Source organism: Salvelinus fontinalis, chromosome 16 (assembly GCF_029448725.1).
Source record: "Salvelinus fontinalis isolate EN_2023a chromosome 16, ASM2944872v1, whole genome shotgun sequence".
NCBI classification, from domain to species: domain Eukaryota; kingdom Metazoa; phylum Chordata; class Actinopteri; order Salmoniformes; family Salmonidae; genus Salvelinus; species Salvelinus fontinalis.
The window spans coordinates 32,006,776-32,150,161 of record NC_074680.1 but is presented as its reverse complement, the minus strand read 5'-3'; the positions used below and the strand labels follow the sequence as shown (position 1 = coordinate 32,150,161).

Here is a 143,386-nt window from a genome sequence, read left to right as displayed (position 1 = left end):
TGCTCTCTGTGTGGGTGGACCAATTCAGTTTGTCCGTGATGTGTACGCCGAGGAACTTAAAACTTACTACCCTCCACTACTGTCCCGTCGATGTGGATACGGGGGTGCTCCCTCTGCTGTTTCCTGAAGTCCACAATCATCTCCTTTGTTTTGTTGACGTTGAGTGTGAGGTTGTTTACTTCCGGGTTGGAGGGAGTAGTCGCATTCCGCTTCGCTCCACAGGTAGTATTACCATTTAATTTTCATTTTCATTTTCATTACAGTACAACGGTTTGATTTGTTTGATCTTAGCTAGCTACATAGCCGTCTTTGTATCAAACATAATTGTGTAGTTATTGAGGTTCGCCAGCCAGCTATTTTCGTCCTAACGTAACGTAACGTAGCCAACACTGCTAGCTAGCTAGCCAGCTAGCCACCGAATAGCAGCATTGTAGAAACGAGTGCATTACAACGGAACGACTTGATTAGTGTAGTGTTAGCTGGCTACACAGTTGTCTTTGCTATCTTTGATTTGTTTGATCTTAGCTAGCTACTTAGCTAGCTACATAGCCGTCTTTGTATCAAAGATAATTGTGTAGTTATTGAGGTTCGCTGAGGTTCGCTAGCCAGGTATTCTCGTCCTAACGTAACGTAACGTAACGTAGTCAACCCTGCTAGCTAGCCAGCTAGCCACCGAATAGCAGCACTGTAGAAACGATTACATTACAACGGAACGACTTGATTAGTGTAGTGTTAGCTAGCTACATAGTTGTCTTTGCTATCTTTGTATCTAAGATAATTGTGTAGTTTTGAGTAATTATCGGTTAGCTAGCCAGCTATTTTCGCCTGCCGCGCTGCCGTCCTCCTACCTAGCCAACACTGCTAGCTAACACTGCTAGCTAGCCAACTTCTACCGAATAGCAGCACTGTAGAAACTTACATTACAACGGAACGACTTGATTAGCGTAGTGTTAGCTAGCTACATAGTTGTCTTTGCTGTCCTTGTATCCAAGATAATTGTGTAGTTTAGAGAAATTTAGAGAAATTGTCGAGGTTACCTAGCCAGCTTCACTTTCAACAACGCAGCCACTGCTAGCCAGCCTACTTCACCAGCCAGCAGTACTATATCATTTTAGTCAATAAGATCTTTTATTTTATTTTTTTGCAACGTAAGCTTAACTTTCTGAACATTCGAGACGTGTAGTCCACTTGTCATTCTAATCTCCTTTGCATTAGCGTAGCCTCTTCTGTAGCCTGTCAACTATGTGTCTGTCTATCCCTGTTCTCTCCTCTCTGCACAGACCATACAAACGCTTCACACCGCGTGGCCGCGGCCACCCTAACCTGGTGGTCCCAGCCCGCACGACCCACGTGGAGTTCCAGGTCTCCGGTAGCCTCTGGAACTGCCGATCTGCAGCCAACAAGGCAGAGCTCATCTCAGCCTATGCTTCCCTCCAGTCCCTCGACTTCTTGGCACTGACGGAAACATGGCTCACCACGGATAACACTGCTACTCCTACTGCTCTCTCTTCGTCTGCCCACGTGTTCTCGCACACCCCGAGAGTTTCTGGTCAGCGGGGTGGTGGCACCGGGATCCTCATCTCTCCCAAGTGGTCATTCTCTCTTTCTCCCCTTACCCATCTGTCTATCGCCTCCTTTGAATTCCATGCTGTCACAGTTACCAGCCCTTTCAAGCTTAACATCCTTATCATTTATCGCCCTCCAGGTTCCCTCGGAGAGTTCATCAATGAGCTTGATGCCTTGATAAGCTCCTTTCCTGAGGACGGCTCACCTCTCACAGTTCTGGGTGACTTTAACCTCCCCACGTCTACCTTTGACTCATTCCTCTCTGCCTCCTTCTTTCCACTCCTCTCCTCTTTTGACCTCACCCTCTCACCTTCCCCCCCTACTCACAAGGCAGGCAATACGCTTGACCTCATCTTTACTAGATGCTGTTCTTCCACTAACCTCATTGCAACTCCCCTCCAAGTCTCCGACCACTACCTTGTATCCTTTTCCCTCTCGCTCTCATCCAACACTTCCCACACTGCCCCTACTCGGATGGTATCGCGCCGTCCCAACCTTCGCTCTCTCTCCCCCGCTACTCTCTCCTCTTCCATCCTATCATCTCTTCCCTCTGCTCAAACCTTCTCCAACCTATCTCCTGATTCTGCCTCCTCAACCCTCCTCTCCTCCCTTTCTGCATCCTTTGACTCTCTATGTCCCCTATCCTCCAGGCCGGCTCGGTCCTCCCCTCCCGCTCCGTGGCTCGACGACTCATTGCGAGCTCACAGAACAGGGCTCCGGGCAGCCGAGCGGAAATGGAGGAAAACTCGCCTCCCTGCGGACCTGGCATCCTTTCACTCCCTCCTCTCTACATTTTCCTCTTCTGTCTCTGCTGCTAAAGCCACTTTCTACCACTCTAAATTCCAAGCATCTGCCTCTAACCCTAGGAAGCTCTTTGCCACCTTCTCCTCCCTCCTGAATCCTCCTCTCCCCCCCTCCTCCCTCTCTGCAGACGACTTCGTCAACCATTTCGAAAAGAAGGTCGACGACATCCGATCCTCGTTTGCTAAGTCAAACGACACCGCTGGCTCTGCTCACACTGCCCTACCCTGTGCTCTGACCTCTTTCTCCCCTCTCTCTCCAGATGAAATCTCGCGTCTTGTGACGGCCGGCCGCCCAACAACCTGCCCGCTTGACCCTATCCCCTCCTCTCTTCTCCAGACCATTTCCGGAGACCTCTCCCTTACCTCACCTCGCTCATCAACTCATCCTTGACCGCTGGCTACGTCCCTTCCGTCTTCAAGAGAGCGAGAGTTGCACCCCTTCTGAAAAAACCTACACTCGATCCCTCCGATGTCAACAACTACAGACCAGTATCCCTTCTTTCTTTTCTCTCCAAAACTCTTGAACGTGCCGTCCTTGGCCAGCTCTCCTGCTATCTCTCTCAGAATGACCTTCTTGATCCAAATCAGTCAGGTTTCAAGACTAGTCACTCAACTGAGACTGCTCTTCTCTGTATCACGGAGGCGCTCCGCACTGCTAAAGCTAACTCTCTCTCCTCTGCTCTCATCCTTCTAGACCTATCGGCTGCCTTCGATACTGTGAACCATCAGATCCTCCTCTCCACCCTCTCCGAGTTGGGCATCTCCGGCGCGGCCCACGCTTGGATTGCGTCCTACCTGACAGGTCGCTCCTACCAGGTGGCGTGGCGAGAATCTGTCTCCTCACCACGCGCTCTCACCACTGGTGTCCCCCAGGGCTCTGTTCTAGGCCCTCTCCTATTCTCGCTATACACCAAGTCACTTGGCTCTGTCATAACCTCACATGGTCTCTCCTATCATTGCTATGCAGACGACACACAATTAATCTTCTCCTTTCCCCCTTCTGATGACCAGGTGGCGAATCGCATCTCTGCATGTCTGGCAGACATATCAGTGTGGATGACGGATCACCACCTCAAGCTGAACCTCGGCAAGACGGAGCTGCTCTTCCTCCCGGGGAAGGACTGCCCGTTCCATGATCTCGCCATCACGGTTGACAACTCCATTGTGTCCTCCTCCCAGAGCGCTAAGAACCTTGGCGTGATCCTGGACAACACCCTGTCGTTCTCAACTAACATCAAGGCGGTGGCCCGTTCCTGTAGGTTCATGCTCTACAACATCCGCAGAGTACGACCCTGCCTCACACAGGAAGCGGCGCAGGTCCCAATCCAGGCACTTGTCATCTCCCGTCTGGATTACTGCAACTCGCTGTTGGCTGGGCTCCCTGCCTGTGCCATTAAACCCCTACAACTCATCCAGAACGCCGCAGCCCGTCTGGTGTTCAACCTTCCCAAGTTCTCTCACGTCACCCCGCTCCTCCGCTCTCTCCACTGGCTTCCAGTTGAAGCTCGCATCCGCTACAAGACCATGGTGCTTGCCTACGGAGCTGTGAGGGGAACGGCACCTCAGTACCTTCAGGCTCTGATCAGGCCCTACACCCAAACAAGGGCACTGCGTTCATCCACCTCTGGCCTGCTCGCCTCCCTACCACTGAGGAAGTACAGTTCCCGCTCAGCCCAGTCAAAACTGTTCGCTGCTCTGGCACCCCAATGGTGGAACAAACTCCCTCACGACGCCAGGACAGCGGAGTCAATCACCACCTTCCGGAGACACCTGAAACCCCACCTCTTCAAGGAATACCTAGGATAGGATAAAGCAATCCTTCTGACCCCCCCCCCCCCCTCTTAAAAGATTTAGATGCACTATTGTAAAGTGGCTGTTCCACTGGATGTCATAAGGTGAATGCACCAATTTGTAAGTCGCTCTGGATAAGAGCGTCTGCTAAATGACTTAAATGTAAAATGTAAATGTTATTTTCCTGACACCACACTCCGAGGGCCCTCACCTCCTCCCTGTAGGCCGTCTCGTTGTTGTTGGTAATCCAGCCTACCACTGTAGTGTCGTCCGCAAACTTGATGATTGAGTTGGAGGCGTGCATGGCCACGCAGTTGTGGGTGAACAGGGAGTACAGGGGAGGGCTCAGAACGCACCCTTGTGGGGCCCCAGTGTTGAGGATCAGCGGGGTGGAGATGTTGTTACCTACCCTCACCACCTGGGGGTGGCCCGTCAGGAAGTCCAGTACCCAGTTGCACAGAGCGGGATCGAGACCCAGGGTCTTGAGCTTGATGACGAGTTTGGAGGGTACTATGGTGTTAAATGCTGAGCTGTAGTCGATGAACAGCATTCTTACATAGGTATTCCTCTTGTCCAGATGGGTTAGGGCAGTGTGCAGTGTGATTGCGATTGCATCGTCTGTGGACCAATTGGGGCGGTAAGCAAATTGGAGTGGGTCTAGGGTGTCAGGTAGGGTGGAGGTGATATTGTCCTTGACTAGTCTCTCAAAGCACTTCATGATGGCGGTAGTCGGTAGTCATTTAGCTCAGTTACCTTAGCTTTCTTGGGAACAGGAACAATGGTGGCCCTCTTGAAGCATGTGGGAACAGCAGACTGAGATAAGGATTGATTGAATATGTCCATAAACACACCAGCCAGCTGGTCTGCGCATGCTCTGAGGACGCGGCTGGGGATGCCGTCTGGGCCTGCAGCCTTGCGAGGGTTTACACGTTTAAATGTTTGCTCCCAATCTGCTCCCTACATCACGCCCAACCTGCATCCCGATCTGCTCTGGAATACCTGCTCTTCTAGGTGCCCCAATTGTTTCTGCGTGAACTGCCTTCACTGCTTCTGCATACTACTGCACTGTTGGAGCTAGGAACACAAGTATTTCGCTACACCCGCAATAACATCTTCTAAATATGTGTATGTGACCAATACAATTTGATTTGATTTGACACAAGATTTTACACTCACTCCACACCTGCTGCACTTCCACCTGTCTTTTCATCACTGCACTATCCCCATATTCCATACTTTGGGCACCCCCACAATTAAAGCACTTTACTTGGACTCATCTTCACATTCCCCTTATGCATGTTCTGCCCCAAACTTCGCACATACAGTTGAAGTCGGAAGTTTAAAACAAATGTGGAACTGATTCTAGTGGGGGACAGTACATTGAAAGATCATTTTTGTTGAGTGTAGGGGTAGATTTAGCCTGTGCCATCTTGTGCTCAGAAGATTTTATTATCAGTTTAATTCATCTGGTCTTTCACAATAGCTGATGTAAGCCATTAGAACAATTCCCATCCCCTACATTGGGCTAAAATTACGCAGTAAGGCCCTAGGGGATGTGGTATATGGTCAATATACCACGGCTAAGGGCTGTTCTTAGGCAAGAGTCAAAGCGGAGTACCTGGACACAGCCCTTAGCCGTGGTATATTGGCCATATATCACAAACTCCCGATGTGCCTTATTTCTATTATAAACTGGTTCCCAATGTAATTAGAGCAGTAAAAATACATGTTTTGTCATACCCGTGGTATACAGTCTGATATACCACGCCTGTCAACCAATCAGCATTCAGGGCTCGAATCACCTGGTTTATAATATAGAATAATTACTTAGTGTGCTTATTGCAGCAAGAACACTACTGTTATTCCCAATATTTTATTATTTCACTTCTTACCAATTAAGTGATAAAATGAGGACAGGCTATATTGAAATGCCACTTGCTTCAAATATCCTGTTTTGTAATTTTAGTATTGTGCACAAGCTGCTAGGCAGAAACGCTAGGCGTAATTGCAAAAGATCTTGCCTTTGTAGAGTAAGATGATGGCAATGTTTTGATAATCAGCCTCAACCACCTGGAGATAGATTTTTCTTGAATGTCGGATAATTTGTATAATGTCAAATGTCACAAGAACATATTCAAATCCCTAGTATTTGGGAAACATAGATCAGGGATGGGCAGCCAACCCTTTTGGAGAGTTACCTCTAGGCAGGATTTTTAATGGTCCTATTTTAGAGGGATCGTTCACCCAAATGTATTAATTATTTACCTGTTGGTTTCTTATGGACAAGGAGAAACAGCAATCTGTCCTATGGTTAGCCACTGCAACCTAATATTAATATTAGCCTATTCTAACCAAAAACAAATAGAATTAAATGTCCCCCAATTAGCATTCTCTAAATTCCATGCCCAAATAATCTTCAAACCAAGTCATCGAGTTTTGAGCGTGAATTCAGCTTCAAAAATCCTGAATACACCTGACATGTGATTTCTTTTTTATTCCACACTGGTCATGGGCCTAAGCCATGTGACAATATGTAAAATTTCTGGAAATTAGCTTTAAAATAGATTTGTTTTAATTGGGGGAGAGATACGCACATACGGGCATAACAAGAGAAGAAACAGAAGAGATAATGATGGGAATGGGTAGAGACATAAAGGAGGGGTAGATGAGATCAGAGTAGGGCTGGGCCAAGAGAGAGTATAGCGAGAGGTACGTTGGCCAAAGGGAGCGAGCATAGCAATGAAGTACTTTGGGCCAAGGGGTTCATCAACAGTCACGTGAATGATTTGGTGACTTACAAAGTAGGCCAACAAGATTACATAAAGTCAAGATAGGATAAGATAAGGAAGGTGAAGATTTGAAAAGATTACAGCACAGCAAAGGAGCTTTGTCACTGATTGTATTATGTTAATTCAATCACTCTATGTTTGCACATTGTGACACATGATGGTGTGATTTCCCCCCAAAAAACATAATTCTTATTGACTGGAGCCCAGAGTAGAAAAAACAGCCTCACCTCACCATTCAGAGAGAGAGAGGGAGAAAGAGAGAGGGAGAAAGAGTAAAAGAGAGAGAGAGAGAGAGAGATGTAATGTTTAATGTTCATTTCTCATTGTGTATTTCACTTTAGTTTATTATCTATTTCACTTGCTTTAGCAATGTAAACATATGTTTCCCATGCCAATAAAGCCCTTTGAATTGAATTGACATGTGGTAGAGAGAGAGAGAGAGAGATGAGGTAGAGAGAAGGTGAGCGAGAGAGATTAGATATAGAGAGGAAGGTAGAGAGAGAGATAAGGTAGAGAGAGAGAAAGATGGGGGGGAGAGAGAGATGGAGAGAGAGTTAGAGAGAGATGAGGTAGAGAGAGAGAGATGTGGTAGAGAGAGAGTAACAAGAGAAAGACAGGAGATAATGAAATTAGACAATTATGCAAGACCCAATAAGAGGGGTGGGGTGAATGGGAAGAAGACTTGAGTTAAATCATCCCTGTCTCTTTTCTGAACACCATGCACCCCTTTCTCCTCCCATCTCTTTTCTCCTGTGAAGCTGTCAGGGGCCAACCCTCCTAACACGACCAGCACAATACGCCAGGTGGTCAGCCTGGAATTCAGCTATCAGCTTGAATCCTTGGGATGGGTCATCGTTGGTCCCCTGACGGCTTCCCTCATGAGAAGAAAGGAGTATGGCACCATGAGGGTCATCCACCTAATGTCCATGTCGTCACCAGCACCACAAGCCAATCAGTCAGTCGGGAATGTGCACACTGGCTTGAAGATGAACAGGCACGGCTGACTTCAATAAACTCGTTAAGGGTGTGGCTGGCTACTCAATCAGAAACCACACTTATCAGCTGCTGGTTTCCCTTCACGGGGGAAGAGGACTTAGAGAGCAGGTTGCTCTAGTTGCAAGTTTTATTTGCTGAAAATTTCTTGATTCTTGAAGAGATCGTTTAGGTTGGAACCTTATAGGCAATAAAATCAATTTTGTTTTGAATTTACCCTGCCTCATGAGTCTCTGTACTAGAAACCTAGCCTAGCTCTGGTCAGTGACATCACACCTCCCCACTGGCTGCCACATCTCCCGAAAAGTACAAGGGGTCAGATGGGACAAGAATGTTTAAAAACAACAAACCAGAAGAAATGTTTTCTCTCCAATAAAGTCTTGTTAAAGCGCTATCTATAGACTCCTTTGAAAATAAACCCAAGACACAATGTCCAATGCCCGAAAAAGACATCCTCTGTCTCTCACAAAGTGAAACGACAATGTTCTTACACTGTTATGTGTTGAATGTTTTCACCCTATTTTTTTCACCCAGGTTCTTTCATTAATAATCTCTTCTGAGAAATGGAAGCATACCGCTGAGTGTCGCATTGACATGTTTAATTAAAAGCCAAGTAGGCTATTTCAAGAGGGACGTGTAGTGTCGCCTCTTCACGTGGTCCATTAACTTAAATACTCTTGTCAAAAATTCTGTGGTACTGATGATGGATAAGGTCATCACGTGTTTTCTTCTTCAGTTTGAGCTTGCAGGCACCATTCAACAGGAAGGTTGTGTGTGCTCATCTCATCTGTGTCTTTCTCTGTTGTCAAATGTGAACTAGCATTGAAACAGAACTCAGTGAGGTTGTTTCACAGCATAGCTTTCAGTATCCCTCTGAAGTGATGCGCTGACCCTGGAGATGTTAACTGATAAACCCCTACAGCCCACTCAGACACTCAGATAATGTGCATGACACAGGGAGCAGGCCATGGAATGTCTTGAGAGATAGAGAAATTAACACTTCACTGACTGCTGTGGTAATTTAGTAACAGAGGAACTGGTCACAACTTTGGGTAAAATAACAAAATGACACCAGCTTGATCTTTGTCATTCCTTTAAAAGGCTTGGAGCAGAGATTCCAGATCACAATCATTATGACATACAGTTGATTGCTAATTATTTGCATCACAAATACATATAATCACCAACACTATCTTCTTCTCTCGTATGCACTTTGATTAGAGGAGGGAGTCTGATAAAGCTGTTCGAGTCCCCTTCGACCCTTCAACACAGCAAGCCTGCTGTCCACTTTTCCTCACCCAGCCCACATAAACAGGGTCCCCTGATGGCATGTGCTTGGGTGAGAGTAAGGAGTTGAGAGGTCATTCGAGTTAAAAGGTTAGCTAGCTAGCTATGGCGGCTGCAAAGCATGCATCCATCTCACATTTAACTTTCATAATAATGCAATGTTAATATACAAAAATAATATTTGTGCATCTACCAAGCATGCGTTCACAACAACCAGCGTGTCCGCAAAAGAGGTTTCGCTTCAGCAACTGGTTTTATGCTAGCTTGCTAATGCTAGCTGGCTAGTAGCTATGTTGCAACCAAGTTGTTTACATTTCGTCTTGCCCCACCCAACAGGTGCTCTTTTGTAGTGAATTTGAAGCGAAGAACATTCAGGTGGGTAACACTTTTTGCCAAATGTTTACATTTCTCATGATCCTCTGATACTGAGTGAAACTTTCTTTTGGCGAACCAGTTTATAAGCCTGTGTTAGCAAGCTAGCATTTGCCAGCAGCTGTTATTTAGGCTAGCTTGCTAACGTTAGGCTAACTGTCTACAAGGACTGGCAAAGCTGAGGTAGCTAGCGAATTTAGCATGCTAACTAAGCAGCTAAAATAAAAGCATATACTAGTTAGTAAAGAGTATATTACATTTCAGTTAAAGCATTGCTTTTGTTTTTGGGGGGGAAAACTAGCTAGCTAGCAATTATGTTTACAGGAACACACATTAAGACCTTTTTTTATTTGTTTAGGGGTGCAGAACTAGCCTAGGTATTGCATGTGAAGTTGGAAAAGTTTTATGGTTTAATGTCACGTACACCACCTAATTTAGAGGTCCTGGATGATGTACTGGTTCTGTCCGCACCACCCTATGTAGTGTAAGGTGACCAGATTTCTGAAATTTAAACCGGGGACATTTCCAGTTCGGCGGTCAATATATCATTAAAATATCCAATGTTATTATCTATGAAATAAAAAAGGGGGGACAATTCCGGTTTCATGTATTTAGTCTAACAGGCACACTGTGATAGACAGAGAAAACAACTATATTACAGAAACACTACAGAAAAGACAGAACTGTCCGATCTGAACAGCCATTCAGTGGTCCTGGTAGTCTGGGTAGAATTAGAGCAGAAGAGAACATGAGAAAAGTTGAAAAAACAGACAATAGTCTATGTGAAATACTTAACAACATAATAAAGAAATAAGATGATGATTTTTATTTTTATTTTTTATTTCACCTTTATTTAACCAGGTAGGCTAGTTGAGAACAAGTTCTCATTTGCAACTGCGACCTGGCCAAGATAAAGCATAGCAGTGTGAACAGACAACAACACAGAGTTACACATGGAGTAAACAATAAACAAGTCAATAACATGGTAGAAAAAAAAGAGAATCTATATACAATGTGTGCAAAAGGCATGAGGTAGGCAATAAATCGAGTAATTACAATTTAGCAGATTAACACTGGAGTGATAAATCATCAGATGATCATGTGCAAGAAGAGATACTGGTGTGCAAAAGAGCAGAAAAGTAAATAAATAAAAGCAGTATGGGGGGTGAGGTAGGTAAATTGGGTGGGTAGTTTACAGATGGACTATGTACAGCTGCAGCGATCGGTTAGCTGCTCGGATAGCAGATTTTTAAAGTTGTTGAGGGAGATAAAAGTCTCCAACTTCAGAGATTTTTGCAATTCGTTCCAGTCGCAGGCAGCAGAGAACTGGAAGGAAAGGCGTCCAAATGAGGTTTTGGCTTTAGGGATGATCAGTGAGATACACCTGCTGGAGCGCGTGCTACGGGTGGGTGTAGCCATCGTGACCAGTGAACTGAGATAAGGCGGCACTTTACCTAGCATAGCCTTGTAGATGACCTGGAGCCAGTGGGTCTGACGACGAACATGTAGCGAGGGCCAGCCGACTAGGGCATACAGGTCGCAGTGGTGGGTCGTATAAGGTGCTTTAGTAACAAAACGGATGGCACTGTGATAAACTGCATCCAGTTTGCTGAGTAGAGTATTGGAAGCTATTTTGTAGATGACATCGCCGAAGTCGAGGATCGGTAGGATAGTCAGTTTTACTAGGGTATGTTTGGCGGCGTGAGTGAAGGAGGCTTTGTTGCGGAATAGAAAGCCGACTCTAGATTTGATTTTGGATTGGAGATGTTTGATATGAGTCTGGAAGGAGAGTTTGCAGTCTAGCCAGACACCTAGGTACTTATAGATGTCCACATATTCTAGGTCGGAACCGTCCAGGGTGGTGATGCTAGTCGGGCGTGCGGGTGCAGGCAGCGAACGGTTGAAAAGCATGCATTTGGTTTTACTAGCGTTTAAGAGCAGTTGGAGGCCACGGAAGGAGTGTTGTATGGCATTGAAGCTCGTTTGGAGGTTAGATAGCACAGTGTCCAAGGAAGGGCCGGAAGTGTACAGAATGGTGTCGTCTGCATAGAGGTGGATCAGGGAATCGCCCGCAGCAAGAGCAACATCATTGATGTATACAGAGAAAAGAGTCGGCCCGAGAATTGAACCCTGTGGTACCCCCATAGAGACTGCCAGAGGACCGGACAACATGCCCTCCGATTTGACACACTGAACTCTGTCTGCAAAGTAGTTGGTGAACCAGGCAAGGCAGTCATTAGAAAAACCGAGGCTACTGAGTCTGCCGATAAGAATATGGTGATTGACAGAGTCGAAAGCCTTGGCCAGGTCGATGAAGACGGCTGCACAGTAATGTCTTTTATCGATGGCGGTTATGACATCGTTTAGTACCTTGAGCGTGGCTGAGGTGCACCCGTGACCGGCTCGGAAACCGGATTGCACAGCGGAGAAGGTACGGTGGGATTCGAGATGGTCAGTGATCTGTTTGTTGACTTGGCTTTCGAAGACCTTAGATAGGCAGGGCAGGATGGATATAGGTCTGTAACAGTTTGGGTCCAGGGTGTCTCCCCCTTTGAAGAGGGGGATGACCGCGGCAGCTTTCCAATCCTTGGGGATCTCAGATGATACGAAGGAGAGGTTGAACAGGCTGGTAATAGGGGGTGCGACAATGGCGGCGGACAGTTTCAGAAATAGGGGGTCCAGATTGTCAAGCCCAGCTGATTTGTATGGGTCCAGGTTTTCCAGCTCTTTCAGAACATCTGCTATCTGGATATGGGTAAAGGAGAAGCTGGGGAGGCTTGGGCGAGTAGCAGCGGGGGGGGAGGGGCTGTTGGCCAAGGTTGGAGTCGCCAGGAGGAAGGCATGGCCAGCCATTGAGAAATGTTTGTTGAAGTTTTCGATTATCACGGACTTATCAGTGGTGACCGTGTTACCTAGCCTCAGTGAAGTGGGCAGCTGGGAGGAGGTGCTCTTGTTTTCCATGGACTTTACAGTATCCCAGAACTTTTTGGAGTTAGAGCTACAGGATGCAAATTTCTGCTTGAAAAAGCTGGCCTTTGCTTTCCTGACTGACTGCGTGTATTGGTTCCTGACTTCCCTGAACAGTTGCATATTGCGGGGGCTCTTCGATGCTATTGCAGTTCGCCACAGGATGTTTTTGTGCTGGTCGAGGGCAGTCAGGTCTGGAGTGAACCAAGGGCTATATCTGTTCTTGGTTCTGCATTTTTTGAACGGAGCATGCTTGTCTAATATGGTGAGGAAGTAACTTTTAAAGAATGACCAGGCATCCTCAACTGACGGGATGAGGTCAATATCCTTCCAGGGTACCCGGGCCAGGTCGATTAGAAAGGCCTGCTCGCAGAAGTGTTTTAGGGAGCGTTTGACAGTGATGAGGGGTGGTCGTTTGGCCGCGGACCCGTGGCGGATACAGGCAATGAGGCAGTGATCGCTGAGATCTTGATTGAAGACAGCAGAGGTGTATTTGGAGGGCAAGTTGGTCAGGATAATGTCTATTAGGGTGCCCATGTTTACGGATTTAGGGTTGTACCTGGTGGGTTCCTTGATGATTTGTGTGAGATTGAGGGCATCAAGCTTAGATTGTAGGACTGCCGGGGTGTTAAGCATATCCCAGTTTAGGTCACCTAACAGAACAAACTCTGAAGCTAGATGGAGAGCGATCAATTCACAGATGGTGTCCAGGGCACAGCTGGGAGCTGAGGGGGGTCGGTAGCAGGCGGCAACAGTGAGAGACTTATTTCTGGAGAGATTAATTTTTAAAATTAGAAGTTCGAACTGTTTGGGCATAGACCTGGAAAGTATGACAGAACTTTGCAGGCTATCTCTGCAGTAGATTGCAACTCCTCCCCCTTTGGCAGTTCTATCTTGACGGAAAGTGTTATAGTTGGGTATGGAAATCTCAGAATTTTTGGTGGCCTTCCTAAGCCAGGATTCGGACACGGCAAGGACATCAGGGTTGGCAGAGTGTGCTAAAGCGGTGAGTAAGGCAAAATTAGGGAGGAGGCTTCTGATGTTGACATGCATGAGGCCAAGGCTTTTTCGATCACAGAAGTCAACAAATGAGGGTGACTGGGGACATGCAGGGCCTGGGTTTACCTCCACATCACCCGAGGAACAGAGGAGTAGTAGGATGAGGGTGCGGCTAAAGGCTATCAAAACTGGTCGCCTAGAGCGTTGGGGACAAGGAATAAAAGGAGCAGATTTATGGGCGTGGTAGAAAAGATTCTGGGCATAATGTGCAGACCAGGGTATGGTGGGGCACGGGTACAGCGGAGGCAAGCCCAGGCACTGGGTGATAAGAGAGGTTGTATCTCTGGACATGCTGGTCTCATGGGTGAGGTCACCGCATGTGTGGGGGGTGGGACAAAGGAGGTATCAGAGGTACGGAGAGTGGAACTACGGGGTCCATTGCAAACCAAAACAATGATAACTAATAATAATAATAATAAACTAATAATGATGAGGTTGGTAACTACATAATATACTTATACCAACCTAATCTGTATATTTCTATAGAAGAATGTATCTTATTCAGGATTGCTCTGTCTTTGGCCAGCTTCTCCATGAGCTCCTGGCAGGGGAGGTTGAAGTTTGTCTTCACAATAAGCATGGCCTTGATGGCAGGAACAGTGAACCTATTTCTTGCTGCTGTCCATATATCATTCATTTGGGAGAACACTCTCGACTGGTGTATTACTTCCAGGTAAGCACATGACAACAGACGCTAATCTAGCCAGGTTAGTGTGTGGGATGTCATTCTCTTTGAAGTGGGTAACCACCGTGCTCCATCTCTGACTAAGTGGTGTCTCCGATGTTTTCCATTCTTCAAGCGATCCCCCCTTTAGGAACTCTTGCAGGCCAGTAACCTCGTCAAACAATGCGTCCTCATTGATGGTCACATGGGGGCATTTTTCCTGCAGTGTGGCTGCTACCTTCTGGATCTCTTCACGCTGAGGTTGCCTTTTTAAAAGGAAACAATGTAAATGTTTTAGATTATCTGTGTGCTTTCCCAATGCCTGCAAGTAGTTCACAGCCGTAGTGAAGAATGATTGGGGTGTTTTGAGAAAGCTCTCTTTAGACATTGCACCATTTCCCTCTAGCTTTCTCAGAAGTCATCTGACCAAAACTGGAATGAAGTTGTCATCACGTCTTGCAGTGAATTTTGCCTCAATGTTTCTCAGAATAGCAGCTGACTCCACAGCACAGCGGTCCTGGCCTTCAAGCATCTTGATCGTGTCACTGAATACGGTCAAGTTTCCATGGACAAAGTCCAGCCAAAGTTCAGTCAGTGGATCTTCGAACATTGTTCGCAGGACAACAGGGCATTTGTCTTCAGAAAGAAAAAAGGATTTCAATGGCACATACCTTTTCAGCACTCTTTCTAGAGCAGGGAGCATGGACAGCCAGCAAACATTGCTGTGTCATAAAATGTTATGGTACTCCTGGCCAACAAACTCACAAAAGCTCTTCAGTCTTTCTACTCTGACGGTGAAAACATGAACATATCTTTGTGAGCAGGTACTCAACATCAAGGGGAATCATATCCAAAGCTGTTCTGGCCGTGTTATGAATGATGTGGGCAGGACAACCTAAGCTAATCACCTCCCGCTGCAGAGCATTTTTAACTTTGGTATGGACATTGACCCTCCCCAGCCTATTCAGTCCTCCAAAGTTGGTATTTGTGTTGTCGGCAGAGAATGCCACGACTTTGTTTTGCAGGTTACATTTTTGGATAACCACCAGGACCTCAGCTGCAATCTCCTCTGCTGTTTCTCCTTTCAATTCAACAAAATCAAGCAGTTTTGTTTCCACAGATGTGTTGCCACCATATATCTGACTACTATTGGCAGCTGCTTTACATGTCCATGATTGGACGCATCAATGGCCAGGGACACAAATTCAACCTGGTCTAGGTCCTGTGTTACCAAAGTAGTTGCCCATGGTGCTGACACGTTACTCACTGTGGCGTCACATTTTGTCCTAGCACATGTAAACTTCAGCTCATAAAGCTTTCGTGTCAGTTGTGCTGTGCAGTCCATAGATCTGTAACTATGATTGTGTCGCATAGTGTGGTATGCAAAGACACCCTCCTGCACAGCTAAATCATATTCTTCTTGGGAAGGCTCTACCTTCTTGAAGAATGTGGTGACAGAGGGCATACCAACACGGCCAATCAGAGAGGCCTTATGCTTTTTTTGTCTGTTAATGTTCTACCACTGCCGTTCTTCACCCGCTGCCATTTGAAAAAGAGGAATTACAAAGGGTGCAGTTAACCATTCTATCGTCTTGACCTGAGCGTGTAAATGTAAATTCTCATCGTGTTGGCCATCAAAATGGCCATCAAAATGACATTTCCGTTTCTTGGAAAGAGCCATTGTACCTTCTCTGTCTGCTCTTCTTCACTCTCCCTGTGTCACTTCTTACTCTCAACTTTTTCTTCTCCTCCAATCATCTTCCTGATCTTTCTTCCTTTCCTTCTCTTTACCTTTCCACCTCACTCTTCCACACTCTCCTCGCTTAACTCTTTTTACTCCCTTCATTTTTCTTTCTTCTCCAATCTTTAATAATAAATAGTACACTATAAAATACTTTGGTTAACAGATTCCCATAGCTTGCCTCATTTTGTATTTTATCTCAAAAACATTGTTTGGAATAATAAATTGGCAGGCTCTGTAATCATATCTTTACCTTTCCTCCTCTATCTCACTCTTCTTCCTATCCAGTTTTCCTCCTCTCCACTCTCTAACAGATGGGGGAGAGCAGTAACAAGGGAGGTGTAATTGTGACAATTGTGCTGAGCCAGCGTGTTCCTCACCTCTCCCGTGCTTCATATTTTCCATTACTAAAAAACAACAACCCTTAAACCCCCATCCCGGCTCTGTATGACACACACACCTGAGTTGTTATTCCATCAACCACTTTGAATGCTGCTACCGGGAGACCTGCCGTGTAATGGTACTGCTGTTGCTAAGCGTGGTCGTAATTACGTGAGGGGGATGAAACCGGGAGACTTGTGCGATTACAGCGGTAATGGAGGTGGAGGAGTGTGAACCACAGTTCTAAACACCTGCTTGGTAGAGCAGAACTCCCTGTAGCCGAGCTCAGGTTCACTGCGTCAGCAAGACCAAGCAATAAAGACTAACAGCATGAATAAAGCCATATGTTCTACTGATTTAGTGTTATGATTTTTTCTTTCTTCATAGGCTTATACTTTCATCCAAAGCCACATGCATAGCATACGTAGCCAACATCCCCATTTTTAGGGTAATAGGTGACACTGACAGTAGTTCTGGGAAACTTTGTCCCACCTGCTGGGTTTATACTTTTTGTTAGGATATGCTCATTGGTTCATGCTTGGCAATACTGAGCTGTTAAGGCCCCATAAACCTAAATCCGATACACTCCTCCACTCAGCAACTGATTTCTATGAACACTAGTAGACACAAAGGGGGGCAAGACTAGATATCAAGACTAGATATCATCTGACATGATCATATGGAGATTTGCCATCAGCTGTCAAAGTCTCTGTACTGGGTTTTGAGTTTCAGCATGTTTATGTTGTGTCTGATTTATTTGAAATAACACCCACTGTAATACAGCAGTAGCTTTGAAAAGAAAATGGAATATAGGCCAAGACGTATGACAGTATTGAGTGGGCCCCAGATGGCATCATTCTCGAAAGCATGATCCAACAAAAGACAGCTGTAGGCTGAGTTATATGTAAAAATATTTAGGCTGTTCAGTGGAAATGTGAAATGTTCATGTCTAAAAAAAGGTTGTCGGGCGAGCTGCATAAAATCCAGTCTCCCTGCTCACAGCATTTTAACAGTAAGAAACTCCTGGCTCCAACCCCTATTTACATTCCACAATGGGAATGTCTGCCTTGGTTTTTCCACTGTTTGTGTGGAAGTGTTTAGGAAGATGAACAGAACAGGAGGGTTTACTAGTTATGAGGACATTGATAACTCCATTTGTCTTACATTAGGCAACTGATTCATCAAAACCTTCCTCATTACTCCTAAGCTTGCAATTCCATATCCCCAGAGAATTCTAGAGAATTGATTAGCTTACTTTGGGAGTGTTAATGTCCTATGTACAGTATATCTGCTTCATGATCAGTTTAACTGCTTTTACTGTAGTGAACTATCAAGTTCACTGACGCATTAAGAGAGTCCAAATATAAATTTGAAATCATCTCTCATTCTCTCTCTCTCTTCCAGGTATGGCGGTGTCGGTGCGGGGGCTTTACTTTGTGGTGACCCTGTTTCTGGGTAGTTTCCTTGGCAGCATCTTAATGCTAGTCCCTGTGCTTCCTCTCATGCTGATGTCACCCGCCTGGTACCGCTGGATCACCAACTCTATCGTGGCCACCTGGCTCACCCTGCATGTGGTTCATATATTTACACCAATCTGTTCCTGTCTCTGTCTGTGTTCCTTACCTCTGCATCTTCTTACTTATGTCTGTCTTTTTTATCACCTTTGTTTGACCACTGTGGTTTAACTGTTTTGCCTTTTTGGTTTTGACCTCCTAACCTTCTTTGATGTGTTCCCTAGACCTTTCTTAATCTCTTGCCCTGATGTTTTTTGACCTCTCACTGACCTTGTTTTGTACTATTCTTGGCCTTTTTGTTTTTGTCTAGAGATGATGAGGTTTATACGGGGTGCTCTTGTGAATAAGAATGCAAATACAGGGGAATACAGTAGGACCAAATTAAATGACAGTCTTTCTGTTCCTTCCTTCCTTCCTTCCTTCCGTTCCTTCCTTCCTTCCTTCCGTTCCTTCCTTCCTCCCTCCCTCTGTGCAGGCCTTGCTTGAGCTGGTGTTTGGGGTGATGGTGGTGATCACGGGTGATGGCTTCATCCCAGAGGAGCATAGTGTGATCATCATGAACCACCGGACCCACCTGGAGTGGATGTTCCTGTGGTGCTGCCTGCTGAGGTATAGCTACCTGCGCCTGGAGAAGATCTACCTCAAGGTGGGTATAGGCAAATTACGCACACACACACATAAACATGTGCGCACACACACACCTCAGCATGGGTTACACAGTGCTTCATCTTCATCAAGGACCACAGCCACAGGAGGAGGACCACAGCCACATGGAGAACATGCTGGAATACTTCTGTGACATCAGAGAGCCCCTGCAGCTCCTCCTCTTCCCTGAGGGCACTGACCTGACCGGTAACAGCTTTCAGTGACATCAGCCAACCAGCCAACCAGGGCAATGATTGTTGGATAGGACATGAGCACCCTGCATCAACTGTTTCCAGCTCTCATCCCCAAGCCTGTTAACATCGGTTTTATACTGTAACTCCCTGAGGATGTATGTGTGGTCTATGTGTATCTCTGTGTATGTGCATACAATGTTCTTAAAATCAGTTTGACTGACAGACCCAGGGCCAGATATATGACACATTAGAAGTAATAGTTTTAGTAATACATCCTACATTCCCTCCTACTCTGCCGGATGGCTGGTGGTGGGATTTGGATCAGTGTGCCCCCCTGACTATTTCTGTGACCCTTTCTGGATCAAAAATTTGTAAGTCGCTCTGGATAAGAGCGTCTGCTAAATGACTTAAATGTAAATGTAAATGTAAATGTAAAAATGTCTTAGCATTGTCCCTCAGAGGATAACTAGGGATCCACAGGTGTAGAGCTCCACCTAGGCTAGTGTCATATCTTTTAATTAAATCAACTTGATAAAAAATGATATTTTATTAATATCTAGGAAGAACATGGTATAAAACCAATGTTCTCTCACTCTTACAGTAGTGTGTTAAACCCTATCCAAGAATTGAATGTAAAATTTCATCTTGTGACAGTCAATTATTATAGATGTCGACAATATTATTGAGGCTATTTCACATTCTCTGTTGTCCTCTCTCTCCTGTAGACTACACTAGAGCAAGAAGTGATGACTTTGCAGAAATGAATGACCTGCCTAAGTTTGAGTATGTGCTGCAACACCGCACCACCGGATTCACCTTTATCATGGACTCTCTCCGCAACGGTCAGGTGTTCACTTTTTCGATATATACTGTTATTCTTTACCCATTTTGCACAACATGCACTAAAGTTTAACCAAGGGTGTTTTAGTGACTTTGTATTGTAGTCCTCATTAGTTAGCATTTGTTATGACGAGTGTTAGCCTATGTCATTCAAATGATTCAAGTGTGAAGGGAAAATAGATTTTTATCTCTACGAGATGAACCTGGTTAAATAAAGGTTAAATTAAAAAAATAACAAGCCACATCAAACAGTGTTACCTGTTTTTCTTTAGAAATCTCAGACTAGTGCTTCATCAACACTGTGACACATTACAGCGCTCCCAGGCATCTCATATTGTCTTGTTAGATAATCCTGGCAGCCCTCCAGCAGTCTTAAGTACTGCCGCTTGTGGCGCTTAGCTGGCCGGTGTTCTGAACCGCGGTGATGTCATCGGACTTGTTCCCTCACTTCTTTAGTTACATTGACTCAAGTGTATGGGTCTTCCACATCAGCGTCTGCACAAACCCCACGGTTAAAATAAAGATGCACGACGTTGGTCATACAGGTTGTGTAACCACCCCTCCCTTCCTTTACAGGAAACAACCTAGATGCCATCCATGACATCACCGTGGCCTACCCCAAAAACATCCCCCAGACAGAGCGCCACCTGATCCTGGGGGAGTTCCCCCGGGAGATCCACTTCCATGTGCGTTGCTGCGAGGCCTCCATCCTCCCCTTCCGACCTGCAGGACTGTACCTGTACATTGACGATCTGTAAATAGCATACCCTCACCCCCATATTATTACTTACCCTCTTGCTCTTTTGCACCCTAATATCTCTACTTGCACATCATCATCTGCACATCCATCACTCCAGTGTTAATGCTAAATTGTAATTATTTTGCCTCTATGGCCTATTTATTGCCTACCTCCCTACTCTTCCACATTTGCACACACTGTACATAGATGTTTTTCTATTGTGTTATTGACTGTACGTTTGTTTATGTGTAACTCTGTGTTGTTTGATTTTGTTGCACTGCTTTGCTTTATCTTGGCCAGGTCACAGTTGTAAATGAGAATTTGTTCTCAACTGGCCTACCTGGTTAAATAAAGGTGAAATAAAAATTAAAAAATAAAAGGACCCAGGAGCACTGGGCTTAAAAGGGAGGTCGCCTGAGTGACCTCTACGCCGCTGAGCCCCTGGGCTTTCCACAGGGAGTGTGCCGCGTGCCCCCCTGTAAGACAGAGCTCCACATGGCTCTGATCAAAACCTCTCTGTTCTACTGGAGCTCCTTCATAACCTTACTTCGCAGACCTCTGGCTCTGGGTCTTATATGATTTTATTTCATATCATTCTTGAACCAGAGTGTCATAATAATAGCCAGAATACTATTTCTTAGTTCAGTTATAGCTATGTGTTTTAAATGGATTTTATTATTGTTTTGTATGTTGTCCCTTGGTTATGTATTTATTTATTTTAAATGATGGAACAGAGCCATAGTATACAGCACTCATACATTAGATGTGTGTATACTGTGATCATTTTTGCCATTATTGTTCTGTGTTTAGCCAATGTAGATTATCCATTAGTCAAGCCAAATTAATCACTGGTTCTGCAAGCAATCATTAGCCAACAAAAAGTGATTACCGGTAGAACTGAATGCTTTCAGTCGAAGTGATGAGTCAATCGTGCACTTAAAGTGTTTGGTGGCAGGGAATCTGAACACTGTGTAACACATTAAGGCTACTGTCAATCCATTTACATTGAGCCTTTATAGACGAGCTAAGCTGTTTTCAGTGATTACCTCTCGATAAACCTGTAAACCTGATCATTTTTGTATACATGCTGGAAGTAGCTTTTGCACCAGGAAATTCAAAGGCAAAAATCAGCCATGTAATGTAAAAAGGAATCAAACGGAATGTAGTAGTCTGCCAAAACTGGGCAGGGCAGTTCCACCACGCATCGCTGCTAAGGTACTAGTGAACTGCAGCAACACTTTCATGCACTCTTTTTTGGAATGGGCGACAGTTCAGGAATTGAGATCTGAGACTGAGCAACTGCAAAGCAGCTTAGAAAGAGAGGGTGGAGGGTGGAAGAACGTAATTTAGACAACACCCACAACGTCCAAGGGGGACACAGAGGACCAGACTTGGAGTGGAAAACTGGCCTTGAAGTCGCCCTAATCCAAAAAAGCCTCATGCCCACCTCTTTCTCTCCCCAGCAAACTTGCATCGATGCTCTCAGCGCGCTAAACTCAATTAGCGAACAACAGCTGAGAAAGCTCAACCGATTATGAAAATAAAACAAAGAAATGAAAATGATAGCATGGTCAGTTGTCACGCCCTGACCGTAGAGAGCTTTTTATGTCTCTATTTTGGTTTGGTCAGGGTGTGATTTGGGTGGGCATTCTATGTTCCTTTTTCTATGATTTGTATTTCTTTGTGTTTGGCCGGGTGTGGTTCTCAATCAGAGGCAGCTGTCTATCGTTTTCTCTGATTGAGAACCATACTTAGGTAGCCATACTTAGGTAGTTGTTCATGTATAGTTGCCTGTGAGCACTACGTTGGCTGCACGTTTTCGGTTTGATGTTTATTGTTTTGTTGGCGACATCATATAATAAAGAAGTATGTACGCTCACCACGCTGCACCTTGGTCTACTGTTTCCACCTTAGACGATCGTGACAGCAGTGCTATGTCCACGAGTAACCTAGCCACGCTCTCAATGCCACATCCAACCTTGCCATAGTGTTCTGCCAATCCAGAACCATTTTTATGAAGGACACTGTTTGATCTACCGACCACCTCAATGCTGCAGGTCAAATTATAATTTTTGTAAGAAAAAAAATGTGTCCTATGTACAAAGTCATAGATGGTTATCGATGTGTTTTTGTTTCTTGAAATACGAGGCCCTGTTGTTCAGGTGTATGGGCTGGTTCCAGTCACAGTGATTAGACTGCGTTAACAATTCTCTCATCAGGATGTCAATGGCTTACCAAATTACTACTCATCTCTCTATTACTAGAATTTCTGAAACAACAGGATGTCACCCATCTCTCTCCGTCTCTCTCATCTGTTCTCTTTGTTTTCCTTTCTCTATATTTCTTGGTTTCTCAAAATTCTCTATTTCTCTGTTGGGTTTTCTCTGTGTTTTGTTATTGTCCATAATATAATCAACTGCTGATGTTGGACTCCTTTCCAATCACTGTCCTCAGATAAATCTTTACTGGCCAATGTTGTCAGTTATCACGCTGTTCAATAAATGTAACATTTCATCCCATGCAGATGCCCTGCTCTGTGTGTCTTGTTTGAAAATGTGCAATGTAAAATTCATTCTTCACTGATTGGCGTTCAGGAAGCTGACCCAACATTATATCAGCTCACTACCATTAGAATATTGTAGTTGTGGTCTCTTGGAGCAGTCCTAGTAAACATTGTAGTGAATGAATCAATAAGACCGTGCACACTCATGTTACAGCCATAGTGAGCTCACACCATAGACCATATATATAAACCCACTCACCACACCAGTCTGCTGCGGCACTGACAGACAGAGAGCAAGAGATTTGAAGGTGAAGCAGTGTTGCCGTGACAACAGATGTTGACTCATCCGTTCCCTAGCAACGTGATGCAGAATGATGTCAATGGAAGCATGCTTTTTTTTCCTCTACTGCTAACGGTATGATGCCAGTTGTGTATGTGTCAGTGTGTGTGCAGTGTGTGGGTGTTGGGTCTATGAGCTGTGTCTGCAAGCATGAGTCTCTGCTCTGATTTTAAATCCCAGTAATGCTGGAGGTAGAGAGGGAGGGAGTGATGCTGACATCCTTGGGAATAAATGAGGGCGAATGCAGGCCAGGTTGATACAGGACTTTTAGAAATAGCCACTCCAGGGACTATGAATCACAGGGCATTTATGCATATGGCTCTAATTATTACCGTAACTGTTTCTTTCATCATCCTTGTGCTGTGGCCGAAATGAAGTCCACACCCACTATGATAGATATTACAGTGGGTGGAAGGATGATGATACAGATTCCATCATTCTGTTGGCTGGTTGCAATGACACATCACGAGATATGTTCCTATTCCTTCTCATCCCTGGAGGAACATGAAACCAGGAGCTCTTTTTAGCATTTCTTTCTTAATCCACAGATTCAAGGGGAAACCTAGTTTGTTTCTAGTAATCTCTCTTCCTTCAGTCTCCTTCTACTTCTTTTGTGGACTTAATATGGCGGATGGCAACCAACTTTAAGGTGCATTACCGCTACCAACTGGACTGGAGTGTGGACCTCAGTTCATCTTTCAATCACCCACGTATATGCTGGTATATGCTTCTAAAAACCAATGAGGAGATGGGAGAGGTGGGACTTGCTGCACTTCATGCGTCAAAAATTTACCCAAGTTCTATTTTAGCCCCTGGCTACACAGACGTGCACAAGTGATTTGGATGAAATTATTGAATAACATGTATGTGTAAATGTATTTTGCAACGCTTGCACACACAACTCGGGCAATGTTGTCAGCATGTCAGAGGGGAAAAGGATAACCAATACAATACATACAGTATTGGGGACTAGAAACTTGTTTGTTCATCTGATTGTTTCGTCTACCTTGAGTATTGGTGGAGCTGGTTATGTCTGGCACTCAACATGTTGCTATTTTAATCCACCCTCCTTTAACACCCTGACCCTCATCCTCTTTAGTTCAATCACCTGAGATGCCTCACAAGTACACTACTGTGCACAAACCAAGCTAGTTCTAACAAAATGGATCACACAGGGTAACCCATTCTGTTCCGCCAAACCTGTGCAGTTAATCAGGATTTGTTAGAGCTTGCCTGGTAAGTGATTGGTAGCACTCTTGCTTGAGTGATTGCAGACCCCTGCTGATTCTACCATCCATAACACATAAACACACTCAGACTAACACCCACAAACAAAGATGGCTTCCAACAGGATCAACTCTAAAAAATAACCCCCGTGTTCAGCTCTGTAATATGTATGGGTGGATTAGGAATGCTTTGTCACTGCCTGTAATAAGCCAATTTCACACACCACCAAACCCCTTTATAGTGGTGATATTTGTGGCCTGTGTTGAGTCACAGAACAAATGATTGTGGTTGCTTGGTCTGTGTTCAGACAGCTGTACCTGTTTGACTCCTTATCTGGGTTGACTTGGTTCCCATTCTCACTTATTCCACTACTCTTTGTACCCACCTTGACGTTCTCCACTATCAGTTTGATGCGAGTTAGTAGTTTTATATTCATTTTTTATGTGTGTTAATTCTCCACTTTCCCCTAATGGAGAGCATCTTCCTTGTATTTTCAATTGTGTTGTATGTGTAAAAATTATTCAAATTGTATGATTCCCTTTTGAATCTTTCCATTCTTTAGCAGTGATGTAACAAAGTTTGAGACAGGTGAAAGTGGTGAGGTGGTTCCTGTGTAGACTATGCACTAACGCAGTGTGATTAACCCTCCAACTTTGCTGTTATTCTTGGGCTTAGATTCAATCAGATCAAGTGTTAACCAATGATACCTGACACCTGCTTAGCTGGTGTACCTGTGTTAGAGCTGTCAAATAAGAGCAGCTACTCGTGTGGTCATTGTCACGAAGCCACACCCATCCCACTAGCATTACAGATTCAGAACGTGAAATGTAGGCTATATAGAAGTAATGACATTCAAATTGAAAATCATTCTACGAAATAAAAGGATCTAATAGATTACAACACATTCCAGTGTTCGAACCTGTAACAAGGCTGCATGGGATTATTACTAATGGGACTGAGCATATCCAATGACAATGTCTGCAATACGCAGTTACACCTCCAAACATCACTTTAATAAAAACAATCAAACTGCTATGCAGTTGTTGGTTATTGCAGGTTAAGGCAGAACTGTTTGAATCTATCCCTCAGTCTATAAAAAAACGATTAAAAAGACATTGGCCGTGTTAGAGCATCAAAACACTGATGTATCTTGGGTAGATTGTGACTGACTCACTGATCTCCAAATACTATTGAGGTTATTTATGATGCAAGGCGATTTGTAGATCACTCAGTCTCGACCCAGCTGCAATGTCAAACGCTTCCACTGTCTAAAGCAGGGGTTCACAAACTTTTTCACTTGGGGCCCCCCTTCCAGCATTGGGGAACCTCCTGCGCGCCCCCTGCGCCACATCTATTTCTATGGGCACAAGCACTGTTCATGACACAAAATGTCACCCCTCTTGTTTGCAGAGAGAATTGTGCAGGTTTAAAGCTTATTTACCTGCAATTCTACACATATTGTCATGGGGTGCAAAGAACATTTTGCAGTTTAACTAAAGCAAATTTTCTTGAAATTCTATACATTTTGCCATGTCTAATGTGTATTCATGTGATATTTGAGTGACAAAAAAATTACAACAATATCTCTGGGTTAAAAAACCTAAATTAAAAAACCTTGACATGAGCTGACATGAGCTAGTGTAACGGATGTGAAATGGCTAGCTAGTTAGCGGGTACGCGCTAGTAGCATTTCAATCAGTTACGTCACTTGCTCTGAGACTTAAGTAGTGTTGCCCCTTGCTTTGCAAGGGCCGTGGCTTTTGTGGAGCGATGGGTAACGCTGCTTCGTGGGTGACTGTTGTCGATGTGTGCAGAGGGTCCCTGGTTCGCGCCCGGGTCGGGGCGAGGGGACGGTTTAAAGTTATACTGTTACACTAGTTGATCTAAACATTTCTGACAGGTTATAAATAGCTCTCTAAGGTATGCAATGACTAGAGGAACTGATGATGCACTACCCAATTTCGAAATTGCACGTTGTGCATTCTACTATTAGTTTGGAAACCACTTGTCTATAGGATAACCATAGTTACATCACAGCACCATTGTATTTTTAGTATGTAATCAGTATTCTGGTGCCATCTAGTGATCTAAAGCTCAAACTGTACCAAACAACATTTGGAAACATTACTTTTAGCAAGAATACACACTTTATTCAGAAATCATCACTACAGAGAAAAAATTGCCCAATCAGGCTAACTGGAAAAAGAGACAATCTTACTCTTTTTTATACCTCATATCAAGAAAAACATCGGACCTTGTTTTTAAAAATACATAAAGAAAAACAATAATAATCATAATAAAAGCAATATTTTTTTATACTGTAATTTCTTGGTAATTAAAAAAAAAATATTTGTATTGTATTCATATGACATTCTACTGTACTGTTGGAGCTAGTAACATAAGAATTTTGCTGCACCTGCTATAACACCTGCCAATCTTTGTTCGCGACTAATAAACTTTGATTTGAAAAGCAAACCAATTAAAACAATGACTCCACTGACAATAAAAATACAATAATGATACTAACCATTAATACAATTATAATAATTTCTGATGATCATGTGTTATTTCTATCTATTGTACATTAACCTGGGCAGGGATTGGAAACAAAGAACAGCATGACAGAGAACACAGATCCCTTCATTTCAACTGGCTGGGAATTGTCAGAGATTGGGAGGAACAGCAACAGTTCATATGAAGGCCAGCCCAGCAGGCTAACAGTCTTTGGGCATGATACTACCCTGCTCAGCTCCTCACTTACTAAGAGGCAATAGGCTGCTCGCACTCCTCACACACAGGAGGGACTTGTGGGCATGTGCATGACAAGCAGGTCCTCACAATGCATGCACAGGCACAGCAGCCAGATATAGGATAAGGATACACAGTACACACAGCACTGGGAGGGAGTTATTGTGACTGCAGCTGTAACGTTGACAAAATATCCAGAGTCAGTGAATATATGTACTAATCATGCATGTGAGCATGTCAAGTGTGTAAATATGAGTCTGTGTGCCTTGCAGTGTGTGTAGTTGCCTTCAAAATCCTGTGTGTGCACGTGTGCATGGAGTCCATAGCTATGTGAAAGCAGGCCCGTTGATGTCTCTAGGTGACAGAAGGTGGTCTTTGAAAGAGATCCAGCCAATCAGGAGAGGTCAAAAAGTCCTAGCTAGGTCAAAGCTGTGGGTGGAGCCAAGACTATTGACCAGTGTCTGGAATAATGAGCTTGGGGCTATGGAGGGTTAGGGCAGGGGCGTGGGGATGAGCGAGTATTTTGAGCATCAGCTCAGGAATTGTCAGAGGGAACATGTTCTTCGAAGCCCTCGCTCTCCCTGACGAGTGCTCTCTCCAGGATGACACGGCCCTCCTTGTAACGCTGGCTGTCCTCGGTGGCAAACTCATAGATCCAGCCCAGCTTGCTGTTACAGTTCTTACAGCTGACATCTCGCACCATGTGTCTGCCCGTCAGCATCACGCGGTCCTGCACCTCGCTGTACTGCAGGTTCACCACCTTACCGATAATGAATAATAATGCAGAGGTTATTACACAATCATAACATGGCAATAAACATGTACGTGTTTGCTAGGTGTTACTTCTGTCTTTTGTGGAAGTGGGTTTTCTAGGTGTCAAGTGTAGTGTAACTTGCTGTGTAAATAATGTGAGTACACTTGTGTGTTATACATATCTAAGTATAGTGATAGTGAGCCTGGAATAAAATATATTAGTTTGAGTGTTTATGCATAAAATTAGTTTTCACATTTGACTATTTCACTCAAGGGATAAAAGTACTCATGTGAAAACATGTCTTTGGCAGTGCAGGCTGGTGTCATGGTGTTACAGTGGATGTGTCGCTTGCCTTATTGAAGAGGAAGGCTCGGCCGGTTGCTCCGGTGAAGCGGGTGGAGATGAGTTCTGAGCGGTTGGTCAAGATAGTGTCACAGTTGGCGCAGGAGAAGAGGCGTGTGCCCCCGATGTGGTCCAGGAAGATCCGCCCCATGGTTCAGTACACACTCACCTGCAGGACCAAACGGAAGGTTAAACGAAAGATAAGACAGAGATATCATTTAAATTACATCTCTATACTCTGTTCAAAAAACGGTTCAATGAAGAACACAAATCCCTGACAACTGTCATAATAAAGTCCCTAACGATAAGAGTCCCTAACGATAATATATTCCCCAACGACGCTGTGTCTCTCTTTCATGGCCGTTTTGTCAAACTCAGTAACGCCATATTTAGCAAACGACGTCGATGGCATCAAGAGAAGGTCGGAAAAATATGACGTGTTGTTGCCTAAATACAACCCAGTCTTACCGTTTAAATACTTTTCGACTAGTTGGGCTTTAGCTATTTGTAGCTACGCCGTTCTTTTCCACGTTAATTATTTTATTCCCCAAAGTCTGTTGGGTTCGTTGTCGCTTTGTTGTTCTCTCCCAGCTGTTCCTGCAGATTCTGTATCAACATCCGGTACGTTGACGTGACGTAGAACGTTGCACTGGCACTTAGACCGAACAGCATTCCAGCTATGAACACAGTATTCTGCTCTCTAGTGGGTAGGGTTAGTAAGATTTTTCCTACCAAATCGTTTGAGAAGGAGGTAGCTACAGCTCAATATGGCGACCGGAATATGGGCGAGTGGGTGTGTTGAAAGGAAAGTAGCAAGCGTGTGGAAGGAAGTGGTTGTGTCCAAAGGAAAGTAGTAGGCGTGTGTAAAGGAGGGGGTGTGTCGAAGCGCTCTCCTATAGGTTAGAACAGTTCTCAACTGGTTCAGAGAGGGAAAGGAAGAGGCCCAACTCGCTAAAAATACAAATACAAATAAATTAATAATAATACGGCCCAACTCCGTGGAAAATATGTCTCCCTCCAGTGGGTGGCATTTTTGCGTTGTTTCACCAAGGAATACGTTTTAGTATTGAGGTCAATGAGAGAGTGTCGAATTTGGGCAACCGAAATGGCTATTTTGCTACATGAGGTTTATATGATGGAATATACGTTTCGTAATGCTTACATTATTTCGAGTGTACTGATATAGGACACGTGACATCCCAGCAGCTTTGATTAAAAAAAACACTTTATATCGGAGTTGTCTCGAGATGGCTATGCATATTCATGTCATGAGGCTAGTAGCATAGCATCTATCTCCATTGAATACAGGTGGTTGACATCAACAACTCTCATAGAATATTCAAAAATGAATTACAATAATGATCTGTATCCACCAATCCAAAGAAAGGATAGGCGGGAGCTAGCCTCTACAGCACATATGTCAGAGTCAAGGCCCGCGGGCCACATCCGGCCCGCGAGAAGGTTTTTTACGGCCCCTGGGATGATCTTGATTTATTATTAGAACCGGCCCGCAGACCGCAGCAAGCCGGCAGCCCGCAGATCTTTTACACGCACCAATACTACATTTCCCACAATGCAACGGCGACGCACCGAGCAGTAGGCTGCTTCATTTCAATATTTATTGGCACAGCAGTCGTCAGCATCACAGTAAAATTAACTTTCAGATACCCATCAAAAATGGCAAAACGGAAGGTGGACACTGAGAACCGGGGGTTTCAAACAAGGTGGGAGTCGGTGTTACGCACGCCTCTGAGAAGAGGGAACGCAACTCCCTGCTACAACTCAACTCCCTGAAGTGCAAGAGGTATGGACTGTAGGTGCGAGTAAGGATGACACAAAAGCAGAATTTACCATTATTAGAATTTATTTTCTTACACGGTAATATGGGGAAAAGGGGCTGGACGGAACCAAAGCAAAGAAAGTAAATATCAAAGTTCCCCCTCTCCTATCTAACCTGCCTACCCACTTAACTTACCTAACTTAGCACCGTCTGGTGCCCTAACCAAAATACAGGGGGTGGTCCGCCCAGGTCTTACCTAGTGTGCCTAGACAGTAAATATACTACGGGTATATGTATGCCCGCGGGCCTCTTGCCTAAGCACTCCCAAAGTGCCTTCTCCTTCCCCCCTGGGAACAAATGAAACAGAGTAATTATTAATGATTTCACAAACACTCACAAACACAGGACATAGAAAAACTGCTACCAACAACAACATTACATACCACACTTTCTGATACACAACCCACACTATATCACAATCTAATTTTTCTCTCTCAATCTCCAAATCTCTACTCCAAATCTCATCTCCTCTCTCTCCAAAACTCCTGGGGCAGAACACTGGCTTTTATCTTCAGGTGGCAATGGTGATTAGTGTCAGCTGCTTCTTGACGAGGGGGCGGGGTCAGCTCCAATCACCAATTAGCCTGGGGTTGACCAATCAGCTGGTTGGGGAGTACTTCAGGAAGCCATCTCCTGAAACACACACTCAAATACAAAACAGAACACAGAAACTGGGGAACGTAACAGTCGGAGTATATGTTCACGGAGGTAGCTGGAAAACCTGTGTGTCTTCTGTGTGGAGAAAGTGTGGCGGTACTGAAAGAGTATAATCTGAGACGACATTATGAAACGAAACACGCGGACAAAAACAAGAATATGGACATGGAACAAAGGCTACAAAAGGCAGAGGAATTAAAACGAGGCCAGGCTGCTGTCAAGGCCAGTTTTATTTTGGCAGAAGAGATCGCTAAATCAGCCCGGCCATTTACGGAGGGGGATTTCATCAAAAACTGCATGATTAAAGTTTGTGACGAAGTTTGCCCAGAAAAAAGGCAACTCTTTTTAAATGTGAGTCTGAGCAGAAACACCATTGCCGAGAGAGTAGACCAGTTGTCCATCAATCTAAAAGAGCAGCTTGTGAAAAAGGGAAAAGATTTCATTGCATATTCCTTGGCTGTGGATGAGAGCACCGACATTTCTGACATTGCCCAGTTGTCAATTTTCATCCGCGGAGTGGACTCCAGCCTAAGCGTGACAGAGGAGTTTTTGGCTTTACGTCCTATGCATGGCACAACTACGGGGCATGATTTGTATGAAGAGGTGTCAAGATGTGTAAATGAGATGGAGCTGCCTTGGGAAAAACTCGTGGGTTTGACAACCGACGGAGCACCTGCGATGTGTGGACACAGGAGCGGACTGGTGGCGAAGATACGGGAAAAGATGCAAGAGGAAAACGCGACAGGTGAGCTGACAGCTTATCATTGTATCATACACCAGGAAGCGTTGTGCGGTAAAGCCTTGAAAATGGAGCATGTAATGAGCATCATCACGCGCACAGTTAACTTTATCAGAGCCAAAGGTTTGAATCACCGCCAGTTCAAGGCATTTCTGACGGAGTTAGAAACGGAGCATGGTGATTTGCCTTATCACACAGAGGTGCGATGGCTAAGCCAGGGAAAGGTGCTTCAAAGATGTTTCGAGCTTCGTGAGGAGATTTGTCTGTTCTTGGACAGCAAAGGGAAAGACACAACACAACTCCGAGACGAAATGTTTCTGTGTGAAATGGCTTTTCTGTGTGACATTACGAGTCATCTGAATGCAATGAACTTGCAGCTGCAGGGTCGGGATCATGTCATCTCTGATATGTACAGTACAGTGAAGGCATTTAAAACCAAACTGACTCTGTGGGAGACGCAGATGCGGAAAGAAAATTTGAGCCACTTTCCCAGCTGCCAGACCATGAAAGAGAAGCTCTCTACCAGTGCGTTCCCGAGCGCACAGTTGGCTGATAAAATAGGTATGCTTGCCGCTGACTTTCGACGCCGATTTGCTGACTTTGAAGCACAAAAAAGCAGGTTGGAACTGCTCGGTAACCCATTTGCTGTTGACGTGGAAAGCTCACCACCAAACCTCCAAATGGAGTTGATTGACCTCCAATGCAATGATGCACTGAGGGCAAAATATGCGGCAGTGGGTGCTGCGGAGTTCGCCCGTTTCCTCCCCGACACAATGCCCCAGCTGCGCATCCAGGCTGCTCAAACGTTGTCTATGTTTGGCAGCACATACCTGTGTGAACAACTGTTTTCTTTGATGAACCTGAACAAAACATCACACAGAAGTCGACTTACTGCTGAACACCTCCACTCAATTCTGAGGATTTCCTCAGCTCAGAGCCTTACCCCGAACATTGATGAACTTGTGGAAAAGATGGGACACCACCAAGTATCACCCTCAACCTCAAACAAGTTGTCACGATCGTGTGGAGGATTTACGGACCAAAATGCAGCAGTTGGAAAATAAGCCATCTTCTTTTATTAAACAACACGAAGATGAACACGACACAAAACACTTTAACAAAACAACAAAAACGACCGTGAAGCTACAAACGTTGTGCACATACATAAAGGCTACAAACGTTCTACATAGACAATTACCCACACCCAATGAGAGCCTATTGCTACCCTAAATAAGGCTCCCAATCAGAGACAACCGAAATCAGCTGTCTAATTGGGAACTCATTCAGGCCACCATAGACTCTCCTAGACAACTAACCAACATAGACAACGCTAGACATATACACTCAACACAAAACCATATACTCCACCCCATAACCCCTTTACCAAATAAACACCCAAAACCAACAAAAACATAAACATAACCCATGTCACACCCTGACCTAACTAAAATAATAAAGAAAACCAATAATACTAAGGCCAGGGCGTGACATAACCCCCCCCTTGAGGCGCGAACTCCGGGCGCACCATACACAGTCTAGGGGAGGGTCTGGGTGGGCTTCCATCCACGGTGGCGGCTCCGGCTCTGGTCGCGGTCCCCACGTCACCACAGTACCTAAACACCTCCTAGGCTTCCTCCAAACGACCCCCCTCCACCTTAACCCCATTGCATTCAGGGGCAGTTCCGGACTAAGGGGCAGTACCAGGGTAAGAGGCAGTACCAGGGTCAGGGGCAGTACTAGGGTCAGGGGCAGTACCAGGGTAAGGGGCAGCACCAGGGTAAGGGGCAGCACCAGGGTAAGGGGCAGCACCAGGGTAAGGGGCAGCTCCGGACTGAGGAATGGCAGCTCCGGACTGAGGGACTGCAGCTCCGGACTGAGGGACTGCAGCTCCGGACTGAGGGATGGCCCATGGCTGGCTGACGGATCTGGCTGCTCATGGCTAGCTGACGGATCTGGCTGCTCATGGCTAGCTGACGGATCTGGCTGCTCATGGCTAGCTGACGGATCTGGCTGCTCATGGCTAGCTGACGGATCTGGCTGCTCATGGCTAGCTGACGGATCTGGCTGCTCATGGCTAGCTGACGGATCTGGCTGCTCATGGCTAGCTGACGGATCTGGCTGCTCATGGCTAGCTGACGGATCTGGCTGCTCATGGCTGGCTGACGGATCTGGCTGCTCATGGCTGGCTGACGGATCTGGCTGCTCATGGCTAGCTGACGGATCTGGCTGCTCATGGCTAGCTGACGGATCTGGCTGCTCATGGCTGGCTGACGGATCTGGCTGCTCCTGTCTGGTTGGCGGCTCTGGCAGATCCTGTCTGGTTGGCGGCTCTGGCAGATCCTGTCTGGTTGGCGGCTCTGGCAGATCCTGTCTGACGGACGGCTCTAGCGGCTCCTGTCTGGCTGGCGGCTCTAGCGGCTCCTGTCTGGCGGACGGCTCAGTGGGCTCATGGCAGACGGGCGGCTTTGCAGGCTCATGGCAGACGGGCGGCTTTGCAGGCTCATTGCAGACGGATGGCTCAGATGGCGCTGGGGAGACGGATGGCTCAGATGGCGCTGAGGAGACGGATGGCTCAGATGGCGCTGGGGAGACGAGCAGTTCAGTCCTCGCTGTGCAGACGGCAGACTCCTGCCGGCTGAGGCGCACTGTAGGCCTGGTGCGTGGTGCCGGGACTGGTGGCACCGGGCTGGGGACACGCATCTCAGGGCTAGTGCGGGGAGCAGGAACAGGGCATACTGGACCCTGGGGACGCACATTAGGCCTAGTGCGTGGGGCCGGAACTGGTGGTACCGGACTGGGGACACGCATCTCAGGGCTAATGCGGGGAGCAGCAACAGGATGCACAGGACTCTGGAGACGCACAAAAGGCTTAGTGCGTGGTGCCGGAATTGGTGATACCGGGCTGGAGACACGCACCATAAGGCTAGTGCGTGGAGGAGGCACTGGTGGTACTGGGTTGGGGCGGGGAGGTGGCGCCGGAAATACCGGACCGTGCAGGCGTACTGGCTCTCTTGAGCATTGAGCCTGCCCAACCTTACCTGGTTGAATGCTCCCGGTCGCCCAACCAGTGCGGGGAGGTGGAATAACCCGCACTGGGCTATGTAGGCGAACCGGGGAAACCATGCGTAAGGCAGGTGCCATGTATGCCGGCCCGAGGAGACGCACTGGAGACCAGACGCGTTGAGCCGGCCTCATGACACCTGGCTCAATGCCCAATCTAGCCCTACCAGTGCGGGGAGGTGGAATAACCCGCACCGGACTATGCACACGTACAGGAGACACCGTGCGCTCTACTGCATAACACGGTGTCTGCCCGTACTCCCGCTCTCCACGGTTAGACTGGGAAGTGGGCGCAGGTCTCCTACCTGCCCTTGGCCCACAACCCCTTAGCCCCCCCCCAAGAAATTTTTGGGAGTTACTCACGGGCTTTTCGGGCTTCCGTGCAAGACGTGTCCCCTCATAATTCCGGTTTCGAGCTTGATTCTCCGGCTTCCATCCACGTCTCCTAGCTGCCTCCTTAAACCACCTCTCCTGGGCTGTGGCTGCCTCACCTTTCACACGAGAGCAGCGATATTCTCCAGTTTGCGCCCAAGGTCCATCTCTTTCCAATTCGTCCTCCCAACTCCAGAGATCCTGTGTAGGTAGGTCCTGTTGCCGCCTTCCATGCCGCTTGGTCCTATGGTGGGTAATTCTGTCACGATCGTGTGGAGGATTTACGGACCAAAATGCAGCAGTTGGAAAATAAGCCATCTTCTTTTATTAAACAACACGAAGATGAACACGACACAAAACACTTTAACAAAACAACAAAAACGACCGTGAAGCTACAAACGTTGTGCACATACATAAAGGCTACAAACGTTCTACATAGACAATTACCCACACCCAATGAGAGCCTATGGCTACCCTAAATAAGGCTCCCAATCAGAGACAACCGAAATCAGCTGTCTCTAATTGGGAACTCATTCAGGCCACCATAGACTCTCCTAGACAACTAACCAACATAGACAACGCTAGACATATACACTCAACACAAAACCATATACTCCACCCCATAACCCCTTTACCAAATAAACACCCAAAACCAACAAAAACATAAACATAACCCATGTCACACCCTGACCTAACTAAAATAATAAAGAAAACCAATAATACTAAGGCCAGGGCGTGACACAAGTGAACATTACTGTGCAATCACATATTTAGAGTTTTTACTCAGTTCAAGTTTAAAAGTTAAAGTTTAATATTTGTTTTCACTGCATGTTACTTCTCCTTAAACAAAGTGTTGTTTTTGATTAATAGATTTTTGCACTTTATTTTATTGTATTTCAATCCAATTATATTTTAAAAATATTTCAGTTGAGTGGATGATAGAAAATTGCTATTATTGTTTTTTTCTTTGAAGTAAATTTAGCCCACTTTTGCTAAAATAGAAAATATAGGCTACTGATGGTGCCTTGAATACCGGTTTCTTTCATTTAATGTTCATGTTATGGGGATTTTTATATAAAGGAAATTTGTCTTTTGTGTCTGTTAAATTAAAGATTACTGACAGAGCCATAAGAAAATATTGCTTTATTTATCTGATCATATTGGAATATATTTGTTAGGTTTTCAGTAGGTTCAATTAGGTTCACTAGACTATATGCGTCATTTAAAATTTTTTCAATGAACATTCGAACAGTCCGGCCCTCGGCTTGTAGCTAAATTTTTTATTTGGCCCTCCGTCCATTTGACTTTGACACCCCTGCTCTACAGGATCGGTCTGCGGGACGGTTGAGCTAACATAGGTTAATGCAATTAGCATGAGGTTCTAAGTAACAAGAACATTTCCCCAGGACATAGACATATCTGATATTGGCAAAAAGCTTAAATTCTTGTTAATCTAACTACACTGTCCAATTTACAGTAGATTTTACAGTGAAAGAATACCAATACCTTTCATTTCAAATTTCTACAAACTTCAAAGTGTTTCCTTTCAAATGGTATCAAGAATATGCATAACCTTGCTTCAGGTCCTGATCTGCAGGCAGTTAGATTTGGGTATGTCATTTTAGGCAAAAATTTAAAAAAAGGGTCGGATCCTTATTAAGAGGCTAGACATCACACTGTGCCACTTTTTGGACTACTCCCATAAGAGTCATGTATCTTGTCAGTATATCCATAATCGTTGACTCGTTTTACCTAAGGACTTTTAAATTGAACCAGGTTGTCTCAGTCGTAACCCAACATTGGCATTGTGAAAAATGAAGGCCAAAATATAATCTGGAAAACTGTTTTAAATGCTATATTGATAGTAAATGTATCAATTATTTGCCAAGGGAACAACATTCCCAACTCTCATTGTCAATAATACAATTTTGCCCATATTCTTGATGAAGAATGTTAGTAACTCAATGGTTTAAGAGCCCAAAAACAACCACAATAGCACTGCTAATAGCTCTATAATGAAAATACTATGATTGAAGAAAATATATACTATCACTTCTATACACTTTCTTCCTGGTTTAAGTCGTTTCAGTTCAGACTGGAGTATATTTTCGTTGTAATAAAATAAAATAAAAATGACAAAAACATTTACGCAGACAATCGCGACCCATTCCAAACCTCCCGTGACCCAAATCTGGTTTGCGACCCACCAATTGAGAATCGCGGGGTTAGACTGTTTTCATTTAACTACCGTACAACAAGAGTTAGGTCTTCTGTTTTGAAGCCAGAGGACGAGTCTATGTCATATTTCACTCTTAGTTTTACACAAATAATTGTACATTTTTAGTTATAAAATTGACAATTGTTTCTTTTTTTAAATAAAAGTACTCATGATGGGTGTACTTTTGCTTCATACGTTGTATGCGTGTGCTTACTGTGAACTGTAAAACCCTATGCTTCATGGAGTCGTGGCTGATCAAGGACATGGTTAACATAAATCTAGCTGCTATTTTTATGCATCGGCAAGATAGAATGGCAGCGTCGCACAAACTCAAGTGCGGGGGTATGTGTCTCTTTGTTAAGAACAGCTGGTGCACGATCTCAAATATCAAGGAAGTCTCCAGGTTCTGCTTGCCTGAGTTAGAATAACACATGAGAAGCTGTAGACCATACTATTTACCAAGAGAGTTTTCATCTATGTTTTTCGTAGGTGTCTATTTACCACCGCAAACCGATGCTGGCACTAAGACCACACTCAACTAGCTTTATAGGGCCATAAGCCAACAAGAAAATGCTCATCCAGAGACAGTGCTCCTAGTGGCCGGTGGTTTTAATGCAGGAAGCTGAAATCTGTTTTGCCTCATTTCTACCAGCATGTCACCTGTGCAACTACATCACCTTGACTCCACACACAGAGACGCATACAAAGCTCTCCCTCGCCCTCCATTTCGCAAGTTTGACCATAACTCTATTGTCCTGATTTCTACTTACAAGCAAAAACTCAAACAGGAAGTACCAGTGACGCTCAATTCAGAAGTGGACCAATGAAACGAATGCTAGGCTACATGAATGTTTTGTTAGCACAGACTGGAATATGTTTCGGGATTCATCCGATGGCATTGAGGAGTTTACCACATCGGTCACCGGCTTCATTAATAAGTGCATCGACAACGTCTTCCCCACAGTGTCCGTAGGTAGATCTCCCAACCAGAGGCCATGGATTACAAGCAACATCCGCACTGAGCTAAAGGCTAAAGCTGCCACTTTCAAGGAACGGAACACTAAACTGGATGCTTATAAGAAATCCCGCTATGCCCTCTGATGTACCAACAAAGAGGCAAAGAGTCAAAACAGGACTTGGATCAAATCCTACTACACTGGTTCTGATGCTCGTCGGATGTGGCAGGGCTTGCAAACTATCACAGATTACAAAGAGAAACCTAGCCACGGGCTACCCAGTGACGCAAGCTTACCAGATGAGCTAAATGCCTTCTATGCTCACTTTGAGGCAAGCAACTCTGAACCATGCATGAGAGCCCCAGCTGTTACGTACGACTGCATGATCACGCTCTCCAGAGCCGATGTGAGTAAGACTTTTAAATAGGTTCAAATTCACAAGGCCACAGGGCCAGATTAATTACCTGGATGCGTACTCAGAGCATGTGCTTTCCAGCTGGCAAGTGTCTTCACTGATATTTTCAACCTCTCCCTGACCCAGTCTGTAATACCTACATGTTGCAAGCAGACCACCATAGTCTCTGTGCCTAAGAACACCAAGTTAACCTGTCTAAATGATTATCGTCCCTTAGCACTCACATTTGAAAGGCTGGTCATGGCTCACATCAGCACCATCATCCCAGACATGCTGGACCCACTCCAATTCGCATACCACCATAGATGACACAATCTCTATTGCACTCCACACTGCCATTTCCCACTTGGACAAAGGGAACACCTACTTGAGAATGCAGTTCATTGACTACATCTCAGCGTTCAACACCATAGTGCCATCCAAGCTCATCACTAAGCTAAGGTCCCTGGGACTGAACACTTCCCTCTGCAACTGGATCCTGGACTTCCTGACAGGCCAACCACAGGTGGTGAAAGTAGGCTACAACACATCCGCCATGCTGACCATCAACACCGGGGCCCCTCAGGAGTGGGTGCTTAATCACCTCCTGTACTCTCTGCGTGGCCGTACACGATTCCAACACCATCATTAAGTTTGATGACAACACGACGGTGGTAGGCCTGATCACAGACAACGATGAGACAGCCTATTTGGATGAGGTCAGAGACCTGGCAGTGTGGTGCCAGGATAACAACCTCTCCCTCAACATCAGTAAGGCAAACGAGCTGATCGTGGGCCGAGCACTCCCCCATTCACGTCGACGGGGCTGTAGTGCAGAGGATTGAGAGCTTCAAGCTCCTTGGTGTCCCCATCATTAAGGATCTATCATGATCCAAACACACAAACACAGTTGTGAAGAGGGCACGACAACTCCACTTCCCCCTCAGGAAGCTGAAAAGATATGGTATGGGCCATCAGATCCGCAAAAAGCATCTTGATTGGCTGCATCACCGCTTATGGTACTGCTTGGCATCCGACCGCAAGGCGCTACAGAGTGTAGTGCATACAGTATGGCCCAGTACAACACAGGCTCCCTGCCATCCAGGACCTCTATACTGGGCGGTGTAAGAGGAAGGCCCAAGAAATTGTCAAAGACTCCATCCACCCAAGCCACAGACTGACTGTTCTCTCGGCTACCGCACAGCAAGTGGTGCCAATGCACCAAGTCTGGAACCAACAGTACCCTGAACAGATTCTACCCCCAAGCCGTAAGACTTCTACAACAAAGACAATACTGCTAAATAGCTAATGAAATGGCTACCCGGACTACCTTTGCATTAACTCTCTTGCAATGACTCTATGCACACACACTGGACTCTACCCACACACCCACACCGACACCCCAACACACACATACTGTACACACAATACATATGCCCACACACACAACATGCACACACATGCATACTGATGCCACGACCTCACACACACACATACTTTCACACTCACCACATAGGCTGCTGCTTGTCACTTTACCCATACCTACAGTGCATTCGGAAAGTATTCAAACCCCCAGACTTTTTGCAAAATTTGTTACGTTACAGCCTTATTCTAAAATTGATAAAATCATTTGTTTTTTTCTCATCATTCTGCACACAATACCTCATAATGACAAAGCAAAAACAGGTTTTTAAAATGTATTGCAATTGTATATAAATGTTTTTAACTGAAATATCACATTTACATAAGTATTCAAACCCTTTACTCAGAACTTTGTTGAAGCACCTTTGGCAGCGATTACAGCCTCAAGTCTTCTTGGGTATGATGCTATAAGCTTGGCCCACCTGTATTTGGAGAGTTTCTCCCATTCTTCTCTGCAGATCCTCTCAAGCTCTGTCAGGTTGAATGTGGAGCGTCACTGCACAGCTATTTTCAGGTCTCTCCAGAGATATTCGATCGGGTTCAAGTCCGGGCTCTGGCTGGGCCACTCAAGGACATTCAGAGATTTGTCCCGAAGCCACTCTTGGGTTTTCTTGACTGTGTGCTTAGGGTCGTTGTCCTGTTGGAAGGTGAACCTCCACCCCAGGTTGAGGCCCTGGGCGCTCTGGAGCAGGTTTTCATCAAAGATCTCTCTTTACTTTGCTCCGTTCATCTTTCCCTTGATCCTGACTAGTCTCCCAGTCCCTGCCGGACTGCTGCTGCCACCACCATGCTTCAATGTAGGGATGGTGCCAGGCATCCTCCAGACGTGACGCTTGGCATTTAGGCCAAAGAGTTCAATCTTGGTTTCCTCAGACCAGAGAATAGTGTTTCTCATCATCTGAGAGACTTTAGGTGCCTTTTGGCAAACTCCAAGCGGGCTGTCATGTGCCTTTTACTGAAGAGTGGCTTTCATCTGGCCACTCTACCATAATTGCATGATTCATGGAGCGCTGCAGAGATGGTTGTCCTTCTGGAAGTTTCTTCCATTTCCACAGAGGAACCCTAGAGCTCTGTCAGAGTGACCATCAGGTTCTTGGTCACCTCCCTGACCAATGCCCTTCTCCCCTGATTGCTTAGTTTGGCCGGGCGGCCAGCTCTAGGAAGAGTCTTGGTGGTTCCAAACTTCTTCCATTTAAGAATGATGGAGGCCACTGTGTTCTTGGAGACCTTTAATGCCGCAGAAATGTTTTCATACCCTTCCTCCAGATCTGTGCCTTGATTACAATCCTGTCTCGGAGCTCTACGGACAATTCCTTTGACCTCATGGCTTGGTTTTTGCTCTGACATGCACTGTCATCTGTGGGATATGCACCGTCATCAAATCATGTCCAATCAATTGAATTTACCACAGATGGACTCCAATCAATTTGTAGAAACATTTCAAGCATGATCAATGGAAACAGGATGCACCTGAGTTCAACTTTTAGTCTCATAGAAAAGAGTCTGAATACTTATGTAAATCAGGTATTTCTGTTTTTCTATTTACTACATTTGCAAAAAAAATTAACAACCTGTTTTCACATTGTCATTATGGGGTATTGTGTGTAGATTGCTGAGGATTTGTATTTATTTAATCAATTTTGGAATAAAGCTATAACGTAACAAATGTGAAAAAGTCAAGGTGTCTGAATACTTTCCGAAAGCACTGTACACACATTCATTTTACAGAAATGCTTCGGGAAAAACTATTCAGACATTGGTGCAAAATAAAGTTATTTATTTTTGACTGTGTACTTATTTACTCCCCCAGTGACCTCACCACCCCCTACCCCCCCTTCAAAAATCTATCTCTATCTAATCTGTAACAATCCCTTGGCACTGAAATGTGGTTGTAAAATAGTCATACTCACTCTTACTTCTGTAATTATTAACCCACTCAATGGTGGTACAAGTGACTTGGACACAGACTTTAAAGCTTTACTTCAGGAAATATCTTGTTGGTCTATGGTAAAACATGACTGGTGAGGACAAATTTCCAGCAGTTGAAGTTCTGGATGGCAAATCACAGAAGCTCAGCCTGAAACGGGAAGTGGGACTGGTTGGCGCTGTGTCACTTGTGGCTGGCACTATGATTGGGTCTGGGATTTTTATGTCCCCTCAATTCGTTCTGGTCAACATAGGAAGCCCAGGAGGAAGCCTGGTGGTCTGGGCTGCTTGTGGCCTGCTGGCTGCGCTTGGCTCTCTCTGCTATGCTGAACTGGGGACAGTCATCCGAGAGTCGGGGGGAGAGTACATCTACATCCTACGGACGTCAGGCCCAGTATTGGCCTTCATTTTAATTTTCAGCTCAGTCATATTTGTGAGACCTGCCAGTGTGGCAGGGATCTCACTGAGCTTTGCTGAATATGCATTGGCACCTTTCTACCAGGACTGTCCATGCCCACAGCTGGTGGTGAAGTGTGTGGCTGCAGCAGGGATTGTGGTGACAGCCATTGTTAACTGTCTGAATGTACGATTCTCCATGTCAATGCAAGTGTTCTTCATGGTGGCCAAGGTGCTGGCTCTTTCAGTAATAATTATTGGAGGAGTGGTGTTGCTCGTCAGAGGGGAAACAGAAAGTTTTGAGGATTCTTTTAATGGGACCAACTTGGGCATCAATCCGATAGGTATTGCTTTCTACCAGGGACTGTGGTCCTACGATGGATGGAATAATTTGAATTATGTGACAGAAGAGCTGAAACGTCCTGAGGTAAAGAGATGCATTCACTTCCATTGTAGAAACTGTACATTGAAGTTATATTAGTACTGATTTTGAGTACATAATACATTATATTTCTTGGTTTAGGTACACAGTTGGTTTAGGTACACAATTTCTAGCGCCAACACTGCCCATCTTTTCAGTCTACTGTATTTTCAATAATGCAGCATGCTTTGCTCCAGGACACAGGGTGGCATAACATGCCCTTAACTCATTCAGTAATGTGGGGTTCATCATTCAGAACATTGACAATCTAGGCTGCTCAAAAAATATGCCATCCACATTCTGAGTGTCACTGACCCTGACAAAAAGTGTTTTTCCTTGGCTCCCATTGACGGTTTAGAAACAACTTAATCGATAACAATGTGCAACATCATAAATGTTTTAGTAGTCACCCCTCCTCAGATTTCTGAGGTATTACTACTATTCCAGAATGTTTGAAATTATGGAAAATGGATATACATTGTTACTGGTACCTTTGCTTTTTGAGGAGATTAAAGTTGACAGCACTCACAATCTTGTAATTATTAACTGATGTAACGGTAGGTGCAACTTGTCCTGTAAGAACAAAACATTTAAACCTGTAACGACTCTCGTCGTTGGTTGATGTAGAGGGGGACCAAATCTCAGCGTGGTATGTATCCATATTTATTTGAATACTTTCTTTAAGACGAACAAAACAATAAACAAAACGAAACCCAATGACGCTACAGTCCTGAACTTGAGAATATAATAAAACACAAATGACGCACGAACAGGAACAATCACCCACAAACAAACAGTGAACACAGCCTACCTAAATGTGGTTCCCAATCAGAGACAACGTAAAACACCTGCCTCTGATTGAGAACCATATCAGGCTAATCAGACACACCTCCCAATGAAACACACAACATATAATATACCCACCCAGCTCACGTCCTGACCAACTAAACACAGACTAAACAAAGGAAATAAGGTCAGGAACGTGATAAAACCTCTCTCCAGCTTAATACAAATAACTGTTGATGATAGATCTCCTACCACATGGCTGAAACACAGAAACTCAACCTCAAGTGGGGCTTATTGGTGTTATCTCATTCTTTGTTGGGACCATGAAGGGATCTGACATTTTTATATCCCCTCAGTCTGTGCTGGTCAACATAGGAAGCCCCAAAGCCAGCTTGGTGATCTGGGCAGCCTGTAGCCTGCAGGCCACATTCCCTCTGCTCAGAGGTGGGTAGTAATGTGCTACAAGTAACAGTTACATGTACTACAGTAACTGGACTATGTACTACATGTACTACATGTACTATGTTACATGTACTACATTTTTGGAGGAACTTGTGCTTTTTCTAGTTACTCTCTGTGGGTTGTACTTGTACCAAAGATTTGTATAACTAACCCAAGATAGACCACAGCCTGTTATTTCCAATGGGAGCAAATTAATTATAGCGGGCAGAACAAGCAATGAGATGGGCAGAGCCAAGCACAAGCTAGCTAAATCCTATTGGCACATTCTGGCATGTATTTGCATATTTCCATTAGGGAATGCCTACTTTGTGAAGCGCGTGTGTGCAATAACTCAATTCACCCTTGCGCTCCTTCTAAACAACAACATTTTTGAAAACTTTTGCAAAGGCTAAAGTATTAAAAACGTAGTCCACTCTGTTCATAGCAGATTCTAGTTTTGGGAACAGAAAACTGTATTGGGATCAAATGTTGCATCAATGACAAAATTTGCAGAACGTTGGCCAAAATCCATCTCGCTTCATCTACCGGCCACTGGGCTGTCTCTCATTACCATATTTTGTGGTGAGTGGAAATGCCAACCGGATGCTTCAGATTTATACATCCGGTGAAACATTTGGCTCATTATCCTATCTGTGCTTTCAGACTTGTTATTAAAATGGCGCCGAAGAGGATGGCTGAAGTTCTACATGCCCGTACCTAATTGTGCTATTTTGTTTTCCGTTTTTTGCATTGTTTGCATTGTTTTTTTTATTATCTTGTACATAATGTTGCTGCTACTGTCTCTTATGACCGAAAATGACTTCTGAACATCAGAACTGGGATTACTCACCACGAAGATTTTTCCTTTAACGAGTCTGACGAGAAAGATATACTGCTCTCCTGGGAACAGGCACAGATCCCTGTCATTTGCGTGAAGAAAAGATGGAGGAAAAGAGGACGCAGATCGGGCTGCCTTCTGAGATTCCGTAGGCGGAGTAAACTCCCACCGCTATCAATTCTACTTGCTAACATGCAATGATTGGAAAAGAAAATTGATGACTTACGATTATCCTACCAACAGGACATTAAGAAATGTAATATCTTTTGTTTCACCGAGTTGTGGCTGAACGACAACATGGATAATATAGAGCTGGAGGATTTGCAATACACCAGCAGAACAGAGAAGTTATGGTATTGCTCGCCTGAGGTAGAGTACCTTATGATAAGTTGTAGACCACACTATCTACCAAGAGAGTTCTCATCTATAGTATTCGTAGGCGTCTATTTACCACCACAGACCGATGATGGCACTAAGACGGCACTCAACCAACTCTATAAGGCCATGACAAACAAGAAAATGCTCACCCAGAAGCGGCGCTCCTAGTGGCCGGGGACTTTAATGCAATCAAACTTAAATCAGTTTTACCACATTTTTACCAGCATATCACATGTGCAACCGTAGGAAAAAAAACCTCTAGACCACCTTTTACTCCACACACAGAAATGCATACAAAGCTCTCCCCCGCCCTACATTTGGCAAATCTGACCATAATTCTATCCTGCTGATTCTTGCTTACAAGCAAAAATGAAAGCAGGAAGTACCAGTGACTCACTAAATACGGAAGTGGTCAGATGACACGGATGCTACGCTACAGAACTGTTTTGCTAGCACAGACTGGAATATGTTCCGGGATTCATCCAATGGCATTGAGGAGTATACCGTCTCAGTCATCGGCTCCATCAATAAGTGCATCGACGGCGTCGTCCCCACAGTGACCGTACGTACATATCCCAACTAGAAGCCGTGGATTACAGGCAACCTCCGCATCGAGCTTAAGGCAAGAGCTGCCGCTTTCAAGGAGCGGGACACTTATCCGGACGCCTATAAGAAATCCTGCTATGCCCTGAGATGAACCATTAAACAAGCAAAGTGTCAATACAGGATTAAGATTGAATCCTACTACACCGGCTCTGACGCTCATCGGATGTGGCAGGGCTTAAACTATTACGGACTACAAAAGGAAACCCAGACGCGAGTTTCCCAGTGACGCGAGCCTACCAGACGAGCTAAATGCCTTTTATGCTCGCTTCGAGGCAAGCAACACTGAAGCATGCACAAGAGCACCAGCTGTTCTGAATGACTGTGTGATAACGCTCTTGGTAGCCAATGTGAGCAAGACCTTTAATAACTTTGGGCTAGACGTGCCGCTAGCGGCACACCTCGACATCATCCAATTGAAATTGCAAAGCGCGAAATTCAAAATACAAAAATTGTAATATTAAACGTTCAGGAAAATACAAGTGTCTTACATTGTATAAAAGCTTAACTTCTTGTTAATCCAGCCGCTTTGTCAGATTTCAAAAAGGCTTTACGGCGAAAGCATACTATGCAATTATCTGAGGACAGCGCCCCGCATACAAAAGCATTACAAACATTTTCCAAACAAGCAGAGGTATCACGAAAGTCAGAAAGAGCGATAAAATAAATAACTTACCTTTGAAGATCTTCCTCTGTTTGCAATCCCAAGGGTCCCAGCTACATAACAAATGGTTGTTTTGTTCGATAAAGTCCTTCTTTATATCCCAAAAAAGTCAGTTTAGTTGGCGCGCTTGATTCAGTAATCCACCTGTTCCCCTCATTCAAAATACATACAAAGGAATCGCAAAAGTTATCACTTAACTTCATCCAAACAAGTCAAACAACGTTTATAATCAATCCTCAGGTACCCTAATATGTAAATAAATGATACAATTTAAGACGGAGAACAGTATGATCATTACCGGAGATAAATAACCAAGTGCGCGCCCTCATCCACGCGCGCCACAAGACTACAGTCAAAATGAGAGCCATCTAGAAAAACTACATTCTAACAAATTTTTCAAAAAACAAGCCTGAAACCCTTTCCAAAGACTGTTGACATCTAGTGGAAGCCATAGGAACTGCAACCTGGGAGGTGTTCCATTGATTTTTCCATAGACAGCCATTTCAATGGGTGGTGACCTCAAATAAAAAATTCTGGATGGATTCTCCTCGGGTTTTTGCCTGCCATATCAGTTCTGTTATACTCACAGATATTAATCTAATAGTCTTAGATACTTCAAAGTGTTTTCTATCCAATACTACCAATTATATGCATATCATAGCTTCTGGGCCTGAGTAACAGGCAGTTTACTTTGGGCACCTCAGTCACCCAAACTTCCGAATACTGCCCCCTATCCCTAAGAAGTTTTTAAGCAGGTCAACATTCACAAAGCCACGGGCCCAGATGGATTGCCAGGACGTGTACGCAAAGCATGCACGGACCAACTGGCAAGTGTCTTCACTGACATTTTCAACCTCTCCCTGACTGAGTCTGTAATATCTACATGTTTCAAGCAGACCACCATGGTCCCTGTGCCCAAGGAAGTGAAGGTAAGCTGCCTAAATGATTACAGCCCCATAGCACTCATATCAGTAGCCATGAAGTGCTTTGAAAGGCTGGTCATGGCTCACGTCAACAGCATCCTCCCAGATACCCTAGACCCACTCCAATTCGGATATCGCCCCAACAGATCCACAGATGACGCGATCTCAATCCACACTGCCCTTTCCCACCTGGACAAAAGGCACACCTATGTGAGAATGTTGTTAATTGACTACAGCTCAGCGTTCAATACCATAGTGCCCACGAAGCTCATCACTAAGCTAAGGACCCTTGGACTAAACACCTCCTTCTGCAACTGGATCCTGGACTTCCTGACAGGCCACCCCCAGGTGGTAAGGGTAGGCAACAACACGTCTGCCACGCTGATCCTCAACACTGGGGCCCCTCAGGGGTGTGTACTTAGTCCTCTCCTGCACTCCCTGTTCACCCATGACTGCGTGGCCAAACACGACTCCAACACCATCATTAAGTTTGCTGACGACACAACAGTGGTCAGCCTGATCACCGAAAACAAGACAGCCTATAGGAGGTCAGAGACCTTGCAGTGTGGTGCCAGGACAACAACATCTCCCTCATTGTGAGCAAGACAAAGGAGATGATTGTGGACGACAGGAAAAGGCGGTCCGAATAGGCCCCCATTAACATCGAGGCTGTAGTGGAGCGGGTCGAGAGTTTCAAGTTCTTTGGTGTCCACATCACCAACAATCTATCATGGTCCAAACACACCAAGACAGTTGTGAAGAGGGCACGACAAAACCTTTTCCCCTTCAGGAGACTGAAAAGATTTGGCATGGGTCCCCAGATCCTCAAAAAGTTTTACAGCTGCACCATCAAGAGTATCCTGACCGGTTCATCACCACCTGGTATGGCAACTGCTCGGCATCTGACCGTAAGGCGCTACAGAGGGTTGTGGGTACGGCCCAGTACATCACTGGGGCCAAGCTTCTTGCAATCCAGGACCTATAATATGCGGTGTCAGAGGAAAGACCTTAAAATTGTCAGAGACTCAAGTCATAGACTTTTCTATCCTACCACACGGCAAGCGGTACCGGAGTGCCATGTCTAGGACCAAAAGGCTCCTTAACAGCTTCTACCCCCAAGCCATAAGACTGCTTAACAATTAAATCAAATTGCCACCGGACTATTACATTGACCCCCCCCCCCCCCCCCCCCCATTTTTTTTTACACTGCTGCTACTCACTGTTTATTATCTATGCATAGTCGCTTCACCCCTACCTACATGTACAAATTAACTCTAACCTGTACCCCCTGTAGCAGGCTCAAGGGTGTGGGGTTTCCACTTGACCAAGTTCAGTAACAAAACAGGCACCAGTAGCACAAATAGAATGCAAAAGGGAAGTTTATTAGGGGTTTTTGTACACGGGAAAAGAAGGCGGAATTGACCAATCACCTCACAGTCCACAAGCCGTTCATGTTGTCCGTTCCGTTTTTCAGGGGTAATCCTCACACTCGAGTTCTCAGCCAATCTGGTCTGGTACACAAGGGAGGTAGTCCGACAGTCCAGGTCAGAACGGGTACTCACACAGATTTCGCTCTCTTTTCTCTCACTCTTCATAACTCTCTTGTATCTCACCTCCTCTACCTGTTTGCGTAGGCATTTTCCTATTTTATCCCCAAGTGTTCCCTGGCTTAACGAAACACAGTCTTGCCTCGTTGGGGCAGGAAGTCCATATAAGGCTTGGGGGTGGAGCCAGCGACCTGCAAGATATCTCTCCTCAATTACCACTCCCCTCACCTCTCCCTGCCCCCTGTATATAGCCTCGTTATTGTTATGTTATTGTGTTACTTTTTATTATTTTTTACTTTAGTTTATTTGGTAAATATTTTCTTAACTCTTCTTGAACTGCACTGTTGGTTAAGGGCTTGTAAGTAAGCATTTCACTGTAAGGTCTACACTTGCTCTATTCGGCGCATTTGACAAATAAAGTTTGATTTGATATCATTCTGCTGTTGACATTGTGTTTTGAGGGCGAGTGCAAATGAAATGGCTAGGTAGCTTCACTTGACTCTGAGGAGATTTTTGTTAGTGGGTTCTTAGCTATGCTGAAATGTGTCTTGATGATTTGCATACTTGTAACATGATTGAGTTGACTATGACAGTTGATATCTGCACTGTTTGATTATTTATTACTTGATGTTTAATTCCATGCTGAAATGTGTCAGATTTGCATACCAGTAACATGATTGACAGTGATATGTCGATATTGATTGTTGTTTTACTGTTGTTGTTTTTTGAAAGTTTATTTTAGCGTGTTTTACTTTCGGTTCTGTACAACAGCTTTAAACATAGAATATATTTCACAGCGGTTTTGATGGTACAAAGATTCTCACCACTTTACATTGCTTGTTTTGTCAAATTAAAGGAAATTAGGCGAACTATTAGAATTTTTGCAACCAGGAAATGGCAGTGCAATTTCTGCATATTGCACCTTTAAGTCAACTTTGAATAAGACTATAATTGAAACTGTACAGCCTATGGACTTTGTTTGATGTCAGTCTTCATTGGAGACTATCTGTGCTGGAAGACATCTGCAAGATAGTGCTGGCAGGCTTAAATAACAAATTCATGAACAGTATGAATGTATGTCATATGTTCATATAGGTATTTTGCATGGTGGTCAAGCTGGAGGTCTTGGCATTGACAATTATTGGAAGTGTGGTGCTGCTTTTCGAGGGGTACACTGAAAACATTGATGATTCCGTTAAAGCGACTATGGTCCAATGATGGTTGGAACACTTTGAATTATGTCACAGAAGAACTAAAACACCCAGAGGTAAAGAAAAATTAAACAGTTTGATATTGAGTGCTTCGATAGTATGTTTTGCCTGGAGTAGGCAAAAATAAACCGTTTTCTTTTTTGTACTACTGAGGTTATAGCCCACAGGAAATAAACCAAAAATACAGAGTATAGGATATACAGGCAAATCAACTGAGACAATACCTGACAAGTATACTCTATCGCATCCTGCTAAATGGTTTTGATCTTTGGACCACCCCACCAAAAGAGATATAGTGTGCTCTTATCTATTTTTTTTTAATTGCATCTGATACACTAATCAGGATGGAAGAGTGGTGTAAAATGTCTGCAGAACTTCGTCATTAGCTAGAGGGCAAGTCTACACTAAAAAGACCTCGGCTGTCATTTCTACATTTACATGGCTTTTGACAGCAATTGTATGTGGCTTTATGACCAACACATATAACAATGGTGAGATACTGTAGGTCAACCTTGGCCTTAACCTTTCCAACCTTCAGGGAAAGGAATTATCCAAGTGTACAATGACATAGCATTCCCTTTTCTCACTCTCCTAGTCAATCAGACCTCCTTTTTTTGTTGCAGTAATAATTTGGTGAATCTTTAACAAACACTTTGGAGGGGTAATCTGTATGGGAACCATTTTACATCTATAAACAAAGAAGACACAACAATATACTTTTTGCAACCTGAGAAGTTAATATTAACTACTAAGTACTTTGCTCCCAGCATCAAAGATTTGCCAGGTCTTTGGATTTATTTGTCTTGCTTAAGAAGAAAGGATTGACCATTGACAACAGTTTCTCCTGTTGCTTGAATCAGTAAGCTGGCCATGGCAAAAACAGAAACAGAAGGGCTTCAACTGAAGTGCAAGTTGGGTTTAGTCGGTGCTGTTTCACTGGTAGCAGGAATCATGATTGGATCGTGTATATTCATGTCCCCTCAGTTTATGCTGTCCTACATTGGAAGTCCAAAGGCAAGCCTGATCATTTGGGCCCTGTTTGGCATAGTAGCTATGCTGGGGGCACTCTCATAAGCTGAGCTAGGAACCATTATTAAAGAATCAGGTGGGGACTTCATCTACATCCTTTCCCTGCCTTCTTTGAGGCCTTTAACTTCCTACTAGTGGTGAAGCCAGCGAGCATCGCACTAATACCCCTCAGCTTTTCAGAATACGCTGTGGCACCTTTCTACCAAGACTGTTCTCCTTTCAGCTAATAGTGAAATGTGCTGCTGTTGCAGCCATCATGGTTGTAGCCATGGCCAGAATCTTGAATGTACATTTATCCATGAGAATTCAGGTGGTCTTCTTGGTGGCAAAGCTACTTATTTGCCCTGATGGTTATAGTAATTGGAGTAGTGAAAATTGCACAGGGGAATGTTACTGTACAAAAAAATGCTTTTGATAGTACGAACTTGGGTGTGAGCTCCATAGGGATGGCTTTTTACTAAGGCCTCTGGTCCGTCACTGGCTTGTACAACTTAAACTATGTGAAAGAAGAATTGAAAAGACCTGAGGTAAGAATGCACTGTAATAAGTAATGTCCTTTGTTCCATGATCTTAAGGACTCTTTATCCATCTTGCACCCTCTCAGGTAAATCTGCCCAGGGCAGTTATGATTGCCATCCCCATGGTAACCATGCTCTATCTACTGGTCAATGTGAGCTACTTGGCTGCCATGACACCCAGAGAACTGATGTTGTCGAGTGCAGTGGCTGTCACCTGGGGGTGAGAGAGCTTAACTCCATCCACACACCTCTCTAAAAAATGTTTTCAATGTGTGATGAGCTGACAAATTACATTGTTGTCTTTAACAGGAATAAGGTGCTCGGGAGATGGGGATGGGTGATGTCCATTGCAGCTGCTTTGTCTGCTTTTGGCTCCCTGAATGGAACATTCTTTAGTGGTGGCCGGGTGTGCTTTGTGGCTGCAAGAGAGGGACACATGGTGAGAAACACATGCAAGAGACAGGCAATTTTAACTGACATTTTTCAAAAGGAAACTTTGGCATAGTCTGATGTAGGTGTTGAGTTAGATAGTTTTGTAGTTTTTATGTCAACATTTGTGTTGTCTTTATCTCCAGCCTGATATTCTTGCCATGGCCCATGTGAATCGACTGACCCCCTCTCCAGCCCTGATCTTCACCACGGCTATCTCACTTCTGGTTCTCATCCCTGGGGACTTCCAGAGCATTGTCAACTTCTTCAGGTAGTTTATGCTTTGACTTCAAAATGTATCAATACATTTATCAAATTGTTGCTTTATTTATCTTCCATCCTTCTCCATTGATATTGCCAGTTTTACAGCCTGGTTCTTCTATACAATCACTCTGTCTGGGCTTCTCTACCTCAAGATCAAGAAACCGGAACTTCCCAGGACATATAGCGTGAGTCTCATAGGATATCTAATTTCTTATTTTACTTATAAAGGTCTGAGTCCTTTTGAACAACACAAGCTTGATTGATTAAAATGCAATTGCCCGAATGGACCCATCTGCTTTCTAAAGTGACAGTACCACTGTTTTTGTTTATTCACCCAGGTTCCCATTGTAATCCCCATCTTGGTCATCATGGCAGCGATTTTCCTTGTGATGGCACCTATCATTGACAACCCCGCAATAGAGTACCTCTACGTCACCATATTCATCTTCAGTGGTGTATTGGTTTATGTGCCATTCATTCACTACAAACTCTGCCCTGGACTGTTGGAGAAAGTCACTGTGTTCCTGCAGCTCTTCCTAGAGGTGGCACCAGCAGACAAAAATGTATGACAATGCTGTCTTCTGAGTAATACCTGGACCAAAATAATTTACATCTGAGATGGGCACCAACATAACCTGATTTTCAATAGTATTTAGGATGGAACTTTTTAAAAACCCTGAAATTGTTATAAAATTCGGTAAATATCAGACTTCATTTGTACTGACTTGTACTGTAATATAGGATGCTTTCAATAGATAACGCAAGTAAACATACGATTTTGTAAAATTGTAGACTTTATTTGGTAAAAAAAAAAAAGAGAATTTGTTGTTAATTTTTGTTTTGTTTTACATTAGTATGTTCCGACAAGACATTTAGTAGGATAAATCCAAAATTACTGTGCAGGTATTACAAAAATTAGTTCGATTTTTTTGTGAAGACACTCAATCATGGTAATGTATGCAGCATTTTCAATATAAAAAGTAGGAAAGCAATATTGGTAAAAATAAATGATACCACACAGGCCCATTTCCAGCACTGATTGTAACAACACATGTTCAGTAGACTTTTTATTAGAATCAGACTTCCAAAAGCCATCCTTGATGGAATAATCTTGGGTAATGTCAAAATATAATCATAGGCATAATTTTAGGCTGTTATTTTCCTGTGTAGGCTGCTAACAACTTCATGAGTCCTAATCAGTTACTATCATTTAGTTGGCAATTAAAATAGATCCAGATCATCAATAGATGTAGACTCATTTTGTTGGATATACTTGAGAATGTCAATTTGATCCTTCACCTCATCTGCAACTGGAAGGACGCCCACAACTGGGCCCCCACCACCTGAGACTAGAGAGGAGGACTTCACAGGCAGTTTTGGCTTTGGGGCCAGTTTGGGTTTGGGGGCAGGAACTGGCCTTGCCTTGATACGTTTCTTCACCTGGAGGAGCTTGTCAAAGTTTTCTTCTATCCTGAAAAGGGAAACAAGGACAATGTTGAATGGCTAATACAATGTTGTAATAACCACTTTGTCTCGCAAATAACTGTGACTGTATACCTGAAAAGTTCATCTGTATCCTCATCCAGTCCTGAATCTGCAGATGCCACATCCTTGTATGCTGTTGGAAGAAGTAAAGGGTCCCCCAACTTCACTTTCCACATCAAGTCTGGCTCCTTAAACAGCTTAGCGTTGCCTGTTAGCACAATGAAGATATGAGTTGAACTTAAATTGGACAAGAGGCAGGCTTCCTTGAGACCAGATCTGATATTTTCATTTACGGGATGTCAGTCTGGAATCTCTGACACTGACACTGTTTGTAGACAGCTTATGACATTGTTATGGCAGTTCCTATGGAAGCAATAAATGGAACACAGAATCTGTATTTAAATATTTATACTAACTGTCTATGGCTGCAGGTTGAAACAAGTCGTCATCTATATCCTCAGCCTCATCAAACAGAGAGAACTTAGGTTGGGTAGCCACTTTAGCCTGTGGAGGCTTTTTCTTCTTCTGCCTCGTGCACCTGGGGGAAAGGGTGACAGAAAGCATTAAATACCATATGTCTTGTTTTGCACACTTTGTACAAAATAATTAAATGCAGTACTACAGGATATTTCTTAACGTAGCTCTTTATTAGCTAGCTATAACTGGCATGTTAACGTATCGCCAACCAGGATCAAACTGACCATGACCTAACCATTTGGGTGGTCTTAACCAATCATAGCACAGTATTATATGGCGGTAAAATGCATCCAATTATAATTCAGTATGTTTACACACATGAATATTACACCATACAGTGCCTGTAGAAAGTATCCCAATTTACAAATGTTGTTGATTTACAGCCTGAAATGATATTTTCTCTTCATCCATTTGATCCAGAATACAGATATTTGAGAAGACACCAAAACCATTGAGAAAAACATCTAAAATGAACACAACCTCAGCAAGGCTCTTACTTTAAATTGCCTAGAGGTCCAAGGTACTCATCATCATCGTCATGTTCCTGCTCCTCTTCCCTAGGTTTCACTGGTGGAACATGTTTGGTTACTTTCGCAGCAGCAGCAGGGGTCTCCTCACTTTCAAAGAAATGAAAGCCTTCTTCTTTATCCTGGTCCTGCCAATCTGCAACGTTCCTGGTTTTCAAATCTGCCATTGTGGACTTCGCTCCTACAGAAATATGAACTGTGAGCCAAATATTCTTTATGATATTATATTCTTGATTAAATAAGGCAACTTCTACACTACAGGGAAGTACTGTTTATTTTTTCTGTTGGTTAATAATTCATACTTTTCTTAAATAACTAGCCAGGCAGATACATGTAAATTTGAACCCCTGGCCGCCTTGATATACAGTAACCTCATTGTTCAAATAATAATTTCACAGTTTGGTGCAGTGCAGTAGTATTAGTACTAATCCCCAAAGTTTAACATTTTCTGACCTATGTAGTTTGCATTAAGATAGAGGGGTGACATTAATGTAGGTGAATGAGTTAGAAAGTGCAAGTTTCAGTCAGAGACAAGCAAATCAAACAAGTTATTTACCAGCCAACAGTGCATGATGCCATATTTAGAAGGAACGAGTAGGAAAGAGCACATTAAAATGTCTAAAAACTCTGTAGAAAAAATACTATTTACTGTAGTGCTTTGTGGTACATTACCTAAGAGCTCCAACACCTCTGGGCAAGTAGCAAGTGTAGAATTCTTGGAGATAAACTTGACCAGTTCGTCAAAGGCCATCCTACGCTCCCGGATGTCTGCCTCGCCTACAAACAGGGCCTTGCGAGGCATGGCTGGTAAGGTGATCTTCGGATACTGACCCATGAGTCTGTGGTAAAACTCATCAATTTCACTGTATTTCTTTGAAACCTGCAAAACACATGTAAAACATGCAGGGTCTAGGTACGCCTGTAGCTTTTATAGCAATGCTTTGGGGTTCAAATCTAACCGTTAGAAATGTATATTTGGTTGTTGTTCAAAATCTTAATGTTATTATGCATTATGTAGCTGTTATAAAGGGTTTAGGAATGCATACTGTACATACTGAATGCTACAGTGAAGTGTTACCACAATTTCAGACCAAGCAGTAGCTGCTACACCATCACTTTCAATATGAGGTGATTAGGGGCACAGGGGCAGGATGCTAATACTTATGCTTCCACCTAACTTACATGGGCCTACGACTACCTGTGACTACCTACCACCAGCTGTACAACGTCTTCAGGTTTGTGCTTGCCGGATTTGAAGGCAGCCAGCCGAGTCACCACAATTATCTGGTACTCCACATGACCTGTCATCATGGTACCACGGATCTCCTGGTAAAGAGGCACCTGCAGATCTATGCCTGTCACCTCATTCTGCAACGGCCTGGGATGAAAAACATTGTGACATTGACCAAAAGTAATTGCACAAAGTGCAAGATTCATACAAGAACAGAACTGTGGAGTGACATGTGCATGAACATCCTTCCACACTGTCCCAACGGTAAACAGCAAGAAAGGAATCCAGCAAACATGTCAATGACAACTTTTATTTCACTACATGCTGGTATTAACTAATATGTGCACAATAGTTTGGTGAATAGTTGCAACTAAGTCAAAGGGACCCCTGGGTTGGTACAGGGAAAAACAAGGACTGGCTTCAACAAGTAAACAACGATGGGGATGTGTTTCACAAGTGTTAATGTTATGAGGCAACCCCGAAACGTCAAAGAAAGATAGCTACGAAATGTTCTTCATTTTACCTGCTTGTAATAAGTCCGTCTGGCATTGTGGTCCTGAGATTGCTGTCCTGTCTAGTCTCTGTGTAGCTGTAATCAAGCTGACCACCCCCATTCCCTACTGTTATGATACAAGTCATGGGATGGGAACTAGATGGGAACTACAGGAACTTCCGGTTTTAGCCTTCAAAATAAAAGCGCGCTGCTGCACTCGTTCTGCACTGCACGAGCGCCGGGCGGTGAGTTGCGAATATTTTACAGTTGCTTGTCGTCTGGGAAGGAGGCACATCGACTGCTTGATAGTAAGTCGAGGCATATGTCAGTAGCAGAACAAGCTCAAATCAAGTAAAAACTAGCATGTTTCGACAGTAAAGCTAGGTAACTAGGTCATCATCTACATTGGCTATGATCAGCTGATAGCCCATCCCTCTTTGCCTTTATGTCTTTTGTTTGCAGCCCTGCTACACTATAGCCATCGGGGACCCGCGTGAGAACTCGTTGGCTAGAATACGGCCATACCAGCTCTTATTTCATAGAACTCGCCAGGGTCCTTTAAACCCTGCCACATTGGGAAGTTCTAGGCATGTTGCACTGGGACACGTTTTAATATGATAAAAAATACATTTACAATAGGTCCGCCGTGGTTCTGTGTAGCCTAGTAATGCTAATATATTTCAGACCAGTGTATTGTAGTTAATTTCGTCTGACTTAAGTTCAATATATTTGAGTAGTAAACAGGGAAACAACAACGAAGTGAAAGGAGATACCAAGTCAGTTTCACAACTGAATGCATTCAACCAAAATGTGTTTGCCGCATTTAACCTTACCCCCCTAGGATCCAGGTAGTTCGCAGAATAATATACCAGAGGGGGGCATCGTTTTACTAGGCTACCTACTAGGCTACATTGGGATCATATGGTTACCACCAGTGTTCGAATACATTGAGTTCGTTGACAAAACAGCAGTGGTGGAAAAAGTACCCAAATGTCATACTTGAGTAAAAATAAAGATACATTTTATAGAAAATGACTCAAGTAAAAGTGAAAGTCACCCAGTATAAAAACAGTACTTGAGTAAAAGTCTAAAGTATTTGGTTTTAAATATAATTATCAAAAGTAAATGTATACATCTTTTAAAATTCCTTATTATGTAAACCAGATTGTCTTTGCCAGGGGCATGCTCCAACACTCAGACATAATTTACAGACACTCAGACATAATTTACAAATTAAGCATGTGTGTTTAGTGAGTCCGCCAGATCAGAGGCAATAGGGAAGACCAGGGATGTTCTCTTGATAAGTGTGGGAATTACACAATTTTTCTGTCCTGCTAATCATTCAAAATGCAACGAGTACTTTTGAGTGTCAGGGAAAATGTATGGAATAAAAAGTACATAATTTTCTTTAGGAATATAGTGAAGTAAAAGTTGTCAAAAATATAAATAATGAAGTACAGATACCCCCAAAAAATACTTAAGTAGTACATTCAAGTAATTTTAATTAAGTACTTTACACCACTGCAAAACAAACTATTCGACGGAGATGTATTTGTCAAAGGTCCACGGTGGGTCTGTGTAAACAATGCAATTATATTGGAGATGGCCTCATAGCAGTGAATGTCATCTATTCATTTACTGTTATACTATTTCTAAGTAGCAGCCATATCAGCCAAGGAAACTAATTGTTCTCACTCTATAATCGAACAATCAGATTTTCCTGCATGACTGTGGCGCTCTTTAGCTGAATTATTAGGATTTTCTTGTATCCACAACAAATCTGCTTATTTACCTGAAATAGATAATTTCATTGTTTTCTTTGAAAAGATGGCCCTGGCTGAGAATAGAACATTCCGTTTTCTGCCTGATTGTGGCGCTGTTTATTGTAATTTTCTGGATTATCTTGTGACCAGAACAAAACTACTTAAATAAATGGTGTTTCTTTAAAAAGATGGGCCTGAGGGCCTTCCAAGTTGCGCAGCAGTCTAAGGCACTGCATCTTATTGCTAGAGGCATCACTACAGACCTGGGTTCAATCCCAGGCTGTATCAAAACCGGTCGTGATCGGTAATCCCATAGGGCAGCACACAATTGTCCCAGTGTCGTCCGGGTTTGGCCGGGGGGGACCTTACTTGGCTCATCGCGCTCTAGCAACTCCTTGTTGCAGGCCGGGTGCCTGCAGGCTGACCTCAGTCGTCAGTTGACTGGAGGAATCCGATGCATTGGTGCAGCTGGCTGCCGGGTTAGGCGGGCGGGTATTTCGGAGGATGTATGACTCTGCCTTTTGCCTCCCAAGCCCGTTTGGGAGTTGAAGCGGTGAGACTAGATCGAAATTGGGGAGAAAAATCAGGATGAGCCTCGCTGACATGGACTGTTTCCTCACCTTGTTCTTCTTGTGGTTATCCATGGTTGTTGCTTATTTTACCAGGTAATAAGAAGTGAAAAAACAAAAGAAGGACTGAAAAAATAGGCTCCTTATTTTACTAAACTAGAGATTTAAATAAATGGTGTTTCTTTGAAAAGATGGGCCTAGCTGACATGAAACATAAATTAAGGGGGAAGGATCCAGAGGCTCATTATCTTTCTGCACGTATTTTTATTTACAATGCTGGCTGCCATTGTTAACAAAAACGCAGGACATTGAGGGCTACCTGAATTGATTCAGAAACTAACATAAGTAGTCTTAAAGTATCACAGCAAGGTCAATTAAGTGTGTGTGTGTTAGTCAGATTATCCAGTATTCCACAGCAACACTATTGATTGTTCTCTACCCCCAGTGCATGTGGTGTACAGTACTATGGTCTTGGCCATGCTCTCACTAACCCTAATATTTTCTCTGTCTCCCCTTCTGGAGGGCCTGAGGCTCTTGGACCACAACTTAGGACACCCTGGCCTGACACCTGGACGTGCCTGGCCATATCCCCCCTCTACCTGCCTGTTACTTTAAAGTCCATATTTAACCTATACAGCTCTGGATCCATTGTCTTACCTATTACTGCAACAAATTGTCAGTTATTTGCCCTTTATAGATGTTTTATTTTTACTAATGACTGAAGGCTGTGTGACCATTAACAATTGCTGCATATACATTGTCATTCTCCCAAAGTATTGACTTGCACATTTCTTCTCATCTCAGGGATTTAACAATGGTGTAAAGTAGCTCAAACCAATGCTTACACCTAGTCAATGCTTGGATATCCATGAGGAGAGAGATGGACAATTGGTATGCAGCCACTGATTTCAGGTGGCTTCATCAACAGATGGAATGTGTTCCAAATGGCACCCTATTCCGTATACATAGTGCACTAATTTTGACCAGGGCCCATAGGGCTTTGGGAGACATTCCACCTGTTGAGCCCCACCCTGCCTATTGTTATCCATCCCATTCCCCCAGTTAAGCAAACAAAGGGGAGAGGCTCTGACTATAATTTATGTAGTAAATTGCTTTTCCTATCTATTACTTTATTTTATAAACTTATTTTGTTGTGTATGTATGTCCCTTTTAATAAAACCTTAATTGGCTCCCGAGTGGCGCAGCGGTCTAAGGCACTGCATCTCAGTGTAAGAGGCATCACTACAGTCCCTGGTTTAAATCCAGGCTGCATCACATCCGGCCGTGATTGGGAGTCCCATAGGGTGACGCACAATTGGCCCGAGTTTGGCCGGGCTAGGCGGTCATTGTAATTTAGAATTTGTTCCTAACTGACTTGCCTAGTTAAATAAAACATTTTGTTTTTTAAATTAATTCAAACAAGAAATCCATATTTTCACTGGTGGATATTCACGATGGACATAATACTGAACAGGCATGTACCAATGAGATTCACAAGTATTGCAGTTGTGTGTGTTGTTGTTGCCATTCAGCTTCATCTAGCCTTGGTATAGAATAACTGATAACTGACAAAATACCTCAGCCATAGGAAATCATTGGGGAAAGAAGTCACACTTCCGGTTGGCACAAATCTTTATTGACTTTCTCTAATAGAGATACAGACCGTATAAAAGCATACATTCAAAACCTTATGGTCAGATGTAATGGAATCCAAGTTTCTGGGTGTGTGGGGGTCAGTGACTTGAGTGGGAGAAAGAACCAGTGGAGGCAGCAATAGGGAGGTAGATGGGGGGCAAGGCACGTCCAGGTGTCAGGCCAGGGTGTACTCAGTCGCGGTCCAAGAGTCTTAGGCCCTCCGGAAGGGGAGACGGAGACAAGATGTGGGTTGCGAGCATGCACTAGGGGAAAAGAATGATCAATCGTGTTGTTGTGGACACTGGGTAATCTGACTAACACGCACACACACACCTGCATGACCTCGCTGTGGTACTGTAGGCCTATTTGTTTTCACTTCTTGTTACCTGGTAAATAACCAAGAAATTATGTGAGGAAACAGTCCATGTTAGCCAAGCCCATCTTTTAAAATAAATAATTTATTTCAATCTCTAGTTGAGTAAAATGTACTGAAAAAAAATATAAAGGCAACATGTAAAGTGTTGGTCCCATGTTTCATGAGCTAAAATAAAAGATCCCAGAAATGTTCCATATGCACAAAAAGCTTATTTCTCTAAAATGTTGTGCACAAATTTGTTTACAGCCATGTTAGTGAGCATTTCTCCTTTGCCAAGATAATCCATCCACCTGACAGGTGTGGCACATCAAGAAGCTGATTAAACAGCATGATCATTACACAGGTGCACCTTGTACTAGGGACAATAAAAGGCCACTACAATGTACAGTTTTGTCAAACAACACAATGACACAGATGTCTCAAGTTTTGAGGGAGCGTGCGAATTGGCATGCTGACTGCAGGGATGTCCACCTGAGCTGTTGCCAGAGAATTGCTAATTTCTCTACCATAAGCCTCCTACAATGTCGTTTTAGAGAATTTAGCAGTACATCCAACCGGCCTCACAACTGGAGACCACGTGTAACCATGCCAGCCCAGGACCTCCACATCCAACTTCTTCACCTGCGGGATAGTCTCAGACCAGCCACCAGGACAGCTGATGAAACTGAGGAGCATTTCTGTCTGTAATAAAGCCCTTTTGTGGGGGAAAACTTATTCTGATTGGCTGGGTCTGGCTCCCTAGTGTGTGGGACTATGCCCAAATATGTGAAATCCATAGATTAGGGTCTTATTAATTAATTTACAAGTAACTGATTTCCTTATTATGAACTGTAATTCAGAAAAATCGTTGAAATTCTTGCATGTTGCATTTATGTTTTTGTTCAATCAATATTGTAGCCTCCAAACTTCCAAACGTATTCCATTTAAGGATGATGGAGGCCACTGTGTTCTTGGGGACCTTCAATGCTGCAGAAATGTTTCTGTACCCTTCCCCAGATCTGTGCCTCGACACAATCCTGTCTCGGAGCTCTATGGCCAATTCCTTCGACCTCATGGCTTGGTTTTCGATCTGACATACAATGTCAACTATAGACAGGTGTGTGCCTTTCCAAATCATTTCCAATCAATTGAATTTACCACAGATGGACTCCAATCAAGTTGTTGAAACATCTCAAGGATGATCAATGGAAACAGGATGCACCTGAGCTCAATTTTACGTCTCAAAGCAAAGGGTCTGAATACTTATAAGGTGTTTCTGTTAGAATTTTTTTTATACATTTCCAAACATTTCTTAAAACCTGTTTTCACCTGTTTTTTAAGTCTGTAACGTAACAAAATGTGGAAAAATAACATTTTCCGAATGCACTGTAAATTTGGTTTCTGCATTTGATTTAAATCTGATTTCCAGGTCTCACTCATCAATTACATCACTCAGTTTAGAATGAACAAGGTTGACTTGACTATAATACCACGGTAACAGGGTGACGCTGAGACTATTTAAAATGTTTTATCAATCAAAAACAATGATTGAAAAATGTAAGAAATCCTACAACTATGCACAAGGACTTCTAACAAAGTCCACTGAACATTTACAGTTGAAGTCGGAAGTTTACATACATTTAGGTTGGAGTCATTAAAACTCGTTTTCCAACCACTCCACAGATTTCTTGTTAATAAACTATAGTTTTGGCAAGTCGGTTAGGACATCTACTTTGTTCATGCCACAAGTAATGTTTCCAACAATTGTTTACAGACAGATTATTTCACTTATAATTCACTGTATCACAATTCCAGTGTGTCAGAAGTTTACATACACTAAGTTGACTGGGCCTTTAGACCTCAGAAAGAAAATTGTAGACCTCCACAAGTCTGGTTCATCTTTGGGAGCAATTTCCAAACGCCTGAAGGTACCACGTTCATCTGTACAAACAATAGTACGCAAGTATATTGTGTTTTTTGGACTTGGCGGTGATCTAACATCATCATATGTTGTGTTTTCGCTGTAAAACATGTTTTAAATCGGACACGATGGGTAGATTAACAAGATGTTTATCTTTAATTTGCTGTATTGGACTTGTTAATGTGTGAAAGTTACATATTTCAAAAAAATATTTTTGAATTACCCACGCTGCCTTTTCAGCGGAATGTTGTCAGGGGTTCCACTAGCGGAATGTGTGTCCTAGAAAGGTTAAAGTAGTCACTGTGCATAGAGTTGTGTGGTTTGTTTAACATAGCAATCATTGGATTTTGTTTGACATACATTTTAAAGGGAAAAATCAGAGTCTCAGCATCTTGTTATCATGGAATTGACCCTATGGCAACAGTTTTGCTTAGGAATTCCTCATCTCAAAGCCTATACCATCTGACTTGATAATGATACTCCAACTACTTGCCTGCTTCCCCTGTGTCATATATTGGATGGCTGTAGTTGGCTATTGCCCAACCAGGTGAACTATACATTCATTATTTACAGTTCATTAGGGGTCACTAAACGTTAGGCTGTTGTGCTCTCACTGTACAATCAGCATTTTAAAGCTACTGTGCATTGCCTTGTGAAAAAGCTTAGAAAGCTTTTTTATTATCTTTAGCGAGTTTAGTGACCCGATTTTTATTTAGCCGTAGTGATTGTTGGGAAACCCATTTGCTACTTGTTTAAGGCAGGCTTACACTGGGGATGTGGGCTAAAAAACAAAGACAGCCTACAGTACATGCCAGAAAAAGTGCAACTTTTGCTTGTTGAAAAAACTGGTACTTTCATACTTACATATTTCCTCACCACCAAGGTTAAGCTAAATTCAAACTATAAAAGGTCTCGCACCTCCAGGAAAAACATCCGACTATGGGGTTAATTGAAAGAAAAACATTTTTAAAAAGTCCTTTGGCAGACCATGTCAGCTACCTCAGAGGTTATATTCAAATAACACGGTTTACTGAAAAACAAACATTACTTTGCATCTCAGTTGTGCATTAACTGGTGTGTTTGCTTTTAAAAATACAATGTTATCCTTATGTTTGATATCAAGTCACATCTTATGCCATTTAATCTATGTTTGGGTAAAAACTATTTTGCCAAGAATAGATTCCTTACATTTTTGTTGACAGGTTGTAGGTTGGCATAAGGTTTTAAACTACGGCAGAAAAGCAGAGAAAATAGGTTGAGTCTGATGGGTCACACGGCTCCCGCCAAAACTACACTTCAAGCGTTGAATGTCTGTTTCTTTAATGTCCACCAGCTGTAGTTGAAACACCCCCACTGTAATCAATGAGGCACACTACATACACCAGCTGCAGAAGCAGCATGTCATGTTCCAGGCCACCTATATAGCAGTAGGGTTGCACAGGTTAGCAGATCGTTAAGTCATACTGATAGGGTTCTTGGAATGTTAAACAGATATTAAACTGAACGTTTATCAGACCTGTATCAGATCTCTGCAAGTTCCAAAATCTTAAAAATATAAATACAGAGTACCAGTCAAAAGTTTGGACACACCTACTCATTTAAGTTTTTTTTTTGTTTTGTTTTTTACTATTTTCTACATTGTAGAATAATAGTGAAGACATCACATTTATGAAATGCAACACAAATGGAATCATGTAGTAACCAAAAAAGTGTTAAACAAATCAAAATATATTTTATATTTGAGATTCTTCAAAGTAGCCACCCTTTGCCTGACTAAGAGCAAACCAGATGGGATGGCGTATTGCTGCAGAATGCTGTGGTAGCCATGCTGGTTAAGTGTGCCTTGAATTCTAAATAAATCACTGACAGTGTCACCAGCAAAGCACTCCCACACCATCACACGTCCTCCTCCATGCTTCACGGTGGGAACCACACATGCAGAGATCATCCGTTCACCTACTCTGCATCTCACAAAGACACGGCGGTTGGAACCAAAAATCTCAAATTTGGACTCATCAGACCAAAGGACAGATTTACACCGGTCTAATGTCCATTCCTCGTGCTTCTTGGCCACAATTTATTTTACAATTTATTTTGATTTGTTTAACACTTCTTTGGTTACTACATGATTCTGTGTGTGTTATTTAAGTTTTGATGTCTTCACTATTATTCTACAATATAGAAAATAGTAAAATAAAGAGAAACCCTTGAATGAGTAAGTGTGTCCAAACTTATAACTGATACTGTATATACCAAATCCTACTGTTAGGCGTGCATCTCTATTATAGACTTTTGTGTAATTTAAATCATGTACGAAAACCTTTTCCAACTTTTCTAAAAACTATACATGGATTAGGGCATAGCTATAATTCCTCATACAGTATACTGACCTACATAATGTGCAACGGGTAGTTGTTGCAAGTTGCTACAGTAGATCCCTGAGAAACAAAACAGGAGACAATGATATTTTGATCCAAAACAATTGCTAAACGGGAGAATCAATACTGACAAATGTGCAATTCACATATTCTAGAATAGTGACAATTGTCTCCTTTGTTCAACTAGTCAAAGTTGATGACCTTTGGATTGGCCACAACATTTGCACCATTGATTTATCTACCATAGCTCTCAGTTGGGCTGTCTTTGGGAGGGACTAGGAGAGATATGGGGAGACATTATAAAAAATCTAGGTCCTGTGGTTAGTGAATCAGTTACGGTTGAGAGAGAGCTCAACCAAACATAAGGGACAGAGCTTTTTTTGTTGTTGAGCGCCCATCATGGGGGACCCCAAGATCTGGCTATTACTTCTTCTGAGCACCCATGTCTTTGCTCGTAAGTTTTATATTTTATTACTCTCTGATTTTCATAAGATAGTGAAAACCATTCATAATTTTAATTTTATTTAGTCAATATAGGAAGATACGTATTTTAGTAATATATTATGAAAATAATTATATTCTATACTACAATCAACTTTAATTAATGACATTCAATTATTTTGGATAGTTTGAAAAATATATGTCTAAAAATGTATGCTCAACTGCATGTCTGACATTTATGCATATTCAATGTAGCAAAGTATACTGAACAAAAATATAAAAACCACATGTCAAGTGTTGGTCCCATGTTTCATGAGCTGAAATAAAAGATCCCAGAAATTGTCCATACGCACAAAACGCTTATTTCTCTAAAATTTTGTGCACAAATTTGTTTACATGCCTGTTAGTGAGCATTTCTCCTTTGCCAAGATAATCCATCCACCTGACAGGTGTGGCACATTAAAAAGCTTATTAAACAGCATGATCATTACGCAGGTGCGCCTTGTGATGGTGACAATAAAAGGCTGCTCTACAATGTGCAGGATTGTCACACAACACAATGACACAGATGTCTCAAGTTTTGAGGGAGCGTGCAATTGACATGCTGACTGCAGGAATGTCCACCAGAGCTGTTGCTAGAGAATTAAATGTTAATGTCTCTACCATAAGCCTCCTCCAATGTCGTTTTAAAGAATTTGGCAGTACGTCCAACCGGCATCACAACCGCATACCACTTGTTTGGCATTGTTCGAGTGAGCGGTTTGCTGATGTCAACGTTGTGAACAGAGTGCCCCATGGTGGTGGTGGGGCTATCGTATGGGCTGGCATAAGCTACGGACAACGAACACAATTGCATTTTATCAATGGCAATTTGAATGTATAGAGATACCGCGATGAGATCCTGAGGCCCATTGTCGTGCCATTCATCCACCACCATTACCTCATGTTTCAGCTTGATAAGGCATGGCCCCGTGTTGCAAGATCTATACACAATTCCTGGAAGCTGAAAATTTTCCAGTTTTTCCATGGCCTGCATAGTCACCAGACATGTCACCCATTGAGCAAGTTGGGGATGCTCTGGATCGACCTGTTCGACATCGTGTTCCAGTATCCGCCAATATCCAGCAACTTCGCATAGCCATCGAAGAGGAGTGGGACAACATTCCACAGGCCACAATCAACAGCCTAATCAACTCTATGCGAAGGAGATGTGTCACACTACATGAGGCAAATGGTTGTCACACAGATGCATATCTGTATTCTCAGTCATGTGAAATCTGTAGATTAGCGCCTAATGGATTTATTTTTAATTGACTGATTTCCTTATATGAACTGTAACTTGTTGCATTTATATTTTGTTCAGTATAAATAAATGCTACACCAATGTAAAATTTTTCACAAAAATTAGGACTCTTTTATTTGCTTTTTAGAGAAAGGCAGTGAGAATGCTGATGAACAGATGTCATCATGCCCATGTAAGTCTCTAAGGATTTACTTGAACTGTTAATCTTACATTCAGTAAATAAATGCTTTTAGATCGATGCCTGTCCTGGGTTTTGAGTTTTAGTGGAACTGGAGATAACAGAGATAACATGGCTGGATCTGAACTCTTGCGCCATGATGTTCATGATTAGTACAATTGATGTTATTCCCTAAGAGAATTTCCATTTACTCAGTAAAGGTCCAGAGTTCAAGTGGTGATGTGGAACTTCGACTGTGAACCCAGGATGTTGTGTAAAAAATATTGACTTAATTAAGGGAAACCCCTTTTTGTTTTTTTTATTCTTCATTTTAAAAAAGTATGTTTTGTTTTGCATTATGTAGAAGTACAGTACCAGTGAAAAGTTTGGACACACCTACTCATTCAAGCTTTAAAAAAAACAAAAAACGATTTTCTACACTGTAGAATACTAGTGAAGACATCACAACTATGAAATAACACATATGGAATCATGTAGTAACCAAAAAAGTGTTAAACAAAACAAAATATATTTTAGATTTGAGATTCTTAAAAGAAGCCACCCTTTGCCTTGATGACAGCTTTGAACAGCCTTGGCATTCTCTCAACCAGCATCACGAGGAATGCTTTTCCAACAGTCTTGAAGGAGTTCCCACATTTGCTGAGCACTTGTTGGCTGTTTTTCGTGGAGGTCAGGTCATCTAATGCAGCACTTCATCACTCTCCTTGGTCAAATAGTCCTTACACAGCCTGGACGTGTGTTTTGGGTCATTGTCCTGTTGAAAAACAAAGGATAGTCCCACTAAGCACAAACCAGATGGGATGGCGTATCACTGCAGAATGCTGTGCTAGCCATGCTGGTTAAGTGTGCCTTTAATGCTAAATAAATCACAGACAGTGTCACCAGCAAGGCACCGCCACATTATCATACCTCCTCCATGCTTCACGGTGGGAACCACACATGCAGAGATCATCCGTTCACCTACTCTACGTCTCACAAAGACACGGCGGTTGGATCCAAAGATCTCAAATTTGGACTCATCTAACCAAAGGACATATTTACACCGGTCTAATGTCCATTGCGCGTGTTTCTTGGTCCAAGCAAGTCTATCTTATTATTGGTGTCCTTTAGTAGTGGTTTCTTTGCAGAAATTCGACCATGAAGGCCTGATTCACGAAGTGTCCTCTGAACAGCTGATGTTGAGAAGTGTCTATTACTTGAACTCTGTGAAGCATTTATTTGGGCTGCAATTTCTGAGGCTGGTAAATCTAATGAACTTGTCCTCTGCAGCAGAGGTAACTCTGCGTCTTCCTTTCCTGTGGCGGTCCTCATGAGAGCCAATGCGCTTGATGGTTTTTGGGACTGCACTTGAATAAACTTTCAAAGTTCTTGAAACTTTCCGCATTGACTGACCTTCATGTCTTGAAGTAATGATGGACTGTCATTTCTCTTTGCTCATTTGAGCTATTCTTTCCATAATATGGACTTGGTCTTTTACCAAATAAGGCTATCTTCTGTATACCACCCCTACCTTATCATAACACAACTGATTGGCTCAAATGGATTAAGAAGGAAAGAAATTCCACAAATTAACTTTTAACAGGGCACACCTGTTAATTGAAATGCATTCCAGGCGACTACCTCATGATGCTGGTTGAGAGAATGCCAGGAGTGTGTGAAGCTGTCATCAAGGCAAAGGGTGGCTACTTTGAAGAATCTCAAACATAAAATATATTTTGATATGTTTAACACTTTCTTGGTTACTACATGATTACATATGTGTCATTTTAGAGTTTTGATGTCTTCACTGTTATTTTATAGTGTACAAAATAGTAAAATAAAGAAAAACCCTGGAATGTGTAGGTGAGTCCAAACTTTTGACTGGTACTGTATATCTAAAACGTAGCCAGTGGCTAGTAGCTAGTATATTAGAAGTATTGATATAAATTATATAATACTTTATATAATACTTGTACATTCAGTGACATTATTAAAATTGATTTGCCCATCATTTGTGATCTCCAGTGTCAGCAAGGTTTAAGACCTTTAAGAAATATGTGTATCAATACACAACAGAGAGCAAAAATGGTGTGACTGGTACATCCAAACTCAGGAATGGCCCCAAAGTCACATGTCAGGTAGGCCTATGTCTGTTTGTTTTTGTGGCTCCACTTTTTCTTGTTTCTCCTGGGAGCTCTTATCTTACTGACCCCCCCTCTCTCTGTTTGCTTGACCTCTCTTGTTATTATCCTCCTCATTTAGGTTGAACTCGAAGTCCCACAAGAATGCAGCTTCGTTCTTCACACAGCGAACTGTGCTCTCAGTGAGGTGTCGGTCATCGACCCTCAGGGAGAGCCTGTGTATAGACAGGCCGCAGGAGCTGATGCCTTCCAGTCTGCTATGGAGAAGTCAGTGGAAACATTTACCATAAAGATAAAACATGTATTGTCAATTTAGATGATTTGAACATAAAATGTTTTCCATCACTTTCCCAATTTTTTTTAACCATTTCAATCATTTTTCACTTGTAAAATGAATAACACTATTTATTAGTCTATTATTATTAGTCCTGTGAAAGAACAGATCAACTATAATGAATTTGACAATGTTGACTTATTGTCTGGTGTACCGTGTGTATTCAGGAACCCTCTGAAAATCACGTGGGAGCCGGTTGTCGGGATACGCCTCTACCCAGAGTCAGATGAGCCTGTCAACATCCTGAACATCAAGAGGGGCATCATCTCCGCACTCAACGTCCCTGTCATGGAGGAGAGCAACAACATTATGGTAGGTCAGGTGTTTCTTAAAAGTGCACTATTGCACTGAGGGAAAGTGAGGGAAATATTGATGTATATTTCTCCCCTTTCCTCATTAGAACACTGTGCATGGCCTGTGCAAGACTGACTACACGGTCAACTCCAGGAAGGACATTGATACAGATGTGACCCTCACCAGAGATCTGTCTCAGTGTGATCAGTTCCGCAGAATGAAGCTCCCCAGCAGCCCGCTGGCCCTCCTCCCAAGCCTGGTGAGACCTGACTTCCAAAACATTAAACCTGTACAATTTCACTGTGTTGGAAATGTTGTGGGTTCGATTCCCTCTGCGTCCACCCATACAGATATAGGATCTTAATTTGACCAGGTTCTCACAGTCTAAAAATAATCATACAGCAACAGGAAATGTGAAATATTGTGTGGATTATAATGAATGGACATTTTTGTAGGGGTTGTACAAAAGTGAAAATTACAAACTTTAGAAGCCTTTTTAACCTTGAATACACTACAAATTTCCTGCAACAACATGGTGATCAAATTAAAATCGTACCCCTGTACAAAAATGTTTGCTCTCAAAGTGACTGCTAAAAGTGACATATAATATGATATTATATGATGTCATGTTATGTTAGAGCAATTATAGTCTATAAAATATCTGACATTTCAAGGAAGTCCTGAACAAACCATACAGACATTTTGATAGATATGTGTGTTTTCTTATAACTTCAAAAGTGAGATTTTCAGGATATTTAAAAAAGGTAATATTGTCATCATATGGCTATCACTCTTTCTTCAGAATGGTCATTTGTCCAAGCTCATCAGTAGTACTCAGGACTGCAACTATCAGTTTGACAACAGGAGAAAGCATATGACCACTGCTGTGTGCACAGAAAAGCACATCTTCCTGCCCTTCTCACATGAGTAAGTCACCGGCAAACATTTATGTGTATGTGCGGTGTGCAAATGTGCGTGTGTGTGCTAGGGACACACTCACTCACTCATGATTTCTCACCCAAACCCATTCTCGTTTCCCGAGATAAATAATGGCATGATCAATCAACACTCAGTGTGTGTGTGTGTGTGTGTGTGTGTGTGTGTGTGTGTGTGTGTGTGTGTGTGTGTGTGTGTGTGTGTGTGTGTGTGCTGTTGTAGCCTACTGTGGGCCTATTACGCAAAGTCGCCATTATTTCAAAGCGCTACGTGTGACGGGTTCTTCTACCATGCCATTGCAAACATCAAGTAGGCCTACATTCTACATCAGATCAGCACTAAAAAAAGATGGCCATAGCCTACCCTCCCCAAGAATCCACCAACATATCACAACTGGTGAGAGAATATGCAGAGAATGAGAAGGGCATATTAGCCTAGATGCAGAAATACAAACTATGCACGTGCAACATATCAACTCTCTGGCTTCATTCATACATTAGTCCAGTCATCATAATGCTAGCAGCTTACCCATATTTACTCAAAATGAAGTCCCCAATAGAAAACATCCCTTACACTCTAAGAAAAGAGTGTTCCTCAAGGGTTCTTTGAAAAGGGTGAGGGTTCTGTGTGGAACTATAATGACTCAAAGAACCCTTTGAGCCCTTCAATGGTTCTTTGCGGTTCACAGTGGTGGTTTGCTCACAGTTCTTTTTGTGCAACAGTGAGTGAGTGTCATTCCAGTTTTTCTAATCTGTTGTGCTATGCCATTACATGTTAAATGTGATTATGTCCAGTGATGGTGTCTTGTGAAAGACTCATATATGGCCTTGCGTCAATTGAGAACTGATGTCTACATCAGTGGTTCTCAAACCTCTCCTCAGGGACCCCCAGCCATTCCAGAGCTAGCACACCTGATTCAACTTGTCAATTAACACAACAATAAAAACTATGGAATTTTAACCATACTTTAACCATGTAATTTGAGGGCTGAGGGAATAGGGTGTATATTTTAAGTGTTTGGACCGCAGCCATAGACTGTTCTCTCTGCTACCGCACTTAACACTTATTTTTCTTAAAACTGCATTGATGGTTAAGGGCCTGTAAGTAAGCATTTCACTGTAAGGTTTACACCTGTTGTATTCGGCGCATGTGACAAATAACATTTGATTTGATAAAGAACAATTGAAAAGGGTTCTGTACAGCAGCAAAAATGGATGTAACGATAGCAGAACTCTTTTTGGTGATATATATAACCTTTTTTTAATAGTTATTTATAGGGAATAGGTTCTCTATAGCACCATCACGGTTACATTTAGAACTGTATGAGCATGGTTCTTTATAGAAGCTTCAAAAAGGGTTCAATATAGCACCAAAAAGGATATGCTATCTTTACAAGCCAAATAACCCTTATTTGGCACTATATAGAAAAATGTATTTTTAGTGTGACAGCTACTTGCATGGTTTCTGTAAATATAATTGCTTACTAAGTGTGCAGGCTACACGCGACCTCTCGTGTCTCGTGTCTCTCGACCGACCTCTCCGGCCGGGATGTCCTTGTCCAATCACGCTCTAGCGACTCCTTTCCTTGTGGCGGGCCGGACACATGCACGCTGACTTCAAATGCTAGTTGTACGGCGTTTCCTCCAACACATTGGTGCGGCTGGCTTCCAGGTTAAGTGAGCAGTATGTCAAGAAGCAGTGCGGCTTGGCAGGGTCATGTTTCATGGACACATGGCTCTCGACCTTCGCCTCTCCCGATTCCATAGGGGAGTTGCAGCAATGGGACTAGACTGTAATTACAAATTGGGGAGTAAAAGGGGTAAAAAGTTTTAAAAAACAAAAAAAACAACTAGGCTACATCAACGAAATAGTGTGGTGACTTTGAGAGAACTTTGAGTTGATTAAATTGCAACAAACAAATTCAACAAGAAAACGTTAAATTCCTGTGTATATTTCTCCATTTACAGTGGTATAATCATGTCAGTATGGCTGATATTATATGTTTTAAATGGCACTTCCGATTTGAACGGGAATACCTGAATCCCGATCATTTCTTGCAATTTTCTCTGGAAAATATTCAACCTTAGATTTTGCGTGTTACAAAAATATTTGAATTGATTTCAGTAAAGCCAATTTTTACCCATCTGCAGGAATAGTGGAATCTCATCTGTGGTGACACAGAGCCTGACCTTGGAAGACTCAGCAAAGATCAACAACAGAGTCTTTGGTAAGGAACATGAAGGCATGTACTTTACTATCAGGAAAAGTGTGAGTGTTGTGTTAGTTGCGATCTATGATGGCTCTTACTAAAAATATCCCCTTGTCATAAGAGCTGCATAGCATTGTGTTACAATTACATACTGATACCATGAAAGCTGATGTCAGTTTATTACATTCAATTCAGCTCATTTGGCTTGGGTCATAACCTTGTCGTTTGGCCATTATATGTCAACTAAAGTGTCAATTATTAAGCAGATAACATGAGTTGAAGGGAACTTCTTGAAGGGTTTTCCATACCTGTTCTTTTCTCCCTGTACGTTGACGTAGAGGTTGAAACCAGCCGCATTCAACCCCTTCGCATGGAGTACCCAGAAGACAAGGCTCCTACTCAGACCAAAGAAGCTGTGCTGAGCACGCTGCGAGACCTCAGCGGTCTGTCGGGCACTGACCAGGGCCAGAGGAGGCCAGGTCTCTTCCAGAAACTGGTCTCCGAGATCCGTGCTCTTAAGAACGAGACACTGAGCCCGGCTGTGGAAGAGATGTTGGTGGAGGGTGGTTTGCTGACCTGGCAGGCCCTGGCCCAGTGTGGAACACCGGAGTGCACCAGTGCCATCCTCCAAGTCATCAGGACGATGGACAGCACCGCTGTGGAGGGGGACGCCTTTGTGTACGCCCTTAGCCTCCAGTCGAGCCCTGATTCCCACCGGGTCAGAGATATGCTCAGTGTGGCCCAACACAGGCAGAGCAAAGCCATTATGTACGCACTGGCAAACACAGTCAGGAAGTAAGTGAAATTACACTCTTTACTATTTTTACTCTACCTCAAAATAACTGAAATCATCGATATCTCATCAATTGCCTTTTTTTGGGAGGGGGAAATATGGTTGAAGTTTATTTGACTGTAACCATAACAGCTTTGTAACTTTTTAGATTTTTTTATTCAATTAATTGTTGAAGTTAACCACCATAGGGCAATAATTACCATCACAACTAGGGTTGCAAAACTTTCAATAAATTCTCTGGTTTTCCCGAAATCCTGGTTGGAGAATTACAGATTTCCTGCATAATGCTTATACTCCTCCAACCGGGATTTCAAGACAACCATGGAATTTATTGAAAGTGCCCTGAATTTTGCAACCCTAATCACAACACAATTCAGCACTAGTGTTAACATATTCCCAACACTCATCTGCAGGTTCCACCCAGGACATCCCACCGCTGAGGTCAAAGATGTGAAAGAGTTCATGTATACCATGTTGGGAGACTGCTCAGGGAATGAGGATATGACTTTCCTGACACTAAGGGTATACAACCGCTTATATGCAATATTAAAAGTATTGTTTTAAGTATTGTGTTGTTGTATACCTAACATACAGATACAGCTAGTCAGTATTGCACCTTGCAACTTAATTTTTTCACAACCATATTCCAGGTTGTAGGTGTTATGGGTAAAGCAATGAAATCTACCGGTGATGTCGGTCTGGGCTTGAAGAAGTCCCTCATGAACTGTGTGCAGAAGGGGGCTTCTCTATCTGTCCAGAAGGCAGCAATTCAGGCCTTCAGACTCATGGACATCGACCAGGAGGTGATTCAATGCCCACCGCCATACCCACCACCATACCCACCACCTAAACCTACTCAATAAATTCTCAACGTTCTTCTTTGAGTTCTCTTCAGTTATATACTTTTATTACTTAGCCCACTGTTCATAATCTAATCAATAACAATCTGTAAGCTAAAAGGTTTGTGCTGTGAATGACAGGTCAGAGAAAGTCTCTTGGGGGTGTACCAGGATGCTGAGAACCCCGTCCAGAAACGTGTGGCAGCTTATCTGATGCTTATGAAGAGTCCTGACGATGCGCTCCTTAGCAAGGTGATCACCACGCTGAATGACGAGCAGGACCCACAGGTCAGGAGCTTTGTGGCCTCCCACCTTGACAACATCCGGCTCTCTGATGATCCCAAAACGCAGCAGTAAGTGACTGTTTTCTGTATGATATGTTCAGTCACTCCCTATTCGTTTATATACGTAGTTTACAAGGTTAACTTAATATGTGTGATCACAGTGGTAGAAGGTGTTGTTGTTTTCTGCATCTCCTACTGTATATGTTTTTGACACCTGTGTAAGAAAATCATCTTCATTTAGTTATATTTTTCATCTGTCTGTCCAGCTACAAAATCCTGGGCATGATTGTGTTCAATAGAATCACAGCAACAAAATAATACCCTTTATTTTCCCAATCCCCATAATCACTTGTGCAACACAAACAAGTTGTGGGTTCTGAAAAGCGCTCTTTCTCTTTTCCTCAAGAATAAGACAGTATATCGAGGAGGCATTGCAAGACCATCAGCATCCTGCTAACCCCTTCACCACAATGTCCCGCAGCTACAAAATGGACACTGCCATGGGCTCCATAAAGGGCAACATGATCTTTGATTCCACTGACTCCCTGCCAAAGGAAGTCCTGCTGGAGACCACCCTCAAAGCCTTTGGGTACAACAGTGACATGTTAGAGGTAATGTTTGAAAATACTTTAGAAACTTATTTGGTAAATATGATACAAAAAGTATATTTATCTAATAAATGAAACATTTTATTTAAATGCATATTATTTCAAAGAATAATTGCATCTCCATTGGTGTGATTACATTGATATCTTGTCTCCCCTTTATGTGTTTTTTAAGTTTTATAACGTATTCTCACTTATTTTTTTAAGGTTGGTATTGAAAGTAATGGATTTGAACCGAGACTTGAGGCCCTTTTTGGAGAGCAGGGTTTCTTCCCTGACTCGGTCTCCAAGGCCATGTACTGGGCGGGTCACAAGATGCCAGACTCGGTCCAGCAGGTGCTGGAGAACTGGATCCCCCCCTTGAGGAGTGAGAGAAGGAAAAGACAGGTAAAAGTGTTTGATTTTATGTATTGAAGTTCCAGGAATACTTTTTGGTTTGGCTTTTTAAGGACATGTTTAATCCTCCATACCTTACAGGCCCCACAGGACCTCATGAAAGACATTGGACAGAACTTCCAAAAGCTTGTCAGGGAACTTCGCTCTCAAGACTCCCCTGAGGCTATGGCATACCTAAGGATTCTTGAAAATGAAGTTGGATACATCAAGTCTAGTGAGATGGAACACATGGCCCAGAGCCTAGCCATGTACTCTGAGGTGTTCTTCAAGATCATGCCTCTTAAGGTAAATTATGGTTGACTGAACAGGTCATTCTGAAGGAAAAAGCACATACAATCCCATTGAAAAATTGTGCTATTGTTTTTGGTATGTGAACTAAGTGCAAACTAGATAACTCAACATAACAGGAAATTACAAACAGACCTAACCCACTGGACCCGTACAGTTGAATCAACATTGTTTCCACATCATTTCAATGAAAGTACACTGAACAAAAATATAAACGCAACATGTAAAGTGTTGATCCAATGATTCATGAGCTAAAATAAAGGATTGCAGAAATTTTCCATAAGCACAGAAAGCTTTTTTCTCTCAAATATTGTGCACACATTTGTTTACATCCCTGTTAGTGAGCATTTCTCCTTTGCCAAGATAATCCATCCACCTGACAGGTGTGGCATATCAAGAAGCTGATTAAACAGCGCAATCATTACACAGATATTGTGCTGTGGACAATAAAAAGCCACTCTAAAATGTTTCATTTAGTCACACAACATAATGCCATAGCTCTCTCAGAGCGTTCAATTGGCATGGTGACTGCAGGAATGTGCACCAGAGCTGTTGCCAGATAATTTAATGTTCATTTCTCTACCATAAGCCGCCTCCAACGTTGTTTTAGAGAATTTGGCAGTACGTCCAACCGGCCTCACAACTGCAGACCACGTGTAACCTCGCCAGCCCAGGACCTCCACATCGGGCTTCTTCACCTGTGGGATCGTTTCATACCAGCCACCAGGACAGCTGATGAAACTGTGGGTTTGCACAACCGAAGAATTTCTGCACAAACTCTCAGAAACCATTTCAGGGAAGCTCATCTGGGTGCTCGTCGTCCTCACGAGGGTGTTGACCTGACTGTAGTTCAGCTTCATAACCGACTTCAGTGCTCACTGAAGCAAATGCTCACCTTCGATGGCCACTGGCATGTTGGAATCCCGGGTTTGAACTGTACCAGGCAGATGGCAGACAGCGTGCATGGCGTCGTGTGGGCAAGCGGTTTGCTGATGTCAAAGTTGTGACCAGAGTGCCTCATGGTGGTGGTGGTGCAGGATTAAGCTACGGACAATGAACACAATTGCATTTTATCAATGGCAATTTGAATGCACAGAGATACCATGACGAGATCCTGAGGCCCATTGTCGTGCCATTCATCCGCCGCCATCACCTAATGTTTCAGCATGATAATGCACAGCCCCATGTCGCAAGGATCTGTACACAATTCCTGGATGCTGAAAACGTCCCAGTTCTTCCATGTACTCACCAGACATGACACCTATTGAGCATGTTTGATGTTTGGGATGCTCTGAATGGACGTGTACGACAACGTGTTCCAGTTCCCACCAATATCCAGCAACTTCGCACAGACATTGAAGAGGAGTGGGACAACATTCCACGGCCACAATCAACAGCCTGATCAACTCAATACAAAGGAGATGTCATGCTGCATGAGGCAAATGGTGGTCACACCAGATACTGACTGGTTTTCTGATCCACGTCCCAACTTTTTTTTTTAAAGGTATCTGTGACCAACAGATGCATATCTGTATTCTCAGTCATGGGAAATCCATAGATTAGGGCCTAATTAATTAATTTAAATTGACTGATTTCCATATATGAACTGTAACTCAGTAAAATCGTAGAAATTGTTGCATGTTGCATTTGTATTTTCATTCAGTGTACATAGAACCATCGTGGAATTGACGTGATTTCAATTATCTCCATACACTGATTGAGTTAAAGTGAATTTACCCACACCAAAAGCAGCGGCGGTCGGTGATGTTTAAGATGAGGGAGGACGATTCTTTTTGTTATGAGCATACCTTATTTCTATTACAGCATATTGGATGACTGTCATTCATATTCCATTCACCCAGCTCAATGTAACGTTGATAGGTTTAGGCTACTACATGATACTCTAATTTTCCCTATACCTATCATGAGGTTACTACGACTTAGCCTATGAATGAAAGTTTACAACTGCGTTCAAAATTAGAGTAATCAAGGTGACAGACTATGACACATTCAATACTGCCTTTCACACTCTTGCCTGCATCTAGATGATCTAGGGTGTAATCATTAGTCCAACAGTTGCAAACGAGAGTTTATATTGGATAAATTCAGGTATGTTTATCCCCGTTTCATTCCTTTGCCTTTTCAACAGAATCAACAGAATGAATATACTCTCGATCACACGCAAACACAACTCACTTTCATAGCAGCCACATAGAAACAGCATGATCATTTTGCTCATTTTACAATTCCTTCTCGCATCTACGCGTTCCCCTCCTCTCACCTTTTCCCTTCGCTTGTGGACTTCAGTGCACAACACATCAGCTGTCTGTGACCAGGCAAAAAACCTTTCCAAGCCAAACCTTCATATCATAACCGCTAACCGCTACACACAGCTTACATCATTGTCACCATATTAGCTAATGTCATAGCTAGTCAACATACCTACTAGAACTAACGCGTTAGTAAACCCTCTACAATCATGCAGTACAGTGTACAGTCAGCAAGCAGTTTAGCACTTACACCAGCAGGCCTCGATGGCAATGAATTAATAAATCCAAAATCTTACCTTGACTTGGAAGAGTTCCAGTGTTGGATAGCCATAGTCAGCTAGCTAACATAGCATCCCTCTCTGTTTGAGCCGGCTGTTTGAGTAGGCTAAACTAGCTAGATGCATTCGCTAGCTAAGTAAAAATGCAAGTGAAAAAAATACAACTAAATATAGATCTCTCTCTCTCTCTCTCTCGCTCGCTTCTCCTTAATTTTTAAAGAAATGAATTTGTTCAAAACTGTTCAACTATTGTCTTTCTTTCTCTTTGAGTCAACTACTCACCACATTGTATGCACTGCAGTGCTAGTTAGCTGTAGCTTATGCTTTCAGTAGTAGATTGAGTCTCTGATCCTTTGATTGGGTGGACAACATGTCAATTCATGCTGCACGAGCCCTGATAGGTTGGAGGACATCCTCGGAAAGTTGTCATAATACTGTGCAAGTCTATGGAAGGGGCTTAGAACCATGAGCCTCCTAGGTTTTGTGTACCCAGAGGAGGACGAAAACTAGCTGTCCTCCGGCTACACCATGGTACTACCCTACAGTAGGCTGTTGAGGCTACTGTAGACCTTCATTGCAAAACAGTGTGTTTTAATAAATTATATGGTGACGTGAATATGTTTAGTATAGTTTCATCTAAAAAGGATAATTTTTTTATGTTTCACTATTTAAATTTTTATGAAATTCACTGAGGAGAATGTTCCTCCCCTTCCTCTTTTGAGGAGCCTCCACTGACCCAAATTCCTTTTGTTTCAATGAACCTTATTCTCTTTATTTTTGCACAGGTCATGCAGTCTCTAATGTCGAGCACTGACAACAAGCTTTATGCCCACTATATCTTCCTGGATGAGAGCTTTTCTCTGCCCTCCGCATCTGGCTTACCCCTGAAATTCTCCTTGTCTGGTGTCTTTGCCTCTGGAGCCAAGGGAGGTCTGAGCTTCTCCCCTGGCATGGTACGCTACCTGCTCTTTTGTTTCTATTCAATTAAATGTATATGCGTTATGGAACACTTTGAATGTATTTCAACCCTATTTGAACAAATGATATGATTCATTTAGGATCCTAGGTTATTTTTAAGTGTGAATTATGCCTTTCTTACCTGTAGCAGCAGCTGTCTTTCATGCCATCTGTCGGTGTGGAGTTTATTACGCAAATGGGCATCCAAATTCCTGAGTTTGTGGTGGCTGGCATTGAGATGCACACCAACATGTACCATGAGAGTTCCCTGAACGCCAAAGTTACCATTAGCAGAAATGAGATCAAACTCTCCATCCCTGCACCCAAGGGAACCACTCAGCTATTCAGTGTCAGGTGGGAATTACTCCAACTTCTACTTAAAATACGTCTACTTAAAATAATTGTTTTTAAATATAAGTGGAACGTTAAGGGTAACTCACATACTGTTGTCAGTGTGAATCGCAGTATAGACTTAAGAATCCAGTTGTATCAAATGCCATCATCTTTTAACATATAAAAACTTTACATAAATCAGCCTCAACTTGAATCAGTTATATTAAGCATTACTATGTAAAAAGTAATATTAAAGATTTTGTCATTATTTTCCTGCATCTCTTCAAAATCCAGCAACAAGGTGATGTCAGTGTCCTCCACCCAGACTAAGATGGTGCCGTCGATAGGGAAGGGTATGACAGACTCCACTGAATGCCAGCCCCTGTTTACTGGTATGAATATCTGCACAACACTGCGTTACACCAATGCAAGCTCAACAGATGATGCTCCGTACTACCCCCTTACAGGGGAGAGCAGGTGAGAGTTGAGTCCATCGCCAGGATTTCCAAACACATTTGATTTCAACTGCATCATTTTATTGATTCAAAGGATAATCTTTAAGAGACACATGTCTATCAATTCATTAGGCTTGCTGTGGAGATCCAACCAACAGAGGAGGTAACAGAATACACTGCTGCCATTACTTCTGAAACTCTCAGAGAGGGTAAGGAGGGACGCCAGAAAGTGGACTCTCTGAAGCTAACCCTGAGGGCGTCAGGTATGTGTGTCCATTTTTTTTTTTTAAATAACAAATTAAGACAAATTATATAGCTACCCCAATAGAATGTACATAAAATGAATTGAGGCACATCTGTCCTCTTCATATTAGGTTCTGAGCCCACAGAGGCGACCGCAACACTGAAGTACAACCGGAACAAGAACACTCTGACCACTGAAGTCCATGTCCCTGATTATGACATTGAGGCAGGGATTAAGCTGGCAGTCACAGACAGCAATGTGAAAGGGAAGAAGATACGTGGCATCACCTTAGATGTGACCAACCACAATATTCCACAGTTGTCTCTAGTTGGTCGTGCCAGGTAAAAGAAAACCCAGAATTATATTTTTACCTTTTTGGCAAGGTTGGTAATACTGTAACTAACATAACTTTCTTTGAATGTTTATTAACTTAGACTTGAGTCTATGGAAAATGGAATGCTGCAAGTCCAGATGACCATCCCGGCCCTGAGTTCAGATGCCTCTGCTACTGCAACCCTGAAGAACACCGATGGTCTAGTCATGCAATTAGAGACAGCAGTCAATATTCCAGAGACTTCCTTTGTGCAAACAGTCATTGTGAGATATGGTAAGTGTCATACAGCTTTTTCTCTGTACTGTGTGACCTGACAAAGGCAATAGCTAAATGTAACTACAAACAGAAATGCTTCAAGTCTTACATGTGGTTTTCCCATACAGATGACAACAAGTTTGAGATGGAGATGAAGTCTGACCTGAACTCTGAGATCCCAAAACTCATCCCAAACACAGAAGATTACCAGAGGGAGCTACAAAAGCTAATTGATGACATGCTAGATCAGAAGGTGGCTAAGACTGATATGAAAGTGCGGCACATTGTTACCAAAGCCATTGAGGTATGAGTTATGTTTTTAAAATACAGTGATCTCCAAAGTAATGGGAATAATCACTTCTATATTAATAAGGATGCTACCATGATTACAGCTAGTCCCGAATGAATTGTGAATAATGATGAGTGAGAAAGTTACAGACACACAAATATCATACCCCAAGACATGCTCACCATTACCCCAAGACATGCTCACCATTACCCCAAGACATGCTCACCATTACCCCAAGGCATGCTCACCATTACCCCAAGGCATGCTCACCATTACCCCAAGACATGCTCACCATTACCCCAAGACATGTTCACCATTACCCCAAGACATGCTCACCATTACCCCAAGACATGCTCACCATTACCCCAAGACATGCTCACCATTACCCCAAGACATGCTAACCATTGCCCCAAGACATGCTAACCATTACTCCAAGACATGCTCACCATTACCTCAAGACATGCTCACCAGTACCCCAAGACATGCTAACCATTACCCCAAGACATGCTAACCATTACCCCAAGACATGCTCACCATTACCCCAAGACATGCTCACCATTACCCCAAGACATGCTAACCATTACCCCAAGACATGCTAACCATTACCCCAAGACATGCTCACCATTAAATTAACTGGGGAGGTTAGCATTTATTTTATTTTTGAGGAGGGGTATGATATTTGTGTGTCTGTAACTTTCTCACTTATTATTATTCATGATTCATTCAGGACTATTCGTAATCATGGTAGCATCAACATTCATGTAGAAGTGTTTAGAAATATATACAATTCTTATTTACAATAAAAGTCACTCCAAAATTACACAATACATTATTTACCCTTAATTTCTATTGGGCACAAAATAATCTGAAACACAACCAAAACAAATAGAAAATGGATCAAACAAGTTTCTAGAGTCTCACGCTTTCTATAATCATTGTGTGCTATGAATATGGGAACAAATATTAAAATGTTCACTACTTTAATACACATATAAGTACATTTGTCCCAATACTTTTGGTCCCCTAAAATGGGGGGACTATGTACAAAAAGTGCTGTAATTTCTAAACAGTTCACCCGATATGATTTCAAATACCCTCAAATTAAAGCTGACAGTCTGCACTTTAACCTCATTGTATCAAATCCAAAGTGCTGGAGTACAGAGCAAAACAACAAAATATTGTCACTGTTCCAATACTTTGAGCTGACTGTATCTTTTGATTAATGGCAACGACTGTCATTTTTTCAAATGTTCTACTCCCAATTGACTTGCCTAGTTAAATGAAGGTTAAATAAATACAAAATGTTAACAAATTGAAACACTTTTGTTTCCATTGATAACATTTCTCTACAACAATTCTCAATCTAAAAAGTACATCTCATTTTAGGCATGCAACATTTGGCTGGACAAAGTTGCTGGAAGAAACAAGAGGAGCCTTGCAGAACTCACTCTGCCCACCGTGCCCGAGAAACTGTTCCTTCAATCGTAAGTATCTGACAATTCACATATTAAGTGGGGTTAGGATTACAGTGCATTCGGAAAAGTATTCAGACCCCTTCCCTTTTTACACATTTTGTTATGTTACAGGCTAAAATGTATTAAATTGTTTTTTTCCCCCCCATCAATCTACACACAATACCACACAATGACAAAGCAAAAAACAGGTTTTAAGTATTCAGACCCTTTTCTCAGTACTTTGCTGAAGCACCTTTGTCAGCGACTACAGAATTGAGTCTTCTTGGGTATGACGCTACAAGCTTGGCACACCTGTATTTTGGGAGTTTCTCCCATTCTCCTATGCAGATTCTCTCAAGATCTGTCAGGTTGGGTGGGTAGCGTTGCTGCATAGATATTTTCAGATCTCTCCAGAGATGTTCGATCGGGTTCAAGTCTGTGCTCTGGCTGGGCCACTCAAGGACATTCAGAGACTTGTCCCGAAGCCACTCCTGTGCTGTCTTGGCTGTGTGCTTAGGGTCGTTGTCCTGTTGGAAGGTGAACCTTCACTTCAGTCTGAGGTCCTGAGCACCCTGGAGCAGGTTTTCATCAAGGATCTCTCTGTACTTTGCTCCATTCATCTTTGCCTCAATCCTGACTAGCCAAATCAAATCAAATGTATTTATAAAGCCCTTCTTACATCAGCTGATGTCACAAAGTGCTGTACAGAAACCCAGCCTAAAACCCCAAACAGCAAGCAATGCAGGTGTAGAAGCACGGTGGCTAGGAAAAGCTCCCTAGAAAGGCCAGAACCTAGGAAGAAACCTAGAGAGGATCCAGGCTATGAGGGGTGGCCAGTCCTCTTCTGGCTGTGCTGGGTGGAGATTATAACTGAACATGGCCAAGATGTTCAAATGTTCATAGATGACCAGCAGGGTCAAATAATAATAATCACAGTGGTTGTCGAGGGTGCAACAGGTCAGCACCTCAGGAGTAAATGTCAGTTGGCTTTTCGTAGCTGATCATTCAGAGTATCTCTACCGCTCCTGCTGTCTCTAGAGAGTTGAAACAGCAGGTCTGGGACAAGGTAGCACATCCGGTGAACAGGTCAGGGTTCCATAGCCGCAGACAGAACAGTTGAAACTGAAGCAGCAGCACGGCCAGGTGGACTGGGGACAGCAAGGAGTCATCAGGCCAGGTAGTCCTGAGGCATGGTCCTAGGACTCAGGTCCTCCGAGAGAAGGAGAGAAAGAAGGAAAGAAAGAAAGAAAGAAAGAAAGAAAGAAAGAAAGAAAGAAAGAAAGAAAGAAAAAGAGAGAAAGAGAGAGAGAATTAGAGAGAGCATACTTAAATTCACACAGGACACCGGATAAGACAGGAGAAATACTCCAGATATAACAGACTGACCCTAGCCCCCCGACACATAAACTACTGCAGCATAAATACTGGAGGCTGAGACAGGAGGGGTCAGGAGACACTGTGGCCCCATCCGACGATACCCCTGGACAGGGTCAAACAGGCACGAAATAACCCCACCCACTTTGCCAAGCACAGCCCCCACACCACTAGAGGGATATCTTCAACAACCAAATTACCATCCTGAGACAAGGCCGAGTATGGCCCACAAAGATCTCCGCCACGACACAACACAAGGGGGGGCGCCAACCCAGACAGGAAGATCACGTCAGTGACTCAACCCACTCAAGTGATGCACCCCTCCTAGGGCCTGATGGAAGAGCACCAGTAAGCCAATGACACAGCCCCTGTAATAGGGTTAGAAGCAGAGAATCCCAGTGGAGAGAGGGGAACTGGCCAGGCAGAGACAGCAAGGGAGTTTCGTTGCTCCAGTGCCTTTCCGTTCACCTTCACACTCCTGGGCCAGACTACACTCAATCATAGGACCTACTGAAGAGATGAGTCTTCAGTAAAGACTTAAAGGTTGAGACCGAGTCTGTGTCTCTCACATGGGTAGGCAGACCATTCCATAAAAATTGAGCTCTATAGGAGAAAGCCCTGCCTCCAGCTGTTTGCTTAGAAATTCTAGGGACAATTAGGAGGCCTGCGTCTTGTGACCGTAGCGTACGTGTAGGTATGTACGGCAGGACCAAATCGGAAAGATAGGTAGGAGCAATCCCATGTAATGCTTTGTAGGTTAGCAGTAAAACCTTGAAATCAGCCCTTACCTTTATTAATAGGAAGCCAGTGTAGAGAGGCTAGCACTGGAGTAATATGATCACATTTTTTGGTTCTAGTCAAGATTCTAATGTTAGGACTAACTGAAGTTTATTTAGTGCTTTACCCGGGTAGCCGGAAAGGAGAGCATTGCAGTAGTCTAACCTAGAAGTGACAAAAGCATGGATACATTTTTCTGCATCATTTTTGGACAGAAAGTTTCAGATTTTTGCAATGTTACGTAGATAGAAAAAAGCTGTCCTTGAAACAGTCTTGATATGTTTGTCAAAAGAGAGATCAGGGTCCAGAGTAAAGCCGAGGTCCTTCACAGTTTTATTTGAGACGACTGTACAACCATCAAGATTAATTGTCAGATTCAACAGAAGATCTCTTTGTTTCTTGGGACCTAGAACAAGCATCTCTGTTTTGTCCGAGTTTAAAAGTAGAACATTTGCAGCCATCCACTTCCTTATGTCTGAAACACAGGCTTCCAGGGAGGGCAATTTTGGGGCTTCGAAATGTACAGCTGTGTGTCATCCATATAGCAGTAAAAGTTATCATTATGTTTCCGAATGACATCACCAAGAGGTAAAATATATAGTGAAAACATTAGTGGTCCTAAAACGGAACCTTGAGGAACACTGAAATTTACAGTTGATTTGTCAGAGGACAAACCATCCACAGAGACAAACTGACATCTTTCCAACAGATAAGATCTAAACCAGGCCAGAACTTGTCCATGTAGACCAATTTGCGTTTCCAATCTCTCCAAAAGAATATGGTGATCGATGGTATCAAAAGCAGCACTAAGGTCTAGGAGCACGAGGACAGATGGAGAGCCTCGGTCTGATGCCATTAAAAGGTAATTTACCACCTTCACAAGTGCAGTCTCAGTGCTATGATGGGGTCTAAAACCAGACTGAAGCTTTTCATATGCATTGTTTGTCTTCAGGAAGGCAGTGAGTTACTGCACAACAGCTTTTCAAACATTTTTGAGAGGAATGGGAGATTCGATATAGGCTGATAGTTTTTTATATTTTCTGGGTCAAGGTTTGACTTTTTCAAGAGAGGCTTTATTACTGCTAGCCTCCCAGTCCCTGCCGCTGAAAAACATCCCCACAGCATGATGCTGCCACCACCATGGTTCACCGTAGGGATGGTGCCAGGTTTCATCAAGACGTGACGCTTGGCATTCAAGAGTTAAATCTTGGTTTCATCATCAGACCAGAGAATCTTGTTTCTCATGGTCTGAGAGTCTTTAGGTGCCTTTTGGCAACCTCCAAGCGGGCTGTTATGGGCCTTTTACTGAGGAGTGGATTCTGTCTGGCCACTCTACCATAAAGACCTGATTGGTGCAGTGTAGCACAGATGGTTGTCTTTCTGGATGGTTCTCCCATCTTCACAGAGGAACTCTAGAGCTCTGTTATAGTCACCATCGGGTTTTTGGTCACCTCCCTGGTGGCCAGCTCTAGGAAGAGTCTTGGTGGTTTCAAACTTCTTCCATTTAAGAATGATGGAGGCCACAGTGTCCTTGGGGACCTTCAATGTTGCAGAAATGTTTTGGTACACACCCCCAGATCTGTGCCTTGACCTCATTGCTTGGTTTTTGCTCTGACATGCACTGTCAACTGTGGGACCTTATATAGACAGGTGTGTGACTTTCCAAATCATGTCCAATCAATTGAATTTACCACAGGTGGACTCCAATCAAGTTGTAGAAACATCTCAAGGATGATCAATGGAAACAGGATGCACCTGAGCTCAACTTTGAGTCTCATAGCAAAGGATCTGAATACTTATGTAAATAAGGTATTTCTGTTTATAATTTTTTATACATTTGGGGTCTGAATACTTTCCGAAGGCACTGTATTTCCATGTCAATCCATTCCATTCACTTTAACCATATCTACATGTACATACTACCTCAATCAGCCTGACTAACCGGCATCTGTATGTAGCCTCGCTACTTTTATAGCCTCGCTACTGTATATAGCCTGTCTTTTTACTGTTGTTTTATTTCTTTACTTACCTATTGTTCACCTAACACCTTTTTTGCACTACTGGTTAGAGCCTGTAAGTAAGCATTTCACTGTAAGGTCCTGTTGTATTCGACTTACGTGACAAATAAACTTTGATTAGATTCAATTCAGGAGATAAAATGAAATGTAATAATGGCAAAGTGTAAGGGGAAATCAGGATAAATTCTTCGCTAATAACAATGAATTAATTTGTCACTTTCTTTTTTGTTTTTACAACAGTGACAGTTTATTCAGATACGAGTTCAACCAGAACAAAATGGCAATCTCCCTTGTTGTGCCTTTGGGAGGAAAATCCTCTGAGGAGTTAAACATTCCCGCTACCTTGTCCATTCCTGCCATTGATGTTCCTGAAATAGGTTGGATGGTTCCTGCCAATGAGATCCAAATCCCAACTTTCACCATACCTCGCTCTTTTGACTTCGTGCTGCCCTTGCTTGGCCTTGCTGAGGTGACCTCCAAAGTAAACAGCAACTTCTACAACTGGGAGGGATCCATCTCCGGGGGAAACAACACTGTTGATGTTCCCAGCTATATTGTTAATTTTAAAGTCACGGCTCAGTCGCCTATCAGCCCACTCGCCTACAGACTTGAAGGTAAACTTTGCTGATCTTTCCACGTTTCATTAGGGGTTCATAGTGAAGCTGTGTAACCTACTGTTATTCTTACATTGTGTTTTTCCTTGACATAGTCAAATAACTCAAGCATAGATTGGTAATTGTTTTTTTTTTGGGGGGGGGGGGGGGGGGGGCACACAGAAACTAGAGGCCATGAGCAACTTTGTTAAAAATTACTGAACTGATTGGCCTATTGAGAGATAAACATGGTAATGCTTTCACTGATTGCACATAAAGGAAGGTACAGTGGGGCAAAAAAGTATTTAGTCAGCCACCAATTGTGCAAGTTCTCCTACTTAAAAAGATGAGAGAGGCCTGTAATTTTTATCATAGGTACACTTCAACTATGACAGACAAAATGAGAAAGAAAAATCCAGAAAATCACATTGTAGGATTTTTAATGAATTTATTTGCAAATTATGGTGGAAAATAAGTATTTGGTCGCCTACAAACAAGCAAGATTTCTGGCTCTCACAGACCTGTAACTTCTTCTTTAAGAGGCTCCTCTGTCCTCCACTCATTACCTGTATTAATGGAACCTGTTTGAACTTGTTATCAGTATAAAAGACACCTGTCCACAACCTCAAACAGTCACACTCCAAACTCCACTATGGCCAAGATCAAAGAGCTGTCAAAGGACACCAGAAACAAAATTGTAGACCTGCACCAGGCTGGGAAGACTGAATCTGCAATAGGTAAGCAGCTTGGTTTGAAGAAATCAACTGTGGGAGCAATTATTAGGAAATGGAAGACATACAAGACCACTGATAATCTCCCTCGATCTGGGGCTCCACGCAAGATTTCACCCCGTGGGGTCAAAATGATCACAAGAACGGTGAGCAAAAATCCCAGAACCACACAAGGGGACCTAGTGAATGACCTGCAGAGAGCTGGGACCAAAGTAACAAAGCCTACCATCAGTAACACACTACGCCGCCAGGGACTCAAATCCTGCAGTGCCAGACGTGTCCCCCTGCTTAAGCCAGTACATGTCCAGGCCCGTCTGAAGTTTGCTAGAGAGCATTTGGATGATCCAGAAGAAGATTGGGAGAATGTCATATGAAACCAGATGAAACCAAAATATAACTTTTTGGTAAAAACTCAACTCGTCGTGTTTGGAGGACAAAGAATGCTGAGTTGCATCCAAAGAACACCATACCTACTGTGAAGCATGGGGGTGGAAACATCATGCTTTGGGGCTGTTATTCTGCAAAGGGACCAGGATGACTGATCCGTGTAAAGGAAAGAATGAATGGGGCCATGTATCGTGAGATTTTGAGTGAAAACCTCCTTCCATCAGCAAGGGCATTGACGATGAAACGTGGCTGGGTCTTTCAGCATGACAATGATCCCAAACACACCGCCCGGGCAACGAAGGAGTGGCTTCGTAAGAAGTATTTCAAGGTCCTGGAGTGGCCTAGCCAATCTCCAGATCTCAACCCCATAGAAAATCTTTGGAGGGAGTTGAAAGTCCGTGTTGCCCAGCAACAGCCTCAAAACATCACTGCTCTAGAGGAGATCTGCATGGAGGAATTGGCCAAAATACCTGCAACAGTGTGTGAAAACCTTGTGAAGACTTACAGAAAACGTTTGACCTCTGTTATTGCCAACAAAGGGTATGTAACAAAGTATTGAGATAAACTTTTGTTATTGACCAAATACTTATTTTCCACCATAATTTGCAAATAAATTCATTAAAAATCCTACAATGTGATTTTCTGGATTTCTTTTTCTCATTTTGTCTGTCATACATGTCTGTCATACAGGCCTCTCTCATCTTTTTAAGTGGGAGAACTTGCACAATTGGTGGCTGACTAAATACTTTTTTGCCCCGCTGTACGTGATAGAGTTTGCAGTTTGCTGTGTTATCCAACTGATCTTGTGTCCTTTCTGTCATCCTGTGAACCCCGTTCATTGCTGGTCGCTGCTATATTTTAATGTACAGTGCATTCGGAAAGGATTCAGACCCCGTGACTTTTCTCATATTTTGTTATGTTACAGCCTTATTCTAAAATGGATTAAATTGTTTATTTTCCCTCATCAATCTACACACAATACCCCATAATGACAAAGTGAAAACAGGTTTTTAGAAATTTTTGCAAATGTATTCAAAATTAAAACAGAAATACCTTATTTATATAAGTATTCAGACCAGTTGCACTCAAGGATATTCAGAGACTTGTCCCGAAGCCACGCCTGCGTTGTCTTGGCTGTGTGCTCTGGGTCGTTGTCCTGTTGGAAGGTGAACCGTCGCCCCAGTCTGTGGTCCTGAGCGCTCTGGAGCAGGTTGTCATCAGGGATCTCTTTGTATATTGCTACGTTCATCTTTCTCTCGATCCTGATTAGTTTCCCAGACCCTGCCGCTGAAAAACATCCCCACAGCATGATGCTGCCACCACCATGCTTCACCGTAGGGATGGTGCCGGGTTTCTTGCAGACGTGATGCTTGGTATTCAAGCCAGAATTAAATCTTGGTTTGATCAGACCAGAGAATCTTGTTTCTCATGATCTGAGAGTCCTTTAGGTGCCTTTTGGCAAACTCCAAGCGGACTGTCATGTGCCTTCACTGAGGAGTGGCTTCTGTCTGGCCACTCTATCATAAAGGCCTGATTGGTGGAGTACTGCAGAGATGGTTGTCTTTCTGGAAAGTTTTCCTATCTCCACAGAGGAACTCTGGAGCTCTGTCAAAGTTACCATTGGGTTTTTGGTCACCTCCCTGACCAAGGCCCTTCTCCCCCTATTGCTCAGTTTGGCTGGGTGGCCAGCTCTAGGAAGAGTCTTGGTGCTTCCAAACTTCTTCCATTTAACAATGATGGAGGCTGCTGTGTTCTTGGGGACCTTGAATGATGCAGAAATGTTTTGGTACCCTTCCCCAGATCTGTGCTTCCATACAATCCTGTCTCGGAGCTCTACGGACAATTTCTTCGACCTCATGGCTTGGTTTTTGCTCTGACATGCACTGTCAACTGTGGGACCTTATGTGGTGTGTGTCTTTCCAAATCATGTCCAATCAATTGTATTTACCACAGAGGAACTCCAATGAAGTTTTAGCATCATCTCAAGTATGATCAATGGAAAATGATGCACCTGAGCTTAATTTTGAGTCTCATAGCAGAGGGTCTAAATACTTATGTAAATAATGTGTTTCTGTTTTTTATTTGTAATACATTTGCAACAATTTAAAAAAAAATGTTTTTGCTTTGTCATTATGGGGTAATGTGTGGGAAGATTGATGAGGAAAATTGTTTATTTAATCCATTTCATAATAAGGCTGTAACTTAACAAAATGTGGAAAAAGGGAAGTGGTCTGAACACTTTTCGAATGCACTGTATATTTTCCACACATACATTTAAGAATATAGAATATCACCATATTTCACTGTTTATATAATGACAATGGTTTCATCTCCTTTTGTCTTCATAAAGGCACAGGCATGATTTCAGGAACAGTGGAAGATAATCTGAAGTACCTAGTCAACGGGTCCCTGAGCCACAGTTTCATCGATGCCAGCTTCAGTTTCTTTGAAACCTTGAGTGTTACAGATAAACTGAATGCTAAGGCCAACTACAAAATTGAAGCCTCAAGTCCTCTGGGCCTGCAGACCTTTCTGTACTACTCAGCAATGTCAGAATCCACTTCTGAAGAGGTCACAGGGGATGGTAGCTTGGATGGAAACATCAGAGTGGGCTCATGGAAAGCCGACTCCACCTACAGACATAACTATGCCATTCGCCCCCTCGATAGAGAAGGAAGAGGAGAGTCCAACCTGCAGGTGAACTCCCCACTTATCCAGGCTCAGAACATGATCAAGGGAGTGTATGCCAATGACGAGTTGTCCATTGTGTCCAGAACCAATGTGCAGGACGATGCTCTCAAGCATGTGGCAGAGCTCAAGTACAAGGATGGCCAACTATCTCTGAAGTGTGATGCTGTTTCCAATGCCCTGGGCAATATACTTAAGAACAAAGTTGAACTTGGAATCTCCAGTGAGGTAATCATTCTGAGAGTTGAGTCCCAGGCTGATGATGCAACAAACCAGGCTTACTCCCTTCTCACAGGTTCCCTGAATATGGACGGTCTTGAAGTCAACTCTGAAGGCTCCCTTACCGTTAAAGGTGGCCGTGGATTGCATAAGGCCACTGTGACAGTGAACAGAAATGGCCTGGTTACCAGTGGCACCAACAGCCTGCAGTGCAGTCCATTGACGTTTGAGAACATCTACAATGGGGGCATAGATAGTAGTGGAGCCTCCCTGACCTCCACGACCAAAGGAATGGCTGAAGACAGTAGAGCCGAGCTAAGCTTCGTGGGCAGAATATCAAGTACTGAGGCTTCTTTAGGCAGTGCCTTCAGAGGCAACGCCTATGATTCAAACGCAAGAAGTACAACAAACCTGGTATTGAACAGGCGGGGTTTAATCTTCTCCAACAACATGAAGGGATCTCTGCAGAACATGAAGACAGAAAACACCCATAGTCTGACTCTCACATTATGGACCCTGGCCTTCCGTTCTAAGACAGACAACTTAATCTGTGAGGACGCCTCCTACAAGCATGATATAAAGGTTGACGTAAAGCCTTTTGTTACCTCCATTGACATGAAAAATTATCTCAAGCTCTTTGACGTCCATATGAACAATGAAGGCCAGGTAAAAATGGAGCCTACCAAGCTGGACCTGAGTGGAAGTTTAAGAGGAGCCTACGGAGACAAACATGAGCTCAGACACACTTATGAAATAAACTATGCTGACCTAGCTGGCACTCTGAAGTGTAGTACAACTGGGAAGATAATGGATGCACAGATGAGCCACAACTGTGAAATTGAGATTGCAGGACTGACCTCCAAGTCTAACTGTGAAGCAAGGATAAACTCAGAATCATTACGTTTTGTCAGCACTATTCGCACCTTGGCACTGCCATTTAGTGTCACTGTCAATGCCATAATCAACAGTGATGGTGAGGTGGACCTGTTTGGGAAGCACACTGGGCAGCTCTACAGCAAATTGCTTGTGAAAGCAGAGCCTCTTGCACTTGCTTACTCACATGACTGCCGGGCCACAACCACACATATGCTGGAGAGTTGGGAATCTTCTGCTCACCTGGATAACAAGTTTGATGGTCTTCTAACACCCAGTGAACAGTCATTAACCTGGAAAACTAAATCCAAGTTTGACAACCACGCTTATAATCAAGACGTCAGCACTTACAACAATGCTCAGATGCTTGGAATTGAGTTTGAGGGAATAGTATCTACAAACCTTTTAAACGAGGCTGGAGAGGGTGGAGACAAAAGGTCAGAGAAGGAAAACCAAGAATTCAGTGTCTCCGGTTTCCTGAAGTATGACAAGAACAGTAACTCACATATCATCAAGCTTCCCTTCATTAAAAGCTTTCCTGCTGCTTTTGATCTTCTCAAGACTACTGTTGTCAGTGCTCTGGAGGCCATGCAACAATATATCATCAGCTTAGACATTAACCAGCTAATTGGTGGGCTAAGAGTCCATTTGGACAATCTGCCGCAGCAAGTCAGTGACTTCATGACAGGGATTGATTTGGAGAACAAAGTGAATGATGTGAAAGAGAAACTGATTATTTTGACACAAGAGTATGCTGTGACACTGGAAGACTTGGAAGCCTCTGTGGAGAATCTTAAGGTGAACATTGAAAAAACACTGATTGATATTGCAACCAAAATCAGTGAACTGATTGCAACAGTCAGGGGCAGCATTGACAGCGGAGACTTGTCAGACGCCATTTCAAATGTCCTCTCACAAATTAGAAATATGCTGAAGGATGTTGATTACCATTTTAATATCAGAGAGACAATTGTCAGAGTCATTGATGCAATTGAGGATGTCATCAGACAGATTGATCTTCAGAAGCTAGGAGACAGCAGTGTTGCCTGGTTGGGGGACATTGATAGTAGATTTAGAATCAAAGAAAAACTTCAAGATAAAATTAGTGAATTGAAACAGGTTATCGAGACCTTTGATGTCACAATGTTTTTCCAGGATCTGAGGGATTACACCCTCTCAATCAACTTTGACTTTGCTAAATATGTGGAGCAGCTAACTGCTAAGATTCCCACTGAGCAGATGGCCAGGGTCCTTGACTCTATAAAGGATGTGATTGTCAACTGGATTGAAGAATATGAAATTGCAGACAAAATCAATGCTATGTATTCTTATATCAGAGATCTGCTTCTCAGGTATGAGTTTGACAAGAGATTTGAAGTATTCATGGATCAGACTGTAGTACTCATCAAGGAATTCCGAATCCAAGAAACTGTGCAATCACTGGTTGATGCTTTGAAATCTATAGATGTTGAAGTCATGTATGACAAAGTTATGCAACTACTGGACGGGTCTGTAAATCAGTTCAAATCAATTGACTTCAAGCAAAGTATTGATGAGCTAAAGGAATACATTTGCTCAGTCATCAAGACTATAAAGGAATTTGATTACAATGTGTTTGTTGATGATGCTAACCAGAAGATCAGTGAACTAACAAGTTATGTTAATAATCAGATTGAAGCCTATGGAATTGCACAAAAAATAGAGGCCTCCAGAGAATTTGTTAGAAAGATCCAGGGTTCTATCTTCAAATACTTGGAACAACTCAAAGAGACAAGAATTGCAGAAGTCGTGAAGATGATGAAAGATGTGATTGACACTACAGCCTTCAACGATATAAAGACAGTTGTACAGCAAGCCCTTCAAGACATGAGAGATAGAGTTGATGGCATGAACATTAGAGAGGAGATACTCATCTATCTGCAAAGAGCAAGTGACTCCTATACCAACATGGTTGCCTACATTTCTGTTCAGTTCAACAAACTGATTGAGGAAATCCGCAGGGTGGTTGAGGACCAAGATATATTAAACCAGATCAGTCAGGCTGTGGATGGTGTTCTGGATGCACTGAAGACAGCAGAGGTTGTGATTCCCTCTTTTGTAGTGCCTCTCACTGACCTCGTCATTCCCGCCATCCAAATCAACCTGAACAGGCTGCAGGACATAAGCATTCCGGCTCAAATCTCAGTCCCTGAGTTCACCATCCTGAGTTTTTACACTGTCCCAGCCATGAACATAGATTTTGAGGAAATCAAAGAAAAAATAATTGCATTCATTGACCAAGTAAGAGAATATGAGGTTCCAATGCCTCCACCCGAGGCCATCTTTGGAGACTTGAGAGCACTTTACTTATCCGACCTCCCAGACTTGACCTTCCCAGAAATAACTATTTTAGAGATCAAGTTTCCAGCCATCAACCTCCCAAAGTTGAATCTGGAGAACTTTGAAATCACAATGCTTCCAATTCCGGAGTTCAAGTTCCCTCAGGTCCACAGTGAAGTTCAAATTCCTGCTTTTGGCAAGCTCTATGGCGAGTTTAGAGTGAACTCCCCCCATTACACTCTTGTGACAGTAGCCTCATTAGAGAACTCAACAACAATTAATTTGAATAGAGATGCACCAGAGACTTCCAAGTTCACAGCCACGCTTACTTCTCAGGCCAAATCAGCCTTTGAATTCCTTGACTACTCCTTGGATGCCACTGCTCGTCTAGAAGCTTCTCAGATGGAAACATTGGTGTTTACTGAGACTGTGAATGTCACCCACATGGTCTTCTCTATAGATCACGAGGGATCACTGACTTTCAGCGCACCCTCTGCAGAAGCAACAGCAAAGACCAATGCTAAGGCCACTACTGAGATGTACACAGCTGATCTGGTGAACAACATTGCACTGTCCCTAAAGAGTGGAATTTCTGCATCAATAGACACTACCTACAGCCACAACTTGAACATCCCAGCTGTTGAAACATCAAGCCAAGCCACCATGACCCAGACTGCAGCAGCCAGTCTTGAATCTGGTATTATTTCTGTGACTGTTGGAAATGAAGGAAGTGGAAAGTGGTCCATTCAAGACTACTCAGATGAAGGCACACACAAAAACAATCTAGAATTCAACATCAATGTTATCACTGCGAAATTAACCTTTGTTGGAGAAACTGAAAGCAAGGTCTTGAAAATGAAACAAACCATGAATGCTGAATCTGTCATTTTCAGCCACTTCACTGTTGATGCCAGGGCTGAGACAGAACTTCCTTTCGTCAAGAGCAGTATTGCGGTTTTAAATGGAGATGCCCATGTGGGAGACCTAAAGATTGCACTCACAGCCTCCCACAATGCAGAGCTTATGGGAAGAATGAGTGGAACCATATCTAACACTTTGGAATTTTTGGTCCATCCTTTTGAGATTGTCCTAGATTGCAAAAACGAAGGAAATTCAAAGGTTATCTTCCCATTGAAACTCACAGGAAAGTTTGATCTCCAAAATGAATTTGGTGTGATACTTAACTCTGAAATGCAGCACGCCTGCTGGGCTGGCTTAGCTCGATTCAATCAGTACAAGTACTATCATAATTTCACCATGGACAACAATCAGAAAGACATTGGAATCTATGCAGCAATGAACGGTGAAGCCAATGTTGACTTTTTGACCGTTCCCCTCACCATCCCTGAGATGACAGTGCCTTATCTTAGATTGAAAACACCTCACATTCAAGAACTTTCTCTTTGGGAGCATGCTGGCCTCAAGGAACTTCTAACCACCCCTAGGCAATCATTTGAAATGAACCTAAAGCTTCAGTATCAGAAGAACCCTGACATGCACACCATTGATTATGACCTACATCCCTTCTACAGTGCAATTAGTAATTTAGACATTTTTAGGGCTCACTTTGAGTTAGGGAGAAACAAACTTGTAAACCTTCTGACGACCTCTTACAATGAAGCCAAGACACATTTTGACAAATATAAGATTGACACATCCAACCAACCTCCCAGGTTCGTCACAGTCCCTGGATACAAAATACCCATCCTGAATATTGAAGTCTCTAGCTTCAGAGCAGAGTTACCTGCATTTGGCTTTTTCATCCCTAAGGAGGTCAGTACACCAGGTTTTAAAGTTCCAACAATGGGTTTTTCTGTGCCATCTTATACCCTGGTGCTGCCATCTCTGGAGCTGCCAGTCTTACGTATTCCTGAGACATTGAGTGAGCTGACCCTTCCTTCATTCACACTACCTGCCATTCAGAACAACATCATGATCCCTGCCATGGGCAACATGACATGCGATTTCTCTTTCAAGTCCACTGTGATTACCCTGACTGCTAATGTAGGCCTCTATAACCAGTCTGACATTGTTGCCCGATTCGGAGCTTCCTCAACTTCTGTGTTTGATATTCTAAAAGGTAAACTTGACGGGTCTACCAGCCTGACAAGGTCAAGGGGTTTAAAACTTGCCACTGCTCTGTCCTGGGAGCACCAGAACATAGAAGGCAGCCACGACTGTACTGTTAGTCTCTCTAAAAGGAACATGGAAGCTTTTCTGGCAACTGTTGCAAGAGTCAACCTTCCCTTTGTGAGTCTGGAATTGAGTCAGGAACTTCTTGGAAATACCAAGACCAAACCAAATGTAGCCTCCAAGATTAAACTAAAATACATGCTTAATATGCCACTGATTGAGGCTGTAGGCAAGGGGAACATTGATCAAAACATGGCATTGGAGGGACTTACATCTTATGTCTCACTGGAGACCTCTACCAAAGGAAAAACTGACATAACAGTAAAAAGGATGGTTTACTATGGCGCTATAGACAACGAGGCTAACATTTACCTAAATGCAAATGGCTTGCGATCCACAGTGAAAACTGACCTAGACTCCAACCTTGTTTACGATAAGGTTACCATATTGAATCTGAACATCAATAACAACCTAGCTCTTGAGGCATCTCTGAGGCGTGTGTATGCAACTTTGAATTGCACCTGCAACAATATGGTTAACATTGTTTGGGCAGGGTTTGATACAAATGGGAAGCACTCTGTTAAAGCAAACTTAGACTTTGTTCCTCTAACAACGCTGACAGCTAAGGTAAACATTGATGCAACCCAGCCATTTGATTACATGGATCTTCCGGGTGATGCAGGAGTGGATCAGAAATATTATCTTTCCATCACTGCAGATAAGCAGACATTCAGCTGGAGTGGCAGAGAGCAACTTGCTTCTGTTATACATTCCTGTGACTTACTTCTGTCAAATGATGAGGCTGAAGTGAAGATAGATATTGCTGAATCTGTGGAAGGATCTCTTGCTTTCCTGAAGTCTGTCCGGCTCCCTGTCTACCAGAAGACTATTTGGGATGTGCTTAAGTTAGAGCAGGTCTCCAGAATGGATGAAATGCAATTCCTCAATCTGTCCACGACTGTAGTTTACACAAAGAACAAAGAGGGAATAATTTTCACTTTACCATCCAAATTATTTGAGAATGGGGTCACCTTCAATATCCCAGAATTGACACTAGCAGTGCCTAGCTGGGTGAAAGAGATCCCAAAGGCTGTAAGGACGATTGACATGCGATTCCAAAATATTGATCTCCCAGATCAGGTCTCAGTGCCACCTGTCATCGATGTTCCAGCTTTCGATGTACCCTTCACCACTCTCCATGTGCCAGCCTTCTCAATTGATTTGAAGAATTTGGAGATCCCTACGATGATAAGCACCACTGGCTTTGACATCTTGCTGCCTGGTCTGCCCAAGGTGGAAATTCCCAGTTTTGATATTGATACAGAGTTTCTACAGAACAGAATGTCCTTCCTGTCAGTGAAGCTGCGACAGTATGAAATCACTATCTCATCATTTACCTTCCCCAAGTCCATTACCATTGGTGAGCACACCATTCATTTGGATGAGATTGCTAGTCAGATTTCCAACTTTGAAATGCCAACCATTACCATCCCAGAACAGAAGATTGAAATCCCTGAAATCTCCCTGAACTTGCCTGTAAGTGTGTTTATCCCAGCCTTCGGTGCCCTCTCCACCACTGTGAAGGTGTTATCCCCAATTTACAATGTGACATCAACTGCAAACCTGGAAAACAAGGAGTCCAACGTTGTCACTTCACTGAAGTCCATCTGTACCTCCACTATGATCTTCCTGGAGTATGACCTCGATGGTAAGATTTGAAAAATTTACTTTAGATTACTTTCTCCAAGTACTTTCAGGTTTACATTTATTTTTGTATATTTGTCCCTGCAGCCACCGCCACTCTTCGTTTTGAAAAAGGAGCAGTCCGCATGAATGGGAAATGCAACTTAGTTCACAGTGACATAAATGTCGACTGGCAGCATGTCTTCTCACAAAATCTCAGGTAAAATATGTTATGAAAGTAAGACTGATGCTTTCGAAAATACAATGCTACCAAATAATAAGATAACAACATATTTTTCTGATTTAAATGTAATCTCTTTTCTTAGGATGAAACGGCAAGCCTCTCCTGATGCTATGTAAGTACCACAAGATAATTAGATGTTTTATTTTACTAGGCAAGTGAGTTAAGAACAAATTCTTATTTACAATGATGGCCTACCGGGGAACAGCCTTGTTCAGGGGCAGAACGGGGAACCTGGGCAACCTTTCGGTTACTGGCCCAACACTCTAACCACTAGGCGACCTGCCGCCCCAGACATCCTGTACATTTCTACCTTTCAGCCCAGATTTTCAGCCCAGATTTTCCCCAACAGACAGATCATAATCGCATAAAAATCTAACCAAGTGTCCTTTATCTTTCAGTGTATCTCGTCATACTTTGAATGTGGATATCACCAGCCCAACCTTTGTTGATGTGAGCTTCCGCTATGCTTCCCGCAAGGATGGCATCACCAATTCCATGGCTTCCCCATCTATTGGTTTCCTCGGATTCCTTTTTACTTGGAGGTCACCTTCACAGGTGTACGGAAAAGTGTTCAGTCGCTACCTGGTAAGACACATCTGAATTCTTTGAACTTTTTTTATATGCATACTACACACCTCTGCCTATGAATTGTCAAACTGAAAGCTTAGAGTATTCAAGATGTTATTTTCTATGGACACAATACATAGCTTTATTTGTTGTTGCCTTAATCAGTGTTTATACTGAAGGAATGAGACAAACAATTCTAATCCCCTCTTACTTGTTCCTTATCCATCCAGTCTACCCCTGATAAGGATACGGACATTGTGAGTGTCAAAGCCACTCTGAAGAGCTCTGAGAAGTTGAGTTTCCAGGTTGCCTGGAACATGGATACCATGCATTACACCATCGAAGGGCTCAAAGAGCGGATGCCTGCCATCACAGATGCGCTGCTCAAATTCATAAACAAGTATCACACAGCTCACTTTGGCTTCAGTGTAAACCGTGCCTCCATTAAGCTGAAGAACTCTGTCTCCAACATCATTGAGAGAGCCTATCATGAGGTCCCATTGGGTTTTGATACACTACAGAATTCTATGAGAGAGATGTTTAGGAATGCAGCTGACAGTATACCGTCTATCGACATCACTGAACTGCTTAACAGTGTTCTTACGTTCTTGCGTGAGACTAATTTTGCTCTGCCCGGAATAGAGGAGAGACTTTCTGGACAGGAGCTCTACGAGAGGGCCAGTCGCTCTGTGTCTGCAACCATTGACCGGGCTGCCCAAAGGTTCTCAAATCTCATGGAGACCATAACTGATATAATTGAAAGTTTCATTAAAGGTGTTCAGTTCACAATCCCTGGTAGCAATGTAGTTGTCAACGGAAACAAGATTGTTGCCAACCTGAGGTCTGCCATGAGTGCCATCCAGGATGAGATGACCAAGGTAGTGAGACACTTGGAGGACGTGAGTCTGGAGGAGCTGATCCAGGAAGTTCATGATCTCCTGCAGCTATGTTTCCAGAGGGCAGCAGAGTTCCTTGCCTCTCTGAAGACACAAGACCTGAAGGAAATTTTGCGTTCTCTTGAGCGTGACATGCACGTGACAAAATCTGAAGCTGGTGAGTACAAAGATACTGCCAAAATAAAGATCCAGGAAATCTATAACGAGGTGACAGTGGATCGTGTGAACAATGACCTCAAGGAGCTTGTCGATTTTTTTCAGTCTCACTTTTATGGGGGACTCAATGAATTTATTGATCTAATGGAGCAGGCATCGCAGAACACAGCTCCATACATAAGAGTAACATTGAAAAAGATGGACATTGATGTTCCCCTTCCCTTCTTTTGGAAGTCTTTCAGTGAGTGGCCAACACAGATCAGGCAGTGAGTGAGCGAGCAATGCTTATTACCACCACTTGAATAAGAACAGCTAACTAAATATACTTTTCTATATGAAAAGAAAACACTATACTAAGCACAGGAGGTTGGTGGCACCTTTATTGAGGGGAACGGGCTTGTGGTAATGGCTGGAGCGGAATCATTGGAATGGTATCAAATACACCAAACACATGGTTTCTGTAATTAATGCTATTCCATATGCTTCATTCCGGCCATTATTATGAGGCATTCTCCCGTCAGCAGCCTCCTGTGATACTAACATATACTTTATGTTTGGGCCGTGACTTTGCTATGTGGAAAACAAAAAAATATTATTCTAATACATATACATTATATTTGAGCTGTTATTATATATCACTGTGTTTCATTTTTAAAAGAGCTCGTTTTAAAAAAAATGCCTGAACAATCATATTTTTGATGACCATGTTAATTGAGACAATAAAGGGAATTTTTACAAGTATGGTCAACAACACATTTAATATGAGTTATTTCAAGTGAGATTCTTACATCCCAACAAATTAAGGAAGATGGTTCACACACATAAAGTAAAGACTCCAGACTCTTCTTTTGTTCGAGCTCAAGTTAAAACCGTGTGGCCTTTAGATGGCAGGGTAGTCCAACTCATTGGAATACTTCTGGTTTTAGAATTCCAACTCTCTACTAAGAAAGCTAAAAACCTTTGTTTGCTACAGATGTTGGATCTTAATTTGATCACTCTTCGGTTGCTGAAAAACTTCCTGCACTGTAGGAAATGCAGATGAGCTTCGTGATTTACATAAATTAACTGAAAACCCGCACTAATACACGGCTATATTAACAGTATTGCACTTTTCATGTAGTCTAATTTTGGCCAGCTTATATCCTAACCACCGATCAAGCAACATTATGGACTAAACGTTCAACTCCTGTTGCTGCGGGATGATTTCACTGAGACAATACAGGTCAAATTAAGATCCTACATCTGTAGGTCCAGTTATTCACCCTTCACCCTGCCTCTTCTCTCCATTTTGCCCTCCCTTCTTTCTCACTCCCAATATCCCATACAGCCTCTTGCTCTCTTTCATAATGTGTGCCACATTCCCCCTGCTTATTTCCCCTGGTTACCTGGTTGGACACTTAATGCTCCCCACTGCTATTTCATATACTCTATCAAAGAGGGGCCCATAACAAATGTTGCTAAGCTTGGTGGCTGTCATCTGTTTGGAATTCAGGGCTGTGATGGTTGCAAGTGAAAACTGTTTTTCCCACAGTAGTCTATCAAAAAGTGTTGTGTTTGAGCTTTGCTCAAAAATATATAAAATATCAAAATGTAGAAATGTATTATATCTCATAAATAACTAACATAAGAATAAAAAAGATTAAAGATCATTGTTGGAACGTGGAGTCAGAAAGGACGTTGGCTTCATGTATTACTTCATTATGAGCAATCTCCTTCAGATTAAAGTGACTAAGTCACATGTCCAGCTTGGACAAGTATCTGTATGAGTTTCATGTTCATTTCAGAAAATGTAAAAAATGAAAAGTTCAGTGTGGCTTTATTTTTAGGAGCAATCATACATCATATTTCTTTAAATATTCATAGCAGTCAACAAATGAGGATGTGTTTTGGTGTTGGACGGTAGTAAATTAGTTTTTTTGTCATTTATTTCTATGAAAACATAGAAGTTGGACAGTCAAATATGGAGTTATACAGTTGTACACACCATTTTTTTTGTCATTTATTTCTATGAAAACATAGAAGTTGGACAGTCAAATATGGAGTTATACAGTTGTACACACCATTTTTTTCCTTTTCAATCCCACCCGCTGCTCTCTCCCCGACCCCAAAAATGAAAGAAAAAAACATTACACCCTCATCCTTACCATCCAATACCTAATTTATTTTTACATTGTCATACAAACACGATCACACACAATTACGTCTCTGGCAAATCAAATCAAATCAAATTGTATTAGTCACATGCGCCAAATACAACAGGTGTAGACCTTACAGTGAAATGCTTACTTACGAGCACCTAACCAACAGTGCAGTTTCAAAAAATACAGATAAGAATAAGAGATTACAAGTAATTAAAGAGCAGCCGTAAAAAATAACAATATATACAGGGGGGTGCCGGTACAGAGTCAATGTGCGGAGGCACCGGTTAGTTGAGGTAGTATGTACAGGTAGGTATCAGACAATCATGGAACTGAATCATACTGTATGTCCGCAGGTTACCTGGGCACCTACTGGCCTGCCAAGATGGTGCCACTGTAGCCTGCAGGTAGCCAAACTTAACTGACAAGGTAGTCTCTATAACACAAGCCATTGCTCAGATGTTAAAGTGACTTCAGAGGTCATTAATAGGATTTCCTATTGTTGAATACCCCTGAATTGGATTACTGCCAGCCATGAGTAATCTCATCTCTGTGAAGGAGTAACAAGGCTGCGAAAGAAAACAAAATGTCTGTGATTTACGAGGTGCGTAAAAGGCAATAAAACATCCACTGTGAAACCCCCACCCCTTTCCCATAATATTCCTCCTGCACATTGCCAGCTGTGTGTTGAACTGGACAGTGATAAAACTCATATGACTTATTGTAAATTCTTGCAATGTTTCATCTCTGACCTTCAAGATCAGATGCAGCCTTGCTCCTGAGAGACTTTGTCATTAGCACCTTGCATCAGGATTGTACTAGTCAAAAGGTCAGTTTTCTTTCCATTAGGGCCTTGATGAAGACACACTGGCTACATAAAAAAGACACCAACGCCAGCCAGTAGCTTTCCTCTCACACCTGTTGACACCCTTCGCTCTTTGAAATTAAAAGGTTTTCCTTAAGTCAATCTGAGTTGACCTAATATAAACTTCACATAAAGGCAAATAAAAACACTATTCTGCCACTCTGAAATATTATGTCACGATACTCATGATAATTGTGTGCAAAAGTAAAGTACCGCCTACCTTACTAAGAAGGATGCCCCCAAGAACAAATCTGCAAATGGAAGAGAGGCCCCACTGGGCACACCACGTCATTTCAACATGGACATTTGGGTATTATTTGGAGACGTTGATCAATGACATTTCAACCTTTATTCACCCACTCAAAAAGACAGCCAGAAGGTTGTTGAATTCCCAATGTGTTACTACTATTCTTTCAACCATCTAATAGCACAAGCAAATTCCAATAAAAAAATGTCGGATTTTGGTTTAGTTGTCATCAACATGTGCTATCACTGCATTTTCAACCATTTAAAAGCACAACAAAGCCCTGGATCAGATCAAGCGTTAACAAGAAATAGCTGCTGCTTTGGCAGTGTCGGAGGTAGAGCTGTCAAATCAAAGTGGTTTCTCGTGTGATCATAGTTACAAAGCCACACCCGTCCCACTCATGTTAGAAGTTCAGAATGAGAAAGTGTAGGCTATATAGAAATAAGGACACTTAAATTTCGAAATCATCAAAATAGAGGAATTCTATCAGCCTAATTGAGGTGTAGATTACATCACATGTGCTAGTGTTCGAACTTGTAAACAAAGCTGATTTCTGTTAATGTCACACTTTATGTATAATGCCGGGAGCCGCTTGTGGATTTGACAGCTCTACGTAGGTCCACCTCAGACACTGCCAAAACAACCACTATTCAGGTGTTGGCTAGTGCAGATCTGATACAATCTAGCCCAAGGTTCAAATGGGAATACAATGTCAGATATTTTGTATTTTACAACAATTTAATGTCACTGTACTTTGTCTAATAGCACAACCAAAATGGCCTGGATTGCAATTGAAATTACATTAAAAGTACATAGTGCAAGGGATTCTGCTCATATTATTAAAGCAGTTGTGAAGATCTCCACAGACCTGTGACCTTTGCATGCTATCTTGAGCATGTATACTTTCTATTATTACATAAGCAGATATTTACAGTTGAAGTCGGAAGTTTACATACACCTTAGCCAAATACATTTAAACTCAGTTTTTCACAATTCCTGACATTTAATCCTTCTAAAAATGCCCTGTCTTAGGTCAGTTAGGATCACCACTTTATTTTAAGAATGTGAAATGTCAGAATAATAAGAGAGAATGATTTAGTTCAGCTTTTATTTATTTCATCGCATTCCCAGTGGGTCAGAAGTTTACATACACTCAATTAGTATTTGGTAGCACTGCCTTTAATTGTTTAACTTAGGTCAAACGTTTCGGTTAGCCTTCCACAAGCTTCCCACAATAAGTTGGGTGAGTTTTGGCCCATTCCTCCTGACAGAGCTGGTGTAACTGAGTCAGGTCTGTAGGCCTCCTTGCTCGCACACGCTTTTTCAGTTCAGCCCAAAACAGTTCTATAGGATTGAGGTCAGGGCTTTGTGATGGCCACTCCAGTACCTTGACTTTGTTGTCCTTAAGCCATTTTGCCACAACTTTGGAAGTATGCTTGGGGTTATTGTCCATTTGGAAGACCCATTTGCGACCAAGCTTTAACTTTATGACTGATGTCTTGAAATGTTGCTTCAATATATCCACATTTTTTCCTTCCTCATGAATGTCATCGATTTTGTGAAGCGCACCAGTCCCTCCTGCAAAAAATCACCCCCACAACATGATGCTGCTACCCCTGTGCTTCACGTTTGGGATGGTGTTCTTCGGCTTGCAAGTCTCCCCCTTTTTCCTCCAAACATAACAATGGTCATTATGGCCAAACAGTTCTATTTTTGTTTCATCAGACCAGAGGACATCCAAAAAGTAGGATCTTTGTCCCCATGCACAGTTGCAAACCGTAGTCTGGCTTTTTTATGGCGGTTTTGGAGCAGTGGCTTCTTCCTTGCTGAGCGGCCTTTCAGGTTATGTCAAAATAGGACTTGTTTTACTGTGGATAAAGATACTTTTGTACCCGTTTCCTCCAGCATCTTCACAAGGTCCTTTGCTGTTGTTCTGGGATTGATTTGCACTTTTGGCACCAAAGTAGGTTCTTCTCTAGGAGACAGAATGCGTCTCCTTCCTGAGCGGTATGACGGCTGCGTGGTCCCATGGTGTTTATACTTGCGTACTATTGTTTGTACAGATGAACATGGTACCTTCAGGCATTTGGAAAATGCTCCCAAGGATGAACCAGACTTGTAGAGGTCTACAATTTTTTTCTGAGGCCTTGGCTGATTTCTTTTGATTTTCCCATGATGTCAAGAAAAGAGGTACTGTGTTTGAAGGTAGGCCTTGAAATACATCCACAGGTACACCTCCAATTGACTGAAATTATGTCAATTAGCCTATCAGAAGCTTCTAAAGCCATGACCTCATTTTCTGGAATTTTCCAAGCTATTTAAAGGCACAGTCAACTTAGTGTATGTAAACTTCTAACCCACTGGAATTGTGATACAGTGAAGTGAAATAATCTGTCTGTAAACAATTGTTGGAAAATGACTTGTGTCATGCACAAAGTAGATGTCCTAACTGACTTGCCAAAACCATAGGTTGTTTACAAGACATTTGTGGAGTGGTTGAAAAATGAGTTTTAATGACTCCAACCTAAGTGTATGTAAACTTCCGACTTCAACTGTATAGTTACAGCAACCTCAAAATGTGGCCATGGATGTGTTACTCATTTTAAGTTTGAGTAAATGACGAGTTTAATTCAAAAACGCTATATATCCATTTTCAGAAGTATTGGTAAATTAGCTTTTATTGTTTAAAGAAATTATGAAAGTGATTGGTGTGTTTTATCATTATCTAATCATGGCATGGGGTTGTTCAATCACAGACATGCATTTGTTTCAAATCTATCACTTGATTGTTTCATTTGAGAGAGATCATGTTTTTTTTGCAAAATGCTATATCCTCCTCAGTCTCAGAGAAGTATAAGTAAGTAGTACTGCTAGGTTTTGCACAGTCAAATATGACAAATAACAACTTTTACATTAATAAAGACCTGTACAAATTATACATTTGTGAGTGACATTGGTATTTTAAAAAAATATGCATTTGACATTTTAGTCATTTAGCACATGCTCTTATCCAGAGCAACTTACAGTAAGTTTATTCAAACCTCTAAAGGATCTGAACCTTTTTTTAAATTTTCACCTAAAATGACATAAATCTAACTCCCTGTAGTTCAGGACCTGAAGCAAAAATATGCATATTCTTGATACCATTTGAAAGGAAACCCTTTGAAGTTTGTGGAAATGTGAAATTAATGTAGGAGAATATAACACATTAGATCTGGTAAAAGATAATACAAAGAAAAAAACATGCATTCTTGTTTTTGTTTTTGTACAATCATCTTTTAAATGCAAGAGAAAGGCCATAAAGTATTATTCCATTATTCCAGGCGCAATTTAGATTTTTGGCCACTAGGTGGCAGCAGTGTTTGTGCAAAGTTTAGACTGATCCAATGTACCATTGCATATCTGTTCAAAATGTTGTATCAAGTTCACAATTGTGGACTCTCCTCAAACAATAGAATGGTATTTGTTCACTGTAATAGCTACTGTAAATTGGACAGTGCAGTTAGATTAACAAGATTGTAAGCTTTCTGCCCATATCAGATATGTCTAAGTCCTGGGAAAAAATGGTGTTACTTACAACCTCATGCTAATCACATTAGCCTATGTTATCTCAACCGTCCTGCGGGTTAATGCTATTCAAATGTGATATTTGGTTGCGTTGACAACATTAATAATTGATATGTTGGATTCACGTCTCCATTTCAACCACAAAAAATCTAAGTTAAAGAATAGGACTAAATCAAATCAAACTTTAAAAGCATTTTGAATAAAGTTTAATTAAATTTTGTGCTATGCTTTATCTTAGATTTTTGGTTGAGTTGGAGTCATGAATCCAGCATATTAATTATTAAATTGAAGATTAGATATGTAATCTACCAATGCTTGAAAACCTATGCCGATATGTAGGATATTGTCAATTTTTTGTTGAACCTTGGGTTGAATTGAAGCAATAGCTGTTAATGACTTCACAAATGCTACATATGCCTAGTATCATTGACGATATATGACGTATTGTCACGTATACTTCCTCCCCTCCTTGATTATCTTCCCTATATCTGTCACTCCCCTTGGTTCTTTCCTCAGGTGTTATTGATTCTGTTTCATGTCGGTGCGTTGTTTGTGTTTCGTGTTTATTATTTTATTTATGAAAACACTCACTCCCTGTACTTGCTTCCCGACTCTCAATGCACTCATTACACGTATAAAGTATGATTACATTTCATTTGCTCTGTTAAGCCTACTCTTTAAATGACTTCAATAAGCAACAGTGAATATATTTAGTTATTAAGAGATCTCTCAATAATAATTCTCACGATAGCACATTGGGTAGTAGTCAGTGACAAATATCAAAGCCAAGCAGGGATGGCCTTAGTTACAACCCTGGATGGGAGACCAAAAAGATAACTGTAGATAGTTCAACTCTCCAGGAGGTTCTGCCCATCATTGATTTTTTTCTGATACTGGATATACCGTTGAAAAATCTGATATTGTTTCAAAGCTACAAATTCAACAACATTTATCTACGTTTAAAATTGGTTACCATGATGACATAATCCTGTGGTTGAAATATTAGCCTCTAAACAACATTTTCCGTTGATTACTTTTTGCATATCCAACATATTTTCCACATAGATTCTACGTCACAAAACGTTGACAAATTACGTTGAAACAACGTTTATTCAACCAGTTTGTGCTCAGTGGGGCACCTCTGGCAGCAGGAGAGGGACATCCACCACCTGGGAGGAGGAGGGATTTTATTGCTACACACAAGTTGCTGATGTCCTCGCTCCTTTAGCCCTGGAGCTTAAACAGCTCCCAGCTTGTGGTTCCTAAATAATGAGGTCAGGTCTGAGAACTTTTCAGCCATCCCATCACATCACAACACACATCATACCACATAAAATCACACCACACCACATCACACCACACCGCATCAGACTACATCGCATCACGTCACATTCCGCTGGAAACAGCAGCAGCAACATCACCACCCCTTTTGCCTCCCACAGGCTGCATGTAGCCCCGCACTCCTCCTCCTCACCCCCTGCACCCTCCCATCCTGCTCTCCCTCCCTCCAGGTTTGGGAGCACATCCAAATCTATTACGCACAGGGCCTAGCTACTCTCTGAATGAACTCTTCACAGCTGGACCCAAAGGACTTGCAGGTGTCTCTGTAGGCTGCACATGACTGGCTCTCTACTCACGGTCAACAGGGGGCATCACCTTTGCTACATTAGGGATCACAGCTGGTGCAGCGTAACACTCGGCAGGAAATGTCTGACAGCAGCCCGCCAGCTTGAATCTGGGAAGTGCCCATAGAGAGAGAGGGGAGAGAGTGCGATAGAGAGAGAGAACAAGGGTTGGAAGTGGGGGGATTGGTGTTGCGTGAATGCGAAGGCCGAACAGGAAATGCTGACCAACTTTTAAATGTGCTGCTGCCCCATCTGACAAGGTGCAGGTGCAACAGCGAGTAACACACTGTGATAGTGAGCAATTTTGCTGGACTATGGATGTGATGCATGGTAGTTGTAAGCATCCTATGGTTCTTATATGTTTCTCAATCATTGCCCAGCTGCTGTTTTATGGACCTGGTCAGGCATATATCAGCCCCTACATAGTTAAAGCTCTGAAATGTGCCTAAGTGATTTAGGTGTAGCGTGTTGGCCAGATCCAACGGGTTGAGGAGAGTTTTATCTCCTCTCCCCAGAGAGAGGCTCTCTCAGTCCTGCGTGTTAACTTGTTTCCTGAAATCAAAGCACACACAGGAGCACTCACTGGAACACACACACAGACACAGACACAAGGCACAGACACACACACAAGGCATACACACACACACAAGGCATGATAATTAACCAGCATAAAATATGCTAGAAGAATGTTTGTTTATACTCCAGCTCAGAAGGTGGCAGTAATGCACCTAAACATTGTTTTGTGCACTGGCATTAATCCTCAATGAGAAAGAAGAAGACAAAGAACGAGGCTGTGTTCCAGACCGCCTACATTGCAGTCATGTTGCTTAGATTATCAAAATTCTAAATCGTACGGATGGGATTCCTGCCATATTAAACACTTCTTACATGTTTACAGAGATCTAAAACAGATGTAAATAGTCTTAGATCCATTCACATGCAATAGTAGTTTTTTAATGATCTGATTATTATGGGTGCCAGGTAGCCTAGCAGGTAAAGCTTTGGGCAAGAAACTGAAAAGGTCGCTAGTTCGAACCCCTGATCAGACAAGATGAGAAATCAGTCGATGTGCCCTTGAGCAAGGCACTTAATCCTAATTGTTCCAAGGGCGCTGGACAATAGAGCTCGACAGCTTGTAGGCTAGTCCTAAAAAACAGAAATGGTTCATTGGCCATTCCTATGGGGGAATGAATGTGGAAAGAAGGGGGTTAGCAGGCTAATGAGATCTTATAAGTTTTGTTCTATGAGATAATACCATTCAGTTAACATGAATTATGAAGCCTGTATGTTGTAATAAATACCATTTAAAATAACACAAGCATATTGCTATTACATTGTTATAACTAACTTCTTTCTAAACAGGGTTTCTCACAAACTTATAAACAGATACAGAGACCCACAGACACACCCAAGGACAGAGGGCTGACGTAAACCTTTCATAAACACTGATAAGAAAAGGGTGCTTGGGCCCGCATTTCACGAGATAATAAGACACACACACACATACCCAAGGACAGAGGGCTGACTACGCACACACAAAATCTCCTGCTTAGCTGAACATTTGGTAACAAAGAACTTTTGCTACAAGACTCAGAAGGATGACGCCCAGCTCATCAGGACCAATCTGAGAAGACAACAACCTGTCCAGAACCAACCAAAGGACCAGAACTTCCAGACTCAACCTACTTTCTGTGTTGTATAAAATGTCTATGCATTCTGTTATCTGGGCTTTTTCTGGAGGTTCTCTATGAGCTAAAGGAACGAGACCGTATACGCCTGTATCAGATATCTTTACTCATAATTAAACTGTCGCTTGTCATACAATTTATCACCTTGTCTGAATCGATCCTTGACCGGCTCACCCTTCTCCATATCCAATTATCAACAATGTGCTTGTTTTGATTAAATAAATACTTCAAAATTCACAAAAGGTTACGTTATCTGGTGAAGATGATCTGGAACGCCACCAAGACTATCAGACTGGACCAGCTGGAAGCCGGGTGAGCACAAACCACTCGTGCCCCTTCAGTGTCCATTGGTACTAGGGCATGACCGTCATCAGCGTAGCAAAACATTTCATTTCGACAAAGCATTTGGTAGGTAATCGTTGCAGTGAAAATCTTAGGAGTAATAGCTAGCTAATTAGGTAGCTAGCTGGCTATCCGATTTCCAACAACATTAGCAATATAATTAGCTAAGCAGCTCACAGTCAGGTATGTTCTATGCAATGATATAGCTAGCTGCCCAGGCTGTGACTAAAAATGTACATGTTGTCAACCAACCCAGAAACGATTCCCTAATCCCTGCTAATCCCGAATGGTCAGCTAATTTATTACACTGACTGGGTCGGTGTCAAAGGGAATGAAACGTTAAACTGATAACCAGTAGGTGAACGGTTCAGTGGCCTGTGTTCCAACATGCAATCACACAGAATTTGAATCTCAGTCAAATTGGACAATTTTCTAAAGGAAAACCTCTAGGTACAACAGATGGATGGCAAATATTAGGCTAGTTCTCTAAATAAATTAATAGGCTATTTCATATGGAGCATGTCTGATTATCTCCATAATAATGGTGGTTATTAATATCTTTGCTACAGCCATGTTCATATCCAAATGAATGAAATAACTAACATTTCATGCCTCACTCTTTTGTTAGCCTTTGACATGGGATCATCAGCAATGGAGGATAGAGATGAGGCCTTCACAGAGCACCTACACAGCTGTGGGGCTGTCACAGAGGTCCTCAAATTCGTCACCTGTAACCTACACTCTGGTAATCCCCCTAAAGTGCTTTTTCTCATCATTTCAGATGAGTCTCTTTAAAGCATTTTCTTAATTCATGGAAAATACATTATGTTATTCCTGGTTAGATTATTGTGAGATGCCTGTAGTTTTCATCCAAAAACTGTATTGGTAAATCGATTACAGCTAAGGTATGTGTATTTTGAGTGGGCTATCCCTTTAGAGTAGAGTCGTTATTATCCCCAGGGGGCATTTAATTTTGCAGCACATAGTAAAAGCACATGACAATAAATACAGTGGGGCAAAAAAGTATTTAGTCAGCCACCAATTGTGCAAGTTCTCCCACTTAAAAAGATGAGAGAGGCCTGTAATTTTCATCACAGGTACACTTCAACTATGACAGACAAAATTAGAAAAAAAATCCAGAAAATCACATTGTAGGATTTTTTATGAATTTATTTGCAAATTATGGTGGAAAATAAGTATTTGGTCACCTACAAACAAGCAAGATTTCTGGCTCTCACAGACCTGTAACTTCTTCTTTAAGAGGCTCCTCTGTCCTCCACTCGTTACGAGTGCGAAGTTGCGAGCTCACAGAACAGGGCTCCGGGCAGCCGAGCGGAAATGGAGGAAAACTCGCCTCCCTGCGGATCTGGCATCCTTTCACTCCCTCCTCTCTAAATTCTCCTCTTCTGTCTCTGCTGCTAAAGCCAATTTCTACCACTCTAAATTCCAAGCATCTGCCTCTAACCCTAGGAAGCTCTTTGCCACCTTCTCCTCCCTCCTGAATCATCCTACCCCTCCTCCCCCCTCCTCCCTCTCTGCTGATGACTTCGTCAACCATTTTGAAAAGAAGGTCGACGACATCCGATCCTCGTTTGCTAAGTCAAACGACACCGCTGGTTCTGCTCACACTGCCCTACCCTGTGCTTTGACCTCTTTCTCCCCTCTCTCTCCAGATGAAATCTCGCGTCTTGTGACGGCCGGCCGCCCAACAACCTGCCCGCTTGACCCTATCCCCTCCTCTCTTCTCCAGACCATTTCCGGAGACCTTCTCCCTTACCTCACCTCGCTCATCAACTCATCCTTGACCGCTGGCTACGTCCCTTCCGTCTTCAAGAGAGCGAGAGTTGCACCCCTTCTGAAAAAACCTACACTCGATCCCTCCGATGTCAACAACTACAGACCAGTATCCCTTCTTTCTTTTCTCTCCAAAACTCTTGAACGTGCCGTCCTTGGCCAGCTCTCCTGCTATCTCTCTTAGAATGACCTTCTTGATCCAAATCAGTCAGGTTTCAAGACTAGTCATTCAACTGAGACTGCTCTTCTCTGTGTCACGGAGGCGCTCCGCACTGCTAAAGCTAACTCTCTCTCCTCTGCTCTCATCCTTCTAGACCTATCGGCTGCCTTTGATACTGTGAACCATCAGATCCTCCTCTCCACCCTCTCCGAGCTGGGCATCTCCGGCGCGGCCCACGCTTGGATTGCGTCCTACCTGACAGGTCGCTCCTACAAGGTGGCGTGGCGAGAATCTGTCTCCGCACCACGTGCTCTCACCACTGGTGTCCCCCAGGGCTCTGTTCTAGGCCCTCTCCTATTCTCGCTATACACCAAGTCACTTGGCTCTGTCATATCCTCACATGGTCTCTCCTATCATTGCTATGCAGACGACACACAATTAATCTTCTCCTTTCCCCCCTCTGATAACCAGGTGGTGAATCGCATCTCTGCATGTCTGGCAGACACATCAGTGTGGACGACGGATCACCACCTCAAGCTGAACCTCGGCAAGACGGAGCTGCTCTTCCTCCCGGGGAAGGACTGCCCGTTCCATGATCTCGCCATCACGGTTGACAACTCCATTGTGTCCTCCTCCCAGAGTGCTAAGAACCTTGGCGTGATCCTGGACAACACCCTGTCGTTCTCAACTAACATCAAGGCGGTGACCCGTTCCTGTAGGTTCATGCTCTACAACATTCGCAGAGTACGACCCTGCCTCACGCAGGAAGCGGCGCAGGTCCTAATCCAGGCACTTGTCATCTCCCGTCTGGATTACTGCAACTCGCTGTTGGCTGGGCTCCCTGCCTGTGCCATTAAACCCCTACAACTCATCCAGAACGCCGCAGCCCGTCTGGTGTTCAACTTTCCCAAGTTCTCTCACGTCACCCCGCTCCTCCGCTCTCTCCACTGGCTTCCAGTTGAAGCTCGCATCCGCTACAAGACCATGGTGCTTGCCTACGGAGCTGTGAGGGGAACGGCACCTCCGTACCTTCAGGCTCTGATCAGGCCCTACACCCAAACAAGGGCACTGCGTTCATCCACCTCTGGCCTGCTCGCCTCCCTACCTCTGAGGAAGTACAGTTCCCGCTCAGCCCAGTCAAAACTGTTCGCTGCTCTGGCACCCCAATGGTGGAACAAACTCCCTCACGACGCCAGGTCAGCGGAGTCAATCACCACCTTCCGGAGACACCTGAAACCCCACCTCTTTAAGGAATACCTAGGATAGGATAAAGTAATTCTTCTAACCCCCCCCCCCCCCCTTAAAAGAGTTAGATGCACTATTGTAAAGTGGTTGTTCCACTGGATATCATAAGGTGAATGCACCAATTTGTAAGTCGCTCTGGATAAGAGCGTCTGTTAAATGACTTAAATGTAAATGTATGTAAATGTTACCTGTATTAATGGCACCTGTTTCAACTTGTTATCAGTATAAAAGACACCTGTCCACAACTTCAAACAGTCACACTCCAAACTCCACTATGGCCAAGACCAAAGAGCTGTCAAAGGACACCAGAAACAAAATTGTAGACCTGCACCAGGCTGGGAAGACTGAATCTGCAATAGGTAAGCAGCTTGGTTTGAAGAAATCAACTGTGGGAGCAATTATTAGGAAATGGAAGACATACAAGACCACTGATAATCTCCCTCAATCTGGGGCTCCACGCAAGATCTCACCCCGTGGGGTCAAAATGATCACAAGAACGGTGAGCAAAAATCCCAGAACCACACGGGGGGACCTAGTGAATGACCTGCAGAGAGCTGGGACCAAAGTAACAAAGCCTACCATCAGTAACACACTACGCCACCAGGGACTCAAATCCTGCAGTGCCAGACGTGTCCTCCTGCTTAAGCCAGTACATGTCCAGGGCCCGTCTGAAGTTTGCTAGAGAGCATTTGGATGATCCAGAAGAAGATTGGGAGAATGTCATATGGTCAGATGAAACCAAAATATAACTTTTTGGTAAAAACTCAACTCGTCGTGTTTGGAGGACAAAGAATGCTGAGTTGCATCCAAAGAACACCATACCTACTGTGAAGCATGGGGGTGGAAACATCATGCTTTGGGGCTGTTTTTCTGCAAAGGGACCAGGACGACTGATCCGTGTAAAGGAAAGAATGAATGGGGCCATGTATCGTGAGATTTTGAGTGAAAACCTCCTTCCATCAGCAAGGGCATTGAAGATGAAACGTGGCTGGGTCTTTCAGCATGACAATGATCCCAAACACACCGCCCGGGCAACGAAGGAGTGGCTTCGTAAGAAGCATTTCAAGGTCCTGGAGTGGCCTAGCCAGTCTCCAGATCTCAACCCCATAGAAAATCTTTGGAGGGAGTTGAAAGTCCGTGTTGCCCAGCAACAGCCCCAAAACATCACTGCTCTAGAGGAGATCTGCATGGAGGAATAGGCCAAAATACCAGCAACAGTGTGTGAAAACCTTGTGAAGACTTACAGAAAACGTTTGACCTCTGTCATTGCCAACAAAGGGTACATAACAAAGTATTGAGATACTCTTTTGTTATTGACCAAATACTTATTTTCCACCATAATTTGCAAATAAATTCATTAAAAATCCTACAATGGGATTTTCTGGATTTCTTTTCCTCATTTTGTCTGTCATAGTTGAAGTGTACCTATGATGAAAATTACAGGCCTCATCTTTTTAAGTGGGAGAACTTGCACAATTGGTGGCTGACTAAATACTTTTTTGTCCCACTGTATACACCAAAACAATATATACTGCAATAAGTTCACAACTACCAGTGCTATTACAGCTTATTAAGAAAGCTGATAGCAACTGGCATGAAGGAGAGTTTAGACCTATTTGTTTTGAGGGAAGCAATATAAAATCATCAAACAAGGGATGCTGGGAGTCCCTCAGAATGGATGGCTCCTTACGTATGACTAGTGTCTGATACAGGTGAGAAAGGTCAGTAAAGCTCATGATCCTGCTACTTTGTTTCACAGTGTTACCCATCCCGTTCTTACTCTTTAAGTTTAATATTTCTAAAACAGCAGATCGTATTGAATGCTAAAACGGATTCAATGAACGGAAAGGTGGTCATCGGCGTCTTATCCACCCTGAAACGGCAGTTTCCTCAGAAAGAACAAATGCTGATCTCTCTAAAAACTCATTTTGCTGTCAAGGGAAGTTACAAGATATTTGTATCGATCAACGGCCCCTCACCATCTATCAGTTTGTATTGGTGCCAGTGAGCTCCTCCGGAAATCAATAGCCATATCCTTGGTTTTCTTGACATTAATTTCTAAGTAGGAGTGGTCACACCATCCAACACTCTCCTCCATCACTGGGCCATGGCTCACCTCAACTTCCTGTCACACTCATGATAACCTTAGTCATCTGCAAACGTAATGGTATGTCTTGTCGTGATTACTCTGACAATCATTAGTGTACAGTACAAACAGAGGGGAAAGGACGCACCCTTGTGGTGAACCAGTGGAGGAGGATAGTGTATCATGTAGGGAACCATTGAATCTCACCCTTTGAGTTATTTTGGTAAAAAAATCTGTCAACCAGCTGACTGTTAAAATCAAGAACAAAATTGGACAATAGGTTCTCTGCTAAGATGTGGTTGTATACAATTAAAAGTGGAAGAGAAGGCAACAAATAGTAGTGGGTTTTACTGTACTTCCCTCAAGATGTTTAAGGACATAGTTAAGAAGAGTGACAGTAGCATCTTACATCCCTCTCCCAATCCCTTAAGCAAACTGCAATGGGTTTAATCAACTCTGAACCTTGGCCATAATCTCACCCTAAACAATATGTTCAAAGGCTTTTTAAACTGCAGGTTTTAAAAGTGGTGTTGTTAATACAACACGTTTCATTGTATTCCTGACAAAGCAGTTTGCTTTAATTGACCCTTAGTGTCTCATCATCATATCATGTGATGTTGATATTAAACGTCCTATCCTGTGACTATGTTCTCACCACGTCTGGACCAAATAGCACACAAACATATTTTGGGTCTCGTGTGCCTCGATACTACTCTGCCTATGTCACCCCACTTCTTTGTGTTTAAATATGGGAACTTTGAGAAAGATGAGCCATAGAGTCAGGGGGAGAATCTCAGTCATGCTAGTGACCTTTGAAAGGTCGCAGTGACTGGAGCTCGTTCATTGCCCTCTAAATATCACTGAGTATATGGCTCAATGGACCCATTATGGCTGACAGAGACACTGTGAAGGCCCAGTTATTGTAGACCAGCTGCCCTTTTCTCCATGATCAGAGCGATCTTTGTGGCCAATCTTATGTACAACCGGTGTTTCATACTATAAAGCACTCACAGGTGCATCTGTATTCTCTGTAGGTGTGTGTTTTGATTGATGAATGGAAACCATGACGACTTGAATAGAGGTTGACCTCCTCCAATTAAACTTATGTGTTTTGACTGTTTTGATAGAGCACAGATGCCACAGCCAATCATTCTAAAATCTCAAAGCATGTAGCCTACTACAATCATAGACATTCACTATTCCTTGGTGGAAAAATGGGTTAGTGAAAAGTTTTATGTTTTAATACCAGCACCTGATATGTTTTGTAATGTATAGGCCTATGCTCTTCTGTCTTCCTTGTGATGGTGTTCTGTGTGATGGTGTTGTGTGTGCGCCTGTGACATCTTAATTTCCTCGTGAGGATCAATAATGTTCAATTCAACGGATGAAAAGTAACCAGGAGCAACTCGCTTTAGCCTAGGGTAAATGGATAGGATAGTCTACATAGGCCACCCTCTATCGATACATCCCTCCACCCTCCCTCCAGGCCACCCTCTATTCTCAACAGATGGAGGAGAGGCAAAAAGGTCAGCAAGACCAAGGGAGGGAATAGCAATCAAATGTTACCTCCAGGTTACATTCCACCAAATATTTCAGCAATGCATGAAAAAATCATAACCAATAACTTGGGCTGACATTCCAGTCTTAGCCCTCAATCCACCAGCCGCAATGCTATTAGCAGTACCAGGCATGTCACTATTAGGTAAACATCTGAATTGAGCCCCTGTAATACCGCTGTGATTAAAGCTGTGATTAAAATACATACTTTAAGGTGTGATGACTGCAGTCTGTAAAATGTACCACTGCTCATTGATAATTTCAATCACTTGATTTTTGCAGAATAGGCCTAAAGGGCAAATGTGTTTTGGGAAGTCTCTGTAACTGGAAGTGCAGTGGAAGCTCAAAGTGCGCTGCAGGTGCGGGACTACGTCAGTGCTGCGGTACTTCAGGCACACAGCCGAGAGGTCAAAGATGCTAGGGAGGGAGGTCTCCACAGTGTTCAGCTCAGCAGACCCACAATCATAGACACTAGAAATACACCCTTTCTAGTGAAGGAAGAAGGGAGGAAAGACAACAAGTAGGGAAGACGGGGAGGGTTGTTTGACTTTCTTGAATGCATCAAGCCTGGAGGGATTCAGGAGATGTCCTCTTCCAAAAATGAGACATTTGGTCATGAGACATCTGTATTTAAATAATTAACAGATATCCAATGTGCTATTGTGCTTATTTTAGCTAAAAGATGAGTCAGTCTCTTATTAAGGCACTTATGTCACTACATTAATAGTGCATCATCATGTGTCACTCTCTTATTGCCAGTGCATGCTCTATGCCTCCAGAAGCAGTTGCGCAACTGCTGTTGCCAATACTAAAGTGATGTATGATCTGAACTGTGGATAAAATGGAATTCCCTTAGTGACAGACACACCAGAACAATAATAATGTATTTTTTATTGAGTTATAATATCTTAGCCATTCTTAAATTAAAATATAATTTGTTGCTATTTCCAACTGTAGCATACACTGAGTATACCAAACATTAGGAACACCTTCCTAATACTGTGGTGGTGAAAGTGTTTCACAGGGCTGCTGGCTCATGTTGACTCCAATGCTTCCCACAGTTGTTTCAAGTTGGCTGGATGTCCTTTGGGTGGTGGACCATTTTTGATACACACGGGAAACTGTTGAGTGTGAAAAACCCAGCAGCATTGCAGTTCTTGACACAAACCTACCATTCCCTGTTCAAAGGCACTTTCATTTTTTGTCATGCCCATTAACCCTCTGAATGGCACACATACACAATCCATGTCACAATTGTCTCAAGGCTTAATCTTCCTTATTTTACCTGTCTCCTCCCCTTCATTTACACTGATTGAAGTGTATTTAATAAGTTACATCATTAAGGGATCATAGCTTGCACCATAGCTTACCAATTCTGGTAATTGTGTGTGTGTGTTTTTTTTTGCATTATTTGTTACTTATTTTGTACATAATGTTTCTGCCACTGTCTCTTATGACAAAGAGTTTCTGGACAGCAGAAGAGCTATTTCTCACCTCATACTGGACAAAGATTTTTTCTTTAACTTTTTATGGCTGCAGGGGCAGTATTGAGTAGCTTGGATGAAAGGTGCCCATTTCAAACGGCCTCGTAGTCAATTCTTGCTCGTACAATATGCATATTATTATTACTATTGGATAGAAAACACTCAAGTTTCTAAAACCGTTTGAATTATATCTGTGAGTAAAACAGAACTCATTTTGCAGCAAACTTCCTGTCAGAAAGTGAAACATCTGAAATCGAGGCTCTGTTCCAGGGCCTCCCTAATCATTTGCTTGAAATCTATTAGTATACATGCACTTCATACGCCTTCCACTAGATGTCAATAGGCTGTGAGAGGTGAAATGGAGTGTATAGCTATTTCTATGGTCAAAAGAGAGAGCTTGGAATGACATGACCCCAAATTCCTTTGTTCAGGAAGGCGCAGGAAGTACATCAGCATTGGCTTCTTAAAAGCTTTTGTTATAGACGGCTAATCTCTCCGGATTTTATTTTATTTGATAAATGTGACAATATCATCGTAAAGTATGTTTTTTCAATATAGTTTTATCAGATTATTGAAACTTTTTCTGGAGTTTTGGCATGTTCCGTTCTCTGCGTTTGTTCACGATGGACAGCTTCGCGCCACTTGGCAAGTTTTGCTTGCTAATTCGAGAGGGAAAAAGGACATTCTCAAACCAAATAACGATTGTTCTGGACGAAGGACCCCTTGTGCAAGATTCTGATGGAAGCTCAACAAAAGTAGGACCCATTTATGATGTTATTTCCTATTTCTGTCGAAAATGTGTTGTGTTTTCCTGCCTTGATTTTTTGGCGCTGTCTCGCTATAACGTAAGCTGCATGTCGTACTAAAGTTATTTTTAGAATTCTAACACGGCGATTGCATTTAGAACTAGTGTATCTATCATTTGCTGTACAACAAGTATTTTTTAGTAACGTTTATGATTAGTTATTTGGTCAGAAATATATCCGGAGATTCTGGAAAATATTTGCTACGTTTTCACAATGTATAACCACGGATTTCAGCTCTAAATATGCACATTTTTGAACAAACCATATATGTATTGTGTAATATGATGTTATAGGACTGTCCGCTGATGAAGTTTATGAAGGTTAGTGAAATCATTTATATATCTTTTGCTGGTTTTGTCGCTATCGCTACTGTTGCCTTGAATCAATGCTGTTGTGTGGTTGGCTATTGTAGTAAGCTAATATAATGCTATATTGTGTTTTCGCTGTAAAATACTTAAAGAATCGGAAATATTGGCTGGATTCACAATATGTTTGTCTTTCATTTGCTGTACACCATGTATTTTTCATAAATGTTTTATGATGAGTATTTAGGTATTTCAATTTGGTCTCTGTAATTGTTCTAGCTGCTTCGGTGCTATTTTCGATTGTAGCTGCAATGTAAAACTATGATTTATACCTCAAATATGCACATTTTTTGAACAAAACATAGATTTATTGTTTAACATGTTATAAGACTGTCATCTGATGAAGTTGTTTCTTGGTTAGTTTGGTTGGTTCTTGGTTAGTTTGGTTGGTTTTGTGCAAGCTACCTGTGTTGTGAAAAATGTCTGTGCTTTTTTGTATTTGGTGGTGAGCTAACATAAATATACGTGGTGTTTTCGCTGTAAAACTTTTAAAAATCGGACATGTTGGATTCGCAAGATGTTTATCTTCCATTTGCTGTATTGGACTTGTTAATGTGTGAAAGTTACATTTTTCTAAAAAATATCTTTTGAATTTCGCGCCCTGCACTTGGACTGGCTGTTGTCATATGTGTACCGACACCGGACTTGCAGCCATAAGAAGTTAACGAGTCGGACACAAAGGATTTACTTCAGACACTGGACAAGGCCTAAATCCCCGTCATTCACATGAAGATGAGACAGAGATATAGGGGACGTAGGTTGGGGTGCCTTGTAAGAATCCGACGGCGAGTGGTTAACCCGCCTCTACCAACGTGCAATCATTGGATAATAAACTGGATGAGCTCCGATCAACGGGACATTAAAATCGAATATCTTATGTTTCCCCGAGTCGTGGCTGAACAACGACAATAACATACAGCTGGCTGGGTTTTCCATGCGTCGGCAAGAGAGAACAGCTGCTCTGGTAAGACTAGGGATGGCAGTCTGTGTCTATTTGACAATAACAGCTGGTGCACGAAATCTAATATTAAGGATGTCTCAGTTTTGCTCGCCTGGGGTAGAGTATCTCATGATAAGCTGAAGACCACACTATTTACCGATAGAGTTATCATCTATATTTTCCATGGCTGTCTATTTACGAACACAAACTGATGCTGGCACTAAGACCTAACTCAACAAGCTGCATTCAACAACCCGGTCGCATTCCGCTTCGCTCCACAGGTAGTATCACATTTCACTTCATTTCATTACAGTACAACGGTTTGATTTGTTTGATCTTAGCTAGCTACATAGCCGTCTTTGTATCAAAGATAATTGTGTAGTTTAGAGCGATTTTCTAGGTTAGCTAGCCAGCTATTTTCGTCCTTTTAACGTAACGTAACGTAATCAACACTGCTAGCTAGCCAGCTAGCCACCGAATAGCAGCACTGTAGAATCTATTACATTCAACGGAACGACTTGATTAGTGTAGTGTTAGCTAGCTACATAGTTGTCTTTGCTGTCCTTGTATCTAAGATAACTGTGGAGTCTAGAGTAATTTTCGGTTAGCTAGCCAGCTATTTTCGTACGCCGCGCTGTCGTTCACCTACCTAGTCAATACTGCTAGTCAACACTGCTAACACTGCTAGCTAGCCAACTTCTACCGAATAGCAGCACTGTAGAAACTATTACATTACAACGGAACGATATGAATAGTGTAGTGTTAGCTAGCTAGTGCTAGCTAGCTACATAGTTGTCTTTGCTGTCCTTGTATCTAAGACAATTGTGTAGTTTTAGACTAATTATCTGGCCAGTTACCGAGGTTACCTAGCCAGCTATCGAGGTTACCTAGCCAGCTACACTTTCAAACAAAGCCAACAACGCAGCCACTGCTAGCCAGCCTACTTCAGCAGTACTGTATCATTTTAATCATTTTAGTCAATAAGATTTTTGCAACGTAAGCTTAACTTTCTGAACATTCGAGACGTGTAGTCCACTTGTCATTCCAATCTCCTTTGCATTAGCGTAGCCTCTTCTGTAGCCTGTCAACTATGTGTCTGTCGCCTCCCGGGTGGCGCAGTGGTCTAGGGCACTGCATCGCAGTGCTAACTGCGCCACCAGAGTCTCTGGGTTCGCGCCCAGGCTCTGTCGCAGCCGGCCGCGACCGGGAGGTCCGTGGGGCGACGCACAATTGGCATAGCGTCGTCCGGGGTAGGGAGGGTTTGGCCGGTAGGGATATCCTTGTCTCATCGCGCTCCAGCGACTCCTGTGGCGGGCCGGGCGCAGTGCGCGCTAACCAAGGGGGCCAGGTACACGGTGTTTCCTCCGACACATTGGTGCGGCTGGCTTCCGGGTTGGAGGCGCGCTGTGTTAAGAAGCAGTACGGCTGGTTGGGTTGTGCTTCGGAGGACGCATGGCTTTCGACCTTCGTCTCTCCCGAGCCCGTACGGGAGTTGTAGCGATGAGACAAGGTAGTAATTACTAGCGATTGGATACCACGAATATTGGGGAGAAAATGGGATAAAAAAAAATAAAAAATAAAAAAAACTATGTGTCTGTCTATCCCTGTTCTCTCCTCTCTGCACAGGCCATACAAACGCTTCACACCGCGTGGCCGCGGCCACCCTAACCTGGTGGTCCCAGCGCGCACGACACACGTGGAGTTCCAGGTCTCCGGTAGCCTCTGGAACTGCCGATCTGCGGCCAACAAGGCAGAGTTCATCTCAGCCTATGCATCCCTCCAGTCCCTCGACTTCTTGGCACTGACGGAAACATGGATCACCACAGATAACACTGCTACTCCTACTGCTCTCTCTTCGTCTGCCCACGTGTTCTCGCACACCCCGAGAGCTTCTGGTCAGCGGGGTGGTGGCACCGGGATCCTCATCTCTCCCAAGTGGTCATTCTCTCTTTCTCCCCTTACCCATCTGTCTATCGCCTCCTTTGAATTCCATGCTGTCACAGTTACCAGCCCTTTCAAGCTTAACATCCTTATCATTTATCGCCCTCCAGGTTCCCTCGGAGAGTTCATCAATGAGCTTGATGCCTTGATAAGCTCCTTTCCTGAGGACGACTCACCTCTCACAGTTCTGGGTGACTTTAACCTCCCCACGTCTACCTTTGACTCATTCCTCTCTGCCTCCTTCTTTCCACTCCTCTCCTCTTTTGACCTCACCCTCACCCTCTCACCTTCCCCCCCTACTCACAAGGCAGGCAATACGCTTGACCTCATCTTTACTAGATGCTGTTCTTCCACTAACCTCATTGCAACTCCCCTCCAAGTCTCCGACCACTACCTTATAGCCAGCAGCATACCACCCTGCATACCACTGCTGGCTTGCTTCTGAAGCTAAGCAGGGTTGGTCCTGGTCAGTCCCTGGATGGGAGACCAGATGCTGATGGAAGTGGTGTTGGAGGGCCAGTAGGAGGCACTCTTTCCTCTGGTCTAAAAAATATCCCAATGCCCCAGGGCAGTGATTGGGGACACTGTCTTGTATAGGGTGCCGTCTTTCGGATGGGACGTTAAACGGGTGTCCTGACTCTCTGAGGTCATTAAAAGATCCCATGGCACTTATCGTAGGGGTGTTAACCCCGGTGTCCTGGCTAAATTCCCAATCTGGCCCTCAAACCATCATGGTCACCTAATAATCCCCAGTTTACAATTGGCTCATTCATCCCCCTCCTCTCCCCTGTAACTATTCCCCAGGTCGTTGCTGCAAATGAGAACGTGTTCTCAGTCAACTTACCTGGTAAAATAACGGTAAATAAAATAAATATCCTTTTCCCTCTCACTCTCATCCAACACTTCCCACACTGCCCCTACTCGGATGGTATCGCGCCGTCCCAACCTTCGCTCTCTCTCCCCCGCTACTCTCTCCTCTTCCATCCTATCATCTCTTCCCTCTGCTCAAACCTTCTCCAACCTATCTCCTGATTCTGCCTCCTCAACCCTCCTCTCCTCTCTTTCTGCATCCTTTGACTCTCTATGTCCCCTATCCTCCAGGCCGGCTCGGTCCTCCCCTCCCGCTCCGTGGCTCGACGACTCATTGCAAGCTCACAGAACAGGGCTCCGGGCAGCCGAGCGGAAATGGAGGAAAACTCGCCTCCCTGCGGACCTGGCATCATTTCACTCCCTCCTCTCTACATTTTCCTCTTCTGTCTCTGCTGCTAAAGCCACTTTCTACCACTCTAAATTCCAAGCATCTGCCTCTAACCCCAGGAAGCTCTTTGCCACCTTCTCCTCCCTCCTGAATCACCTTCTCCCTTACCTCACCTCGCTCATCAACTCATCCTTGACCACTGGCTACGTCACTTCCGTCTTCAAGAGAGCGAGAGTTGCACCCCTTCTGAAAAAACCTACACTCGATCCCTCCGATGTCAACAACTACAGACCAGTATCCCTTCTTTCTTTTCTCTCCAAAACTCTTGAACGTGCCGTCCTTGGCCAGCTCTCCTGCTATCTCTCTTAGAATGACCTTCTTGATCCAAATCAGTCAGGTTTCAAGACTAGTCATTCAACTGAGACTGCTCTTCTCTGTATCACGGAGGCGCTCCGCACTGCTAAAGCTAACTCTCTCTCCTCTGCTCTCATCCTTCTAGACCTATCGGCTGCCTTCGATACTGTGAACCATCAGATCCTCCTCTCCACCCTCTCCGAGTTGGGCATCTCCGGCGCGGCCCACGCTTGGATTGCGTCCTACCTGACAGGTCGCTCCTACCAGGTGGCGTGGCGAGAATCTGTCTCCTCACCACGTGCTCTCACCACTGGTGTCCCCCAGGGCTCTGTTCTAGGCCCTCTCCTATTCTCGCTATACACCAAGTCACTTGGCTCTGTCATAACCTCACATTGTCTCTCCTATCATTGCTATGCAGACGACACACAATTAATCTTCTCCTTTCCCCCTTCTGATGACCAGGTGGCGAATCGCATTTCTGCATGTCTGGCAGACATATCAGTGTGGATGACGGATCACCACCTCAAGCTGAACCTCGGCAAGACGGAGCTGCTCTTCCACCCGGGGAAGGACTGCCCGTTCCATGATCTCGCCATCACGGTTGACAACTCCATTGTGTCCTCCTCCCAGAGCGCTAAGAACCTTGGCGTGATCCTGGACAACACCCTGTCGTTCTCAACTAACATCAAGGCGGTGGCCCGTTCCTGTAGGTTCATGCTCTACAACATCCGCAGAGTACGACCCTGCCTCACACAGGAAGCGGCGCAGGTCCTAATCCAGGCACTTGTCATCTCCCGTCTGGATTACTGCAACTCGCTGTTGGCTGGGCTCCCTGCCTGTGCCATTAAACCCCTACAACTCATCCAGAACGCCGCAGCCCGTCTGGTGTTCAACATTCCCAAGTTCTCTCACATCACCCCGCTCCTCCGCTCTCTCCACTGGCTTCCAATTGAAGCTCGCATCCGCTACAAGACCATGGTGCTTGCCTACGGAGCTGTGAGGGGAACGGCACCTCCGTACCTTCAGGCTCTGATCAGGCCCTACACCCAAACAAGGGCACTGCGTTCATCCACCTCTGGCCTGCTCGCCTCCCTACCTCTGAGGAAGTACAGTTCCCGCTCAGCCCAGTCAAAACTGTTCGCTGCTCTGGCACCCCAATGGTGGAACAAACTCCCTCACAACGCCAGGACAGCGGAGTCAATCACCACCTTCCGGAGACACCTGAAACCCCACCTCTTTAAGGAATACCTAGGATAGGATAAAGCAATCCTTCTGACCCCCCCCTCCCCCCTTAAAAGATTTAGATGCACTATTGTAAAGTGGCTGTTCCACTGGATGTCATATGGTGAATGCACCAATTTGTAAGTCGCTCTGGATAAGAGCGTATGCTAAATGACTTAAATGTAAATGTAAATTTAATAAGGCCATAAGCAAACAAGAAAATGCTCAGAGACGGCGCTACTAGTGGCCGGAGACTTTAATGCAGGGAAACTTAAATCCGTTTTACCTCATTTATACCAACATGTTACATGTGCAACCAGAGGGGAAAAAAACTCGAGACCACCTTTACTCCATACATAGAGACCCGTACAAAGCTCTCCCTCGCCCTCCATTTGGCAAATCTGACCATAACTCTATACACCAGATTCCTGCTTACAAGCAAAAACTAAGGCAGGAAGCACCAGTGACTCGCTCAATATGAAAGAGGTCAGATGACGCAGATGCTAAGCTACATGACTGTTTTGCTAGCACACACTGTATTATGTTCTGGGATTCTTCCGATGGCATTGAGGAGTACACCACATCAGTCACTGGCTTCATCAATAAGTGCATTGATGACGTCATCCCCACAGTACGTACCCAAACCAGAAGCCATGGATTACAGGCAACATCCTCACTTAGCTAAAGGGTAGAGCTGCTGCTTTTAAGGAGTGGGACTCCAGCCCCTTAAAAACCCGGACACTTATAAGAAATCCCGTTATGCCCTCTGACGAACCATCAAACAGGCAAAGCATCAATGCAGGACTAAGATTGAATCCTACTACACCGGCTTCCGATGCTCATCGGATGTGGCGGGGCTTGCAAACTATTACGGACTACAAAGGGAAGCACAGCCGCGAGCTGCCCAATGACATGAGCCTACCACGTGAGCTAAAGGACTTCTATGCGCGCTTAGAGGCAAGCAACACTGAAGCATGCATGAGAGCACCAGCTGTTCCGGACAACTGTGTGATCATGCTCTCCGCAGCCGATGTGAGTAAGACCTTTAAACAGGTCAACATTTACCAGGCCGCAGGGCCAGACGGATTACCAGGACGTGTATTCTGAGCATGCGCTGTCCAACTGGCAAGTGTCTTCACTGACAGTTTCAACCTCTCCCTGACCAAGTCTATAATACCAACAAGTTTCAAGCAGGCCATCATAGTCCCTGTGCCCAAGAACACCAAGGCAACCTGCCTAAATCAATACCGACCCGTAGCAGTCACATCTGTAGCCATGAAGTGCTTTGAAAGGCTGGTCATGGCTCACATCAACACCATATCCCAGAAGTCATAGACCCACTCCAATTTGCATACCGCCCCAACGGATACACATTGCTCTCCACACTGCCCTTTCCCACCTGTACAAAAGCAACACCTACATGAGAATGCTATTCATTGACTACAGCACCTCGCTCAACACCATAGTGCCCTCAAAGCTCATCACTAAGCTAAGGACCCTGGGACTGAACACCTCACTCTGTAACTGGATCTTGGACTTCCTGAAGAGCTGCGTCAGGTGGTAAGGGTAGGTAACAACACATCTGCCACGCTGATCCTCTACACGGGGGCCCCTCAGGGGTGCGTACTCAGTCCCCTCCTGTACTCCCTGTTCACCCATGACTGCATGGCCAAGCACAACTCCACCATTGTTAAGTTTGCCGACTACACAACAGTGGTAGGCCTGATCACCAACAATCACCGATGAGACCGCCTATAGGGAGGAGGTTAGAGACCTGGCTGTATGGTGCCAGGACAACAACCTCTCACGCAACGTAATCGAAAAAGGAGATTATTTTGGACTGCACGAAAAGGAGGACCGAGCACACCCCCATTCTCATCGACGGGGCTGTAGTGGAGCAGGTTGAGAGCTTCAAGTTCCTTGGTGACCACATCAACAACTAACTACCAAGACAGTCGTGAGGAGGGCACGACAAAGCCTATTCCCCTCAGGAGACTGAAAATATTTAGCATGGGTTCTAAGATCCTCAAAGAATTCTACAGCTGCACCATCGAGAGCATCCTGACTGGTTGCATCACTGCCTGGTATGGCAACTGCTCAGCATTCGACCGCAAGGCACTACAGAGGGTAGTGTCAAAGACTCCAGAGACCCTAGTCATAGACTGTTCTCTCTGCTCCTGCACGGCAAGCGGTACCGGAGCGCGAAGTCTAGGTCCAAAAGGCTTGTTAACAGCTTCTACATCCAAGCCATAAGACTCCTGAACAGCTAATCAAATGGCTACCTGGACTATTTGCATTTTTTACACTGCTGCTACTCTCTGTTTATTATCTATGCATAGTCACTTTGCCCCTACCTACATGTACATATTACCTCAATTACCTCAACTAACCTGTACCGCTGCACATTGACTCTGTACCGGTACCCCCTGTATATAGGCTCGTAACTGTTATTTTACTGTTGCTCTTTTTTTTTTTCTTTTTTTTTTTTTACATTTTATCCCCTTTTCTCCCCAATTCTCGTGGTATCCAATCGCTAGTAATTACTATCTTGTCTCATCGCTACAACTCCCGTACGGGCTCGGGAGAGACGAAGGTCGAAAGCCATGTGTCCTCCGAGGCACAACCCAACCAAGCCGCACTGCTTCTTTAACACAGCGCGCTTCCAACCCGGAAGCCAGCCGCACCAATGTGTCGGAGGAAACACCGTGCACCTGGCCCCCTTGGTTAGCACGCACTGCGCCCGGCCCGCCACAGGAGTCGCTGGAGCGCGATGAGACAAGGAAATCCCTACCGGCCAAAACCTCCCTAACCCGGACGACGCTAGCCCAATTGTGCGTCGCCCCACGGACCTCCCGGTCGCGGCCGGCTGCGACAGAGCCTGGGGGCAAACCCAGAGACTCTGGTGGCGCAGTTAGCACTGCGATGCAGTGCCCTAGACCACTGCGCCACCCGGGAGGCCCTATTGTTGCTTTTTAATCATTTTTTCAACTTCAGTTTATTTTTCTTAACTGCATTGTTGGCTTAGGGCTTGTAAGGAAGCATTTCACCTTTTTGTATTCGGCTTATGTGACAAATACAATTTAATTTGATTCTTCCTGCTGAATGAAGAATGAGGCAAAGCTCGGTTTTGGTTTCTTGAAAAGTTTGTTTGAAAGTGTATTGGAAAGTTCTTGGTAGCTTGCTAGCTTCTTAGTTTGGACCCCGCAATGCAGTTGGCATCATTTGCTGGGACTGCTTGTCTCTTTCCAGTGATCCTGCCGACCAAGGACAGGTCTAAGGAGCTAGCCTAGCTGCTAGCTAGATGCATATCAAGCTAGCTGGGTTTTCTTGAACACAGCCTGCAACGCGGTAAGCCATTGTGGCTGGGTACGCGGATTGTCACCGGTTTGTGCCTGTCTAGATCCCTGCTGTTTGTTGTTTTCAATCTTCCCTGTGACTTGCCCTGTCTGGAACTGCAAGGAGTAACATCGTAACCTACGTTGCTAGCTACCGTGACAAAGACCAAAGCCGGCGGAAGTACCATTGAGGACAGTGGTCTCTCTCTATCACACGTGAAGGATCTTTTAAACAAACAAAAGAGACAACAAGAAAATAGCTTCAAGTGTTTTGTACAAATACTTGTGGATTCTACTAATAAAAGAATGGACGACCTGACCAGATAGGTCCAGGATCTGAAGAACAGTTTCCAGTTCTCCCAGGGTCAGCTTGATGAGTTGAAACAGGAGAACGGCAAGATGACAGCAATCTGTAAGTCATTGAGAGAGGTCATCAGTTCTGTGTGTGAATCCATGATAACAATGACAGATAAATCATATGTCTTGGGGGACAATCAAGGAGGAACAACATGGTTGTGGACGGAATTACAGAATCTCCACACGAGACCTCGACAGAGTCTGAGGACAAAGTGAGGGATATGATCTCTGAGAAATTGAAGATGTACCACAGGAAGATTGAGGTGGAGCGCACCCACAGGACTGGAAAACCCACCACTGGCCCAGGTGATAGGCCCAGGCCGATAGTGGTCAAGTTCCTGAAGTTCAAGGACAAGGTAGCTGTTCTGTAAAGAGCCAAGGCCTTGAGAGGAACGTTTATCTTCCTCAACAAGGACTATCCTGAAGCTGTGCGCCAGAAGAGGAAAGAACTGATCTCAGCCATGAAAGCTGCCAGAGCGCGTGGGGACATTGCTTACATCCACTATGACAGGCTCATTGACCACCCTCCCTCCCAGAAGCCTGGAAGGGATGAGAGAGCCAAGCCTATGGGTTCTTAGCTTCAACCCCGCAACACACACACACAACCCATTGGTTAATGGACTGCTGAATGTATATTTTTTTCTCTTGCTTTGTTTGCTCTTTTCAGTATTATGTCTATCCCTGATAAGCTACCCAGGAATTTTTTTTTTTTTTTTTTTTTTTTTACCTTTATTTAACTAGGCAAGTCAGTTAAGAACAAATTCTTATTTTCAATGACGGCCTAGGAACAGTGGGTTAACTGCCTGTTCAGGGGCAGAATGGCTGAAAATAGCCCATATTAATATATGTAGCCTTACACCATACCCAAACTGGCTGCGCTCGTGCACTATTGTGCGCAAATTGATTTTGTCCCCCCACACCAAACGCAATCACGACACGCAGGTTAAAATATCAAAACAAACTCTGAACCAATTATATTAATTTGGGGACAGGTCGAAAAGCAATAAACATGGCCATTTAGCTAGCTAGCTTGCTGCTGCTAGCTAATTTGACCTGGGATATAAACGTTGAGTTGTTATTTTACCTGAAATGCACAAGGTCCTCTACTCCGACAATTAATCCACACATAAAACGGTCAACCGAATCATTTGTAGTCGTCTCTCCTCCTTCCAGGCTTTTTCTTCGTTGGACTTTATATGGCGATTGGCATCTCTGTTACCACAACAACCGACCTAACTCAGTTTATATTTACATTTTTGGTACCAGTTACTGAAATCAAAAATGGTTTTACGTTTCGATACCTTTTGAGGTGCACATGGACACAGTGTCTCTATGAAGTTATCATTCTAGTTAAGATTATTTGTGACTCGTATGAGGACTAGCCTACATCTGGTGTGGCCTTTGTTGTTGCTGTAGACGGTGTAACTTCGTCGGAATTTCCAGTCCCTGTCTCATTGAAAACAATGGCATCTGAATTCGTCGGGCTATTGTGCTTTGCCTAACAGAGTACAACAATAGGAAACCCTCTTTGCTCCCCCTACTCCAATACCTCTGTCATGAATCATTCAGTTCTCATGTGTTTACCACCACCACTCCTGAAGCGTCTTATTGTGGAGTTAAGGCGTTTCCCTCTCTCACTGACTCTTGACTCAGTAAGACCTCAGTCATCTCTCTGCATCAGCTCAGTCATCTCTCTCCATCAGCTCAATCCTAACCCATTGTTAATTCAGGTACCTTCCTACAGTATGTGCTATCACTCTCTTTCAGCCCACAGACTTAACATTGTGGCTTTTCATGTCCTAATGGAATTTTTTCCCTCTTCATTTCGGTTTTTGTCCACTTTATTTACCGGATAAAAGGGGACCTGTGCAGTCACCTTCATGACCTCTCTTGAGTGAGCGGTACACTCCTGAGCGGTACACTCCAAAATAGTACCTGCATAACCCGCCCCTCAATTGGCTGTGAACATCTGATACAGTAGATGTATCCTCCAGCGAATCACATTCCAAACTCCTCTTTGCTGATAGAGACATATGTTGGGGACAACTCATACAAATACTGAAGCTTATCTTCATGAAGGCCAAGTATCACCCACGTGGGTATAACAAATGAGGAGATGGAAGAGGCAGGACTTGCACCGCGATCAGCGTCACAACTAGAACTGACTTCTATTTTAGCCCTTGACAACGCAGACGCTCGTTGGCGCGCGATAGCAGTGTCGGTGCAATAATTGAATACCATATATGTTTAAATTCATTTTGCAACGCTTGCGCACACGAGCGGTGTGGTCAGCATGTTAGAAATAAGGTTCATGAAATGAATACATTGCTAATATCAGAGAACATTCATATATTAGCCATTTCTGAGACTCACTTACATAATTAATTTGATGATACAGCAGTAGCAATACAAGGATATAACATCTATAGAAGAGACAGAAATGCTTATGGGGGAGGTGTTGCTGTATATATTCAGAGCCATATCCCTGTAATGCTTAGAGAATATTTCATGAAGATCTTATGTTAAGTGTTATTGAAGTGTTGTGGTTGCAGGTTCACTTGTTACGTCTAAAGCCTTTTCTTTTGGGGTGTTGCTATATGCCACCAAGTATCTAAATAATATGTGTGAATGCTTGATAGTGTATGTGATGTAAACAGAGAGGTCTACTTTTTGGGGGACCTGAATATTGACTCTTTTTCATCAACTGCTACAGACCTATATCTATCCTACGCTGCCTTTTCTAAGGTCTTCGAAAGTGAAGTTAACAGATTACCGACTATTTCAAATCCCACCGTACCTTCTCCGCAATGCAATCTGGTTTCAGAGCTGGTCATGGGTGCTCCTCAGCCACGCTCAAGGTCCTAAACGATATCATAACCGCCATCGATAAGAGACATTACTGTGCAGCCGTATTCATCGACCTGGCCAAGGCTTTCAACTCTGTCAATCACCACATTCTTATCGGCAGACTGAACAGCCTTGGTTTCTCAAATGATTGCCTCGCCTGGTTCACCAACTAGTTCTCAGACAGAGTTCAGTGTGTCAAATCTGAGGGCCTGTTGTCCGGACCTCTGGCAGTTTCTATGGGGGTGCCACAGGGTTCAATTCTCGGGCCGACTCTCTTCTCTTTATACATCAATGATGTCGCTCTTGCTGCTGGTGATTCTCTGATCCACATCTACGCAGACGACACCATTCTGTATACCTCTGGCCCTTCTTTGGACACTGTGTTAACTTCTTTGGGGTAGGGGGCAGTATTTTCACGTCCGGATGAAAAGCATGCCCAGAGTAAACGGCCCTACAAAGCCATAAAAGCTAGAATATGCATATTATTAGTAGATCTGGATAGAAAACACTCTGAAGTTTCTAAAACTGTTTGAATGATGTCTGTGAGTATAACTCATCAGTGAGTAGAACTCATCAGGCAGGCAAAAACCTGAGAAAAAATCCAACCAGAAAGTGGGAAATCTGAGGTTGGTCGATTTTCAACTCAGCTCCTATTGAAGATACAGTGGGATATTGGTAATGTTGCACTTTCTAAGGCTTCCACTAGATGTCAACAGTCGTTAGAGCCTTGTCTGATGCCTCTACTGTTTAGTGGAGCCGAAGGAGAGAGGAATGAGTCAGGTCTGCCATGAAGTGACCATGCTCTGACCATGCGCGTTCACGTGAGAGCGAGCTCTGTTCCATCGCAATTCTGAAGACACAGGAATACTCCGGTTGGAACATTATTGAAAAATTATGTTAACATCCTAAAGATTGATTCAATACTTCGTTTGTCATGTTTTTACGGACTGTAATATAACTTTTCGTCCGTACTTTCCGCTGGACCTGCCCGCGCGTCGTGAGTTTGGCAAGTGTACTGAATGCTAGAACAACAAGGAGGAATTTGGACATAAATGATGGACATTATCGAACAAAACAAACATTTATTGTGGAACTGGGATTCCTGGGAGTGCATTCTGATGAAGATCATCAAAGGTAAGTGAATGTTTATATTGTTACTTCTGACTTCTGTTGACTGCATAATATGGCGGCTATATTTGTGTCTTGATTGGGCTCTGAGCGCCGACTCAGATTATTGCATGGTTTGCTTTTTTCGTAAAGCTTTTTTGAAATCTGACACAGCGGTTGCATAAAGGAGAAGTGCATCTAAAATTCCATGCATAACAGTTGTATCTTTTAGCAATGTTTATTATGAGTATTCCTGTAAATTGATGTGGCTCTCTGCAAAATCAAAGGATGTTTTGTGACTTCTGAACGTAAGCCGCCAATGTAAACTCAGATTTTTGGATATAAATATGAACTTAACCGAACAAAACATGCATGTATTGTGTAACATGAAGTCCAATGAGTGTCATCTGATGAAGATCATCAAGGGTTAGTGATTAATTTTATCTATACTTTTTGTGAATCCTCTCTTTGGCTGAAAAAATGGCTGTGTTATTCTGTGAATAGGCACTCACCTAACATAATCGTTTGGTTTGCTTTCGTCGTAAAGCTTTTTTGAAATCGGACACTGTGGCTGGATTTAAAACAAGTGTATCTTTAAAATGATGTAAAATACATGTATGTTTGAGGAATTTTAATTATGGGATTTCTGTTGTTTTGAATTTGGCGCCCTGCACTTTCACTGGCTGAAGAGATGGGACGCTAACGTCTCACGTACTCTAGAGAGGTTAGCCTCCAGTCGAGCTTCAATGCCATTCAACTCTCCTTCTGTGGCCTCCAACTGCTCTTAAATGCAAGTAAAACTAAATGCATGCTTTTCAATCCGATCGCTGCCCGCACCTGCCCGTGTAACGGCTTTCCTCTTCCTCTTCATCAGAAGAGGAGGAGCAGGGATTGAACCAAAATGCAGCTGAGTTTGTAGACATGATTTATTAAAGAAAAAACACGAACTCGACTATACACTAACAAAACAAATAAACGGTGTAGACAGACCTAGACGACGAACTTACATAAAACATGAAGAACGCACGAATAGAGAAAATAGGCTACACAAATGAACGAAGAACAAACAAACCGAAAACAGTCCCGTGTGGCGCAACGACATACACAAACACAGGAGACAATCACCCACAACGAACACTGTGAAAACACCTACCTAAATATGACTCTTAATTAGAGGAACGCCAAACACCTGCCTCTAATTAAGAGCCATACCAGGCAACCCATAAACCAACATAGAAACAGAAAACATAGAATGCCCACCCAAACTCACGTCCTGACCAACTAACACATATAACAAACTAACAGAAATAGGTCAGGAACGTGACAGCCCGCCCCTTCAGCATCACTACTCTGGAAGGTTCTGACTTAGAATATGTGGGCAACTACAAATACCTAGGTGTCTGGTTAGACTGAAAACTCTCCTTCCAGATTCACATTAATCATCTCCAATCCAAAATTATATCTAGAATCGGCTTCCTATTCCGCAACAAAGCATCCTTCACTCATGCCGCCAAACATATCCTCGTAAAACTGACCATCCTACCGATCTTCGACTTCAGCGATGTCATTTACAAAATAGTCTCCAACACTCTACTCAAAAAATTGGATGCAGTCTATCACAGTGCCATCTGTTTTGTCACCAAAGCCCCATATACTACCCACCACTGCGACCTGCACACTCTCGTTGGCTGGCCCTCGCTTCATACTCGTCGCCAAACCCACTGGCTCCAGGTCATCTACAAGTCTCTGCCAGGTAAAGCCCCGCCTTATCTCAGCTCACTGGTCACCATAGCAGCACCCACCCGTAGCACGCGCTCCAGCAGGTATATCTCACTGGTCACCCTCAAAGCCAATTCTTCCTTTGGCCGCCTTTCCTTCCAGTTCTCTGCTGCCAATGACTGGAACGAACTCCAAAATCTTATCTTCCTCACTAGCTTTAAGCACCAGCTGTCAGAGCAGCTCACAGATCACTGCACCTGTACATTGCCCATGTGTAAATAGCCCATCCAACTACCTCATCCCCATACTGTATTTATTTATCTTGATCCTTTGCACCCTAGCATCTCTACTTGCACATTCATCTGTTGCACATCTACCATTCCAGTGTTTAATTGCTATATTGTAATTACTTCGCCACCATGGCCTATTTATTGCCTTACCTCCTTTATCCTACCTCATTTGCACATAGTGTATATAGACTTTTTCTACTGTATTATTGAATGTATGTTTGTTTATTCCATGTGGAACTCTTTGTTGTTGTATGTGTTTAACTGCTTTGCTTTATCTTGGCCAGGTCGCAGTTGCAAATGAGAACATGTTCTCAACTAGCCTACCTGGTTAAATAAAAGTCAAATAAAAATAAATAAAAAATGTAATAAATCAAGCTGTCCACTCGAGAAAGATTCTTACTTCAATCACTGCCTAATCTGGTTTAGGTTTTAATCAACCTACGAGGGTGTTTACAAACACTACAGGACAAGATCATCCACATGTATCACTTACAGTTTTACTGATACTGTAGAACTTTGTTCTAAAGCTGTATCCGTAACCATTGGATGCAGAGATCACAATATAGTGGCTATATCCAGGAAAGCCAAAGTTCCAACATATGGGCCTGAAATAGTGTGTAAGAGATCATCCAAAAGATTTTGCTGTGACTCTTATGTGGATGATGTTAAAAATATTTGTTGTTCTGATGTGATTAATGAGAAGCATCCAGATGCTGCACTTGATGAATTAATGAAATTGCTTCTTCCAATTATTGATAAACATGGACCTGAAGCAAAGATATGCATATTTTTGATACCTTTCGAAAGGAAACACTTTGAAATTAATGTAGGAGAATATAACACATTAGATCTGGTAAAAGAAAATACAAAGGAAAAAACAACAATTTTTTTGTGTATTTTTTGTGTGCTATCTCTTTGAAATACAAGAGAAATGCCATCATGTATTATTCTAGCCAAGGCGCAATGTAGATTTTGGCCACTAGTTGGCAGCAGTGTATGTGCAAAGTTTTAGACTAATCCAATGAACCATTGCATTTCTGTTCAAAATTCTGTATCAAGACTGCCCAAATGTGCCTAATTGGTTTATTAATACATTTTCAAGTTCATAACTGTGCATTCTCCTCAAACAATAGCATGGTATTCTTTCACTGTAATAGCTACTGTAAAGTGGACAGTGCGTTAGATTAACAAGAATTGAAGCTTCCTGCCAATATCAGATATGTCTATGTCCTGGGAAATTTTCTTGTTACTTACAACCTTATGCTAAGCGCATTAGACTACGTTAGCTCAACCGTCCCGTGGGGGACCCACCGATCCTGAAGAAGTTTTTAAGAAACGGACTATTAGAACTGTTAAGGCTCAATTGATTGATGAGGAATTGAAAAACTGTATGGTTGAAAGAGATGGAGCTAATAAGTCTGGCTGCACATCTGACTGGTTTAGCTACTACAAATTGAGGAATTATGTGACTAAACTCAACAAAAAGAATAAGAAACTATTATGAAGCCAAGATCAATGATATAAAGAATGATGGGAAAAAACTTGAGTACTTTAAATGAAATTATGGGCAGAAAGACTAAGCGAACACCATCTTTCATCAAATGAGATGACTTATTCATCACAAAACCATTTATTTTAATTATTATTTCATTGGCTAAGTGGGCAAACTTAGGCATGAAATGCCAACAACGAACAGTGAGCAATTGTATTCATGCATGAAAAAACAAATTATGAAAGAAAAGCATTGCAAGTTTGAATTTTGTAAAGTTAGTGTGGGAGAGGTGGAAAAATTGTTGTCGATCAGTAATGACAAAGCTCCTGGCATTGACAACAGACGGAAAGCTACTGAGGATGGTAGCAGACTCTATAGCCACTCCTATCTATCACATTTTCAATCTGAGCCTAGAGGAAAGTCTTTATCCTCAGGCCTGGAGGGGAGCCAAAGTAATTCCGCTACCCAAGAGTAATAAAGCGGCCTTTACTGGTTCTAACAGCAGACCTATAAGCTTGCTGCCAGCTCTTAGCAAACTGTTGGAGAAAATTGTGTTTGACCAAATACAATGCTAATTTCTCTGTAAACAAATTAACTATAGACTTTCAGCATGCTTATAGAGAAGGGCACTCAACATGTTGTGACGGCCCTCAACTTTTTTGAACCGTCTCAGTGCTTCTCCTTCCAATAGGCCGCTTCCCCTTTAATTCCCAATTAAATAGCCAGCATCAGCTGTGCAAAAATGGGGTTGTGATGGAGACGTGAATGAGGATGTGTTCAACCCTCAGTTCCAAAGCTTCTCTATTCTGTTTGTTTTGTTGCCTTTGACTTTTTTGGGATACCCCCCCCCCCTTCTCTCAATTTCCCGCCTGAAGACATACCCAAATCTAACTGTCTGTAGCTCAGGCCCAGAAGTAAGGATACGCATATTCTTAGTATCATTTGAAAGGAAACACTCTGAAATGTGTGGAAATGTGAATTGAATGTAGGAGAATATAACAGCATAGATCTGGTAGGAGAAAATACAAGGAAATAAACATACGTTTTCTGTTTTTATTGTTGTTGCATCTTTCAACTGAACAAGAACAGGCAAACATTCAGATATGATGCTGGGGATAATTTTGATGCAGGACATAAGAAGGCAGCAGTATTTGAAAAAAGTTTCAAAAAGATATCTTCAGGAATGAGTGAGCTACATGACATTGAGCATGTAGTTACCCAGGTGTCCCACACAAGTTGCCCAAATGTACCCAAGTGGCCAAATTGGTACAGTGATACATTTTGAAGTAAATGACTATATACAAAATCCTAAAATGCTATTCTAACACACACCCCAACAACAACAAAATTACGAAAACAATATGAAAATTTGAAAAATATTAAAATAGCAAGGGTAACTATTTACACACATTCAATGTATAATATACAATATTGTGAAGACCCTCAGTCCTCTACATAATATTGTTCTGCTGATGCCATGCCGAATAGCAGTCTCTTTCTGCTGTAAAGCAGAGGGTTACTGAACATGTGGTGCAGGTGATGGGGCATTTCCTGTGACAAAGCACACATCGACGCCTCCCCACTGTGCCCTTTTTGCCCTGAGGCACATTCATGCCTGCAGAGATGAATCTGGGCAGGTGAACAGCACTGGTTGAGGTAGAGGGGGCAGATGTAGAGGGGACAGAAGGTGCTGCAGTAGACTTGCTGTAGCATGCAAGCTCCTGGATGAGCAGCTCTCGGAAGGCTAGCTGTGAGATGTGGGGCTGTCCACAGCTCTTAGCCATTTCCTTCTGGAGGATGAAGGAATTCACCACTGCAATGTCAATGAAATGATAGAAAAATGTCTTGTACCATTTTATTGTCTTGTGGAGCACATTGTAGTAGCCAATCAGTGCATCTGACAGGTCCACACCTCCCATGCTCTTGTTGTAGTCCTTGATAGCTGCAGGAATGGGGACATTTTTGGTGGTCCATGCCCCAGTAGCGCCCTTCACACGCCTGACGACGTGATCCCCACTGAAGGACTTGTGGAGCACATGACCACCTCTCTGGTATCCATCCACTTCACAAACAGCGGGCCATCTTGGCGAATCCATCTCATTCATGGTCCCCCGCTCAGCACGCTTAGGCATGTCGTTCACCTTTGTCTTCAGAAAGCCCACTCTGTTGGTCCGAATGGTGCCACAAGCCCACACCTCCAGCTTCCTCAGGTCTGCATACAGGGTAGGGCTTGTGTAGAAGTTTTCCACAAAAAGTTTGTAGCCCTTCTCTAGCACCTGAAAATCTAACTGCATAACGGAATCATAACTGAGTCCCTTACCGGTCACAAAACTGCTCTTCCCCTCATAGACCAAAAAATTGCACGTGTATGCACACACAGAATCAGCCAAAACAAACAGCCTGTAACCCCACTTAGTTGGTTTGTTACGCATGTATTGTTTTAGGCCAATTCTGGCCTTTGAGGCTACCATCCTCTCATCGATGGACAGGTTCTTGGCAGGCTGAAAATAAGTCTTGCAGGCCTCAACGATGCTGGGGTAGAGAGGTTTTATTTTGCAAAGCTTATCAAACCTTGCTGTGCCTCTCGCCTTCTCGTTGTTCTCATCAACTTCTGGGTCACTGATATGAAGCGCCCGTGTGATTGTCAGAAACCGTTTGCATGACATGACAGTGGAGGGGAAAGGCAGTTGATAGAGGGGAGCAGTTTTCCAGTAGTTTTTCAGGGTTTTCAGCTTCACAAGACCCATGTAAATGACCATTGACAGGTAACAAAAAAGATCTGACATGGAAATGGGCTTCCATCCCTCTTTCTTGCCTGCCTGCTTCTTAGCACCATACTTATTACTGTTCAACACCAGGGAATCAACAACATATGAGGTGAAAAACAGCTGAAAAAGATTCATGGGGCTGTACTTGGAGGTCATGTCCAGCTGAGGTCCTGATGGCCTTTTTGGTCTGAATAATGGAGGTGGAGGCGCCACATCCTCCACCAGCACAGAGTGCAACCCTCCTCCTCTCTGATTGCAGGTTTATCTCTTCCCCATCTCCGCTTCTTTGTCACAGACTTCACACCTGGCAGGGCGGGGGTAGGTGTGGAGCCGGAGACAGCAGGGGTCCGGCTAGATGAACAAGCTCCTGTGGGGGATGGGCACCTTGGCAGTGGGGGCTCCCATCAGAATCGGAGGGACTGTGAAATAAAGACACATACACACAGATTATATATAGAGTAGGGAAACTAAATAATTTTGGTGATCTGTGGTTCTATTCCATGTTTAGATAAAATACATGTAAAAAATCTCTCATATATACAGACACACAGATTATATATAGAGTAGGGAAACTAAATCATTTTGGTGATCTGTGGTTCTATTCCATGTTTAGATAAAATACATGTAAAAAATATCTCATATATACAGATACACAGATTATATATAGAGTAGGGAAACTAAATCATTTTGGTGATCTGTGGTTCTATTCCATGTTTAGATAAAATACATTAAAAAATATCTCATATATACAGACACACAGATTATATATAGAGTAGGGAAACTAAATCATTTTGGTATTATTTTCAAACAACGGCATGAGAGTTACTTACCAATCGAGAATTGTGTCTTCTCCATACAAAAACATTTCTTCAAATTTGGAGTCCAAACTTGTCCCACAATCTGAAACATCTTGTAAATCTGTGTCACTTTCTCTATCAATTTCGTCAATAATAGCATGTAGATCTGTATAGCTGAACTTTGCCTTTGATTTTCCAGATTTACTTGCCATAATTCGTTCAATAAAATAACGGAAAATGATCTCTACTCAATACTGCTACGCGCAAACAAAGTGGCTCCTTCGGGTAGAAATTTCAATGGCGAATGGCTGCGTAACGCTCGACTTTCGTTCAAGAGCTGGTCTTCCCGGATATAACCATTAGATATTGCCGTTTACCTCAGCTCATTGGCTCTCTACGAAGATAGATTTCAAGATGATCAGTGGTCATTGGGCCAAGATACAGTCAATCAAAGATGCACTGGTCATATCATTGGCGGGCAATGAGGTCATTGTTTGGTGTGTTCAAATCAGTTCCTTTCGGTCAATACGTCCCGTAAAAATAACCATCAGGTATGGTTGTGTTACTAACAAACAGAGGATTGCAATGAAACCAACCATGACTAGATAAACGTACATTTAGTGTGAGTAATTACATTGAATGTTTCGTCGAAAGTTGAAGGAGTCGGAACTCATGACACATGCCGTTTACAAAATGTGTCGTGTTATGCTATAAAAATGGATTTAATCGAACAAAACAACCATTTATTGTGAAGATTGGACCTTTTGTATTGCCAAAAGAAGATCTTCAAAGGTAATTTATTATTTTATTGCTATTTCTGACTTTTGTGATGCTACTGCATGGTTGGAAAATGCTAGTTATACTTGTGTGTGCGGCGCGCTGTCGTCAGATTATCGTAAGGTACGCTAACGTCCCACCTAGCCTAGAGAAGTTAAAGGTCCACAATACAACTTGAAGCCATGGACAGAAGGTCCACTCTATCTGGCTGATGGTGAGGCTAAACAACCACTTGGATGGAGTGAGGTGGAGTTGAGCCTGTGTAAACGCTCCTATATGATTCCGTCTGTTGTCCTACAAACCAAGAACCTTGCTTTTCCTGTCGTGTTGGGAATTGATTTAGTGTACTTCAGTGGTGTCCAGATTGATATCGCACACAATTGCTACTGGTTTCCATACAATCTGAGCAAGAAGCATTTCTTCCAATCAGAAGCTACAACGTTACATGATTGGGGTCCAAATGTGTCAGTCTTCTCTGCCGTTGCTCTGGTACCACTAATCCTTGATAATCCTTCTGATGATCTCCTTTTACAGGCTGTGAGAAGAGCTCAGCTGGAACAGCCAGAGGAGTTAAAGCTGTTGGAACAGCTGCAGAATATGCTGATGTATGTACTTCAAAGCTAAGACGTTTTGAGGCTCCTGAAGCACAAAATATTCCTTAAACAGGAAATGCCGATCAAGCAAAAGCCATATCGTTTGACCCCAGTGAAGCTAATCACCCAATAGGGACTCATTAATGATATGTTGACACAAGATATAATTGAACGTTTCTCCTCCTCCCTGGGCTGCTCCTGTTGTCCTCATCCCGAAAAAGACCTGTGGTCTTAGATTTTGTGTGGACTATAGGAAGACCAACAATGTTTCCCAGACTGATGCCTATCCTCTTCCCACCAACCACGAGATCCTGGAGTCATTGTCTGGTGCTGTTGTGTTCACTACCCTTGACCTCAATAGTGGCTATTGGCAGGTTGAGATGGACCAGGAAAGCAAGGACAAGGCTGCTTTTGTCTGTGCTGAGGGCTTGTTTTCCTTTAAGGTGATGCCTTTTGGATTAAAGAATGCACCTGCCACTTTCCAAAGACTCTTGGAGATTGCGTTAGGTGAGCTCAAAGGGAAGATCTGGACGATATAATTATCTACTCCCAGAACAGAGAACAACACTTTCAATATCTTCAAGCAGTGTTGGACAAGCTAAGATAAGCTGGTCTGACATTGAATATGAAGAAGAGAAACTTCTGCCAAACCTCCCTGAAGTTCCTGGGCCATATTGTATCTTTTGACGGCATTCATGTGGATCCTGAAAAGACCAAGGCTGTACAAGACTTCCCTGTGCCAACCACACTCAAGGCCCTTCAATGGTTCCTTGGGATGGCTGGATGGTACCATCGGTTTGTGTCAAACTTCTCCTAAGTGGCAGAACCCCTCAACGTGTTGAAGCGAAAAGGAGCGAAATTCCGATAGACGGCAGAGTGCCAGACCTCCTTTGAAACCCTGAAACGACACGTCGTCACATCTCCCATTTTGGGTCATCCCAACTTTGACTGCCCTTTTGTTGTTTACACTGATGCAAGTGATGTTGGACTTGGTGCTGTCCTAGTCCAA

The 143,386-nt window shown here is 43.2% G+C and overlaps 5 protein-coding genes across 6 annotated transcripts; 3 read left to right on the top strand and 2 right to left on the bottom strand.

Moving 5' to 3' along the window:
* Nucleotides 1-16,627: 16,627 nt before the first annotated feature.
* LOC129813368 (lysocardiolipin acyltransferase 1-like) lies at nucleotides 16,628-22,868 on the top strand. The gene is made up of 7 exons (XM_055865719.1): nucleotides 16,628-16,643; nucleotides 17,818-17,987; nucleotides 18,403-18,577; nucleotides 18,666-18,779; nucleotides 19,492-19,608; nucleotides 20,183-20,361; nucleotides 20,751-22,868. The coding sequence occupies exons 1-7, from the start codon at nucleotides 16,628-16,630 to the stop codon at nucleotides 20,922-20,924; spliced, it is 945 nt and encodes a 314-aa protein (XP_055721694.1). The 3' UTR covers nucleotides 20,925-22,868.
* A 3,675-nt stretch (nucleotides 22,869-26,543) lies between these two features.
* Nucleotides 26,544-29,070, bottom strand: LOC129813038 (protein yippee-like 5). Its single transcript, XM_055865175.1, has 3 exons — nucleotides 28,728-29,070; nucleotides 28,270-28,428; nucleotides 26,544-27,923 (listed from the first exon to the last, which is right to left on the bottom strand). Exons 2-3 carry the CDS (start codon nucleotides 28,408-28,410, stop codon nucleotides 27,699-27,701), a joined length of 366 nt encoding a protein of 121 aa, XP_055721150.1. The 5' UTR covers nucleotides 28,411-28,428; nucleotides 28,728-29,070; the 3' UTR covers nucleotides 26,544-27,698.
* Nucleotides 29,071-41,893: 12,823 nt separating this feature from the next.
* Nucleotides 41,894-53,064, top strand: LOC129813036 (b(0,+)-type amino acid transporter 1-like). Its single transcript, XM_055865173.1, has 6 exons — nucleotides 41,894-42,666; nucleotides 51,685-51,818; nucleotides 51,908-52,037; nucleotides 52,174-52,298; nucleotides 52,389-52,476; nucleotides 52,630-53,064. Exons 1-6 carry the CDS (start codon nucleotides 41,932-41,934, stop codon nucleotides 52,858-52,860), a joined length of 1,443 nt encoding a protein of 480 aa, XP_055721148.1. The 5' UTR covers nucleotides 41,894-41,931; the 3' UTR covers nucleotides 52,861-53,064.
* Nucleotides 53,065-53,315: 251 nt separating this feature from the next.
* Nucleotides 53,316-56,625, bottom strand: hs1bp3 (HCLS1 binding protein 3). Its single transcript, XM_055865174.1, is given in 8 exon segments — nucleotides 53,316-53,762; nucleotides 53,849-53,984; nucleotides 54,193-54,314; nucleotides 54,751-54,961; nucleotides 55,453-55,660; nucleotides 55,993-56,158; nucleotides 56,535-56,590; nucleotides 56,593-56,625. Coding segments are annotated over 8 exon segments (1,182 nt in total). The 3' UTR covers nucleotides 53,316-53,512.
* Nucleotides 56,626-65,453: 8,828 nt separating this feature from the next.
* LOC129813035 (apolipoprotein B-100-like) lies at nucleotides 65,454-102,321 on the top strand. Of its 2 annotated transcripts, none has more exons than XM_055865171.1 (29): nucleotides 65,454-65,579; nucleotides 66,997-67,041; nucleotides 69,052-69,164; nucleotides 69,289-69,434; nucleotides 69,669-69,813; nucleotides 69,902-70,054; nucleotides 70,598-70,722; nucleotides 72,882-72,958; nucleotides 73,279-73,735; nucleotides 74,147-74,255; nucleotides 74,384-74,536; nucleotides 74,714-74,925; nucleotides 75,263-75,467; nucleotides 75,669-75,848; nucleotides 75,939-76,142; nucleotides 79,479-79,646; nucleotides 79,802-80,004; nucleotides 80,278-80,460; nucleotides 80,571-80,701; nucleotides 80,813-81,023; nucleotides 81,117-81,289; nucleotides 81,400-81,575; nucleotides 82,947-83,044; nucleotides 87,424-87,797; nucleotides 91,245-98,834; nucleotides 98,918-99,029; nucleotides 99,136-99,165; nucleotides 99,452-99,638; nucleotides 99,851-102,321. In XM_055865171.1, exons 1-29 carry the CDS (start codon nucleotides 65,525-65,527, stop codon nucleotides 100,940-100,942), a joined length of 13,107 nt encoding a protein of 4,368 aa, XP_055721146.1. In that variant the 5' UTR covers nucleotides 65,454-65,524; the 3' UTR covers nucleotides 100,943-102,321. The 2 variants fall into 2 exon arrangements, with proteins under 2 accessions (XP_055721146.1, XP_055721145.1); XM_055865170.1 differs by having other exon boundaries at nucleotides 79,799-80,004.
* Nucleotides 102,322-143,386: the final 41,065 nt, after the last annotated feature.

What these genes read in the sequence shown, in the direction of transcription:
- LOC129813368 (XM_055865719.1), top strand. An exon ending in CATGGACTCTCTCCGCAACG is followed by an intron (nt 19,609 to 20,182) that starts GTCAGGTGTTCA and finishes CTTCCTTTACAG; the next exon opens with GAAACAACCTAGATGCCATC. An exon ending in ACCTGTACATTGACGATCTG is followed by an intron (nt 20,362 to 20,750) that starts TAAATAGCATAC and finishes TGGGCTTAAAAG; the next exon opens with GGAGGTCGCCTGAGTGACCT.
- LOC129813038 (XM_055865175.1), bottom strand. Translation starts at nt 28,410, where the DNA reads ATGGGGCGGATCTTCCTGGACCACATCGGGGGCACACGCCTCTTCTCC. An exon ending in GAGCCTTCCTCTTCAATAAG is followed by an intron (nt 27,924 to 28,269) that starts GCAAGCGACACA and finishes ATTATCGGTAAG; the next exon opens with GTGGTGAACCTGCAGTACAG.
- LOC129813036 (XM_055865173.1), top strand. Translation starts at nt 41,932, where the DNA reads ATGACTGGTGAGGACAAATTTCCAGCAGTTGAAGTTCTGGATGGCAAA. An exon ending in GCAGTGGCTGTCACCTGGGG is followed by an intron (nt 51,819 to 51,907) that starts GTGAGAGAGCTT and finishes TGTCTTTAACAG; the next exon opens with GAATAAGGTGCTCGGGAGAT. An exon ending in CTGCAAGAGAGGGACACATG is followed by an intron (nt 52,038 to 52,173) that starts GTGAGAAACACA and finishes CTTTATCTCCAG; the next exon opens with CCTGATATTCTTGCCATGGC.
- LOC129813035 (XM_055865170.1), top strand. Translation starts at nt 65,525, where the DNA reads ATGGGGGACCCCAAGATCTGGCTATTACTTCTTCTGAGCACCCATGTC. An exon ending in TCAAGATCATGCCTCTTAAG is followed by an intron (nt 76,143 to 79,478) that starts GTAAATTATGGT and finishes ATTTTTGCACAG; the next exon opens with GTCATGCAGTCTCTAATGTC. An exon ending in ACTCAGCTATTCAGTGTCAG is followed by an intron (nt 80,005 to 80,277) that starts GTGGGAATTACT and finishes TTCAAAATCCAG; the next exon opens with CAACAAGGTGATGTCAGTGT.